The 118,295-nt window shown below is 50.6% G+C and overlaps 46 protein-coding genes and 1 long non-coding RNA gene across 62 annotated transcripts; 24 read left to right on the forward strand and 23 right to left on the reverse strand.

Annotated features, from left to right (window-relative positions):
* Positions 1-16,054: 16,054 nt before the first annotated feature.
* On the forward strand, positions 16,055-17,299 carry LOC9634931 (ervatamin-B). The gene is made up of 4 exons (XM_024670757.1): positions 16,055-16,478; positions 16,533-16,768; positions 16,819-16,959; positions 17,015-17,299. The coding sequence occupies exons 1-4, from the start codon at positions 16,055-16,057 to the stop codon at positions 17,246-17,248; spliced, it is 1,035 nt and encodes a 344-aa protein (XP_024526525.1). The 3' UTR covers positions 17,249-17,299.
* Positions 17,300-17,310: 11 nt separating this feature from the next.
* On the forward strand, positions 17,311-19,834 carry LOC9634932 (LRR receptor kinase BAK1). 4 transcript variants are annotated; one of them, XM_024670123.1, is made up of 11 exons: positions 17,311-17,452; positions 17,513-17,642; positions 17,694-17,765; positions 17,819-17,962; positions 18,019-18,090; positions 18,170-18,229; positions 18,282-18,373; positions 18,419-18,559; positions 18,620-18,961; positions 19,012-19,406; positions 19,460-19,832. In XM_024670123.1, exons 1-11 carry the CDS (start codon positions 17,347-17,349, stop codon positions 19,775-19,777), a joined length of 1,872 nt encoding a protein of 623 aa, XP_024525891.1. In that variant the 5' UTR covers positions 17,311-17,346; the 3' UTR covers positions 19,778-19,832. The 4 variants fall into 4 exon arrangements, with proteins under 4 accessions (XP_024525891.1, XP_024525889.1, XP_024525890.1 ...); XM_024670121.1 differs by having other exon boundaries at positions 17,513-17,765; XM_024670122.1 differs by having other exon boundaries at positions 17,513-17,765; positions 19,469-19,825.
* Positions 19,835-19,878: 44 nt separating this feature from the next.
* On the forward strand, positions 19,879-21,553 carry LOC9634933 (choline-phosphate cytidylyltransferase 2). The gene is made up of 8 exons (XM_002965610.2): positions 19,879-20,363; positions 20,428-20,541; positions 20,590-20,685; positions 20,743-20,785; positions 20,841-20,996; positions 21,052-21,132; positions 21,190-21,300; positions 21,361-21,553. The coding sequence occupies exons 1-8, from the start codon at positions 19,984-19,986 to the stop codon at positions 21,475-21,477; spliced, it is 1,098 nt and encodes a 365-aa protein (XP_002965656.2). The 5' UTR covers positions 19,879-19,983; the 3' UTR covers positions 21,478-21,553.
* On the reverse strand, positions 21,530-23,167 carry LOC9634934 (pentatricopeptide repeat-containing protein At4g31850, chloroplastic). Its single transcript, XM_024670758.1, has one exon. It carries the CDS (start codon positions 23,165-23,167, stop codon positions 21,530-21,532), a length of 1,638 nt encoding a protein of 545 aa, XP_024526526.1.
* A 33-nt stretch (positions 23,168-23,200) lies between these two features.
* On the forward strand, positions 23,201-26,110 carry LOC112344790. Its single transcript, XM_024670120.1, has 9 exons — positions 23,201-24,770; positions 24,826-24,909; positions 24,965-25,056; positions 25,114-25,209; positions 25,259-25,392; positions 25,441-25,532; positions 25,583-25,661; positions 25,715-25,791; positions 25,848-26,110. The coding sequence occupies exons 1-9, from the start codon at positions 23,300-23,302 to the stop codon at positions 26,000-26,002; spliced, it is 2,280 nt and encodes a 759-aa protein (XP_024525888.1). The 5' UTR covers positions 23,201-23,299; the 3' UTR covers positions 26,003-26,110.
* On the reverse strand, positions 25,960-27,839 carry LOC9652030 (amidophosphoribosyltransferase, chloroplastic). Its single transcript, XM_002965964.2, has one exon. The coding sequence runs from the start codon at positions 27,674-27,676 to the stop codon at positions 26,051-26,053; it is 1,626 nt and encodes a 541-aa protein (XP_002966010.2). The 5' UTR covers positions 27,677-27,839; the 3' UTR covers positions 25,960-26,050.
* A 2,710-nt stretch (positions 27,840-30,549) lies between these two features.
* LOC9634935 lies at positions 30,550-32,453 on the reverse strand. Its single transcript, XM_024670151.1, has 5 exons — positions 32,363-32,453; positions 32,221-32,315; positions 32,127-32,170; positions 31,077-32,060; positions 30,550-31,027 (listed from the first exon to the last, which is right to left on the reverse strand). The coding sequence occupies exons 1-5, from the start codon at positions 32,405-32,407 to the stop codon at positions 30,972-30,974; spliced, it is 1,224 nt and encodes a 407-aa protein (XP_024525919.1). The 5' UTR covers positions 32,408-32,453; the 3' UTR covers positions 30,550-30,971.
* Positions 32,454-34,182, forward strand: LOC9652032 (WEB family protein At5g16730, chloroplastic). Of its 2 annotated transcripts, none has more exons than XM_024670149.1 (7): positions 32,454-32,632; positions 32,685-32,796; positions 32,849-32,922; positions 32,976-33,545; positions 33,599-33,736; positions 33,786-33,839; positions 33,888-34,182. In XM_024670149.1, exons 1-7 carry the CDS (start codon positions 32,459-32,461, stop codon positions 34,020-34,022), a joined length of 1,257 nt encoding a protein of 418 aa, XP_024525917.1. In that variant the 5' UTR covers positions 32,454-32,458; the 3' UTR covers positions 34,023-34,182. The 2 variants fall into 2 exon arrangements, with proteins under 2 accessions (XP_024525917.1, XP_024525918.1); XM_024670150.1 differs by having other exon boundaries at positions 32,982-33,545.
* Positions 33,947-36,260, reverse strand: LOC112344991 (polynucleotide 5'-hydroxyl-kinase NOL9-like). Its single transcript, XM_024670759.1, has 10 exons — positions 36,076-36,260; positions 35,711-35,975; positions 35,461-35,662; positions 35,178-35,361; positions 34,980-35,116; positions 34,768-34,930; positions 34,533-34,710; positions 34,374-34,473; positions 34,188-34,315; positions 33,947-34,136 (listed from the first exon to the last, which is right to left on the reverse strand). The coding sequence occupies exons 1-10, from the start codon at positions 36,258-36,260 to the stop codon at positions 34,029-34,031; spliced, it is 1,650 nt and encodes a 549-aa protein (XP_024526527.1). The 3' UTR covers positions 33,947-34,028.
* LOC112344804 (general transcription and DNA repair factor IIH subunit TFB5-like) lies at positions 36,220-36,655 on the reverse strand. The gene is made up of 2 exons (XM_024670165.1): positions 36,546-36,655; positions 36,220-36,486 (listed from the first exon to the last, which is right to left on the reverse strand). The coding sequence occupies exons 1-2, from the start codon at positions 36,578-36,580 to the stop codon at positions 36,303-36,305; spliced, it is 219 nt and encodes a 72-aa protein (XP_024525933.1). The 5' UTR covers positions 36,581-36,655; the 3' UTR covers positions 36,220-36,302.
* Positions 36,419-37,841, reverse strand: LOC9634936. The gene is made up of 7 exons (XM_024670162.1): positions 37,608-37,841; positions 37,447-37,546; positions 37,317-37,388; positions 37,093-37,258; positions 36,956-37,038; positions 36,839-36,900; positions 36,419-36,775 (listed from the first exon to the last, which is right to left on the reverse strand). The coding sequence occupies exons 1-7, from the start codon at positions 37,811-37,813 to the stop codon at positions 36,673-36,675; spliced, it is 792 nt and encodes a 263-aa protein (XP_024525930.1). The 5' UTR covers positions 37,814-37,841; the 3' UTR covers positions 36,419-36,672.
* Positions 37,842-37,862: 21 nt separating this feature from the next.
* LOC9652033 (E3 ubiquitin-protein ligase MARCH1) lies at positions 37,863-38,909 on the forward strand. The gene is made up of 6 exons (XM_002965613.2): positions 37,863-37,983; positions 38,052-38,137; positions 38,199-38,345; positions 38,403-38,505; positions 38,561-38,673; positions 38,733-38,909. The coding sequence occupies exons 1-6, from the start codon at positions 37,881-37,883 to the stop codon at positions 38,826-38,828; spliced, it is 648 nt and encodes a 215-aa protein (XP_002965659.1). The 5' UTR covers positions 37,863-37,880; the 3' UTR covers positions 38,829-38,909.
* LOC9634937 (2-oxoglutarate dehydrogenase, mitochondrial) lies at positions 38,823-42,319 on the reverse strand. Its single transcript, XM_002965967.2, has 8 exons — positions 40,764-42,319; positions 40,479-40,705; positions 40,100-40,432; positions 39,800-40,046; positions 39,618-39,746; positions 39,343-39,558; positions 39,170-39,293; positions 38,823-39,121 (listed from the first exon to the last, which is right to left on the reverse strand). The coding sequence occupies exons 1-8, from the start codon at positions 42,303-42,305 to the stop codon at positions 38,895-38,897; spliced, it is 3,045 nt and encodes a 1,014-aa protein (XP_002966013.2). The 5' UTR covers positions 42,306-42,319; the 3' UTR covers positions 38,823-38,894.
* Positions 42,300-43,509, reverse strand: LOC9652034 (exosome complex component RRP4 homolog). Its single transcript, XM_002965968.2, has 7 exons — positions 43,398-43,509; positions 43,240-43,341; positions 43,134-43,179; positions 42,994-43,083; positions 42,875-42,940; positions 42,765-42,830; positions 42,300-42,707 (listed from the first exon to the last, which is right to left on the reverse strand). The coding sequence occupies exons 1-7, from the start codon at positions 43,457-43,459 to the stop codon at positions 42,324-42,326; spliced, it is 816 nt and encodes a 271-aa protein (XP_002966014.1). The 5' UTR covers positions 43,460-43,509; the 3' UTR covers positions 42,300-42,323.
* Positions 43,481-44,585, forward strand: LOC9652035 (protein REVERSION-TO-ETHYLENE SENSITIVITY1). The gene is given in 2 exon segments (XM_024670163.1): positions 43,481-43,804; positions 43,807-44,585. Coding segments are annotated over 2 exon segments (735 nt in total). The 5' UTR covers positions 43,481-43,500; the 3' UTR covers positions 44,238-44,585.
* LOC112344803 (protein SYS1 homolog) lies at positions 44,160-44,980 on the forward strand. The gene is made up of 3 exons (XM_024670164.1): positions 44,160-44,526; positions 44,587-44,813; positions 44,869-44,980. The coding sequence occupies exons 1-3, from the start codon at positions 44,189-44,191 to the stop codon at positions 44,874-44,876; spliced, it is 573 nt and encodes a 190-aa protein (XP_024525932.1). The 5' UTR covers positions 44,160-44,188; the 3' UTR covers positions 44,877-44,980.
* On the forward strand, positions 44,697-46,306 carry LOC9634938 (putative oxidoreductase TDA3). The gene is made up of 2 exons (XM_024670154.1): positions 44,697-44,813; positions 44,869-46,306. The coding sequence occupies exon 2, from the start codon at positions 44,970-44,972 to the stop codon at positions 46,146-46,148; it is 1,179 nt and encodes a 392-aa protein (XP_024525922.1). The 5' UTR covers positions 44,697-44,813; positions 44,869-44,969; the 3' UTR covers positions 46,149-46,306.
* Positions 46,128-47,622, reverse strand: LOC112344800. Of its 2 annotated transcripts, XM_024670153.1 has the most exons (5): positions 47,465-47,622; positions 47,075-47,413; positions 46,864-47,014; positions 46,625-46,815; positions 46,128-46,563 (listed from the first exon to the last, which is right to left on the reverse strand). In XM_024670153.1, exons 1-5 carry the CDS (start codon positions 47,603-47,605, stop codon positions 46,255-46,257), a joined length of 1,131 nt encoding a protein of 376 aa, XP_024525921.1. In that variant the 5' UTR covers positions 47,606-47,622; the 3' UTR covers positions 46,128-46,254. The 2 variants fall into 2 exon arrangements, with proteins under 2 accessions (XP_024525921.1, XP_024525920.1); XM_024670152.1 differs by having other exon boundaries at positions 47,075-47,622.
* Positions 47,616-50,199, reverse strand: LOC9634939 (sulfite reductase [ferredoxin], chloroplastic). The gene is made up of 8 exons (XM_024670142.1): positions 49,981-50,199; positions 49,143-49,928; positions 48,789-49,085; positions 48,540-48,737; positions 48,356-48,490; positions 48,182-48,298; positions 47,974-48,132; positions 47,616-47,920 (listed from the first exon to the last, which is right to left on the reverse strand). The coding sequence occupies exons 1-8, from the start codon at positions 50,161-50,163 to the stop codon at positions 47,726-47,728; spliced, it is 2,070 nt and encodes a 689-aa protein (XP_024525910.1). The 5' UTR covers positions 50,164-50,199; the 3' UTR covers positions 47,616-47,725.
* Positions 50,200-50,263: 64 nt separating this feature from the next.
* On the forward strand, positions 50,264-51,799 carry LOC9652036 (F-box protein At1g10780). The gene is made up of 2 exons (XM_002965616.2): positions 50,264-51,378; positions 51,438-51,799. The coding sequence occupies exons 1-2, from the start codon at positions 50,347-50,349 to the stop codon at positions 51,714-51,716; spliced, it is 1,311 nt and encodes a 436-aa protein (XP_002965662.1). The 5' UTR covers positions 50,264-50,346; the 3' UTR covers positions 51,717-51,799.
* Position 51,800: 1 nt separating this feature from the next.
* LOC9634940 (ethylene receptor 2) lies at positions 51,801-54,690 on the reverse strand. The gene is made up of 8 exons (XM_024670760.1): positions 54,315-54,690; positions 54,031-54,264; positions 53,705-53,980; positions 53,406-53,672; positions 52,852-53,346; positions 52,499-52,774; positions 52,058-52,435; positions 51,801-52,001 (listed from the first exon to the last, which is right to left on the reverse strand). The coding sequence occupies exons 1-8, from the start codon at positions 54,495-54,497 to the stop codon at positions 51,813-51,815; spliced, it is 2,298 nt and encodes a 765-aa protein (XP_024526528.1). The 5' UTR covers positions 54,498-54,690; the 3' UTR covers positions 51,801-51,812.
* Positions 54,691-54,782: 92 nt separating this feature from the next.
* LOC9652037 (probable phytol kinase 2, chloroplastic) lies at positions 54,783-56,210 on the reverse strand. Its single transcript, XM_002965971.2, has 6 exons — positions 55,707-56,210; positions 55,579-55,646; positions 55,403-55,534; positions 55,228-55,343; positions 55,060-55,174; positions 54,783-54,991 (listed from the first exon to the last, which is right to left on the reverse strand). Exons 1-6 carry the CDS (start codon positions 56,040-56,042, stop codon positions 54,814-54,816), a joined length of 945 nt encoding a protein of 314 aa, XP_002966017.2. The 5' UTR covers positions 56,043-56,210; the 3' UTR covers positions 54,783-54,813.
* On the forward strand, positions 56,116-57,748 carry LOC112344992 (pentatricopeptide repeat-containing protein At4g02750-like). The gene is made up of 2 exons (XM_024670761.1): positions 56,116-57,660; positions 57,704-57,748. The coding sequence occupies exons 1-2, from the start codon at positions 56,116-56,118 to the stop codon at positions 57,746-57,748; spliced, it is 1,590 nt and encodes a 529-aa protein (XP_024526529.1).
* A 68-nt stretch (positions 57,749-57,816) lies between these two features.
* LOC112344799 (MMS19 nucleotide excision repair protein homolog) lies at positions 57,817-62,283 on the forward strand. The gene is made up of 19 exons (XM_024670141.1): positions 57,817-58,075; positions 58,121-58,183; positions 58,240-58,294; positions 58,359-58,456; positions 58,510-58,665; positions 58,725-58,784; positions 58,875-59,063; positions 59,114-59,167; positions 59,215-59,301; positions 59,354-59,984; positions 60,043-60,407; positions 60,458-60,513; positions 60,573-60,678; positions 60,733-61,436; positions 61,494-61,569; positions 61,622-61,727; positions 61,782-61,852; positions 61,912-61,992; positions 62,049-62,283. The coding sequence occupies exons 1-19, from the start codon at positions 57,911-57,913 to the stop codon at positions 62,139-62,141; spliced, it is 3,216 nt and encodes a 1,071-aa protein (XP_024525909.1). The 5' UTR covers positions 57,817-57,910; the 3' UTR covers positions 62,142-62,283.
* A 3-nt stretch (positions 62,284-62,286) lies between these two features.
* LOC112344801 (ribokinase-like) lies at positions 62,287-63,597 on the forward strand. Its single transcript, XM_024670155.1, has 5 exons — positions 62,287-62,516; positions 62,568-62,852; positions 62,913-63,101; positions 63,159-63,342; positions 63,407-63,597. Exons 1-5 carry the CDS (start codon positions 62,319-62,321, stop codon positions 63,502-63,504), a joined length of 954 nt encoding a protein of 317 aa, XP_024525923.1. The 5' UTR covers positions 62,287-62,318; the 3' UTR covers positions 63,505-63,597.
* An 86-nt stretch (positions 63,598-63,683) lies between these two features.
* Positions 63,684-65,424, forward strand: LOC9652038 (arogenate dehydrogenase 2, chloroplastic). Its single transcript, XM_002965617.2, has 7 exons — positions 63,684-64,195; positions 64,261-64,429; positions 64,495-64,659; positions 64,716-64,798; positions 64,849-64,918; positions 64,974-65,048; positions 65,101-65,424. Exons 1-7 carry the CDS (start codon positions 63,819-63,821, stop codon positions 65,365-65,367), a joined length of 1,206 nt encoding a protein of 401 aa, XP_002965663.2. The 5' UTR covers positions 63,684-63,818; the 3' UTR covers positions 65,368-65,424.
* LOC9652039 (HBS1-like protein) lies at positions 65,365-68,878 on the reverse strand. 5 transcript variants are annotated; one of them, XM_024670146.1, is made up of 13 exons: positions 68,735-68,878; positions 68,557-68,685; positions 68,327-68,491; positions 68,138-68,185; positions 67,788-68,065; positions 67,624-67,734; positions 67,072-67,568; positions 66,838-67,012; positions 66,527-66,766; positions 66,346-66,480; positions 66,135-66,288; positions 65,727-66,079; positions 65,365-65,666 (listed from the first exon to the last, which is right to left on the reverse strand). In XM_024670146.1, exons 1-11 carry the CDS (start codon positions 68,841-68,843, stop codon positions 66,160-66,162), a joined length of 2,016 nt encoding a protein of 671 aa, XP_024525914.1. In that variant the 5' UTR covers positions 68,844-68,878; the 3' UTR covers positions 65,365-65,666; positions 65,727-66,079; positions 66,135-66,159. The 5 variants fall into 5 exon arrangements, with proteins under 5 accessions (XP_024525914.1, XP_024525912.1, XP_024525911.1 ...); XM_024670144.1 differs by having other exon boundaries at positions 65,727-66,076; positions 68,138-68,215; XM_024670143.1 differs by having other exon boundaries at positions 68,138-68,215.
* Positions 65,478-66,074, reverse strand: LOC9634941 (angiomotin). The gene is made up of 2 exons (XM_002965972.2): positions 65,727-66,074; positions 65,478-65,666 (listed from the first exon to the last, which is right to left on the reverse strand). The coding sequence occupies exons 1-2, from the start codon at positions 66,072-66,074 to the stop codon at positions 65,478-65,480; spliced, it is 537 nt and encodes a 178-aa protein (XP_002966018.2).
* Positions 68,844-69,995, forward strand: LOC112344802 (coiled-coil domain-containing protein 115-like). Of its 5 annotated transcripts, XM_024670160.1 has the most exons (7): positions 68,844-68,982; positions 69,037-69,139; positions 69,194-69,232; positions 69,284-69,321; positions 69,378-69,468; positions 69,534-69,590; positions 69,674-69,830. In XM_024670160.1, the coding sequence occupies exons 1-7, from the start codon at positions 68,890-68,892 to the stop codon at positions 69,712-69,714; spliced, it is 462 nt and encodes a 153-aa protein (XP_024525928.1). In that variant the 5' UTR covers positions 68,844-68,889; the 3' UTR covers positions 69,715-69,830. The 5 variants fall into 5 exon arrangements, with proteins under 5 accessions (XP_024525928.1, XP_024525925.1, XP_024525926.1 ...); XM_024670157.1 differs by having other exon boundaries at positions 69,287-69,321; positions 69,534-69,995; XM_024670158.1 differs by having other exon boundaries at positions 68,845-68,982; positions 69,284-69,468; positions 69,674-69,995.
* Positions 69,965-71,681, forward strand: LOC9652040 (UDP-glucose 6-dehydrogenase 3). The gene has a single exon (XM_002965618.2). It carries the CDS (start codon positions 70,042-70,044, stop codon positions 71,485-71,487), a length of 1,446 nt encoding a protein of 481 aa, XP_002965664.1. The 5' UTR covers positions 69,965-70,041; the 3' UTR covers positions 71,488-71,681.
* Positions 71,682-71,814: 133 nt separating this feature from the next.
* Positions 71,815-73,475, reverse strand: LOC9634942 (soluble inorganic pyrophosphatase 1). Its single transcript, XM_002965974.2, has 9 exons — positions 73,266-73,475; positions 73,013-73,149; positions 72,912-72,940; positions 72,781-72,846; positions 72,619-72,726; positions 72,507-72,572; positions 72,325-72,445; positions 72,166-72,247; positions 71,815-72,078 (listed from the first exon to the last, which is right to left on the reverse strand). Exons 2-9 carry the CDS (start codon positions 73,134-73,136, stop codon positions 72,036-72,038), a joined length of 639 nt encoding a protein of 212 aa, XP_002966020.1. The 5' UTR covers positions 73,137-73,149; positions 73,266-73,475; the 3' UTR covers positions 71,815-72,035.
* Positions 73,476-73,632: 157 nt separating this feature from the next.
* Positions 73,633-77,912, reverse strand: LOC9652041 (kinesin-like protein KIN-UA). Its single transcript, XM_024670662.1, has 20 exons — positions 77,544-77,912; positions 77,379-77,473; positions 77,196-77,318; positions 76,954-77,139; positions 76,674-76,895; positions 76,458-76,593; positions 76,260-76,409; positions 76,116-76,204; positions 75,852-76,064; positions 75,656-75,793; positions 75,442-75,606; positions 75,244-75,390; positions 75,045-75,173; positions 74,859-74,994; positions 74,716-74,808; positions 74,527-74,652; positions 74,349-74,474; positions 74,147-74,293; positions 73,968-74,096; positions 73,633-73,903 (listed from the first exon to the last, which is right to left on the reverse strand). Exons 1-20 carry the CDS (start codon positions 77,671-77,673, stop codon positions 73,743-73,745), a joined length of 2,841 nt encoding a protein of 946 aa, XP_024526430.1. The 5' UTR covers positions 77,674-77,912; the 3' UTR covers positions 73,633-73,742.
* A 346-nt stretch (positions 77,913-78,258) lies between these two features.
* LOC112344956 lies at positions 78,259-78,734 on the reverse strand. The gene has a single exon (XM_024670655.1). The coding sequence runs from the start codon at positions 78,729-78,731 to the stop codon at positions 78,438-78,440; it is 294 nt and encodes a 97-aa protein (XP_024526423.1). The 5' UTR covers positions 78,732-78,734; the 3' UTR covers positions 78,259-78,437.
* Positions 78,735-79,270: 536 nt separating this feature from the next.
* Positions 79,271-81,051, forward strand: LOC9652042. The gene is made up of 5 exons (XM_024670263.1): positions 79,271-80,084; positions 80,162-80,220; positions 80,271-80,399; positions 80,454-80,589; positions 80,643-81,051. Exons 1-5 carry the CDS (start codon positions 79,386-79,388, stop codon positions 80,982-80,984), a joined length of 1,365 nt encoding a protein of 454 aa, XP_024526031.1. The 5' UTR covers positions 79,271-79,385; the 3' UTR covers positions 80,985-81,051.
* A 14-nt stretch (positions 81,052-81,065) lies between these two features.
* Positions 81,066-84,147, forward strand: LOC9634943 (probable tocopherol cyclase, chloroplastic). 2 transcript variants are annotated; one of them, XR_002991842.1, is made up of 12 exons: positions 81,066-81,235; positions 81,288-81,532; positions 81,582-81,661; positions 81,733-81,809; positions 81,871-82,040; positions 82,101-82,198; positions 82,256-82,363; positions 82,421-82,537; positions 82,599-82,745; positions 82,817-83,030; positions 83,081-83,933; positions 84,014-84,147. XR_002991842.1 is itself a non-coding variant. In XM_024670264.1 (10 exons), the coding sequence occupies exons 1-10, from the start codon at positions 81,093-81,095 to the stop codon at positions 82,991-82,993; spliced, it is 1,362 nt and encodes a 453-aa protein (XP_024526032.1). In that variant the 5' UTR covers positions 81,066-81,092; the 3' UTR covers positions 82,994-83,060. The 2 variants fall into 2 exon arrangements, 1 of the variants encoding a protein (XP_024526032.1); XM_024670264.1 differs by lacking the exons at positions 83,081-83,933; positions 84,014-84,147 and having other exon boundaries at positions 82,817-83,060.
* Positions 84,148-84,599: 452 nt separating this feature from the next.
* On the reverse strand, positions 84,600-85,857 carry LOC9634944 (sufE-like protein 1, chloroplastic/mitochondrial). The gene has a single exon (XM_002965976.2). It carries the CDS (start codon positions 85,792-85,794, stop codon positions 84,739-84,741), a length of 1,056 nt encoding a protein of 351 aa, XP_002966022.1. The 5' UTR covers positions 85,795-85,857; the 3' UTR covers positions 84,600-84,738.
* LOC112344993 (phospholipase A1-Igamma2, chloroplastic-like) lies at positions 85,817-87,369 on the reverse strand. The gene has a single exon (XM_024670762.1). The coding sequence runs from the start codon at positions 87,367-87,369 to the stop codon at positions 85,936-85,938; it is 1,434 nt and encodes a 477-aa protein (XP_024526530.1). The 3' UTR covers positions 85,817-85,935.
* Positions 87,370-87,488: 119 nt separating this feature from the next.
* LOC112344829 (phospholipase A1-Igamma1, chloroplastic-like) lies at positions 87,489-89,648 on the reverse strand. The gene has a single exon (XM_024670262.1). The coding sequence runs from the start codon at positions 89,321-89,323 to the stop codon at positions 87,659-87,661; it is 1,665 nt and encodes a 554-aa protein (XP_024526030.1). The 5' UTR covers positions 89,324-89,648; the 3' UTR covers positions 87,489-87,658.
* A 42-nt stretch (positions 89,649-89,690) lies between these two features.
* On the forward strand, positions 89,691-91,562 carry LOC9652043 (pentatricopeptide repeat-containing protein At4g02750). Its single transcript, XM_002965621.2, has one exon. The coding sequence runs from the start codon at positions 89,691-89,693 to the stop codon at positions 91,560-91,562; it is 1,872 nt and encodes a 623-aa protein (XP_002965667.2).
* Positions 91,563-97,339: 5,777 nt separating this feature from the next.
* Positions 97,340-99,732, reverse strand: LOC9634945. Of its 2 annotated transcripts, XM_024670831.1 has the most exons (5): positions 99,490-99,732; positions 99,239-99,438; positions 99,140-99,181; positions 98,021-99,092; positions 97,340-97,960 (listed from the first exon to the last, which is right to left on the reverse strand). In XM_024670831.1, the coding sequence occupies exons 1-5, from the start codon at positions 99,725-99,727 to the stop codon at positions 97,413-97,415; spliced, it is 2,100 nt and encodes a 699-aa protein (XP_024526599.1). In that variant the 5' UTR covers positions 99,728-99,732; the 3' UTR covers positions 97,340-97,412. The 2 variants fall into 2 exon arrangements, with proteins under 2 accessions (XP_024526599.1, XP_024526598.1); XM_024670830.1 differs by having other exon boundaries at positions 99,239-99,732.
* Positions 99,733-100,858: 1,126 nt separating this feature from the next.
* Positions 100,859-102,997, forward strand: LOC9652044 (protein PHLOEM PROTEIN 2-LIKE A10). The gene is made up of 3 exons (XM_024670197.1): positions 100,859-101,014; positions 101,083-102,850; positions 102,910-102,997. The coding sequence occupies exon 2, from the start codon at positions 101,432-101,434 to the stop codon at positions 102,836-102,838; it is 1,407 nt and encodes a 468-aa protein (XP_024525965.1). The 5' UTR covers positions 100,859-101,014; positions 101,083-101,431; the 3' UTR covers positions 102,839-102,850; positions 102,910-102,997.
* On the reverse strand, positions 102,858-103,872 carry LOC9634947 (TLC domain-containing protein 2). Its single transcript, XM_002965978.2, has 3 exons — positions 103,580-103,872; positions 103,235-103,515; positions 102,858-103,172 (listed from the first exon to the last, which is right to left on the reverse strand). Exons 1-3 carry the CDS (start codon positions 103,851-103,853, stop codon positions 102,870-102,872), a joined length of 858 nt encoding a protein of 285 aa, XP_002966024.1. The 5' UTR covers positions 103,854-103,872; the 3' UTR covers positions 102,858-102,869.
* A 1-nt stretch (position 103,873) lies between these two features.
* On the forward strand, positions 103,874-105,116 carry LOC112344811 (ribonuclease H-like). The gene is made up of 7 exons (XM_024670199.1): positions 103,874-103,989; positions 104,058-104,240; positions 104,293-104,454; positions 104,520-104,663; positions 104,713-104,820; positions 104,879-104,930; positions 104,996-105,116. Exons 1-7 carry the CDS (start codon positions 103,909-103,911, stop codon positions 105,025-105,027), a joined length of 762 nt encoding a protein of 253 aa, XP_024525967.1. The 5' UTR covers positions 103,874-103,908; the 3' UTR covers positions 105,028-105,116.
* Positions 104,925-105,285, reverse strand: LOC112344813. Its single transcript, XR_002991836.1, has 2 exons — positions 105,169-105,285; positions 104,925-105,104 (listed from the first exon to the last, which is right to left on the reverse strand). It is a non-coding gene; the product is annotated as an uncharacterized LOC112344813 (long non-coding RNA).
* Positions 105,286-105,331: 46 nt separating this feature from the next.
* LOC112344812 lies at positions 105,332-106,295 on the forward strand. The gene is made up of 5 exons (XM_024670200.1): positions 105,332-105,441; positions 105,500-105,604; positions 105,664-105,916; positions 106,022-106,099; positions 106,166-106,295. The coding sequence occupies exons 1-5, from the start codon at positions 105,391-105,393 to the stop codon at positions 106,234-106,236; spliced, it is 558 nt and encodes a 185-aa protein (XP_024525968.1). The 5' UTR covers positions 105,332-105,390; the 3' UTR covers positions 106,237-106,295.
* A 130-nt stretch (positions 106,296-106,425) lies between these two features.
* Positions 106,426-107,933, forward strand: LOC9652045 (ABSCISIC ACID-INSENSITIVE 5-like protein 4). Its single transcript, XM_002965624.2, has 4 exons — positions 106,426-107,468; positions 107,557-107,628; positions 107,686-107,721; positions 107,773-107,933. The coding sequence occupies exons 1-4, from the start codon at positions 106,530-106,532 to the stop codon at positions 107,857-107,859; spliced, it is 1,134 nt and encodes a 377-aa protein (XP_002965670.1). The 5' UTR covers positions 106,426-106,529; the 3' UTR covers positions 107,860-107,933.
* On the forward strand, positions 107,920-108,934 carry LOC9634948 (thioredoxin 1). The gene is made up of 2 exons (XM_002965625.2): positions 107,920-108,333; positions 108,457-108,934. The coding sequence occupies exons 1-2, from the start codon at positions 108,081-108,083 to the stop codon at positions 108,768-108,770; spliced, it is 567 nt and encodes a 188-aa protein (XP_002965671.1). The 5' UTR covers positions 107,920-108,080; the 3' UTR covers positions 108,771-108,934.
* Positions 108,935-118,295: the final 9,361 nt, after the last annotated feature.

The following is a 118,295-nucleotide window of genomic DNA, read 5'->3' on the forward strand; positions in this document are numbered from 1 at the left end:
TCCTTATTCCGTTAAAAGGGGGTGACCGTGTAAACAACTCTAACTATCTGTTTATAGTAATCTATCTAAACCTTACCGACGAGTTTGGTTTTTTTGCTCAAAAGGGTTGGGGCCTTTACCTTCTCTGTCTATGTCCCCATGAGTAGGGGCGTATCACACTTTTGTAAGCTGGGTGACACCCAGAGCAACAAGGGTGGCTAACTCCGTTAGTTATTTCCTTGTCGGCGATAGTTGGAAGGTGTTTGAGCTAGTAGTGCATCCGTATTAGACAAAGAGGTTGCCTTCTAACTCATTTAAGTTGGTGCATTTCTCACATAGTGTGAATATCGTGAACTTTTTCTGGAGTTGTTTCTTTGACGTTATTCTAGACTGGAGTATACATCGACGAGGATGTCGATCTTCCCTAGGGGAGAGAGTGTTGTGAATATGACTTCAAGTATTGAAAGTTACCTGTCGGCCAGTCCTTATGGACACTCTTTCCTTACTGCCACAATGGCATGAGGTTCGTATTGCTAGACCCTTTATCAATCCCTCTTGTTCAAGTGTTAACAAACTAGACTTTGCATCTGTACTTGGCCGGATGAGCATAAGGACGGAATTCCTAAGTATCTATTTGGCCAAGCATACTTGGCCTGGTGTAAGCGACTAAATTTTCCATCTTACTTTAGTCACTTAACCACACCTCTGACCACTTGGAGGAGTCTCATTGACAACCTCCATAAGTCCAACTCAGGACTTGCTAGCCCCGAGAATGGCATCCATGCCACTCAACCTTAGCACTTGGTCCAAGTGCTCTACGTGTTCGATCCCATGATCAACACCCCAAGGTATCACCGACGTACCGGCCCGTTATGCTAAGGCCATGCCCATTTACCTTGGTCACACTAGTGGTCCAACACCACTTGCATCACCGTCTTGGCCCTCCAAGACTAGGCAAACCATCCGTGAGTGGTCATCTCAGATCCACTCCTTAGCATCCTTAGGATGCCCACCGACAAGGGGAATAGCCTTCCCCAATATCCCTATGTCAGTCCCCACTAAGTCCCTTTCTGCCCCTGGCCGTGTTTGCCAACACTGCCACTGGATCGAGACCCACAGGCCCGACCACTAAGTCCCACGGTCCTCTGGGACTTCCTCACCACACGACTGTGTCCTTGGTCACTACCCCAGAGGACTGCTCCTCTTCCTTTCCACAGTCTGGGCCTTTGGGACAACATTTCGGAACACCGTGGCCTTACGCGAGCCACCTGGGTACTCTCCTCGCCTTCTGCCCTTGGGTGCTCTAGCCATGGGCTTAGAGTGGGTTCCATTGAGCCTTACCAGGTATCCAAGTAGGTAGTGCCACCCACACTTGGACTGGGAGCATCGGCCAGTCGATCTCCCGGGGGAACTAGAGCCGGCTCTTGAACACTTCACCAAGCTACCCCGCTTGTCGGTCCGTATTCACTCTAGTCTTGGACTTCCCAGTGGTCAGTTCATCACCCAACACTGGGTCTGGCCTTCCTGGGCCAAACTGGCCTTTCCTGGCCAAACTGGCTCCACTGCAGTCCTCCCCCTACTATACTTTTGGAGCTCACCAAACCCCCCAGGGTCTGGGAGACGAACGCTTTGGGCTTTCACCCTCTCAGACTCGAACTCGGACTCGGACTCGGACTCGGACTCGGACTCGGACTCGGACTCAGACTCAGACTCGGACTCGGACTTGGGCTCGGGCTCGGTCTCGGCCTCGGTCTCGTTCTCGTTCTCGGTCCCGATCTCGGTCTCGGTCTTGGTCTCGGTCTCGGTCCCGGTCTCGGTCTCGACTTCAGACTCCATCTCGGACTCCATCTCGGACTCCATCTTGGACTCCATCTCGGGTCCATCTCAGACTCCATCTCGGGTCCATCTCGGACTCCATTTCGGGTCCATCTCGGGTCCATCTCGGGTCCATCTCGGACTCCATCTCGGACTCCATTTCGGGTCCATCTCGGGTCCACCTCGGACTCCATTTCGGGTCCATCTCGGACTCCATCTCGGGTCCATCTCGGGTCCATCTCGGACTCCACTTCGGACTCCAACTCGGGTCCATCTCGGACTCCACTTCGGACTCCAACTCGGGTCCATCTCGGACTCCACTTCGGACTCCATTTCGGGTCCATCTCGGACTCCACTTCGGACTCCAACTCGAGTCCATCTCGGACTCCACTTCGGACTCCAACTCATGTCCATCTCGGACTCCACTTCGGACTCCAACTCGAGTCCATCTCGGACTCCGCTTCGGACTCCAACTCGAGTCCATCTCGGACTCCACTTCGGACTCCAACTCGAGTCCATCTCGGACACTTCCACGTGTCATGTGTTGGTCCTTTTGGGTCCCTTTTTGGAGCCTCGCTTTTTGCTTGCTTCGTGCTCGTTCCTCGAGCACTTCTTTGGGAGTTCCACTCCCGCTCTTGACATTTCAAGTCAGAGCTTTTGGTCCAAACGTGTTACGCTTGTTTGGCTCTCGCTTCAGCCACTACCACGTGGCACCCTTTCCGGCTCCACTTTGGGGCCTAGGGGTTTTGTGTCTCACAACTCCACCACCCATAGACGAAGTTCGATGTCCTCATCGAACGGTACACCCTTTTATAAAGTAACACTCGCAGGTATTACCATTTCCATCCTTGGCACCCCGCCAATATTTGTCCATAGTTTGACCCCGAAGGCTCACCATGCCTTGTCCATCCTCTAAGGAGGATAGTCTCTCCAACTTAGAGACTGATTGGGCCACTTGTGGTGGTTCTTTCCGTTTATTGGTTTAGTTCTCGCTAAACCCGTTAGAGACACCCTCTCTAACTCAATTCCGCTACTCATTCTTGAGTAGTCACCGATTCCATTGATCTACCTTTGCACTTTGGAACGTTTACTTTTGACTTCTTGAAGTCAATTTTCCTAGGTGTCTCCAACACCTTGCATTGCACAGATTGTGCGACTCCACTTCCCTATCCTAGGAAGTTCATTACTTGAGGGCACCATCATCCTCTCTTCTATTTCGTGCCACCTTGGGCACTAAGTTCCATTTATCACACTTTGTGCTAGGGTTGTCCATCGCCCTATCATTTGGCTACCTTACCGCTCCCTCCCTTGGAGCTTCCACTTTCGCCAAATCGGAGCAATTCGGAATCCATCCTTGGAAACAACTTCCTTTCCCGCAATTTGTTAGCGTCCAACACATTAGTGTTCCTCACCTAACTTTGTCACTTGGATTCCTTCCCAGGGATTCCATGGCCCTATCTTGGCCACTCATCTTTTGCTCCTATCCGTTGATTGTTGCACCAAGCAACATCGAATCTCTACCTCCCTCCTTGAGGTATTCTTTTAATTCCATAGCAAAGGCTCTGCTTTGCCAAGACTAGGGTGTTCACCCCTAGTAAGTCTCTTTTAGCATCTTCTGCTGTGGGCTCTATCCTCGGCCCAACTTTGTGACCCTCTCATGGGTCTCTTTAGAGACTACTTTCCTTGGACACACTATGCCATCGCAATGACATAGCTCATTTCCCTAAGGTGCTTTTCCCACTTGGTCACCTTGACCAAGCCACACCATCATCAATAGTTCAAATCAACACTTTGAACTAGGAACCTTATTCCTTAACCCAAACAAGGACCTTGTCCTTATTTAGCCACAAGATCACCTAGTGATCTCACCTCGGCACCTTAACAGGTTTGCCAATAGGTACTAGGTCTTCCAGACCTTTAACTTGTTAACTACGACCCCGGGGGCATCCCCCACACTTGGCAGTGCGCCCAAGCCAGCCCTTCCGGCCAAGGGTCCATAGCAACTGAGATTAGGTGTCCCCATCTCACTCACCACGTCCTTGGTGCCACTTGCACCAAAGCGTTCAAGTTAGATATGCCGAGCTTTCACACTAAGCAATCTAACCGTGCATCACGACTCCGAGGCATCCCTCGCTTGGCGGTGTGCCCAAACCAGTCTCCCCACTGAGAGTCCATGACCACCGAAATATGAGTGTCCTCATATTCCAAACCATCACCACGCCCTAGTGATTTGGGACTCGAACCCAAGCACTAGAGGGTCGGGACTCGAACCCAACCTCCGTATATGCATCTACAGACGGCATCATACAAGATGCCTGGCGTGACTCCCCACGCCGGTGCACCGACTTATTTTTAAAGCGCGCTACAGATCACAGCTTAGGAACCTAGTTCCTCCACACTGCCAAGTCCTCTCACTTGACAAGTCTGTGATCATGCATGGACTCCTCCATGCTTGGCCCCATGGCCCACCCCTTTTGAAGTTATCACCTTCAACTAGGGTATTTGTTCCCCCGACGTGCCAATCTCGCTTAGCAAGTCCTCCGACCACTGTAACATGGTTCCTGCATAAGCGTGAAAGTCCTTGACCATCGACTTTCGTTCAAAGCCCTCTCTTTGAACACTCGGGAACTACTTCCCTAACCTTGATAGCCTTGCCTCATGGCAAGCTTCAAGACCACGCTTCTGCTGTGCCACTCTGATTTCGCGCGTTCCATGAACCATTTACACTTGGCCTTTCTAGGTACTAAGCTACTTAGAATCGTCTTTGGGAACCTTGAAGGAACTCTGTCCCTCAGCTTGCTAAGGCCTCCCTTTTTGCAAGCCTTCAAAATGCCACATAGTTTAACATGGACAATTCTATATTTTAGACTCTCCATGGCATCACGGTTGCTAGCGGCAACACCCTCGAGCCCCCACTTGATTCTCCACTCCCAGCTGGCATAACCAACCTTGGTTATGCCCTTTGATTCCTATGGTTCGGTTCTATCCCCTTACTTCTTGCTTTTTGGCTTCACACCTTTCCTTTGGTCATTCTCCTCCAGACCAGGAGGATAACTTTGCACTTTTTATCACGCTTTAGCAAGTATTCTTAGGGATGAACCTACCCAATAGCCTAGGGAGTGGTTCCTCAATCTGGGTATGCTCACCTTATAATCCCACACACTGGGATTACATTGTTGCTTATGGGCTTTTACATGCCCATCACTAGCCTTGCCAAAATTCCATTTTTGGCTTTGTCCAACTCGGGTAGACAGTCCTCTCCTGTCTCCACAACCTTGGACATTTGGATAGCACCTTCTATCCATCATTCGCTAGGGACTTAGTCCCTTGGGCTTTATCCATTGCCCTTGCGACATCAAACACCACCTTCTGGTGTTCTAGAGTGTCCGAGTGTCTCAATGATGGCTTCCTTGACAATGAGTATTTCCTTTTATGACATTGACTTACTATATCGCAGCACAAGCAACTTATCCCCCGTAAGGGTATATCCAACTTCCTTATGCTATTAAGAAGTCTTGGGGAGCTACCTTCTACCCGTTTAACCAGTTATTTTGCACCTCTTGCTTAGTTGCCTCATAGTTGTCAAGTCCTACAACTCATTACTTGGTGCTTTCACACCTCCATCATTATCTGGGTCACCACACTCCAACTGCATGCTCTGCAGCTTAGGCTATGCCATTCCCATTTCCATTGGGATTCCTTTGGCAAGGGGTTCTCATGAACCCACCAACATAGCCTTAAGGTATCACACCTTGGCACATTTGGTGTCTCCACACCATCGGCTCCACGAGCCTACCTCTATGACATTTCCCTTTCGTGTTTAAGTCTTTGCCAAGACCAACACCGCTCTTTCTCATGCCAACCATCCGTTAGCACTTCCCCATAGAGGTCACACACAACTTTATGTCAAAGTTGTTTTCTTCTGGGAACACCTTTCCCATAACTTTAGCATGGCACATTTTGCCATCGATGAGATACCCTCTATTCTCATCTTTAGATCCTATGATCCCCCCCAATCCTTTGTGGGGTACAACACACCTCAGTCCAAATGCTTCCATCAGTCCTTTTAGGACCATTCCCTTGACTCTACTTGAGTCATCCAGCAGTTTTGGACTTGGTTAATCCACAGACCCGTAAGGTCCTACTTGTGAGGCACTAGCTCACTGGAATACACTTCTTGCATTCCTGTCCTACTCAAAAGGACTATTTTCACAAGTGTTACTCCGACACTTGATTTTGTTCTCTGGGGGCAACTTTTGCCCCTTAGGACTACTTGTCCATGTGATGAGAATACCACTCATCTCTAAGTACACCCCCCAACTCCTTGGGTTGTTCCAGCATTTATTAAAGGTAGCCCCGGCTACCATTTCAAGGACTTGAGTCCTCTTCCGTATTTGACCTCCCACGGTCATTACCTCTGGTCTCACATTCATGAGCACCAACCTCAACTATATGAGGATAATCTTGTGACTCCTTTATTGTTTTGGAGTCTCTATCTTTCCCGTGATCCCAACTTTAGTTGTTTACCACAACAACCTTAGCCAATTTGCTGAGACAAATGCTCATCCGGATCACATCCTCAATTCAATGAGGAAAACCTTGCACTGTTCCCAAGATCCCAAAGTCGTTGCATTATTGGCCCTTTTCTATCCACCACCTCGTCTACAAGTTCACACATGAACTGTAATGGAGAGCCATGTCTTCCCGACTTGCTACTCCTCAAGGATAGGCCCACTCCTTCGACCTTCCGATGCCAACACTAGTGGTGATATACTTGAGCACCAATAAAAGTCGGACTAAGGAACAGCTCTGATACCAAGTTGTAAGCGACTAAATTTTCCATCTTACTTTAGTCACTTAACCACACCTCTGACCACTTGGAGGAGTCTCATTGACAACCTCCATAAGTCCAACTCAGGACTTGCTAGCCCCGAGAATGGCATCCATGCCACTCAACCTTAGCACTTGGTCCAAGTGCTCTACGTGTTCGATCCCATGATCGACACCCCAAGGTATCACCGACGTACCGGCCCGTTATGCTAAGGCCATGCCCATTTACCTTGGTCACACTAGTGGTCCAACACCACTTGCATCACCGTCTTGGCCCTCCAAGACTAGGCAAACCATCCGTGAGTGGTCATCTCAGATCCACTCCTTAGCATCCTTAGGATGCCCACCGACAAGGGGAATAGCCTTCCCCAATATCCCTCTGTCAGTCCCCACTAAGTCCCTTTCTGCCTTTGGTCGTGTTTGCCAACACTGCCACTGGATCGAGACCCACAGGCTCGACCACTAAGTCCCACAGTCCTCTGGGACTTCCTCACCACACGACTGTGTCCTTGGTCATTACCCCAGAGGACTGCTCCTCTTCCTTTCCATAGTCTGGGCCTTTGGGACAACATTTCGGAACACCGTGGCCTTACGCGAGCCACCTGGGTACTCTCCTCGCCTTCTGCCCTTGGGTGCTCTAGCCATGGGCTTAGAGCGGGTTCCGTTGAGCCACACCAGGTATCCAAGTAGGTAGTGCCACCCACACTTGGACTGGGAGCATCGGCCAGTCGATCTCCCGGGGGAACTAGAGCCGGCTCTTGAACACTTCACCAAGCTACCCCGCTTATCGGTCCGTATTCACTCTAGTCTTGGACTTCCCAGTGGTCAGTTCATCACCCAACACTGGGTCTGGCCTTCCTGGGCCAAACTGGCCTTTCCTGGCCAAACTGGCTCCACTGCAGTCCTCCCCCTACTATACTTTTGGAGCTCACCAAACCCCCCAGGGTCTGGGAGACGAACGCTTTGGGCTTTCACCCTCTCAGACTCGAACTCGGACTCGGACTCGGACTCGGACTCGGACTCGGACTCGGACTCAGACTCGGACTCGGACTTGGGCTCGGGCTCGGTCTCGGCCTCGATCTCATTCTCGTTCTCAGTCCCGATCTCGGTCTCGGTCTCGGTCTCGGTCTCGGTCCCGGTCTTGGTCTCGACTTCGGACTCCATCTCGGACTCCATCTCGGGTCCATCTCGGACTCCATCTCGGGTCCATCTCGGACTCCATTTCGGGTCCATCTCAGACTCCATCTCGGGTCCATCTCGGACTCCATCTCGGACTCCATTTCGGGTCCATCTCGGGTCCACCTCGGACTCCATCTCGGACTCCATTTCGGGTCCATCTCGGGTCCACCTCGGACTCCATCTCGGACTCCATTTCGGGTCCATCTCGGGTCCACCTCGGACTCCATCTCGGGTCCATCTCGGACTCCACTTCGGACTCCAACTCGGGTCCATCTCGGACTCCAATTCGGACTCCAACTCATGTCCATCTCGGACTCCACTTCGGACTCCAACTCGAGTTCATCTCGGACTCCACTTCGGACTCCAACTCGAGTCCATCTCGGACTCCACTTCGGACTCCAACTCGAGTCCATCTCGGACTCCACTTCGGACTCCAACTCGAGTCCATCTCGGACTCCACTTCGGACTCCAACTTGGGTCCATCTCGGACACTTCCATGTGTCATGTGTTGGTCCTTTTGGGTCCCTTTTTGGAGCCTCGCTTTTTGCTCGCTTCGTGCTCGTTCCTCGAGCACTTCTTTGGGAGTTCCACTCCCGCTCTTGACTTTTCAAGTCGGAGCTTTTGGTCCAAACGTGTTACGCTCGTTTGGCTCTCGCTTCAGCCACTACCGCGTGGCACCCTTCCCGGCTCGACTTTGGGGCCTAGGGATTTTGTGTCTCACATTGCTCTTGCACGCAATGAGGATGGCCTCGACTTCGTATTCCTCTTCCCCTTGGATAACCTTAGGTAAAGGCCTTACTTGGTCTTTGTGAAGTGGATCCTCAAAGTACGGCTTGAGTAAATTCATAAAGAACACTAGGTGCATCTTCTCCATTTCTCAAGAAAATCAAAGGTGGTAAGCCACTTTACCAATTTGTGTCTCAATCTCGTAAGGCCCCATGAACTTGATTAAGGAACTCAAGATCAGTTCATTTCCAGGAATACATGCATTTTTACATTTGGGTCAACTTCCAATTGATCCCACTTGGGAGTCTTAGGTTCTTGGTGTTCAGCCACACCTTCTCCCCAAGTTGGAACTCTACATCCCGGCGTTTCTAGTTCATGTACTTGGTTTGCCTTTGTTGAGCCAGTTCCAAGGAATCCCTCACTAAATTCCAAATGTTGAGTCTTTCCACCGTGAATGCCTCCATCATGGGTAACTCTCCATGATACTTTCAAACTCGGCTAATATATTGGCCCACTGACCTTATTTCCCTCTTAGCTTGGGCTGTGATAAGAAGTGTTTCATTGCCACATTATCTGTGTAAACTTTGAAGTGCCTCCCAAGGTAGTGTGCCACTCCTTGAGCACCTTGACCATCACAAATAATTCCTTCTCGTGGGCAGGCCACTTTCACTGAGCCTTATCCAACTTCTTCGAGAAGACCACTGGATGGTTGTCTGACTTCGAAATTGCACCTAACACAAAGTCCAAAGCATCTGTTTTTACCTCAAAATCCTTACCAAAGTCTGCTAATGCCAACACGTGAGTCTTCCTCAACAAATGCTACCTTACATTCTACTTCCTTGCCCACCACATGCCTAAGAAACTTTAACTTTTGTTGAGCAAAGTCACATTTGCTCTCTTTAGCATATAGCTTATGTTCCCTTAGTTTCTCAAATACTTTCGTCAAGTGTTTGGTATGCTCCTCTAGCATCTTACTATAGATCAGGATGTCGTCAATATAGACAACCACAAAGTGATCCAAATAGGGTGCAAAGATGTGGTTCATCAATGCTGAAAACATTGCTGATGCATTGCATAGCCTAAAGTCCATCACTAAAAACTCAAAGCTCCCATACCTTATTTGACATGTTGTTTTCTCGACATTTTCCTCTACTACCCTGATTTGGTAATATCCTGACCTTAAGTCAATCCTCGAGAAATATTTTCCCTTTCCCAACCTATCAAATAGGTCCTCAATCCTTGGCAAAGGGTAATTGTTTTTCTTGGTATACTTGTTGAACAACCATACACATGTGTATAGATCCTTTTTTTTTTCACAAATAATACCGGCACCCTATATGGCAATTTGCTCAACTTAACATACCCTTTGTTCACCAACTCTTCTAGTTGGCACTTAAGCTCCTAGAGTTCCTTTTCGTTCAAATGATAAGGGGGACGAACCACCACCTTAGCACCCTCGACTAGTTCAATCTTATGTTTTATCGGTCATGCAAGGGGCAACCCCACCGTTAGCTCCTCCGACATGGTATCTTGGAATTGGTCCAACACCCACTAGATCACTAAAGGTACTTCTTCTGTTCTTGTCTTTTTGTCATTCATCATTGAGAGTAAGCACAAAAATGTTGTCTTGGTTCCTTTAGTGAGTAGTCCTCTCATGAACACTAGGTTTAAGTAGAAGTCTTTAGCCTTACATTGCCCTACCTTTAGATCTTGGGCCTCCACCTTAAATCGTTCTCCCTGGGTATTCACCAGTACCACAAGGTTCCTACCTTGTCCATGCAGGGCTACTATGAACCAATTGAACGAATCCATCCCGAAGATTATGTCAAACCCCACCATATCCAACACGGTGAAATCCATATCTACTTTTCATATTCCTACTTCGACTCTCACTTATCGGAATACCTCATTAGTGCTTTAGCTACCTTGAACAAATTCTATAGTCCTTAGTTCACCTAGCCACTACACCGTTAGTCCAGTTTTCTAAACTATGTCTGCAGGCACAAAATTATCTGAACCACTCGTGTTAATAAGGATCTTAACAAAGCTACCTCCGATCTTCCCTCAAAGGGTTAGTAGATGTCGCAAACGACTCTTTACCAAAGTTGCTCATGTAATGAGTAATTTTGAGCTAAGGATTGGATCACGTACTTAATGGCCATATTAGCTCTAGCCTTCTTTCGATTGGGACATTCCTTCGAAAAGTGTCCCACTTCACCGCAGTTGAAGGATACATTGTTTCCTATGCTACTAGCAGACTTGATCTTTTTATCCATGGGTTTGTCCTTTTTCGCTTAACTCCCCCACATATTTTGCTCGCTGGCCACCGGATTTGTCTTTTCGGAACCCCGAGGACTCATTCTTAGAGAAACTCTTCTTGAATTTCCCTTTGCAATATATCCTATTTAGTTTGGCCCCTTTGCTAAACGTGGACCCCGACCTCGTTGTGTTTCCCTTTTGTAGGTTATCATTGAAATACACCTTGATAGCTACATCTAATGCTTCCTTGTAGTTGGTTAGGTTCCAATGCATCACCTTGCCGCGAGCCTAGGTTTGCAAGCCTGATATGAAGGCATGAAACGCATCCATGTCACCTATATCCATGACAAGTATCCTTTTTGCCATAAACCCATTCACATACTTTTAAATGGTTCCGGTCTGCTTTAGCCTACTCAGCTCATCCCTTAAGTGTAGAGTAGCATTCGGAGGAACGTAAGTCATGAATCCTTACCTTCATCAATTCCCAAGTGGCCACCAGTCCTTCGTTGGCCATTGTCATTCTCCACCAAGACTTGGCATTATCTGCCATGTATGGTTTTGCACATAGGACCTTCTTTGAGCTCAGTAACTACAAGGCTCGGAAGTAATCCTTCATATTATAAAATCAATCCTTCACCACCTTATAGTCATTTTCACTCCCTTGAAGACCGGTAGGAGCTTTGGTTTGTATTTGGGAACTGCTTGAGTGACTAATTCCACTTCGATCTGTTCGACCTTATTTAGTTCCACCTCAGTCCCTGCCAAAGGGTCCTCACCTTCTGTGCTGTCAACATCTGCAGTCTTTCACTTTTTCTTCTTCTTCTCGTCACGCTTTAGCTTGCATACAAGAGTCTCTATCAGGGCATTGGTCTATGCAATTTATCCTTCTAGAACATCCAAACGAGCCTTGGACGACCGAACCTCACCACCGGACTCCTGTTTGGAAGTTTCTTCACTGAAGTCCTCCTCATGCAAGGATTCCTCATCCATAGCCTCTTGTTTGACCAGAGGCTCCAGCTCTGAAGGAGGTTCCATCTCCGCCTTAGTTTGTTTATGCCCTACCTTTGCCATCTCCCAACAATCCATCTCTATCCTTTGCTAGAACTGAGAAAAAGGCTCCAATACCAAATTGTAAGCCATAAATTTTTTCCTTTCAAATTTGCTAGTTTACCTTGTCTATCCGACTGCCATGGCCTTCAATTTAGTTAAGTTTCCTCTCTAAGGCTCCTGCCTATCATACTAGTTCCTACTTGGTCCTACTTGGTTTCAGCAACTCACTGCACAAGCAACAGAGAGTTAACCATGCATCTACAAATTCCCAAATCTCTCCCAATCCCCCTTCCTGAGTTAAATTGAACTTAAGGTTCAGCTACACTCCTTGCAGGCACAAGTAGCCAAGCACACCAAGCCTCCAGGTTTCTAACATCCCTTGGTACAATAAGACTTGATCATGGGACCTCTAAATCCTAAGCCTTGGGTGCAATACTTACTTCGGGATACCGGGGGGAAACACTGTGGCCTAACAACCTAATATTGGTACCTCTACTCCCCCACTCCCATCCCAAAGGGAAGGCCCAAGCCGCTAGGAAGGGCAAGGACCAATGAGCTGCAAGGTAGTCAAGTGGGGCACCACACCACATAAGCCGAGAGCACCACAATTGGTGTCCTTTCGAGAGTGGGAGCTGCTCTTGAGCACTTCCTGGGGTGGCCCCTCTAGCACCACCCAAGTCCATACTCACTCCCACCCAAGGCCCCTTGACCCCAATCTCAACCTTAAGTTAGTTTGGAAGCACTATTCAAGAGTTTTTTCAAGATTGGTTCCTAGACCTTACTATCCCTACTATACTTTTGGAACCCTCTGCAGCCTTTGCAGCCCCCCTTGCCCCCCCCCCCCCCCCCCTGGGAGACACACACTTTGGGCTTTCACCCCTCGACTTGTATTAGTACTCGGACTCGATCTCAGACTTGATTTCAGACTCGATCTCGCACTTGACCTCAGACTTGATCTCGGACTCAATCTCGCACCCGACCTCAGACTTGATCTCGGACTCAATCTCGAACTTGACCTCGGACCCGATCTCGGACTCAATCTCGGCCTCGACCTCGAACCCAACCTCAGACTCGGTCTTGGATCCGATCTCAGATCTTGAACTCAGTCTCGAACTCAATCTCGAACTCAGTTTAGGAGTTGCTTGTATTTTACTTTCTTGTTCTGTCTCATGGTGGCCTCAGACTCAATCCTGGACTCAATCTCGGACTCTATCTCGAACTTGGTCTCAAAGTCGGTTTTGGACTTGATTTCAGACTCAGTCTTGTCGGAGGAACTCTTTATCATTTCAGTCGTGTTTTCAAGGATCCTTTAGCCTACGACACCTCGGGGAGTTGGTTCCTTACATTTATGACCACTCCTTAGCATCTTTAGAATGCCCTAACATATGGGAGAACATTATTCTCCAATATCCCTTCCTCAATCGCCACCAAGTCCCTCTCATTCACAATAGTGTTTGCTAATAGGTTAGAGCTTGAATGCCTATACACTAAGTCTTAGTAACCTTTAAGACTTCTTCACTATGTAATTATACCTTTAGTTAATAAGAAAAAGGATCATTCTTTTTACTTTCCACAATCAAGAACTTTAGGATGACATTTCAAACAACTACAACTTAATTCAAGCTTTATAGGAACTCCACCAACTTTGACCACCAAAATGCCCCAACCACATGGCTAGAGTAAGGTTCTAATGAGCACACAAGATATCTTAATAGGTAGTGCCACTGATACTTGGATTAGAAACATAAACTATCCAATCTTACAAAGGAGCTAGAGTTGACATTTGAACATTTTACCAAGGCACCCCACTTATCTATCCATGTTCACTTTATACTTAGACTTCTCAGTGTTTATATCATCCCCACCACATGCATATAATTTTTCTTAGTCATATTAGTTCTCTTGAAGTCCTCTCCCTTGCTATCCCATAGGGACTTATTAAACCCCTTAAGGTCTGGGAGACAATCATTTTGGGTTTTCACCCCACCCTTAAATATATCTGGCTTTAGATATATTTGGCCTTCAATATATCTAGCCCCAAATATATCTAGCCTCAGATATTTTTGACACTTTGAACACTTGATTTTTCAGTGGTGATAGTTTTGACATCATTCCATTTTAAATCCTTAGGTTCTAGGACTTCAATTTTGACACTTCCATGTGTTATAACACTTGTCACATGTTAGTCATTCTTTTATCAATTCTTTCTAGAAATTTACATTTACTTATTAATCACTTCATGACCACTCCTCAAGCACTTCTTTAGGAATTCCACTTCACTCTTGACTTTTTGAGTTAGACCTTTTAGTTCAAATGTGTATGCTCATTAAAATTTTACATCAGCGACTGCTATATGCCACACCTTCAGCTTAACTTTGGGATTTAAGGATTTATGTCTTAAATATAATAAATGTCTCTCCAACTCACTATGGAAATCGATCCATATAGTGTCTTGATCTTGCCAAGGTTTCAAGAAAATTTGCTAAAAAGATACCTAAGTCCATATTAACTAGACAAAGAGGATCCTCTAGATGCTCAACATCACAAATCTTTTGCTCCAGATATAATACTTCCTTATCACAATGCAAGGATAATGTTTTTGCATAGGTGGATTATTTACTGTTGATGGCAAAGCAACAGAGTGTCATGGTTCTAGATACTTTGATTTTAGAGTTCTTAGAGCCAATATTTACACAGAACTACATGATGGTAAAGTTGGAGGTCTATAAAATATAAGTTATAAAGTCCATCCATGAGTATAACAGCCATTTCAAAGAGTATCTATACAAGTGCAAGCAATCAAATATACTAGTTCTTAAATCATCCAAGACTTATGTCAATTCTCTCAACCTAACACTTAGAAAGAAAGTTTAAGGGAAAGGTCCAAGTACTATAGAATAAGCTATGGTGCAAATTGTGCAAATAGAGCACAAAATGGGGTTTGAGGTATTTCGACAAGTGAGAGTCGAAGTAGGAATATGAAAAGTAGATATGGATTTCACCGTGTTGGATATGGTGGGGTTTGACATAATCTTCGGGATGGATTCGTTCAATTGATTGCTAGAGTAAGGAATAATAGGAGAATAAGGGTGATTTAGACAAGCTAAATGCAAATAAAATGTACAAATATAAACATTTTTTAAGGATAATTACTCAACTCTACTAACGTGAATGCATGAAATATAGAAATATGCATATCCAATTAACCCTAGCTTATATAAGAGCGAGGTGTCTAGATTGAAACCAATCAAATGGGCTCATATATACATATGTATAATGTTTAATATAAGTGTTTAAAAGGTGGATTTATTTTTTTAAGTCAAAGTGTTGTGTATACTATTATCCTTATTTGCATGTATTATATAAATATAAGGAATAATATAAAAAAATTTAAAAAGAATGAAATAACCATATGATATGCATCTGTAGGTAAAAGGTAAGAGAAAGACCATATATATTCTTATATGAAATGCTTAAAGTAATTTTCTGTGTATTGCATGCAACAGCACTAATAGTAGTGCTTATTATTTATTAATCCAACTGATTAGAAGTTTATTTTTATAAACATGTTTAAAATTTAAAAACAAAAGATTAGTTTTACTACTTATCAATCATTAGATGGTAGAATAAACTAGAATATACTAGGAAATGTTTATGAAAATTTATAAATTATAATCATGTTTATAATTTGTAAATACAAGATTAATCTAAATGAATAACAATTGTTACATGGTAGAATATCTGAGAATATTCTAAAATACTATCGTTTGTATAATGGTTTTTGGTTTGCTTAAGCAAAAAATTATACATGATCCAAGAACAGTTATACGTGGATCTATGCTAAAGTGCCAAGCTGGTAGGATCTGATTTCAGGAATCCTTTATTGGTGCAATGCACCTTATTACAGAATGTCAAGTATAGCAAAAGCAATATAAAACTCCACATGAATTTTCTATCTTTGTCCATAAATGCTAGTGAATTGGCCAATAAAAATATAAGCTGAATTGGTTTTGAAATTTCCAACTACACACCTATCCCATGGCAACCGCATGGAAGACTTAATGATAACAGAGAACGATCGGGTGAGCTGCCTGTGGCTGAAACCTATCCACTTGCTCACAAGGATCTCCTGGCACTTTAGTCATATAAATGACGGCACGGCTCCTCACTCTTTTCATCAGGGGATGATGTATGGATAAGTACGTGAATTGATTGAATGGGTTGCAGTTACCATCTCCTCGGAGTTTTCAGCTTGCTGCTGGTCCTCGGTTGTGATTATCTCAAACATGGGGAGCCTTCAGCAGTCGATCCGCTTTGGCAGGTCTACCAAAAGTGGATTCAAGAGCATGGGAAAGCTTACAATAGTGCACATGAGTATAAAAAACGATTCCAAATTTTCAAGGAGAATGTCAACTACATCAACAGCCACAACGCACGGAGAAACAACAGCCACAGCCTAGGCTTGAACAAGTTCGCTGATTTGACCAACAGTGAATTCAGAGGCCTCTACGTCGGGAGGCTGCAGCGACCCGCGCCGTTCCACGAGGTTGGAGACATCGCGCTTGTAGCAGATACAGCAACAAGTGTAGACTGGAGAAAGAAAGGAGGTGTTACTGAGATTAAAGACCAAGGAGACTGCGGTAAGTCCGCTTGTGTGTGGTGGTTTTGAATGTAGCTTGCGCGCTCTGGTTCAGGTAGCTGCTGGGCTTTTTCCGCGGTTGCAGCGGTGGAGGGCCTGACATTCTTGTCCACTGGCACACTTGTTTCGCTATCAGAGCAGGAACTGGTGGACTGTGATACCACAGTGAACCAGGGTTGTGACGGGGGGATTATGGACTATGCATTTCAATACATGATCAGGAATGGCGGGATAACCAGCCAGTCGAATTATCCTTACCGAGCACTGCGGGGTGCCTGCGACAAGGACAAGGTGGGCAGACACAAAGGAGGCACAAAGTCTTTAGTAGTGATGATGCGCAGGTGAAATATCACGCAGCTACTATCAATGGCTTTCAGGCCATACCCCCGCAGAGTGAGGAGTTGCTGCTAAGAGCTGTTGCCAACCAGCCGGTGAGCGTCGCGATAGAGGCGGGGGGGCAGGACTTTCAGCTTTACTCGAGCGTAATGACTTGTCACCACAAGTTTTATATCCTCACCCTGTCCCTGTGAATGGTAGGGGGTTTTCACCGGAGAATGCGGCAGCAACCTGGATCACGGAGTGGCGATTGTAGGGTACGGGACGGACGCAGGCGGCAGACAGTATTGGCTGGTCAAGAACTCGTGGGGTTCGGGATGGGGTGAGAGCGGATATGTGAGGATGGAGCGGCAGGGTCCAGGCGCAGGGGTGTGCGGAATCAACCTGGACGCGTCGTATCCTACCAAGATTCAGCAACGCACAATCGTCGAGTAATGTGTGACACTGGAATATGAAGTGAATAAAATGCTCCAAATAAAAGCCCTATATAGCCTTTAATAAAGAGAGGAAAGTGGGGGGGCGGGGGAGGTTTCATGGAACAAGACGCTGCCGCTGTGCTCTTGCTCCTCCTGTGTCAGCTGCTGCACCTGCACCCCGCCGTTGAGGCGGCCCTCAACCAGAATGGATTCAACATCGAAGGTAAACGCGCTCTCTTTTGCTTGCTTGGGGCACAACCCTCGCTCGTGTCTGTGTCCCCAGTCTCCGCTCTCTTTGCCTTCAAGCAGAGCCTGGTGGATCCGCAGAACGCAATGTCGGGATGGGATAAGAACGCCGTTGATCCTTGCTCCTGGATTCACGTCTCTTGCTCCGAGCAAAACGTCTCCAGGGTGTATGTGTGCTTGCCTTGTCTGGTCTCCAACCCTTTGTTCCTTGCCTGCAGTGAACTCCCGGGGTTGCAGCTATCGGGGCAGCTCTCGCCTCGCCTCGCCGACCTCGCTAACTTGCAGTATCTGTAAGCTTGTGCAAGCACCAAACTTTCCATCTTACCCAGTGTTATGATCGCAGGATGCTTCAGAACAATAACCTGTCCGGGCCTATTCCCCCCGAGTTTGGAAACTGGAGCAGGATCATCAGTGTCGACCTCTCCAACAACAACCTTAGCAACCCCATTCCTTCCACCTTGGGCAAGCTACAGACGCTGCAGTACCTGTGAGTCAGAGTCACTTGATGCCTCGTGTTTAGCGGCTAACTTTGTTGGTGTCAAGTCGGCTCAACAACAACAGCCTGAGCGGAGCCTTCCCCGATTCGGTGGCCACCATCAGGGCCCTCGACTTCCTGTACGTTTTAGCTATGACTGAAACCAGGCCCAGGCCTCCTTTTGACTTTGACAGCCGTTTGTGAGTGTGGTGCGCACAGGGACGTGTCCTTCAACAACCTCAGTGGGAATGTGCCCAATGCGACAACAGCCAACCTCAAGTAAGTCTTGACTGTAGCACTAAGCAACCTTCTATGCATTCGCTCGCTGCAGTGTCAAAGGCAACCCTCTGCTGTGTGGCTCCAAGACGAGCAGGATATGTCCAGGAGACCCTCCTCGGCACCTGGAGCCATTGAGCCAAAGAGGTAGGCCACTCAAATGATCGCTTCATTTCAGCTTTTAGCTTGCAGTTGGATCGGGTGGGAGTGCAAGCCGGGGAGCTCTGGCGTCGGGACTGGCGGTTGCTGCATTTCTGCTCGCGTCGCTCTTGGCATTTGGAGCGGTGTGGTGGAAACGCCACCACAACCGGCAGGTCTTTTTCGACGTGAATGGTGAGCTCTGCCTTCATGTGACGGCCCTCACACGTGTGTATGCATACTTGGCTTGCTCAGAACAACAGGATCCGGAGGTTGCCTTGGGGCAGCTCAAAAAGTTTTCCTTCCGGGAGCTCCAGACGGCCACCGATAATTTCGACATGAAAAATATCCTTGGTCGGGGCGGGTTTGGCATTGTGTACAAGGGGACACTGCCGGACGGGACCCCTATCGCCGTCAAGCGCCTCAAGGAGGGGTCCAGCAACGGTGGTGAGTATCAGTTCCAAATGGAGGTGGAGATGATAAGCCTGGCTGTGCACCGGAACCTTCTCCGCCTCAAAGGCTTCTGCATGACGCCAACCGAGAGGCTGCTCGTGTACCCGTACATGCCCAATGGCAGCGTGGCGTCACGTCTCCGCGGTACGTAGCCTTTGAAATGTTTGCGGTGCTCAAGGGTGGGGGGCTGGCAGACTTAATATGCGGCAAGCCAGCATTGGACTGGCCAACTCGGAAGCGCATCGCCCTGGGGTCGGCACGGGGTCTGTTGTACCTTCACGAGCACTGCGATCCTAAGATTATCCACCGGGACGTCAAGGCTGCCAACATTCTACTGGACGAAGATTTTGAGGCTGTGGTGGGGGACTTTGGCCTGGCAAAGCTACTAGACCACCGAGAATCTCACGTCACAACAGCTGTGCGCGGCACGGTGGGTCACATTGCGCCAGAATATCTGTCGACGGGCCAGTCATCGGAGAAGACCGATGTGTTTGGTTTCGGCATTCTTCTGCTGGAGCTAATCACCGGGCAGGGAGCGTTCGACTTCAACCGCCTCCTCACCAACAAGGACGTGATGCTTCTCGACTGGGTGAGCCTGTCACCGAGTGCTATTGTCCTTGGTCTTCTAAGTGGCTGCAACAGGTGAAGCAGCTGCAACACGCCAACAACCTGGATCGATTGGTGGATGCGGAGCTCAAGGGGAACTACAACGCAGTGGAGCTGGAGGAGATGGTGCAGGTGGCACTGCTGTGCACGCAGATGTTTCCAGCGGACCGGCCCAAGATGTCGGAGGTGGTGAGGATGCTCGAAGGCGACGGCCTGGCCGAGAGATGGGAGGAATGGCAAAAGGTGGAGACTCGACGAAGCCGCGAGGCTCAGCTCATACCACGCAGGTACTACGAGCTCGTGGAAGATTCCAACTCCGACCTGGAAGCTGTGGACCTGTCGGGGCCAAGATAGATATATTTACATGCTTCAGATCCATGTAAAGAATACGATTTGAGATTTCAGGTGTTCCGCACCCAGGCCTAGGTCAGGTATACGAGGGAGGATTGGTGGCGATGGAGCACGTGGGAGGCTACGTGGAATTGCGCCAGGCACCCTGGCCCTAGCTTGGTGGGGCAGGCGAGGCGAAAGATTGATTGACTCAGAGTAGCAGTAGCGGCATGGGCAGTCGGTCGCGGGTGAGTAGCACGCAGAAGAGGCTGGCGAGCCAGGCAATGGGCGAGGAGGAGGCCACCACATACGAGGACGCGACGGACGAGGAGGAATTCGAGGAATTGGAAGAGCCCGGAATGAATGGGGACGGCGAGCAGGCAGTGAGCGGCACTAGCGAGGAGGAAGAGGAGGAGGAGGAGGAGGAGGAGGAGGATGACGATGAGGAGGAGGAGGAAGAGGAGGAGAAAGCAGGTCATCGGCTACGCTACCAGCCGCACCCTTCACCGCCACCGGATGAGAGCAGTCGTCCCACAAGGGTATACGCGGATGGCATCTACGACCTCTTCCACTTCGGCCATGCTCGATCCCTTGAGCAGGCCAAGAAGCTGTGAGTAGTAGTATCTCCCTCTGTTCACTCTGTGTCTTCACTCTGGTTGGGGGCATTGTGGCAGATTTCCCAACACCTACTTGCTCGTCGGCTGCTGCAGCGATGCCCTGACCCACAAGTACAAGGGCAAGACGGTGATGAGCGAGGCCGAACGATACGAGTCACTACGCCATTGCAGGTAAATATCTCATCTAGCTAGCACCTCCAGATTCCATGCGGCTCTCAGGTGGGTGGACGAGGTGGTCGAGGATGCGCCATGGGTTATCACTCAGGAGTTTCTGGACAAGCACCGCATTGATTATGTGGCCCATGACGCGCTGCCGTAAGTTTGGCTTTGGTGTTCCTGACTGACTGACACCAGCTGGCTAAATCGCTACAGGTACGCTGATACTAGTGGAGCAAGCAAGGACGTCTATCACTTTGTACGCGCTCGCGCATGATTTTGTTGTCGTCTCTGATCAGTTCCGCATGGTGCAGGTTAAAGCCGCCGGGAAGTTCATGGAAACCAAGCGAACGGATGGTGTCTCCACTTCGGATCTCATCATGCGGATCATCAAGGACTACAATGAGTATGTCATGCGCAACCTCGCTCGCGGCTACTCGAGAAAGGAGCTGGGGGTGAGCTACGTCAAGGTGAGAGACGAGGTGGCAAGCCTTTTGCCGGAGCTGATTCTGTGCTGGATCGCAGGAAAAGCAGTTGCAAGTCAACATGGGAATGCGGAAGCTGCGCCAGAAGGTCAAGGAGCAGCAAGAACGTGTTGGACAGAGAGTAAGTCGAGAATGTGTCAGCTCGCTACTCATCCCCGTCATGCAATGCACTGCGCAGCTCAACACTGTTGCCAGAACCGCTGGGATGCATCACAGCGAGTGGGTGGAGAATGCCGACCGCTGGGTCAGCGGTTTCCTGGAGAAGTTTGAGGAGGGTTGCCACGTCATGGTAAGCGGACACTTTCCCGATGCGAATAGTGAGACCTTGTTTCTTGTTTTGCTTTCCCAGGAAAAGGCAATCAAGACGCGCATACAAACTGGACTCATGACACCCCGCCTGAGGAAGAGATCCACTGTAAAACTGCTCACCAATTCTGGCTCCGGGAAAGCCTTGCCGCACAACTGAGTGATTCTGATTTTGTAAAGGTAATCGTCTCCGCGAAAATAATGTTAGTAAGCTACACGCTTTTGTTGGGAGTGCTGAGGTTGGGAAGCGCCGAGTACGTTTGCATGTCTGGGTTGAAGCCTTTGGCAATCATCTCCTTGAAGAGTGTGTACGCGTCTTCCACTTGCCCGGCCATGCTCAAGCTCCGGATGAGCACGTTATAGGTGGCAAGGGCAGGTGTGTGCCCCTCCCTCACCATCTCCTGGAGCAGCTCCATGGCCATGCTCGTGTGGCCCCGCCGGCTGAAACCAAGCACCAAGATGGTATAGGTGATGGAGTCGGGGAAGCAGCTGCATTCAATCATGTCCTGAAACAGTTCGTACCCCTTGTCCACTTGACCGCTCCTACAGAAGCCGGAGATGAGGGCATTGTATATGTAAGAGTTTGGAACGTGGCCCATCTTCACGAGTCGAGCGCTTTGCTCAAGGGCGTCCTCCATTCTTCCAGCCTTGGCAAGAGTATCGATGAGCGTTCCGAAGGTCGTCAAGTCTGGCATGCACTTGTTGGCCTGCATCTCGTCGAACAGATCGCAAGCTTCGTCCGTCCTGCGCAGCTTTTTAAGGCCGTTGAGGAGAGTGTTGTAGGTGACCACGTCCGGAGAATGCTTCCTTCTCTTCATCATGCCGAAGAAGCTGTACGCCTTCTCATACCTCCCGCAGCTGCTCAGAACATCGATGACGATGTTGTAGGTGCGGCAATCTGGCATGATCCCTTTCCTGTTCATGTCCTCGAGCAGCTCTAGCGCTTCGTCAACTTTGCCCTGCTTACCGAGGCAGCTGATCAACACGTTGTAAACAACGGTGTCGGGCATGCAACCCGCCTTTTGCATGTTAGAAAACACCTCCAAAGCCTTGGCCGCTCTCCCTGCCTTTCCAAGAGCATCCATGAGGTAGCTGTACGTGAAAACATCCAGAACGACTCCTGCTTGCTCCGCCTCTTGAAAAAGGGTCAAGGCTTCCTCGAGCTGCTTTGACTTGCACAGAGCTGTGAGCAAGGAACCGTGCCCAGCTGATGAGAGGCAGAGCCCCTTCCCTTGCATCAGCCGCAAGTACCTGCGGGCATCCTCAAGCCCCCCGGCTTTCTTGCACAGAACCCTGATGAGGGAGCTGTACATCACGTCCTCTGACGCAAGGCCCACGCTTCTGGCCTCGCTGATCACCCTCTCTATGTCATCGCTCCTTCCTGCGTCAACAAGGCCGCTGAGCAGCAAGTCGCACGTGGCCACACTGAGCTCCTTCATCTCCAGAAACACGTTGCACGCCTCGTCGAATTTGCCAGCCCTGGCCAAGGCAGCAATCAGAGTGTTGTAGCCGGACACCTCGATAGCACCGCCAGGGAATTCCCTCAGGAAATCCAAGGCCTCCTCCATCTTGCCGGCGTGAGCAAGGCAAGTGACGAGAACGTTGGCCATGTGCACCGTGGGGAGTACAGCGTGCTTGGCCATCTCAGCCGACAGCCTGTGGAAGTCGTCAATCCTGGCCGCCCTCCGCATGCCGTGCAGGATGCTGTTGAACGTGCAGTGGTCCGGTTGGCAGCCTGCTCGTTGCATTGTCGACAGTAGCTCCCACACTTTGTCCATGTTGCCAGCCTTGCCTTGAGCACCTATGAGCAGATTGTACGTGAAGACATCCGGGACGCTCTCCTTGGTCATAGTGCTCTCGAAAAGCTGGGTGGCCTCAGCTAGCCTGCCACACCGGATGAAGCCTTGGATGATGAAATTGTAGTTGACCGCCGAGAGAGCACAGCCGTCGTGTCGGGCGAGTTCCATGAACGAGGCAACCTCATGCATCTGTCCGGCTCTGCAGTGCGCGTTGACAAGGATGCCATAGGTGAAGGCATCGCGGGCACAGGCATGCGCTGTCATGTGGTGGAGAAGGCGGCGGGCTTGCCGCAGCATGCCCAGCCGACAGGTACAGTGGATGAGGGTGTTGCACACGTTGACGTCGGCTTGAAGACCTGCGCCGAGCATCTCCTGGAAGACGGCGAGCGCGTCAGTTGCTCTGCTCATCTTGCACAAGAAGATGACGAGTGTGTCGAAGGAAACGGCGTTTGGCTTGCAGCTGCCCTCCTGCTTGAGCCGCCGAAACATGTCGAGCGCCCGGTCCCCGTCACCGGCCTTGCAGTAGCCAGCAATCAGGGTGTTGTAGGCGACAACGTCGGGGGCGCAGTCGCACGTCTCCCTCATGTCGGCGAACAGTGTCATGGCCTGCTCCACCCTTCGCACCTCGCACAGCCAGTGCATGGCGGCGGTGAAGGCCACCGTGTCCGGCTGGCAGAAGTTTCCCCGCCTCATGTCATCCAGCATGCCCATGGCTGCGTCCAAGTCGCCCGCCCTGCCAAACGCCTGGATGCATTCCGTGCACGTCACCTCCGACAGGCCAACACCCTTCTGCCTCAGCTCCGCCAGCAGCTCCGCCAGCAGCTCCGTCCTGCCCAGCTTGCAAACCTCCTTGACCATGGCGGTGGCCGTGTGCGCGTCAACCGGCACGCCCGCCTTGAGCAGGTGGTTGTAGGTGGCCAAGGCCATGTCGAGGCGCTGCTCCTCGAGAATCACTTTGACCAGGCAGTCGTGGGCAAATGCGTTGAACTTGAAGCCCAAGGCTCCCAGCCTGATGAAAGCTTCCACGCCACCTTGCACGCCACCGCGGCCGAGCATCATCTGGCCCAAGCTGCCAAACGTGTCCTTGGTGAGGGGGACGTGCTGAGCTTGCATCTGGTTGACGAGGCGGAGCGAGAGCGTGAGCTGCTTGTCCCGGCACAGCAGCTGCAGCATGAGGTTGTAGACGGTGCTCGTGTGCCTGAAGGTGGCGCGCGTGCCCGCCCACTGGAAGAAGGCGTAAGCGGCCTGGACGTGGGCGCTGAGCTGCTGGAGCACCCGGGCAACCAGCTTTGTGCTGATATCGTACCTGGCGCCCAGGGACTCCATGTCGCCTCGCACCTCATGCTGCTCCTTGACGAATCGGCTTATTTCCTCGGCGCTACACGCCAGGGCCTTGGCGCTGTTGCCCTCCTCCGCCACCACCACCAGCGACGCGGCTCTCACCGTGCTCTTGCTGCTCCTGCAGCTGCTGGACGCCCCCCACTGCCTGCTGACCACTGGCAGGCAATGCCAATGCCATGCCACCACCGACATTGGCATGCCCTAGTCCTTGTGCTGCTAGTGTCACTAGGTGCCCAGGGTATGGCGGGAAGCAGCAAGCCGACGCTGGTGCGCATCAAACGCAAGCGCTGCCATGAGCCCGTGGACCTCCTATGTAAGTCTCAGCTAGCTACGCATTGCTCTGCCGCTCCCAACCAAAGGCATCGCAGGGCTGGAGCACAGTGCTACAAAGCGTCGCGGGCTTGATGCCGATGCCGCCAACTTGACACTGCTGGACGCTCCCCACTCCTCAGGTAGCCAAGCTACTTGCTACGTGCACATGTCGCCTCTTTCTTCCCTTCCCCCCAGGTGGCCAAGGAGGAGGAAAGCTTCTCTTTTGCCGGCTTCAAACTGTCGAGGCTTCACAAGTCAAGGATGCGTCCCTGTCAGAGTCTCTCATGGTGAGTGTGCTGCGCACCATCTGACCCGAACTGATGGCTGTGGATGGATGCTTGCAGTCCGAACTTTCTGCAACCAGGCAAGAGGCAAGGAAGAGCGGTTTCAAAAGAGCCAAGACGCCATCTGCATCTGCGGCTGCCAGGCAGCAGCACGAGGTACTTCCGCCGGCCCAAAGCTGCTGCCTGAGCTACAGCTTGTTTGCAGAGAGACGCCAAAGCCGCGCGCTACAAGCAGGTGTGGAAGAATCGACTGGGTCTAGAGAGCGAGGACGTTATGCCCCAGTTTTTTCACCTCTACGATGTAGTTCGAACAACAGGTGGTGAGGAAACGAGAGAGAGGTAAGCTGGCGCTAATGCCAACCAGGATTACCCAGCACGAAAAGACAGGGATCGCGAGGATAACGAGCTGCTGATGAAGTACATGCCACTCCTTGAGGAATTTTGCCCTGAAAACTTTCCTCCCGCCGATGCCTCCACCGGTTAGCGTCCATGCATACGAGGCCTCACATGTGCCAAGCTTGTCTTGCAGAGGATTTCGTGTACGACGTGTATGTACAGCAGGCGGGGCACGAACAACTAGATGTGAACGAAGAAGATGACTTACTAACGTGAGCCATTTCCTTACCCTCGGTTTGAAGATTTCCACGGGGACAAATTGCAGGTTGCAAGTGAGCGATTCGTTTGCCTTTGGATTAGAGGACCAAGTCGATTCCGACTATGACAGCGAGGACTCAAACCGTAATGTTTCGTGTGGCCATGCCTTACGGAGCGCCTGACCTCTAGATACGTTACAGGTGAGGATCGCCCCGAGTGCGACTATCCTGACGAAGAAGACGGAGATTGTTCCGAGGACGAGCTAGAAGACTCGGACCCTGACGACGAGAAGATCAGCGGCAGCAGCGATGATGAAGAGGACACAAACAAGTATATTTGGAAAAGTCGCAGGTGATGGAATCTACTGGTTTTTCTTTCTTGTTGAAAGTGTTTCCAAGGTGATTTAAGCAACGGGTAGCACAACGGGCTCTTTGATCCGGGTGTCCACCCCAGATGGAGGGAGGTCCAGATGTTTGGGCAGGATGGGATAATTTCCAGAGAAGCAAGCGTCACAGAAAGTTGGTGCGCTGTGGCCCAGCATTCCCCTCAGCCTCTCAAGTGGCAGGAAGGCGAGTGAGTCGGCCCCAATGAAGGCGCACGTCTCGTCAATGCTCAGCTTGTGCGATATGAGCTCTTCCCTGGAGGGCGTGTCGACGCCGTAGTAACAGGAGCCCGTGATGGGGGGGCTAGCAATCCGCAGGTGTACCTCCTTGGCGCCCGCCTCCTTGATGAGCCTCACAATCTTGGACGACGTTGTACCCCGGACAATGGAATCGTCCACCACCACCACCCTCTTGCCCTCGAGGACTTCCTTGACGGGAGAGAGCTTCAACTTGACCCCGAAGTCCCGGATCTTCTGGTGCGGCTCGATGAAGGTCCGTCCCACGTAGTGCGAGCGGATGAGCCCCTGCTGGAACGGGACGCCCGACTTGTAGGCGTAGCCCAGCGCCGCCACCATCCCCGAGTCTGGGACTGCGATGACTACGTCGCAATCCACGGGTGCCTCCTCGGCCAGCACCTCGCCAATCCTGTACCTGGTCTGGTACACAGACAGTCCGAAGACGACCGAGTTGGGTAGCGCAAAGTAGATGTGCTCGAAGATGCAGGCCTTGCGCTCCTTGTGTGGCATGAGGCAGAGGGAGCTGACGCCGTCCCTGTCAACCACGATCACCTCCCCTGGGTTCACCTCCCTCTGGAATTCCGCCTCGATGAGGCCCAGGGCGCACGTCTCGGACGCGAAGACGACGGCGCCGTTGCTCCGGCGGCCCATGACGAGCGGGCGGAAGCCGTAGGGGTCCCTGGCGGCCACCAGCTTGTCCTCGGTGAGAAAGACGAGCGAGTAGGCACCCTCGAGCTGCTCACAGGCGTGGACGAGGCGAGAGATGAAGGGGCGCGCCTTGGAGGTGGCGATGAGGTGCAGCACAACCTCGGTGTCGGAGGAGGTGTTGAAGATGGAGCCGCTGTCCTCGAGCATGATGCGGAGCTCGTTGTAGTTGACAAGGTTGCCGTTGTGAGCCACGCCCACAGAGCCGAAGCGGTAGCCGGCGACAAAGGGCTGGACGTTTTTGAGTACCGAATCACCGGCGGTACCATACCTCACGTGCCCGATCGCCGATGAGCCGGGGAGCTTGCTCAGCTTGGAGTGATTGAACACCTCCGACACCAGCCCCAGCCCGGTGATCCCCTTGAGCTGCCCACCGTCACACGACACAATTCCCGCGCCCTCCTGCCCCCTGTGCTGCAGCGCGTGCAGCGCCAGATAGCACAGCCTGCTCGCATCGCTGTCGCCGTAGATGCCCACCACGCCGCATTCCTCCCCCCACGCCCGCTCCGCCGCCGCCAGCATGGGCTGTTCCTCTTGGTGCTCGCATGACCATCGGGCAGAGCATCTGAGACTGATACCTCCTCTCGCCTGAGCTGCTGCAATCCTTGGTTTGCTCCAGCCGCCGCTCTGCCAGGGGAGAAACAAGGAGGTGTTGCTGCTACCCGCTGCCATCCCGACGGCGGCGGTGGCTGCTGCTAGAACCATGGCTTTTTTAGGGCTGGCGGTGTGGACAAGAGAGATATTCTGTGATGGCGACGGGATCCCCTCAAGAAACGCACTGAGATATTCCCTGCGCACAAACGGAAGAAAGATAACCCCCAAGAAGGCCTACTTGCTCCTGGGTGCCTGGGATCTTGAGCCGTATCTAGTAGCAGTGCAAAGAAAAGGAAAGCCACGCTCTCTCACACAACATTAAGTTGTAATAGCAACAGCAGCAGCAGCAGCAAAGGAGCAATGACGGTGGCCGCCGTGGCTTCGTCCAGTTTGCTCCTGTGTGAAGAATCCATGTCCCACAGCGACGATGGCGCCGCCATCTTGGGATTGGATCGGCTGGCAATGTCGGGGGAGCGTGGTGAAGACTTTCACCAGCCGTGTCAGCTAGATTGCGCGCTCCAATTCGGGGAATGCATGGCACTCCTCGTCAGCCAGGAGAGTGTGGGACGCTATCTGCCTTGCAAGCTCTTTGTGCGACAGCTGCTCCTGGAGCGATCGCCCCTCGCGGAGCTCCGCCGTGAAACTGTTGTGTGGATACTTGAGGTGAGACTGTGTGCAGCATTGTGAAGCGCGGAATTGAGATAACCAGGTGCTTGTTTCAGCTCCGAAGTCTCCTGCGCTTGGATGTCTCTGTGGCTGCCAGCGCGGTATCAATGCTGGATCGGTTTGTTTCTTCGAGCTCTTGTCAAGTGCAATCGAGTCACTCTCCGCTGCACCTGAATCTGGCGGGCCTGGCTTGCATGTGGCTGGCTGCCAAGTACAGTGGCAGCCGGGTGCTCGACTTCTGGCACCTACAGGTACCCCCTCCCTCCCAATGCGTCCCCCTGCTCTAAGATTGCTGGATGTGGTTGGAGCGCAGGGTGCTGCTGCCAAGGTTGGGTTCGATGCTGCCAGCATCCGGCGCATGGAGCTGATTGTGCTCAGGTCGCTGGGATGGTCGGCAGTCACGCTCACCCCCCACGACTTCATCTTCAACGCCATCCGGCACCTCGCCAGTAGCGCCGCATTTCCCACACACACGCTCCACTACTTCTTCTCCAGGGCCGATGAGCTCGTGGCTGGGCTCCTTCCAGGCATGGCTGCGTGCAATGTCCGAACATATATGCTAATCTCGACCGTCTTGTCTTGTCTTGCGCAGAGGCAGCCTTCTTACAGTACCAGCCATCTGTGATCGGCAGCTGCATTCTTCAGTGTGTGCTGGATGAGAGCATCCCCGTGCAATCAGCCGACTTCATGGATCGTCTTCGGACAACGCTGGCGGTTGACATGGTTGGTACCGTTTATAACAACAAAACCGGACAAAATAAAATCAAAGAATTAAAAGGACCTACCTTGCCACCAAACGCCTCTTTCACCTCTCTTGGCTCTTGTTTCACTGTCCTCTTGAAACAGATATCGTCTTGGGATTGCTACCAGTTGCTCATGGACTGCGTCGTCGATCCAGCAGACTGTTGTTGCGCCGCCCCGTCGCCAGATCATGTTGCCGGTGCACACCTCTCGCATTTGGACCAAATTAACAAGGTTGTCACGAGATGATTAAGAAAGAAAAAGATTTGACCTTTAGATCCCAGCGGTCCGAATGGGCGGTCCTTAAACTTTTGCCCCTTCGCAACTGCCGTGCGTTCAGCTGGCACAGATTTAGGGCTCTCAACTAGCGCAGCACATCAGGATGGTGCGGCGCGACAAATATGTCAAGGCCATGCCTGGCTACGGCGGCCATGTGCCCTGCATGCGCAACCACATTGTGGGGAGGAGTTTCTCGGATTCCACAGTCCGTGCGTCGCAGTGCGAGAAGGCGTTTCGGCGGGATGATTATGCGAGTGTGGCGCCTCTGGTATGTGTCGGCCGCTCATCACGCACAATTTAGCACGGAGACGATCGAAACCTTGCGGTGCTGTGGCAGACTGTCGAGTCCCGGCCGCAAGGGAGGGACTTTCTCTACGCCCAGACCGCAAAGACGGGATACGAGCTCCTGGACAAGAGGGCGCTGGAGCCTCGCATCAGCAAGAAGCGGCCATCCGGTGCGCTCTTCCATGCCACGGGGCGCCTGGATGTGCGCGGCATGGAGTGAGTAACGAGCACACCGGAAGTCATGTTTATAATGGACATGTTTCGTGCACAGGAAAGTGGCAGGAACCACTGAAGAGTGTGTCACCAAGACGGTCAAATCTGCATCACTTCCCGTTGCACCATACAGAGATCCCACCCTGCAGCTGCGCAAGTCCTTCCACAAAATGAGCTTGGAACAGCCCGAGATCCCCACCGTCCCGGGCTACACAGGTCACCAGGTTCTCTCTCTCTCTCTCTGCATCAACACAACATGGATTCCACCTCTTTGTGATGCAGCATGGGTCCCAACACATATTCGGCAAATCTTATGGCTCAAGCAGACGAGAAATCATCACGGACCACTGTGTCCCAGACAAGCCCACTGTCAAGGAGCTCCTCTACTATTGGGACACGCGGCCTCAAGGCAAGCAGACCACCGACAAGCACAGGATACCCGGTTACCAGGTCTGATATGTATGTTACGTAGTGCAATCATCAAGAAACTTTGGCTTCTACGGCAGGGGTATATTCCCAGCAAGAGCAACCACGTCTTTGCTAAGACGGCCGGAGCGGCCTCAAACTTGGCTGCCTTGGCTGAAAATACGTTGAGAGAACGCAAGAATGCCGGCGGCCTGTACGAGCTTGTCGATAATCCACCACAGGTGAGCCATGCGAGGCATGCATGGGGCAAGCGTCTAACTCTGCTTGTTCCTTCCTCCAGGGCAAAGTCGACCTCTATGCACAAAGTCAGGAGCGCTTCTTCGAAGTGGAGCCTAGGCCCAACTACATAAGAGTGGACAAGAAAACGACCAGGGTAAGCAAGATTATATAGCGTGCTCCTTTATTTCTCTTGTGGGATCCATGCAGCCGTCCATGTTTGAGCTGAGGCCCGACTACAGGGTGAGGTTGAAAATCTTTGATGACACTCGACAAGTGATGGAAGGCAAGCACCATGTCACGGGATACACCGGGCACGTCCATGCATCACAGGTTCGCGTCTTCATCCTCGCTTTGTGTGCGTGCCGCTCAGACTCTACCCCTTTCCGTTGCAGCACTTGTACGCCAAGTCGTACGGCAAGATCTCCCGAACGCTGCATGAGAAGCCAGCTATCCCGGAAACGTCGGAGCAGTACTTGAACTTCGCTGATTCTCGCGCGCTCGTAGATCAAGTCGACGACGTTACCATTTCATAGCACAGGACACGCTTTTGTACAAATCCAGAAAGACGAGTTTTGGTTCAAACCTGTTGCTTTCGGAGCATCCAGCCTTTGGCACGCTCTAGCATGGAATGCCCTGCTCAACAAATGGTCAGAGGTAAACAGCTCAACACCGGCCTACGTACCTGGGTTGTTGTGTTTGGCTCCAAGGGATCCGTTGCCCGCGGACCAACTCCGCCTCAAACTGGTGTTGCTAGTAAGGAGGTTTTCCTTCTCCGAGTGCTTACGCCGCTTGGGTGAAGTCGACTTCGCTCTACTCGCGTTCTTGGACAGTTTAGAGTAGTGTTGACCACGCCCAACACCTTGCCTCTTCTCCTGAGTCGCATCCTTGCACGTCTTCTTGCTTGCCTCTAACACCTTCAAAGGCCGCGGATTACTATGCTTCCAGCTATGGCCTGTGGCAGCGATCTCGGAGTGCTTGTCTCCACGAGAAAAGTGCGCTGGAGGAACCGGTAGCCGAGAACCAAGGGAATAAGTGGCTGTCTCCGTCGCGAGCCGTGGACGAGTAACTGGTCTGTTCTTTGAGGGCAAGCGGTCAATCAGTGCCGGAAGCGACTTGACAGGAGATGTCTGTCCCTTCTTACCACGAAGCAATGGCACTTTCTGCGCTTTGTCCACTCCAGTCTTCTTAGCAGCTGGATGCTTGAACGGAGCTAATACCCTGAAATGCTTCGAGCTTGGCGGGCTTGTCGTCTCGTATGCAGGGTTTGGAAACATAACTGCATTCGACTGTGTGGACTTGATCTGCGATAACTTCCAACTCTTCTGAGCTTTTTTCACCTTTGTAACCTTCATGGATGGTGCCGCCGCTGGTGCTGGTGCCTGTACCGGTGCCGGTGACGCTACTGGCAGGGCGTTGAAGGTCTGAAGCTGTTCAATCTTGTCGAACTCCTGGATGCCCACTCCGCTATGCAAAGTAGCCGAGGCATCCCCTTTGGTTTGGCTATCTGCATGACGCCTGTCACGCTGTTTACTTGCAGAACCCCGCCTTGCTTCAAACAGTTGCGATACCCCACCAGAGAGTTCCTTTGCGTTCTTGGCAGCCGCGAGAAGATCCGAGAGTACCCGATGCACAGACTCAGCCGATTCTGACCAGTGCGTCCACTCAGCTACATACATCACGAAGGAGAGAAGTGTAAACCAATGGATGCCAGACAAACATTTTGGCGACAAACCTGCATTGGATAGCTTCGCCATCGCATCGTCATCGAGTCCAACTCTGCAGCAGAGAACACTGGGAAATCCTATACAGCACAGAAAAGCCGATACCTTTGGTCGCTTTTGGGGCTTTTGCAAGAAACAGCCATCCTGGTGACCTCGATCGCGGTCTGCAGCTGCTGCAGCCGAGCTACAATCTCATCCACCTGCGCGACCTGAAGATTAGAGCCTTGCGAGCGAAGGAGGCGCTCACCTTGTCAAGGGCCCTCTGGATTGGCGGAGGCTGATGCGCTTCCATGGACGCCGATCAAACTAGCCCTTCCGCCCTAAGCCTGGCTCGAGGTTTAAAATGGGGGCCTGCCCATTTGCCCTAGCCCAACGGCTCTATTTTGCTTTCGAGAGGATGGATGCTGGATCGACGCTTGGTATGGTGAGAGAGGAGGATTTCCTTGCGCGCAAGCTCGACATTCAGCTGGATTACTGGGCGGCGGAGAAATGGCAGCTGGAGAATCGACTTCTGGTGGTATGTTTTGTCGATTCATTCGAATGCTAGGGCTTAGGGGCTTCTCTTGCAGGGAGAGAGAGCTCACAGGCATACGGAGGCTTTTCAAAGCTATGAAAATGCGCAGCTTGCCCTCACACTGGGCCTTCAGCAGCACGAACTTTTTCTGAGCAAGCTCAAGCTGGGTATGTCAACGACGTACATCCTTCGCGCATGCTCAAAACCTTGCAATGACAGATAGCGTTGTGGACGATCTTACGCATTTCCAGACCCGAGTGACACTACTGGAGAGCCAAGTTCGACTAGAAAAGGTGCTTGCCTGGTTACTCCTTCGCTGTAAGATTAATTGGCATACGTTACGCAGGAAAAGGTTGAGCGGCTCAAGCAGCAGCAGTCCCTCGGTGGACAATCCGTTTTAGCAACGAAGGAAGCGGAGTTTGTGGATAAGTTGCATGATGCATCACAGCAGATTCAGGATCTTCGGCAGGAAATCCACGGGTTGAAACTCGGCCATGCCACAGAAATGACCAAAGTTTCGAAGGAGTTGCAAGCTCTTCTCAGGGAAAGGGACTTCGTGTGGAATCAGCTGAAATGCTTGGAGGCCGATTTTTGCTGCCGCCTGAAAGAAAAAGAAGCGGTAGTGCTCGCTAGTCAAGAGGACATCGCGAAGCTTCGAGAGTGTAACGAGTTGGCGCAGAGAGTTGGTGATGAAAGAGCAGTGGAGCTGACGATAACGAAGATGGAATTGAAGAAAGCAGAAGATGAGTCCCTGGAGATGAAAAATATGGTTGCCGAACTCATGTCAGAGAAGGTGCAAACAAGCGCAAGCGATGAGCTACAAAATGCGTACAGAAGGCTTGAGGAGGTAAGGCTGGAAAATAGGAACCTGAAGGAGTTGTATGCTGAACTGGAGGCCAAGCATGACGAAAAAATGGTTCGCAGATTTAATTTGTCTGCTTGCTTTTCTTACTGTTCTGTTTCTTCCAGAGGCTGGACAAACCCGTGAAAACTGGAAAGAAGGACGTCACTACGCGCAACTTATCGTCAGAAATGGAGGCCGCCGCAGGAGAGTCTGGGCAATGCAAGCGCTTGCGCTCGCGCTCTCGAAAAGCCAGAGGAGAAGGGGTACACCTCCCTTCAAGCAAAGTTATACTTTTTCTAACACAAAATGCAGGAGAAGACTGCAAAGCGCACCAATCGTGGTGAGAACACTGGAAAGCGACGCCAGGTAGTGAGAAGTGCGCATGAAACACTCATCTGACTATTTAATTTATAGAACAAGACTTCAAGCTCCAGTGGCGGAAGGGTTCTAAGAGCAAGAGACTCGAGTGGCAGTGCCACAAACACTAGCTTTTTCTCAGCCTCGTTTAGTATTCCAAAGGTAAAGAATACACTCGCAGCGGTGAGATAACAACGATCATGACAAAGAAATCTTCCTCTTGGGCAGTCGTCTTCGTAAAATAGATGAGCCGGTGCCTTCAACTACTTGACTTGTGCTCAGATAGGGGCACATGTATCCTTCCACCTGGTTTGTTAATTATATAACAACATTCTCTCTGTTGAAGCTACAACGAACCTGTAGTAGAGTAGCAGGAACGTCCACGCGACCTTGCAGTATAGTGTCCACTCCCTCGAGGACGTTTGGCGAGCATGGCGTAAGTATGTACAAGATGCGCCGGTCAGCATCGATAGCCCGGACAATACCTGAAAAAGGGGCAGGGGGACAGCTCACTCGAATGCTAGCTGAAGAAACGCCGCTCACCGAAACCAACGCATGGGGGTTGCTCTTCTCCTCTGTGAGAGCTGGTAGCCAAACCAACAAGTTGAGCATTCAAGCCGAACAACTTCTGAGATACTGGGACCTGTCCAAATCGTATACAAGAGTTGAGTTTACATGGAAGACCAGTCTGGAAGTCTCAACCTGGACATGAAGATGCACGATGTTGAGATCATCCGCTGAAACTTGATAAGGAACCTGGCAGGCTAGTGTTCTTGCAACTTCCTCAAATCGAAGGCCAAGCGAAGAATCGATTCTATCGTAATCATGGAAGTAATGCACCACTCTGAGAGCTCTAAGCTGAGCAGCCGTCCTGACAGCACTAGGCAAAAATTAGTTCCACATGATGACGAATGCGAAAGGCGCTGAGTGGGCATACCGGTCAGGCTCAGTCGAGCAGGAGAAAGCGCGTTCTAGATGAAGGACGGAGGCAATGTCATCAGGCAGCGGCGGAACACTCTCATCGTCTGCGGAGTGGATCTCTACCACATGCGTGGGCGTCGAATAACGCAGTATATCAACCAAGAGGTCGTATCCGACACCTTTGGAACGCAAAGTTAGAATACATGACAAGCGAGAAAAATCCTGGACCTGCCCGCCATCCAAGCGAGTTGATGACCAGCGGAATCTCAAGCGCGGCCCGTCGAAAAGAGTCGTAAAGATCCTTGAAGTATTTGACATATGCCTTTGGATCCGATTGTGGAGTTATGTCACCGTAGAAGAAGCACCTGAAAGATGCGGGTATGCGGGTCGGAAACGCAACATGAAAGTCGGAAAATATCATAAAACCTTTGCGGGACACGTAGATGTGAGACGGGAGAGCCTGCAATGAAAAGCATGAGAAAAGGAACGATTCCAGAAGCGCTGATCCTTGCCAGTGATCGGTTCTTCAAGAACGTGAAGTGATAAGCATCCTGGGATTGTAAACTCTGGCTGGCCAACGTCGGCGTCGAGATATGCAACAGCTTTGTACCTGCATGAGCATGAGCGAGCCAGGTCTAAGACAAATCAAGAATCCACCTGGTCAGCAATCTGTTGACGAGGAAACGGGCAAAAGTCGACTTTCCCACGCCTTTCCCTCCGCAGACTGGAACAACAGGTGGAAGCCTGTCACATACGGACATTATCAAGTCGGCAGTGGACGACCACTCGCAAGGTATAATGGTCGGCCGCATGCGCTTCTGAGCTCCTTCCACAACATCACTGCTTATTTGTTTCCTTTTCCTGGATTCAGCATTTTGGTCAGAAGATGAGCGGGAGTCATCGACAATTTCCTGCAAACAGAAGACTTAAGGAGTGCCGGTCTATGTAACACAACTTACGAGAGTAAAAGACAGCGAGTCGTCATCCGGCTGCTCGAGGCTGCAGGAGCTGAAACGGAGGACGCACCCGCCTTGGCTCGTCTGGAATGTTAAAGCCGAGCATAGCGTCGAGCAAGATTTCACAAGAACTTCCGTGGCCCGAATAAGGGAGTAACCATGCATGGAAGCACTTCCTTCGGTCAGGCACACCATGGCACACCCATCAAACGCAAGAGTCTGCCAGATGCACAAGCGATCATGGGAGCGTCTCTCGTTGCTTGCGTACCTGGTTGGCCGCAAGCCGGACTATGGCTTTGTTGTCGTCCACAAGTTGAACGCTGCAGTAGAGTTAGGAGGTGGAGAACAACCAGAGCACCAGTACCAACCTGACGGCCTCTTCACTGATGGGGTGAGCGTTGCTCGCGGCCGGGAAAACCGTGCGCCTTCTCGTCCGGTCTTGTTTGCTGGTAGCGTGGTCCGCTCGCTTGCGTTTGCATGGCAGGCCCTTGACAAAGCACCGAGCGGCGAGGTTGAGGAAAATGCTCCTGCTGTCGGGCAGGAGGCCTTTCATGGCGGTGGTGGGAAAGAGGGGGGGAGGGGGTTACAAAAGCCCTTAGGCCTGGAGTGGTTTCTCGTACGTGTTCTGGTCCCTAAACTCCTGAAGCCGCTTCTGGATCATGTCCACCACATTGGGCTGCACGAAGATGTTAGTGTCATCCAGCACGTAGATGATAAACTGCTGGGCCGCGGGGAGCTGGTCGTTCATGTGAATGACAAACTGCGCCATGGGTATGTCGCTGCACGCACCACGGCCACGGCCATCAAGCGCAAAAAGCAGCGGGCAAGTGTGACGCACCAGCTCACCAGGACGCCCTTGATCGCCTGCACCATGGCGCCGCCCACCCCGCGCACGCCTACCTATAAGCCCTAGCTCCTCCTAAAATCTCTGTACAAGAATAAGCCTAGCTAGTCCCCCCACTTTATCACGGCTGCGACTTTGTGGGAAGGATGGTGTCCGCCAGCTCCCTGTTGATTGCAATCTGGAGCGGGGGCATGTGGCTCATGATCCCCGATACATTAGACATCCTGCCAGGGAAAGAAAAGCTGGATTAAGTTCTTGCAAGCCAGAGCATGTATGTATGAATGTACCCGTCGAGGAGCGCTTCCAGGTTGTCCCGGAACTTGGCCAGGAGATCCGTGTTCTCCTGGGCCTGCATCGCACCGCCCTTGTCAAGAAGCAGGACGTCAAAAACAACAGCGACATACCTTGCCAGCAGCCAGGTTGGCTCGTATCTGCACAACCACTTGGAGGTTTTGGTCAAACAGCTCCCCGGCGGTGCCACCGATTGCTGCGGGAAACAAGCACAACGTCAGGCATCGAGAGTGAAGCAAAGTGGACCAACCTTCGTTTGAAATACCATCGTCGGCATCAATAGGAAGGGGCGCGGTAGAGTACATGGGCATGGAGCCGGTGTTGGTGCTCGTGTTGTTGTTGTTGTTGTTGCTGTTGCCGTTGCCGCCGGTCTTGGCCAGAGCTGCTGTTGATGGCTTCACGTCTACAGTCTTATCCTGCCCAACGACCAACCAACGATCCAACGAGGGCCAAAGAAAAGAGACAAGTGCTCACCTTCTTGTCCTTGGATTTCTTGGAAGCGTTGTGTTGTTCTTCGGCCTTCCTCCGCTTGCCGACCTCCTTCTTCTGCAAAGCCCCCACAAGTCAGTGTGAGCTCCCTGGACAAAGGAAGAAAACAACTCACGGCCATCCATCGGCATCGCAGAGCAACGTCCCTCACGCTCTTGTCCGACAGAAGGGCTGCGATCTTGATGTACTTCCACACGCCTGCCTCACTCCCAAAGCTGCAAGGAGAGCACACAGACAGAGGTTACGAGGAGGAAATACATGGAGAAAGGGACTGACGTGTGGAGGCTCTCGTCCAGAATGGATTGCTCCTCGGCGCTCCACTCAACAGCCAGGCCTGGATTGTGAAGAAGTTGGTGCTTGGAATCTGCGGGCGTTGGTGCTGCGCATGGTGGAGGAGGAGGAGGGGGATGAGTGCGAGCTCCATTGGCCATGGCCGTAGCAGCAGACTCCGATTTTACGACAAGGCCAACAGCAGTAGCCATTGTCCTATACTATTCCCGCCATAGCCCTAGCTCTAGGGCAGAGTAAAGGGGAAGGATATACTTTACGATGGCCTCCTCCTCCTCTTCCACTGACACATCGCCCCTGGTAACTTCTCGCAGCGCCCAGAGCTCCGAGCAGGTGCTGTGCCGGATCTGCTTAGACTCGACAGGTGAGTGAGCGCGAGCGAGTCGCGATCTAGGTTATACAAATTATTCATTTCGTTCAAATTTTGATCAGGCCATGACTTAATCGCACCTTGCCGCTGCAGAGGGACTCAGAAGTTTGTCCACAGGTCTTGCCTCGATAGCTGGAGAGCCGCCAAGGTGAAGCCTCGCTCACCATTTTCATTCGTGAATCGTCACTCAAACGGAGCGTGCAGTGCAGGAAGGATCCGCATTCTCACGCTGCACGGAATGCCGAGCGACGTTCCACCTGCGAGCCAATGTGCCACACGACAGATGGTGGCGAAGGCTCAAGTTCCAGCTGCTGGTGATGAGAGATCACGCCGCCATCGTCCTGGCTGCTCAGCTGGTAAGCCTTTGGACAATGCATGCCCCGAGGCTTGATAGCCTACACTCCTTGCAACAGGTTGTGGCATTTCTGGGCCTGGTGGTGTACCTGCTGTATGGGAGGGAGCTTAAGGAGATGTTTGGATACTCGCGGCATCCTTACGGCTTCTATTCACTTGCAGGTTCGTTCGTGCTTGCCACTCCAAGGGAAACAAAATCTAGCTTTTCTTCCCTCAGTTGTCGTGGCCCTCCTCTCGGGACTATCGTACGGATTCTTCGTTTCCATCATCTGCGGCCAACGAATCAGCAACCGGCACTACCACGTCCTTGCAAAGCGCGAGCTGTCTCAAGTAAGTAACTTGTCATCTATAACAAGGTTATAGCACTTGGCTGAATTCACTTCAAGCAGGAATACGTGGTGCAAACAATCAACGATGGAGAAGAGGCACCGCCTAGCTTAGATCCCGTGCACGTCAATGAGCTCAAACGCCTTGGCCTCTACTGAAAGTTGGGAAGTCTATTTTTTGATGATACAATGTATATCTGCAGAACGGAGAATGGAATGTTGGTGTCACATTCTGTCTTCCTGGAGCGCCTTTTGAACAAGCTCCTTCTGCTCACGGCTATGCACACTGCCGAACCCCGTCGCAGTTGCTGCAGAGGGAGGCCTTCCCACGTACTTGAGGTCCTCGAAGCTGCCATGCTCCACGGAAACCATGGCAGTTGCCAAGCGAGGAGCCATGTAGGGAAATGCACCCATATTCATCGGCTCCTCTTGGCACCAAACAACGTCCGCATCTACGCACACACCCGAGTTTGAAAAAGAAGATAAACTGGCTGGCTTACTTGGATATCGCCTGAGTTCTCGTTGGAGGAGGTCGTAAGGAACCGGGCAAAGCTGCTCCACGCGGCAAATGGCTACGTCTTTGGCACCAACACGCTGCTTTTCCTCGTCCAGCTCATAGTACACCTAGACAAGCACACGCTATAGGCTCACCGTCTGGCCTCGCAAAATTTACCTTTCCAGAGCAGAGAACGAGGCGACGAACCCCCGACTCCACTTCAGCATGGTTGTTTTGGTCCTTGATCAGTCGCTTGAATCGGGTGCCTTGCTTATCAAACCCAGGATGTCCCTCAACATCGTTAAATTCGGACAGACTTGACCGACACGCCTGGTGGCGCAGTAAATTTTTTGGCGCCATGACGACAAGAGGTTTCCTAAAGTCCCGATGAATCTAAGCGGCGAACAAAAGAGCGAGTGATATAGCTCACGATCATAACACCTAGTGCTTACCTGCCGGCGGAGTACATGGAAGTAATTGGCAGGAGTTGTCACGTTCATCACCTGCCAGTTGCATTCTTGAATCTGTTTGCGAAGGGACACCTCCATCTCAGGAATGACGAATGGATTGTCATCGCTCATCTGCAGTCATGTTTAGCAATCCCAAGATGCATCGAAAGCTTGTATTACGAAACCTGTAGAAATCTTTCCAGCCTCGCACTCGAGTGCTCTGGTCCCTGCCCGTCATAACCGTGTGGCAGCAGGACGACCAGGCCCGTCTGACGCAACCATTTTGCTTCCCCGCTGCTCAGAAACTGATCGAAGATCACCTGGCAACCGTTGGAAAAATCTCCAAACTGGGCCTCCCAACAAACCAACGAGTTTGGGTTCTCCATCGAATACCCAAGCTCAAACCCAAGCACTCCAAACTCCGACAGTGAGCTGCATGCACCACATGTTATCAGTACCTACGGAAGGTAGAAGTACGAGCCCACCTGTTACTGACTGTAAACATTTCGTCCTCCTGATTCTTCACCACATGGTTCAGAGGGCAATACTTTTCGCCAGACTTCTGGTCGTGTACGACAGCATGTCTGTGGCTGAATGTGCCTCTCTCAACGTCCTGACCGCTCAGGCGGACATGGTTGCCCTCGGCAAGCAGCGTCGCAAAGGCCAAGGCTTCTGCAGTCGCCCAGTCAACACCTTCTCCCGTCTCAATCATCTGCGCACGTTGCTCGTATACTTTCTTGATCGCTCTGTGTGCCGTGAAAGTTGGAGGTAGCGTGGTGATCGCCTTGCCAAGGTTCTTCAGAATCTCCGGCTTCACACTGGAGTGGTCATCACATGCGGGTGTGATCACAAATCCACCCTTACCCCGTGTTTCGTAGCCTGGACAGCTGCTCCGGGCCTTTGAATCCTGTCCAATATGCTGCAAGCCAGTCTTGTGTCTTTGGGATATAGTCTTTGCTGCTCTGAAACTCTTCGTTCAAGATCGCCATCACCTTGTCGTGCACCCTTGCAATGTCCTCCTTTTTCAGCTGCCCGACTTGGGCCAGCTTCTTCTCGTAGATGTCGAGAGAAGTGGGGTGGCCCTTGATGACCTGCCAGAGTACGCACACACGTCAAGGGACATGTGCATGCAAGATACCGCAGACGTACCTGATACATCTTAGGCTGAGTGAAGTTCGGCTCGTCGATCTCGTTGTGACCAAACCGGCGGTAGCAAACGATGTCAACGACGACATCCGCCTTGAAGTGGCATCTCCACTCCGCCGCCATCGCACAGGCGTGGACAACGGCCTCCACATCGTCGCCATTGACGTGGAAAATGGGAGCGTTCAAGGCCTTGGCAACGTCGGTGCAGTAAGGAGAGGAGCGACTGCTCTTGGGGTCGGTGGTGAAGGCCACCTGATTGTTGACGACGATATGAATGGTACCGCCAGTTGTGTAGTTGGGAAGGTCGCTCAAGTGCAGCGTCTCGTACACCACACCTTGCCCCGAGAAGCTGCCGTCGCCGTGGAGCAAGACGGCCATGTTTCTCTTGCGCTCGACGTCTTGCGAGTAGTACTGCTTGGCCCTCGTCTTTCCGATGACAACCGGGTCCACGGCTTCCAGGTGGCTTGGGTTTGCAACGAGCGAGAGGTGAATCCTCTTACCGCTGCGCGTTGGCCTGTCGTAGGAAGTGCCCAGATGGTACTTGACGTCACCACTCCCGGTGTAGCCACCTTTCTCGACGTCGGCGGGCCTTATCCCGGCACTAAACTCGCTGAAGATGTGCCTCAGCGGTTTCCTCACCACATTACCCAGCACGTTGAGCCGACCCCTGTGAGGCATGCCAATGACAATGCTGTCCACGCCCAGGTCGGCGGCCCGGTCGATGAGCTCTTTCATTCCCGGGATGAGCGTCTCGCAACCCTCGAGGCCAAAGCGCTTGGCAGCAGTCCACTTTTGCGCCAGGAAGTTCTCAAAGCGCGTCCCCCAGATGAGGCGATCCAGGATGATGGCCTGCTTCTCCCGCGAGTAGTTGCTGGGGACGTGCTGCTCGATCCTCTCCCGCAGCCAGTTACACTTGTCCCTGTCCGGGATGTGCATGTACTCGTAGCCAATGCTCCCGCAGTATGCCTGCTCTAAACGCCTGAGAATGGCCCTCAGCGTCTGGACAGGGCGATTCTCGGACAAGAAGCCCGACATCCTCCACACCCCGATGAAAAACTCCCGGTCCAGGTCGGCATCCGTGAATCCATATAGAGCCGGGTTGAGGTCCTGCGGGGGCACGCGCTGCTCCAGCCCCAGGGGATCCAGCTGCGCTTTGATGTGACCATTCACCTGGTAAGCTCTCAGCAGCAGCAGCAAGCGCATGCTCTCTTGGATCGTCTGTCCCGACAGGCCGGGACTGGATGCCGCCTTGCCCGTGAAATTCCGGAAGAAGTTGTCCCACGACTCGTCCACGCTCCTGGGATCCGCCTCCCACGCGCGCTGGAGCTCTTCCAAGTAGACGCTGCTGGTGCCGTCGAGGAAGTTGTCAGTGAGGCGGGAGAGAGGGATGGAGCGGGGCGCGGGCGGCTTTTGCATCCACCGCGGGCTCCCACGGAAATGCACCGCGTCTCTTTTGGCTCGAGGCGGTCTAACAATCGTATGGAAGGATCCAGTCTCGACGCGCAGCCACGGCAACACAAGCCTGGACGAGACCCTCGCCGCCATCGCAAGCCCTAAATTATTTCATTTGTCATTCTCCCGCGCAACAAGCCTTTCACCAAAGGCCCGCGCAAGCATGTCCTTGGGCTCAATCCCCCACCCCACGCTCGCCTCGTACGCCGCCACCACCGAGTCTGGAGACACGACGAGCCCCTGCGAGGCCAGCGCTCTCACAGCGTTGCCCACCCGGCAAATCCTCTCCCTGGTTGCCAGCGGAATCGGGATCGCCGGCCCATCCTCCTGCTGCTGCTGCTGCTGCTGCTGTTCACGCTGTGCAACGCTTGATATCCACACGTAGCCGTTGCACCCAAAGATAACTTCCACCTGGTACTGCCCAAAGCTGTGAAAGTGCTGGCTCAAGCGCTTGATGAGGTAAGGCTCAACCTTGACAAGCTGGCCCATTTGCAGCTGCCAATCCGGATAGAACGTCAGCCCCAGATTCGTGCTGCTTGTTTTCTTGCTTACCTTGCCATACTTCAAGCTCCGGGTGTGGAGGTGGATGGAGTCCTGGCTCGCAGATTGCACCTCAGCCTGCATGCATCGATAAGTCTCCACAAAACAAAACTAGCACATACACTGATGAGGTCACCTTCTACAAACACAGAACGCATATTGAGCTCGTCGGTGGCCGTCCGCCGCCTCTGCAGGAGATGCGCAATGTAGTATATAGCAGTGCGGAATGCGGATGATTTACCTGGATTCCACCTGGTAAATTCACCGCGGACAGCATGAGATGTGCGTCCTGCTTGGAGTTGACATCCACCTTCCATCGCTTTTGGGCAAGCTGGAAACAAGTACGAGTCAGCCGATCACCTCTCCAACGGTTCAACCAACCTCGGTGACTCGGCCGATGACAACATCTCCAACCCGTGCTTCGTACCTTGTGTCGCCAAGGTTGACAAAGACTACATCGGCTCTCTACAATACAAGAGTGCCCTACCTGGAACGAAGCGGCTTGACAAACACGAGCTTGTTCACCCGCTCGACAGTGCCGCAAACAGTGGCTACCAGCTCCCCGTCTACAAGCTGCGTTCCGTGCCCTCTAAAAGAACAAGCATGGCTTCAAGGGTTGCCTGGAAAGAGGCCGCCTCCTTTTACCTCAGGATTCCGTCCTGGTGATCCACCTGGATCACATCTCCAATCGCGACCAGCGCCCGCATCCTTGTCGAAACCCTAGCCCCGCTTTAGGTCGCGCGCAGGCATGGCCATGGATGCGGTGGCGCTCACCGTGGGCGGCAATGCGGCGGCGGCGGCGCCGGTGGATGCCGAGCGAGCGCGCTTCCCGCACTGCGTGGTGTGGACGCCATTGCCCATCGTCTCGTGGCTGTCGCCGCTCATCGGCCACGTAGGGATCTGTCGCGCCGACGGTGTCATCCTCGACTTCGCCGGCCCCTTCTTCGTCAACGTGGACGGCTTCGCCTTCGGCTCGCCCGCAAAGTTCCTCCGCCTCGACCCCGACCAGGTGCGTAGTGACATGTTGCAGCTAACCGCATGACACTGGTTGCTGCGCAGTGCTGCTTCCCCGCATTCGCCTTGTCGGGGCACCGCTGCCGGGAGGCGTTCCGGCACTCGCAGCTGGGTACCGCCAGCGACTGGGACGACGCCCTGCGCAGCTGCATGCACAAGTTCCAGCACAAGACGTACAACTTCTTCACCTGCAACTGCCACTCGTTCGTCTCCACCTGCCTCAACCGCGCCGCGTACCAGGGCCGCACCGACTGGAACATGATCCACATCGTCGCCCTGGTGCACTGCCGCGGCCACTGGATCGGCCCCGCCGCGCTCCTCAGGTCGCTCGCGCCTTTCGTCCTCGTCCTCTGCATCGGCCTCCTCACCGCCGGCTGGCCCTTCCTCGTCGGCTGGGCGCTCATCTCCTCGCTCCTGGCGGCATGGTTCGTGTTCGCCACCTGTTGCGCCCGCGGCGTCGCCGACTGCTAGCCCGAGGCCCGGGCTTTTTTAGGGCTCCCTCCCGGCTTCTCGTGCCTAGGGCGCACCCACACACCATGTTCTATGGCGCAGCGGTGTGGGATCCGTGGCTCATTGTGTCGCAGATCGTCTGCATCCAGTGCCTGAGCTATGTCAGCCTTGGCGCGCTGCTGTGGGCATTCGTGGGAGTCCAGGTACCGAGGTTTACGCTCCACTTCTTCTTCGACCACACGCTGCTCTCCTTCTCCTCCGCCACCGGCTGGTGCCTCATCTCGGCCTTCATCCTCAACTCGCTCCTAGTGTAAGTGCCTGCCCCTCCCCTCCAGATCCACACAAACAAATCTCTCATTCTCCCTTTTAGAGCTGCCTACCTGTTCGTGCTGGTGGAGAGGGCCAAAAAGTGCCTGGATTTCTCGGCCACTGTCTACATTATTCACTTGGTCTTGAGCTCCATCTACGGGGGATTCCCGCTAACTGTGACGTGGTGGTTGCTCATGGGGACGTGCTTGGCCGTCACTGCCCTCCTTGGCGAGTGGCTCTGCCTCAGGCGCGAATTGAGGGACATCCCCATTAGAACGGCGCGTGCAAGTAAGACGGCGCCTCTTGTTGCTTCTCGTTCCCTAAGCTTTTCTTTTGTCGGCAGCTGTTTAGCAACGAGACGGAAGACCTCCATTCTTTTCCCACCACAACGACAGGCGCGTGTAAACTACTACCTAGGTAGCCAGAGACACTTCGATTCAGTAGATGGCGGCGGCGATTTGCTCCAGCGGCAGCACAGGCGCCGGGAGTGGCACTTCTCGTGCAGTGGTGTGCGGTGCGGGCGTTATCGGTACCTGTACCGCTTACTTCCTGGGGAAGAGGGGCGTCAAGGTGACGGTCGTGGACAGCTGTGGCGTGGCTACGGCAGCATCGGGTAAGGCTGGTGGCTTCCTTGCTCTCGACTGGTGCGATGGTTCTCCGGTCGGGAACCTGGCGCGAGCAAGCTTTGCCCTGCACCGGCAGCTTGCAGACGAGCTTGGCGGCGAAACAAATTACGGGTACAGAAGGCTGGATGCGCTGAGTGTCACTGTCAAAGAGCCTACAGGGACAACAGGTGCAGGAGCTTCCGCCTCTCTTCCATCGTGGATCGATGGTGCAATCAGGAAATCCAGTTCCATCGGGAGCCAGGCAACTACAGCTCAGGTCCATCCTCAGCTCTTCACTCGGACCGTCATGTCCCGTGCCGAGTCTGACTTTGGAGCCGAGTTCCTCAAGGGTACTGTGCGAGAGATCAGAGTCGACCCCGAGACGGCCCAGGTTTCAGGGGTGGTGGTTGATGACAAGTTTGTGGAAGCGGAGACGGTGGTGATTGCTCTCGGCCCCTGGTGTGGAAAGCTAAAGCTTGTGACCGACTTAACAAGCATTTCGGGGCTGAAAGCACACAGTATTATCCTGCAGCCTCGTGAGGGACGGGACATCTCCCCGCACGCTTTGTTCCTCAGTTTCACCTCTAGGGAGGGTGAAACCATGGATCCAGAAGTGTATCCACGTCCCACCGGGGAAGTCTACGTGTGCGGTATGTCGGAGCATGTGGAACTTCCTCCAGATGCGGACCACGTCGAGCCCAAGGCCGAAGCGATGGACATGTTGAAGCGAGTTGCTGGGGCCGTGTCGAGTCAGCTGGATGGCTGCCCAGTCAAGGCTCAGCAGGCGTGTTTCCTGCCGCTCTCGGTTGACGGTGTTCCTCTCATTGGAAAGCTTCCTCACGCAGCCGGTGTCTACTTGGCAACCGGCCACAGCTGCTGGGGAATCCTGAATGCACCGGCGACCGGTGCAAGTCTAGCGGAGCTCATTGTCGAAAGCCATTCTACGACAGTGGATCTCAAGCCCTTCGACCCGGCTAGATTTCTCACCGCAGAGAAAGGGAGAAGAAAGTTTCTTTGATCAGATTACCAGTCTTCCCCACTCCAGCAAGGCCCTCCAGAGTGATGAAGAGCGCCTGCTCTCTGCTAATCCCACTAGATGCGAAAGTGGTGGGGATGGTATGTATCTAGGCCCACTCACCATGAAACAGTGGTTTTCTAATAACATCCGATTCTATATCCACCATCTTAGCGATGTCTGCGCACAGCTTGGTGTCGTAATCCTCGGGCTGTAGCTCCACTCCCAGCTCCTTGTCAATGTCATCTGATGCGGGTACGAGGATGAACTCACAGCCTTCGTAATTAAGAAGATCTGGAGGATGGACCGGCACAAACCTGTAGGACCCCATGAGCGCTTGCAGCTTGGCGGGGTACATTGCTTTTCTCTTGTTACCCAAGCCTGCATTCGGCGGTGCTCCAGCACTAGGATTCTTTGCCTGAAAGAAACTCAACCTTAGCATCCATCTATCTACCTACGAACTTCGAGTCGAATCTCACTGAGATAATAAAGGAGGCCTCCTTTTCGAGATTCAATTCCTCCTGCAGAGCAGTGTGTTCCTCCTTGGGTTTGTCCAGCTTGTATATGAGGTGTGTGTGATTCTTGTGCTTTAGAATGCAGTAAACGCCTTCCCCTGCCGGACGGGCTCCTGGCTGGACCCGGTGCCCGCGAGTCTTCGTGTCATATTCATCTGGCATCTGGTTTCAGAAGAGAACGCAATAATGGAAATGTAGCTTACGAGCCGAAAGGCTGTCTTTCATCGCTTGGATGGAAGTCGTGACCAAGTCCACGTAGCTCCACGCCGGACGACCTTTTGCAGCGGGATCAGGCAAGACCTTCCGTCCTACTATTATCAGTCTCATCAGCAAGCGTGTTGTCAAATCCACCTCCTGCACGAAGTGATCGATCAGGAACCATGGATAACATAAAAGATGGTCAGGTCAACACACCTGCATGCCCTGCTCCCCTGGTTTATCATCCTTGATCTCCTCCCGTAGCTCCCCGGCAGACTTCTCATCTCCGTTGCCATCCCTGTCACCTTCTTTAGGTGTCCCCTTCACATTAACCGTGCGCTGGATGTCGTCAGCTTCTTTCTTTCCTTCGACAGCGTCCTTGGACTCTTCCAGCGTCTCCTTCACATTCTCCGAATGTGGATCTTGCTTCACTTCCAGGCTGTTATCGGCTGCGACTGGGCGGAGAACCATGTAAAGACGCTGTACCTCTCCGGCTGAGTGTGGATGCTCCACGTCAATCTTCGGGCGGTAAAAGAAGAAAATCTCCCCTATTTCCTGCCAATGTTTCGACGCATGTGTCAACATAAACAAATCGTGGTAACATACCGACACTTCCAAATCACTTCGGTTCTGCAACTTCTCCATGTTGTTTCTTGTCAGGAACAGAAAGAAGAATACTTGCCCCGGCCCTCGGGACCCTTCACTTGCTAGTATAAGATAGAGACAAGTGTCTTGCGTACGTGTCATGCAACCAGAATTTCAAGAAACAACCTTCATTGGAGGCGGCCCATTTATTTCAGCTGCAGCTTGACACACACCATCAAAACTTTTAGAAATCTCGAAATCTAAAACAACAAGAACCTCTCCTCAATCGCTATCGCTGTCTTGACTTCCATTCAGGTAGTCCAACAAAACTTGACTCGCCAGTTTGTGCACGCTAAGACCCTTCTCATCCGCCTGCTTCTCCAATGCAGCATGGACATCAGAGTCCAGAAGAATGCGTGACCTTCCAGTACGAGGTCCTTTGTAAGTTTCGATGTGACTTTTTAGTACATCAAATCCCTGCATCGAAGACATTATTCAGCAACAATACCAGGCATTTGGATTAACAATACCATTCTCATTGTAAAATCTCCAAAAGACTCTTCAGATGTTCGTCGTGCTTTCCACAGGTAGAAGAGAGGCTCTAAAACCCTTTCAAAGTCCTGAATCTTTACTTTCTCCATAAAAGTTTGAGCCAACCGTGTCTGGTTTGCCGTGCCTCCGAGCCAAATCTACCATTGACATAAACGTGTAAATTGAAAAAGCACCACAGAAAATTACCTGATAACTATTTGCTCCATCTCCGACCAGTCCAAGTTCTGCCATGTATGGCCTCGCACAACCATTAGGACACCCGGTGACTCGCACCACCATCGAATCCGCCTCCTTGAGGCCCACCTAAGCAAATAATAGAGAGCAAAGATTTAACACAAGAAACACAACAAGACATATCACCTTATCGAACATAGCTCGGATTCTTTTAAGTATGCTCGGTATGCCTCGTTCAGCCTCTGCGATTGCCAACGGGCACAACGGTAGTGCTGGACATGCCATGGACGTCAAGTTAAGACTATCTATGTGACGAGGGGCCTGCAATGTTTGTCATGAGAAAAGAGCTCACCATAAAAAATCAGCATACCAGCAGTCCCACTTGAGCAAGTGTCTTTGTAATCCGTGACTTCCAAGAAGGTCGAATGTCACATAGAATCAGATTTTGATTGGGAGTCAAACGCACACTTAGCTGATATGATTCGATTATCTCTCGGAGCGTTTTCTTGGCATCACCTTTGATTCTTCCGTTGTCTACATGAACACCAAAGAACAGTTTGCCATCTCCCTGACAATGTAAACCGTTTAGAAAGGGGGAAAAAACGCAAAGATGGAATACCTGTTCATGCCATCCTAAGTAGCTCTCAAACTTCCAAGGTGGAAGCGTCTGAAATGTTTCAAACTGCTTGCCGTAATAGCTCTCTACAACCGAACGGAACTTGTCGATTCCCCAGTCATGAACCAGGTACTTCATCCTTGCCTGGCGTCTATCGTCGCGGCGGCCATAATCCCTCTGCGTCGCCACAATGGCTTTAACAGCGTGCAAGAGGTCATCTTTGGAGACATATCCCAGAGGTTCGGCCAACCGAGGAAATGAAGTTTCTATGCGATGTGTCCTGCCCATCCCTCCGCCGACCTTGAAACAAAAACAAGTCAGAACGTTCAGAAGGGTCGAGCTCGAGATAAAACTTACATAAATGTTGTAACCTTGAAGCTCGTCAGCCTCATTGACGATGGTGACAACCCCAATGTCGTTGGTGAGAATGTCGACTGAGTTGTCGGAAGGAACCGTGACGGCAATCTTGAACTTGCGCGGTAAGAACTGGGTGCCATAGATTGGTTCCGGGGAGCCCTCAAAGTTTGTCCCGTGAGAATTGTCATTACGGGCCTGGGTGACATCAGGTGGCTCAGCAGACATGACCTTCTCACCGTCCACCCAGAGGTCATAGTAAGAACCGGCTTGAGGTGCTAAAAGAGCCGCAAGTTTATCCGCAGCCTCCACTGCGTAGAGATAGTCCTTCCTGTTCTTGAAGGGTGCCGCCGGGGCCAGCACGTTTCGATTGACATCACCGCATGCGCCTAGCGTGGATCCCATGTTTTTGATGATGGTGCTCATCACGGTCTTGAGATTGTGCTTGAGCACCCCGTGAAGTTGGAAGGTCTGCCGCGTCGTCAGCCGCAAGGTGCCGGATCCAAACTCGTCGGCAAGATCATCCATCACCTTGTAGAGCTGATTGGTGACGATACCCGCAGGCTGCTTGGTCCGGAGCATAAACTGGTACGCCTTTCCGCTGCGAACGTCCCGATCGGCCTGCTGGTAGCTACCGTGGAACTTGATCAGCTGGACAGCGGATTCATTGATGTTTGGAGCCTCGGTCTCAAGCTCCTCCCGCAGGGGAAAGCGCAAGAAGTTGCTGTTTTCCTTGATCAACTCCACCTTGCTCCGCTTGGCAGGAAGCGTGGCCGGAGGCCTGGCAGGCTGTGGGATTATTGTCAGAGGATCCAAGGGCGAGGGAATGTACGCGACTTACCGCGGCCACGGCTTCAGCACGGACGACGATCATCCGCGTTTGCTGCTGCTGCTGCTGCTGTTGCAAGGAATCCATCCGCCGCAGCAACATCGATGAGCTGGGGATGCTAGCCTTGGCGAGTCTGAGGCCTCCATAGCTGGGGAGAGAGGAGGAGCCGCATTCTGGTAGCGAGCAAGCCGCCATAGCGATCGTGGGCAATTTTGCTTTGCTCCCAAAACCCTAGAGGGTATTTGGACTGGATTCAATGAACATGGTGCTGCCACGTGTCGCGAAATTTCCATCTGGATTCCTGGGAAGCGGGTTAATCCAGCAAACTGAGCCCAGTTAGGGCAAATGGGTAGGTAGCGACACAGCAGTCATGTGTGGATGGAGGAGGAGGGACAGGAGGTTTGTTTCGACGCGCTCCCGGATTCCGTAGCGTGCGCCATCCTGTCCAAGCTCAGGGACGCACAGACCGTGGCTCAATGCGCCGCGGTGTGCCGGCGGTGGAGGGCTCTGTGCGCTGCCGTGGACGCGCTGAGCTTCGAGTCGTTCCAGCTCTTCGAGAAGCGCGTGGGCAGGGCGAGCAAGGCGTCGTGCCTGGAGGCGATCGTGTCGCGGATGCTGCTACGGAGTGACGGGGTGAGGGAGCTGGGGATTTGCTACCACCCCGTGGAGTGGCCATGGATCCGCGGCGACCACTTCAGCGAGGACAAGGTGTGCGCGTGGCTGGGCCACGTCCGAGCCTCGCTGGAGAAGCTGGTGCTGGTCGACCCCAACAGGGAGAGGCCACAGCCGCTCAAGCTGCTCCAGCTCTCGCGCTGCCCCAGGCTCAGGTGGCTCAACCTCTGCTACGGGATCATCCCCGACCTCCCAGGCGACATGAAGCGCATGGAGAGCCTGCGGACGTGTGTGCTCGACCTCATTGCCATCACCGACTCGGCGCTCGAGGCGCTGCTGCTCCTCTGTCCTTGCCTCGAGGACCTGCGCCTCAACTCGTGCAAGGGGCTTCGCGCCCCAAGCCTCGTCTCGCCGAGACTGGCGTCGCTCGAGTTGGTGCACGAGATGGACATGTGCGAGGCGACCGTCGCCTGCCTCAGCCTCGACACGCCCAAGCTCACCAGGCTGTCGCTCAGCTACGTGGAGGAGCTCATTGCCGACGGCGAGGCGCTGCTGGAGCTAGGCCTGCTGTGCCACGTCCGTCCCAGGATCCGGGACCTGTCATACCTCACGGCGCTGCAAATGAAGGGCGAGGTGTGGCTGCTGGAGAGCATTGTGGAGCTGGTGCGGCTGGGAGCCAACGTAACTCAGCTCCATGTCGACGCCGTTATCGACAACAAGAGCCCCATTCAGCTCGACGCCTTGTTTCGCCACTTGCCGCTGCTCACCAAGCTCTACATTGGTGCCGACATGTTTGAGGTATGGCCTCCTTTCTCTTGCGTGACGCTATAGCTCGACTTTGCTGGCTGCGTGAGCAGTGCGTGCAAGCTGGTGCCGCCGGCGTCACGGGCAGCGCAACCTTGCGGCTCCCGCGACTGGAAGAAATAGTCGCCGTGGTGTGCAGCGGCAGCAACGGCTGCATCGCAGTGCTGGCCACGCTACTCCGATGCTCCTCGTCTCTGCGATCCCTGCGAATAAACGCGCACCAGCTGAGCAAAGGCGTTGGAAACATCACGTTCTTCACCGATGTCTTGGGCTTGCAGAGGGAGTTTTCGCAAGTCGAGATTGTCCTCGACTGTCCTTATACGTTACTGTGAGATTTGGGGAATGGCTTGCCGTTGCAAGCGCGTGTACATAAAAAGCGAATAACGAAGTGTAAATACAAATGGATCGATGACAAGCTTTGCTTCAGCTCACAAAATCCTCTTGAGCTCGTTCCTTAGTGCCTTCAGAGATACTGGCTTGGTGAGCACGGCCTTCATTCCCAGGCTCAAACACTTCTCGCGGGTGCTATCGTCGGTGTTTGCAGTCAAAGCCACAATGTGAAGCCCTTCTCTTGGATATAGCTTCTGGATCTCTGCTGTTAGTTCGTATCCGTCCATCTGATCGACACATAAGTTCGTTCAAGAGTGAAAAGAAAAGAAGGAAAGGGGATCACCTCTGGCATGCACAAGTCGACGAGGACAATGCTATACGCCGAAGGTCCTTCTGCCGCAAGAGTTTTGAGGCAAGTTTCCCCGGATTCCACCACAGTCGATTTGCATCCAAGATTGTTAAGCAGCCTGCGAATCACTGTCCTGTTGACGGCATTGTCGTCCACAGCCAGGATCTGAAAGCCCGCACGGTCATTGAAGAATGTCCGAGTTAGAAGGGACTCAAATACCTTCAAGCTATGGAAATTATCTCCCGGGGCCTTTGGTGACAGGATCATATGAACTTGCTCCATCTCGGAGACAACCGAGACTCGCACATAGAAGCGGCACGTACTGCCTTTGTCCAAGCCTTCAGAGGTGATGGAAATGCTGCCATTCATCAGCTATAACCCAAAACTGTGAGCCAGTTAACCACTTTGAGAACAAAAGCTGGCTGACACACAAACCTCGACAAACTTTTTGGAGATCGCGAGCCCCAGCCCGGATCCACCATACTTGCGGGACGTGCTACTATCCGCCTGAACGAACTTGTTGAACAAACGGGGGAGATCAGTAGCTCTGATGCCGATTCCGGTGTCCTCAACCTCAAAATGAATGTACCTTTGCGTCATGCACCTTCCTGGTGATGCTGGCTCGTGTGATACCTGGGCGTCCGGAGCCTTGCTCGCAAACACTGTCAAGTGGACGTGGCCCTGAGCGGTGAATTTAATGGCATTCCCAACCTGCACATCACAAGTTTGAGGTGGTAAAACTTATCACCCTCAAGAGGTGATCAGAAAGTTACGTTTCCACTGCTCACCACATTGAGAAGAACCTGTAGAATTCGAGTGCTGTCTCCCATGACAGTGTCCGGAAGGAATCCCATCCTCTTGAGAGCGAATGGAAGATGTTTAGCCACCGCCAACGGCGAGACGAGCCTCTCTGCATCGTCCAACAGCTTGGCCACCTTGAATGGTTGGATATCTAGCATCAGACTCCCAGCTTCGAGCCTGGAGAAGTCGAGCACATCGTTGATCAACGTGGATAGCAGGCTGCCACTCTTGGATATGGTCTCCACCATGGACTGCTGGTCGGACGTGAGGCCCGAGTCGAGGAGCAAGGAGGAGAGCGCGATGATGGCATGCATGGGAGTCCGCATCTCGTGGTTCATTACAACCAGAAACTCGTTGCGGGCCAGAACTGCAGACTCGGCTTCCTTTTTGGCCTTCTGCAGGGCCAGGTTCTGCTCGATGAGCTGATCTTGCACTTTCAACGTTTCCTCGACTACAGCAGCATGGGACAAGGCAACTGCAACCTTAACAGATCAAATTAAGATGTCATTGTGAGAAACCACACCACCTGGCTGTAGAGTACCTGATCAGCAACAGCCTCGACGAGCTCAAGCTCGTGGTCACCCCATGCCTTTTGAAGGTTTTTTGGAAAGGACAGGACCATGAGAGCGTAGCATTCCTTGTCAGGATGACTAACGCAGCCGCTGCTGGCCAACAACGGGATTCTGATAGCCACCACGCTACCATGGTTGAAACTCGTCTGGCCAGCTCCCGCTAGCGGGCCCAGTGCCTTGGATGGCACCACAACCGCACCATTGTTGCTAAAGACCTGTGAATCAAGAGCAGGGAATAGATCACTCCTCATGCAGGTGCCCAACATACCAGGTCAACGAGGCTGGTCGAGAGGGGAATTTCAGGCGGAGCAAAAGTGTCCTGCGCTCCAAGCTTGTGCGCAAGCTCCAGAACGTTGGCACTCGCCCTGGGCATCCAAATGTTGCAGCTTTCCAGCTCGAGGGTGTGCGACAGCTCTATCATCGTCGTGCTTAGAATCTTGTGGCGATCCAGCGAGCTTCGGATCTCATCAGTGAGCATTCGGACATGCTTGAGGACTTGCTGATCTTTCTTGATATTTCCCACCTCAACGTCCAGTTCTGCAGTCTGCAAATTCAAGTCAGCCCAGTTTCTGGAGTTGCGGGGTGTGTGCTTGCCTTTTGCGTATAAAACTCCTCTCTCTTCTTTACATCAAGTAACTCCGGGATGACCCAGATCAAGAGTACGGCAGTTAGGCACGAGACAGTTGCTGTGACCACTTTGGCAATCGTCATGCCAATATGCGCCGCTTCCGAGTTCACGTAGAAGTTCCATAGCGTTAGCAAGTGTGTGATACCGCACAGGACAATGAAAAGACCAAAAAGAGCAATCACCCAGCGGAAGGGGAGCACCTGGAAAACCAAAAGCCGGCCTAAGGAGTGGCGTGTACGAGCTTCGAGACCACACGAACCTGGGATTTGATGAGAAAGTAGACCAGCTCAAGAGGGATCGAGAAATAAGCAACTGCAATGAGGAAATCGGAGCCAAGCTGCCATTTGGCGAGTACAGTGTGGCGCCTGTGTGACCAACCATTCGATTCCGTCAAGTCCGTCTGTCGGAGTTCCCTGAGAGCGAAGAAGAGCATCTTCTTCTCTGCTGCCTCCCTGCTGGTTCTACGTGACGAGCACGGGCACGAGCAACAGCGGGATTTTCGCAATCCTGGGATTCGGCATCACCGAAGCGTTCCATAAGCGATTGCTACCATTTGCTCAATCTGCTCTTTGGTCGTCCCTGAGCGCCAGCGATGCCGCAAGAAGATGGATAAAGTCCCCTCAGGTTAACGGAAATGTCATGTGACACCATTCTAAATCTCGACCGTCTGCCTCCCACCCATCTCAGCCATTGGAAACGCCAGCGCCTCGACAGTTGCTTGGCTCAAGAAGAAAAAAAACAAGTGGATTTTACAGGGTCAAGAGGCCCACGGCCATGGCGGTGGCGGGCACCGTTAGATTGTCGTCAAGAGCGCTGCTTATGGGCAGCGATTCCACGACCGTGGTTGCCAGCGACACGGCCACAATCCCGATGATTGTCCTCACGCCCATGTCAAAGTAGCCCAATTGCGAGAAGAGGAACGTATAGCTGCGCAGCAAAGGGCAAACAGCACAGGATGAGCATGGCCGTCAAGAGGCTCATTAGCTGGTACTGACAGCATGGAGAATGCGGCGCTCATGACAAACATCGCAACGCTTCCTTGGAGCGATTTGTTGGGATTGTAGGGGAGTTTCCAGCGACCGTACTTTCGTCCAAAGATATCAGCGAAGCCTGGTTGAGATTTCCGTCGACATCAAAGAGAAAAGAAAGGAAGTTTGTGTTACCATCTCCAGCACACAAGTTGGCGATCGTAACCACACCACATGGTGAATTCCTCCAGAAAAAGAGCGTTGCAATGGAGATTGTGATGGCGTAGTACAGCGGCCCTTTGAGCAGTTCCCTGTCCAACCACAGTTCTAAACTCATCTCCCTCGAAGAAGAATTTAGCCTGCTCCATACCTGGGGTGGCCATCACGGCTAACCGCCTTCACAAATGCCTTGTTCTCCAACAGCCCAGTTCCAAATGCCACCATTCTCAAAGCGTTGGTGAGCGGGGCGATGGCCGCCAGGTATCGCGCCCGAGGAGCATCGCTGCGTGGTGGTATTTAGAAAATGAAAAGGTTCCAACACTCAACCTGAAGAGCGGCCAAAAGAGCATGAAGATGAGCCCCACGCATATGTGCACCAGCTTCCTGCTTAGTTTCTACTAAAACGCACAACATTATGATGCTGCCAATATGTCAATGTCGATGAGATTGGTTACCTTGTCGAACACGTCCCTCTTGGCGAGCTCGTCAAAGAACCTGAGCGATCCCAGAGCTCCGGACAGTGTGACGGCGGACATGAGCAGATCGTAGCCCAGTTGATGCTGCTGCGGAAGTGGTGCCACGGATCCCATGTTTTGCAGCAGCCCAAAACCTGCGCAGGATCCGGAGCTCCTCCTTGTCGAAAAGACTAGGTCGTGTCTCACACTCACTACTGATGCTGATGCCCGGCTCTTATCTAGAATCCTCGGAATTGGGCACTCCCTCCGGGCGCCAAAACCTTGATCCCTGGCATGCAACGCGAACAGGGCCAGCTGACTAGCAGATGCCGCCATAGCCGGAGCTTGAACGGAGACTGATTCAACTTAAAAAATGTCAAGCGTACACGTTTGCTCCACATCTAGAAGGATGGACGTGGAGAAGCTCATCAGATCCTGCAAGAGCGCCGCGCAAGCCCAGCAGATAGGCGACGAGCTCGGATGGCTTACCGGCTCCGAATCCAGCCCACTTCCGCCCTTCCGCCGCCTCTACTTCTCCAATCTCCTCATCCAAATGCTGGGAGCCGTCGGGTGCGTGGATCGCGCTCGCCAGATCTTCGACTCCATGGTGGCCAAAGATGGATTCTCCTGGAACCTGATGCTGGCTGCCTACATTCACAACGGCCAGTTGCATGAAGCACTCGGCCTCTTTGCAGTCATGCCACACCGGGACCTCGTTGCCATGAACACCATTCTCGCGGCTCATGCAAGGGAGGGACGTGTCAACGAGTGCCAGTCCCTCTTCTCTGCCATGCCTCATCTCACCCTCGTCTCCTGGAACTCCCTGCTCTCGGCGTATGCCCAAACTGGGCATCTCGAAAGAGCAAGGAAAGTGTTTGCCTCCATGCCCGATAAGAACCAGGTCTCCTGGAACTCGATCCTTACGGCATTTTCAGAAGCAGGGAATCTGGGCGAAGCAAAGAGGATGTTTTTTACAGAAATGCCGAGCTGGGACCTCCTCTCGTGGACTGTGTTGCTCTCGGCTTATGCCCAGTCGGGGCATCACAAAGAAACCAGGGCTGTGTTCGACGCGATGCCGGAGAGAGATATTGTGTCGTGGAACGCCATGCTGTCGGCGTACGCCCACGGCGGGGGGAGCTTAGCCGACGCGGAGAGCTTCTATACAGAGGAGATGGAAGCCAGGAATCTGGTGTCGTCCAACGCGATGCTGGCGGCATTCATCAGGAAGCTCCAGATCCCACGGGCAAAGCAGTTCTTTGATTCGATGCCAGAGAGGAATCTCATCTCCTGGACGGCGCTCATGAACGGGTTCGCCGAGCACGGCGACGTGGAGAGCGCCGCCCGCCTGTTTGCGGAGATGCCGCAGCTCAGCGTCGTGTCTTGCAATGCGGTGCTGGCGGTACATGCCCAGGCGGGGCGCGTGCGGGAGGCGACAGATCTCTTCCATGCCATGCCCGAGAGGAATCTCATCTCGTGGACGGCAATGCTCGAACTGTCTGCGCGATCGGGAGACTTGGAGTCGGCCAAGGCTCTGTTTGACGGAATGCCGGAGCAGGACGCGGCGGCGTGCACAGTTCTGCTCACTGCCTACGCCAATGCTGGGCTGTTGGAGCAAGCCAGATCCATCCTGGGCGCCACCCAGTCGCGGGATGTCATCCTGTGGAACAGCATGCTGACGATCCTTGGCAATCTCAGGGCCGTGGACGAGGCACGAGACTTGTTCCACGAGATGAGCGAGCGAAACCCCGTGTCCTGGACTGCCATGCTTGCTGCCTACGCCCACAACGGGCACTGCGGCTGCGCCGCCAGAATGTTTGAGCAGATGCCCGCTAGGAGCCTGGTGGCGTGGAACTCGATCCTCTCCATGCTTGCAAACAACGGCCACTGGCGCCGTGCGGTGGAGATGTCTTACGAGATGATGGTGGCGGGATTGGAGGCGGACGAGGCCAGCATCGTGTGCATACTGATCGCGAGCATTCACAGCGGCGACGTGGAAGCCGGGAGGAGGCATTTCCAGTCGGCAAGCTTCGACCAGTCGGTAAGAACCAACAAGCAACACTACAGCTGCATGGTGCACCTGTTGAGCCGGGCCAAGCGTCTGGACGAGGCGCGCGAGCTCATCCACACCATGCCCTTCGCTCCCGATTCCCAGGACTGGATTTGCTTGCTTGCTGCCGTCGGCGGTGGCAAACGCAGGGAGGAGAATGGAGGCGAGGCAGTGCAATGCGCCCTTGAGCTGGAGCCGACGACTGGCGCGCCCTATGTGTTGCTTTCAGCCACAGCATAGGGGTTTAGGGTTCTTGGTCATGGCGCAGTGGCGGACTCTCGTGGATGCGGCCTTGGATTCACAAAGCTCCGGCCATGATCGGGTACGTGACACAGGACAAGACATTGATTCCTTGCTTCCCTTGCAGGCTGCCGCTCAGGATGCGCTTCTCTTGCTCCTGCAACAGAGAAATATCTCGATCAATGACATCGTAAGAGGAGGAGGTGCTTCTTCTTTGCTCTTCTGAGCTTGTTCTTTACCTTGTAGGTGCTGCATTTGGGCCCGTGCCTCACTTCAACGGATTTTCTGGTCCGATCCAAAGGTATCGTGTATCTATCCACCATGCCACACACACGAGGCAATGTTTTTTCTCTGTTTTGCTGCAGGCATGACTTTCTTGGGAGAAATGGTGGCGCGGCTCCATTCAACACGACTGGAAGAGCATGTTGTCCACTCTCTGGCTTTGTTCTTCACTGCACGGATCGTAAGGAACTCAAGCTAATCTTTCGTCTGGTATTCATTTGTTTGGAAATGCAGGAAGATAGTGCTTGCTTGCACGGTGCGCTTCTGGGATGCAATAGCCTTCACAAAAGAGCGAAGGATGTGGGTGAAGTCGCGGCACAAGATGCTGTCCAAGTGATTAAAACAGTGAAATGGCTTGATATGCAGTCTCTGGCTCAACAGGATAGACTGGTGTGCACATCCTTATTTTTTATTGCTGTGGAGCTACTTACATTTTTGTTTGACGCCAGCTATGTTTCGAGCTTTTGGTCACCCTCGTTGAGCGGCATCCTTCTGAAGTGGGAACTCTAGTAAGTAAATGCTGATATGTAAGTATGTAGCAACTATCCACTCATGTCTGTGTGTTTTTCTTGTACTAAAACATGCTGTTTTCATACTAGGGGACTGACCTCGTGACTGGAGCTGCTCAATTGATAGAAGGAGAAAAGGATCCTCGATGTTTGTTGCTGGCGTTTCGTTTGGTCGAGCGCTTGGGAAGTTTGTTTCCAGATCCGAAAGGCCCTCTCGCTCAAGCTGCACCTGATCTTTTTGATATCATCGCCTGCTATTTCCCTATATCGTTCAAGCTGGTATGTAATTTACTTCCTTTAAGTAACGTTCTCAAGCGGCCTTCCTGCAGCGGCCAAACGACAGCAAAGATATTTCACGAGAAGATCTTATTGCAAGTCTTAAGGTAGCACATACATCTATCTCATCGTCAACAAGTGCTGTGGTTTACAGAGTGCTTTTGCCGCTTCTTCATTTTTTGCTTCGGAGTGTATCCCTTTACTTCTTGAAAAGCTATCATCGTCAGTACAGGATTCTAAAGTACGTTTACGGTGTTTGATCTGCATCACAACCGACCCTCCTTGTTCTGCAGTTGCAATCCTTGGAGTTCCTTGGAGATTGTGCAGTTGCCTACGGTGAGCGTGTTATGGATGAGTATGCTCGTCCTATATGGGTCGCACTGAAAGCCGAGTTGTTTCCTCACTTGACCTCTTTCTACTCCGAGTCGGGAAAGCTACAAGATCCAGAAGTTTTCAGAGCGGCTACTATATGTTTGACGCAGTGTGTCAAGGCGTCTCTTAGCCATTCTGATCCCGATGGTGGCCAATTTCTTCGTTTGATACTGGACGACGAGATTTGTAGCCATCTTTTACAGTATCTCACGCGCAAGGCTACCATTGCAGATGCACAAGAGAAGCATCACATGCAGACTGTGGGACAGGTTCTTTCTGCTGCTGCGCGGGCATCACCTCTGTCTAGCAACATCATTTCTGCGACGATTTTACCAGCTTTTCTATCAAACAAGACTTGTTCCGATGCTCACGTTCTAGGTGTTGTCGTCTCAGTATTGACAGCTATACGAGAAGTTGCAGTGGAGCAGGTTTCTTTGCTATGTGACATCCAGTGGCTGGACCGAGTGTTTTCCTCACTGACAAAACTTCTGCTTATATTTTCGGACAACTTGAAATCAGCATCTATGAATGAAGCTATAACGGCAATTTGTGGTATGTCCTCTACCATGATTTCGTTTTAAGTTCTCATTGGTTGCTCTCTTGTCGCCAGTTTCTGGCTTGCAATGCGTAGCTACTTTTCCGGGTTACCTTTCCTCTTTGTCCGAGGCTCAAGTTTACGAGTTTGTTTCACATTTGCTAGAGCTTGTCCTTGACAAGGGGAAGTATGCCAATTCCTGGGATCAGGCGGTCCAGGCCGTTGCTTCCATATGCGCAACTGAAGATCAACTGTCATCTTCGACTGGTTCTGCATCAGTAAGAATTGTTCAAGGTCTTGTTCAGGCTGCTTTCCTGGAAGAGAGTGACGCCAAATCCTTGATGGCCGCCATCACCAGGATATCCAGGTCGAGCTGTTCCGCTCGTGATTTGTTCTTCAGCGAGCTCCAAAGACATCTATTGCCGTTGAATATTGAATCTGTAAGGATATACGTAGAAACGTTGCATGTTGGGCTGATGCTTGTTGTCAGGTCGCAGCCAAGCACCATCTCCTGATACCTCTATTTTCTGGAGAGTTTCTAGCGCTGTAAGATGAAGCGTTGTCTTCTGTCTTCGTTCCACTCCTTCCTAACTTGCGATTTCCAGATATGAAGATGATATCGAACGTGGACATGCACCTGCCCTACAATTTTCTATGCAACTATGGTCTTCTTTCCAGTCACTCCCTCTTGATATCGACATTCCTGAAGAGGTATCATGCTTTCGTTCAACTAGAAAAATTCTTTCTAACCGATTTTATATCTAGATATTAATCCCGTGGATGGACCTAGTTCGCACTGCAGTCTCGATGTGTGATCTCAGCGGTCAGGAAGCTGTCGTCCTTAAGTCATACGACATCCTGTGTAGCCGATGTTCGAAAGACCACGACACCATGGACGGTAAACAGGCATGGCTTATTGCCGTTTGGTCGTCAACGGCTGTAGCAATGAGGCCAAACATTCAGCTGTTGCAAGACGAGAAGATTATTCAGCTCCTGCTGAAGACGTCCTTGGAAGTTCAAAGCTCGGCGGTAAGCGAATACATCGCGCAAGCACTGGCATCGATATTGAATAAGTGGCCTACAACGTCATATCCGCTAGATGGTGTTGTCCAGAATGTTTTGGACGAGCTGCGTGCGTTTGGCACAGACACGCCTAGGTTGGTCAGCATCTTGGCTTGGATCGCAAAAGCGCTGGCAATGAGAGGTGACAACAAGGTGGCTTTGGTAGCAGGGATTCTCATTGAGATCCTGAGACAAGGGAAAGGAGCATTATATGCGGACGGAGACGGGGAAGACAGCATGATCAGGAGAGCTGCTGCGAAAGCCCTGGGCGTCATAGTGGGTGATGCCAAGGCGCTAAACAAACGTCATTTTGCAACCGTTCAGCCTCTGTACACCCAGAGGTTCTTTCACAGCTTCCTGCCGCCACTTCTCCACGCGCTGAGAGATGCTCCAGATAACGTTTCACGGTACTTGCGAGTTTAGCTGGTCTTTTTGCTACGAACTGACCATCTCGCCTTGTCCAGGGTCTGGTTGATTCGCGGTTTCAGCCATCTTATTGTGAACGTCCCGACAACTGCTGTGCTTATGGAAGGCAACAAGGTAATTTCCGTTATTGTTTTTCTCTTCATGCTCCAGTGAGACACATGTCCAGGTGTTTCCACTTCTTTTGGAAGCGCTCTCCAATGCCGAGGATTCTGACACGCTCCTGGGGAACCTTCTTATATTGTCTGCTTTTCTCATGGACGAGAAGAGCAAAGGTGGGACAGTACGCACTCTTGGAGTCTCCGGGATTGATTTATTTTTCGTTGCAGGTGCTGTGATAGATCGCATTGGACTTGTCATAAACTGCCTCGTGGAACTTGTACAGTATCAACACTCCACTGTGAGTCTGAGAGTTTGCCTCCAAAAGAAGTAATCGTTGTTGTGCTTTCTTTTCTCCAGGCTGTTCGTGAGACCGCTCTCCAGTGCCTCGGCGCCATTGTCAGCCTGCCATTCGCGTCAATCTATCCCTCGAGCCGGAAGGTAGGAAGTATCTCTTTTCGTCAGTGCTCATTACGTTGTGGAGCTGGGCTTTCCAGGTGTTGAAGACACTCCATCGAGCTCTTGATGATCCAAAGCGCTCCGTACGCAATGAAGCTGCTCACTGCTACCAGGCCTGGTGGATCAAATAAAAACCACACTGAACCGACAGATATCCGCGGGAATATCCCCGTTACGGTCGGGGTACGTGTTTGCACTGAGAAAGACTCGTGCTAGCAATATTGTTGGAGAAGAGACCCTTTTCGAGTTAAGAATGAGGAGCGAGCGTTTGTAGAGAGAGCTCTCCCTAGGTCAAGCAAGCAGCGATCATGTCCGTGACCAAGAGCCACAAGCTGGTGCTGGTGCTGGGCTCCGTCTACGCCAACGTGGTGGTGCAACTGGAGCGACTGCCTCTAGCTGGCGAGACGCTGGCCGCCAGGAGCAGCAGTTGCAGCGCCGGCGGGAGGGGAGTGAACCAGGCGGCGTGCGCCGCGCGCCTCTCCTGCCCGACCAACTTGATCGCCCAGGTGTGTGTGTTTTTTGAATGAAGGATCCATAGATTCATCTCCTCACGCCAGGTCGGGAACGATGGACATGCCGCATTGGTGCGCGAGGCGCTGGCGAGCGCGGGAGTGCGGGTGGACCACCTGAGCACGGTGAGCGTTGCGACGGGGCAGGCGGTGGTGATGATGCAGGGCGTTGGCAAGACGGTCATCGTGGTGGAGGGAGCCAACGTGTCGTGGCCCCGTCTCGACGGCGGATACGGGCGCCTCCAGCCGGCGGCGCAGCAAAACATCCGCGCCGCGGCGGTGCTGCTGCTCCAGCGAGAGATTCCCGACGCCGTCAACATCGAGGCCGCAAAGGTACTAAGAAAGCCATGTCATTGACTGCCAGGTTCGCGAAGCTAAAGCTGGCGATGCCAGATTGCAAAGACTGCCGGCGTTCCAGTGGTGCTGAGCACCGGCGGGAGCGAATCGCTGCTCCCCGCGGAGCTGCTCGAGTGTCTCACTGTGCTGAGCACGAGCGACGAGGAGCTGGCTCGGGCCGTGGCCTTGAAGGGCGACACCGAAGACGACGCCGTGGCTGCGGCCAGAAGATGCATTGCCGACATGGTAACTCCAAGTCTCTCTAGAGTGGTGGCTCATCGAGTGGTGTCTTTCTTCCGACAGGGCGTGAAGCAAGTGCTGCTCCAGCTGCGGAGCCAAGGACTGCTCCTGCTGGTGACGCAAGACGAAGAAACGGCTGTCGTTTCGGCTCCAACGTCGTCACTTGGCGATGACATCGCCACCGCAGCCTACGCGGTTGCGGCCTTCGTCGACGCCCAGCCACATCCGTCCGCCCTCAAGTTCGCAGGTTCGCTTGCTTGCTCTTCTGCTTTTCTCTCTGCTCAAGAGTGTCCGTCCTGCTTCGCTTCCAGCCTGCGCGGCGCTCCTGTGCAACCGGCCTGGCGGGATCGCAGCATTGCCGGACAGGAAGGCCGTGCTAGATCACCTTGTCCACCACTCGAAGGAGTGAGCTCCGAGAACTTGGGGATTGCGACGAGCAAAGTAGGTGTTTGTGCCCTTGTAGTGTACATATGCAAACGCGGAAATCGTTTTTTGGATTGCTCGTCTTGCGTGAAGCTTCCCGAGTCCCCCGCTGGAATATCCTTGTCGGACCGTGTCAAACCACAGCTACGGTCGTCGTTTCAAGACCAAGAAGTAACGACATGCAAAGTTTGAGCAACGTGACCGCGAGCACGATAGAGATAAATAGCTGCCCTTGCCATCTGGACAGCCTCACTTTGTTCCACGACCACCGCGAGCCACAGGGAGCGCGAGAGATTAGCGATGGAGGCTGTCCGGTTGCAAGGAGCTAGGGTTTTGCGGGATGCCCAGGGCGGCGACGCTAGAGCGCTGCTTGGATCGCGGAGCAGCAGTAGCAGCAGCAGCAGCAGCAGCACGAGTGGGCGCGTGAGGCTGCCGCTGCGCCGTTCCAAGTCGAGGCTGAGTGTGGTGGCGCTGGATGCTGCGCAGCCATTTGATTATGAGTCTAGGAGGATGGAGCAGATGCACAAGGAGAGCAAGCTCAAGGTCGGGATTGTGGGCTTTGGAAACTTTGGACAGTTCCTGGCGCAGCGGATCGTCAAGCAGGGCCACGCTGTGCTAGCGCATTCTCGCTCGGATTACTCGAGCTTGTGTGACGAAATGGGAGTTTTGTTCTTCAGGTATGGAATTTTCCCTTCTTGCATGTATCTGGCGATTCCATCGCATTCTTCGCTCTTGCTCGCAGGGACGTGGATGACTTTTGCGAGGAGCATCCCGACGTTGTGTTGTTGTCCACCTCCATCCTCTCGACTGAAGCCGTCTTGCGATCTCTGCCGCTTCAGCGCCTCAAGAGGAGCACCTTGTTCGTGGATGTTCTTTCCGTCAAGGAGTTCCCAAAGACACTATTCCAGCAGGTAATCTCTATACTGTTCATGGCCCGCGCATTGGTTTCTAAGCTCGAGATGCTTGCACCGCACAGGTCTTGCCAGCCGAGTTTGACATTTTGTGCACGCATCCCATGTTCGGGCCCGAGAGTGGCCGGGGGAGCTGGAATTCTTTGCCACTTGTGTACGATAAAGTGCGGGTTGGAAGTGGGGTGAGGGACGAACGCTGCCAGAGGTTTCTTGAGATTTTCGAGCGAGAGGTAACGTCACCTCGTACGACTGCTTCCTTTTTCCTGAACTTTTCCTTGTGCCACAGGGCTGCCGAATGGTAGAGATGTCGTGTGCAGAGCACGACCGCTTCGCTGCGAGCAGCCAGTTTATAACTCACACTGTTGGAAGGTTTGTTGCAGACTCTGCCACTTTTGCAAATTCGCTCACTCTCTTTCCAGGATGCTGGGAAAGCTGGAGCTGGAGTCGACTCCGATTAACACCAAAGGATACGAAACACTTCTGGACTTGGTAAGATTGCAATGCCTCCCCCACTCTTTTCTCATCAAGCGTGCTCTCACCTCAGGTCCAAAACACTCAAGGCGACAGTTTTGACCTGTACTATGGCTTGTTCATGTACAATATCAATGCCACTGAAGAGGTAGTATGGCTGAAAATCACGCAACTTCGTCATTGATCCCTTGTTTCTACAGCTTGAACGACTGGAGCTCGCGTTTGACGCTCTGAAGAAGCAATTGTTTGGCAAGCTCCACAATGTTCTGAGGAAGCAACTATTTGACGTAGGGAGTGCAGCAACCAACCATGCCGTGGCCGTCGCCTCCACCGCAGCAACTGTTGCTGCTTCTGACAAGACTAGCAATGGAGCGTGTGTTGCTGCTTCAGAAAAGATTAGCAATGGATCTGCGGTCTCACAACTTACGCTTGTAAGCACTGTGGAAGAGGCCCAAGGCCACCAGTAACTTTGCAACACATTTTATTGAGTAGCTGTGAATAAACATTTTTTGGTAGAAAAGGTACCTCGCTTGTTCCCGGCACGGAAAAACGCTACAAACAGGTAGAGATAGATGCTTTAAAACAGGTGATGGTGATGGTGCTTCTTCCCTTCAACTTCGTCCTCACGGCGTTCGGTCGTCTTTACGGCGTGGTGCTCATAGAGGGCATAGCCTCCAGATCCGAGAGCCGCGACCCCAGCAATTTCCTCTTCGATTTTGTGAGTGCGAGCGTGCTCTGGATCCACCTTCACCTCGTGTGCTTCATACTGTCCCCCAACACCAAGACGTTAAGAAAAAAATACATGAAATCCTTCACTGCAGCTTACCATTGCAAAGGCACCAGCTGCAAGAGCTGCGGCCTCTCCATAGTGTTCACGTTTCTTGCCAGCCTTCACCTCTTGCTCATAAGTCCCAAAAGCTCGCTGCTCCTCGAGCTGCTGCTCACGCTGCCGTTCCTCGTAGCTGGATTGAGGAAACTGGTGGCCGTAAGCCGCAGGTGGAGGATTCGCGTAAGGGGACTGCTCGTAAGACGACTGCTGATATGAGGACTGCTCGTAAGGCGACGGCTGGTAAGCAGGATTCCCATAAGCCGCTTGATAAGGAGAATTTACATCGTTGCCATAGGCTGCGTCCTGCTCCTGCTGGTGGTGGTGGTGGTGGTGGTGATGAGCCATGCCTGCTGCAAAAAGGAGGCGGCTTAAATCAGAATCGGAGCCTCCCAGAAACACGCTTACTTGCTACCAAAATTGCCAATCACGGCTATTGATAGGAGATGATCCGCGTGATGATTCCCACCGCCAGTGTCCGCCCTTCGCTCCGCAAAACAACTCGTCCAAGGCCACGAAACTTTATATACTCTTGAACACATAATCCCCGCTCCGGTGCCACCTGAACGCGATACAAAGTCAAACTTGCTGAAGCCATCGAGACTAAAAGGAGATATACCTCGACCAACGCGCTTTGGTTAGACGTCAAGCAACGTGGGGACCGCTTGACGGCTTGGCCAGTTTTTGCATCGATCAAAGCCGTTAGATTCGTGACAGTACCTGGCTCCTTTGCATGATGTGCATGCACAACCACCTGAAGAATACTGCGTCACATTCCAAACACCAAAATAGAAACAAACCTGGGCACCGGGAAGCATCGGGAACGCGAGTTTCAGTGTCAGGATTCTCAGTTCGAAACGCGTGGCAATCGGGACCGGGTAATCGGGATGGCATAGAACTCCCCCGGGGACTATCACACCGGCATCAACTCCCTGTAGACCAATATCCACGCCATCACCGGCTCTTGCTGTTTGCAGGGCTTTCCCGTCCTGCTCTAGATTTTTGACAACCCCCACCTCCCTTGAAGGCATTACCATTACCTGCAACCAAACAAAAACGTAGAAACCAAATAGATGACGTGATGATAAAAAGTGGAGGCCAACACACATACCTTGCTCCCAATTTTTATGGCTCCACTCTCGACTTTCCCACCCGCAGCAGCAGAACCAAGGGAACGTGATCTTACGACTTCAGCTACAGCCAGTCTGAAAGGCTTGGCGATGTCTCTCTCCGGAGGCTCAAGCCTGTTTAGAGCGTCAAGGAGCGTGCCGTCTTTGCCTGTGTACCTGGTCCATGGCAAACCAGTTAAAGATGATTCCAAATCATGAAACTAAGAAATGCTTACCACGCTCGAAACAAGTCATCACTCGGAGTTGAGACCAGGTTCTCTCCAGCGATTGCACTGACAGGAACGTAGGACACGCTCGAGTCCCGAAATCCACAATGTCGTAAAAACGGAGTAAGGATGCGCTTGATCTCTTCAAACCTCTCTTGCGAATACTGCACCTCATCCATCTTGTTCACAGCTACAACAAGCTGGCTGACTCCAAGGCTCCGAACTAATTGAGCATGCTCTCTTGTCTGGCCACTCTCGCGGCCTTCTGCTCCCATTCCAGCTTCAAAGCCACCTTCCGCGGCGTCAACAACAAGAACAGCAGCATCAGCTTGCGAAGCTCCAGAAATCATGTTAGGCACGAAGTCCTTGTGGCCGGGGGCGTCCAACAGTACGACACGTAGTTTAGCTGTCTCGAAGTGAGCCACGGCAACCGTTATAGTAACACCCCGTGCCCTCTCCTCGACGCCCTCGTCAAGCGCCCAAGCGTACGCAAAAGAACCTTTTCCCTGTGAAGTGAACACGTCATGACATAAAAGACTCAAAAATAAAAATGATACAAACCATCTCGTTAGCCTCCTTTGTGTTTTTGTGCATTTCCTTTTGAGAAACTCGTCCCAGGCTATGCAGGATTCTTCCCATCAATGTGGACTTGCCAGCATCAACATGTCCAACCTGCATGTTACTCGTTGATAAATCAAGACCATGAGGAACTACTTAAAGCTTACCACTACAAGGTTTAACAAGCTCTTCTCCGCAGTTTTTGATCCTTGGTGCATCATCCATGGCTCGGGCTTGTAGCTTTCCAGCGGCAACCCCTTGTTACTCGTAGACTGCAACCGTTGCTTTGAGCTTTCTTTGACGTCTTCGCTATCACCGTCAAGGACCAGGCTCTTTTTCAGCTTTTCGGATACGCCGTGCTCCTTGTCGCTCAGCTTGCTCTGGTTTCCAGGTGAATCCGAAGTAGGCGCTGCTGCTTTGGACTTTGCTCTTGCATGGCTGTTACCTGGAAGCAAAGAAAGAGAGTCAGTCAGCTAAGTAACATAAGATGGAGAGAAAAAAAAAAAAAGCTTTTCACCTTGCACGGGCTTTTTGCTTCCTTGTACTGCTCCGAGTATTGCATCATCTGGAGAAGGTCCGTCAAACTTGAAGGGCACTGTGCAAGGGCCACTTCAGCCCAAATAAGTTTTCAGCAACTAATCAAGCTCAAACAAGGCAGAGCTACCAAGCACCAGAGCTGACTCTATCGAAAGTGAGGCTGACTGACCTATCGGGGAGGAGCTAGAGGACACAAGGTCTCTGTCACTGCGTGACTGGAAAGTTTGCTTAATGCTCTCGGAAGTTATGCCTTTCTTGAGTGCCAGAGGAGGGAGAGGAGCAAACAAGGACGTTGCAAGCTGCGAAGGCTCAGCCCTTGGACGCGCACTTCTAACTGCATTGATGGATTCAATCGGGCTACTACGATCGTTTTGCTCAGCAAGTTTTAGAGTGATTTACCTGAGCCGGAAGCGTGAATTGGAGCTGGAGAGTCTCGCACCACTCCACACATCTCACACGACTGATGTTCCTCCAGATTATCGTATGTACAGATGGGGCAAGCCCAGATTGGTTGCTGCGGCGCTGTTCCTGGAAGAGATCTGGAGATAAATCCCGCGCTCGTCGATGAATCGCTTACCCGGAGCTGAGGCTGAGCTGCTGTCGGCGTAATCTTCCTCCTCGTAGTCATCGTAGTAGTCATCATAGCTGTCGTCGTAGTAGCTCTGCCGGCTCCCCTTGCGCGGCATTGCGATAAACCCTAAAAATGCCAAAGAACCCTAGATTCTGGGGAGCATGAATGACGAGGACGCGACGGTGATTGCGTGCTTGGATTCCGCGGATGCGATCCTCAGGCTTCGCGATGTGCTCAACACCCAACTCGCGCAGGCAAGTGAGTGCTACATCGTCTAGCAGCTCCTTCTACATCGCATTTTCTTCCAGGGGTGGATAGAGATGGCGCGTGCTCGCTACTCCATGGGGCATTCCAGGATCAACGAGTCGCTCTTCAGCCTGAGAGCGCACCGCTCGCTTGTGTGCGTTAGCGGTAAGCTCTGCTTTGCGCTGGATCGAAATCAAAGCTAGGGCGATTTCTTCACAGAAGGCGAGCTGGAGATCAAGCCAAGCGGCTCTGCGCAAGGTAAGTAGCTTCTTTCCTCGTCTCTTAACTGTGCCATTCTCTCGCATCCAGAAGAAGAAGAAGAAGACTCGAGTGACGATGAAGTGGTGGTACGAGACGATTGTTTCGCCTTGCGATGTTGTGGTGATCGTAGTTACATTCGCAGACGATGGACAGCAAGAGAGTGGATCCCCTGTGCTGGTTTGGCAGCCTCGTCTCGCCTCATTTGCGAGCTTCACAGCAATCCTTCCAGAAAGGTTCGTGCACAACACTAGATAGAGTGAGTAATCGCGATCGCTTTTTTTTTTCTTTTTTCCTCCAGCATTGCGGACACTGGTGGAAATCGCGAACGCTCAATGCGACGCACAGATCCAGTGCGGTAAGAACGGTTGCTTTCGGCATCGAATGTTCTTCAAATCAACACTCGCTCTCTTTCTTTCCGATTTTTTGTGTTCTTCCCAGACAAAGTATCGAGAGGGAGGGTCCAAGCCAGTAATTACTAATGACGACGATGTTGCTGGCTGGCCAAGGAAAACCAGGTCACGAAATCACGATCTACCCACGTCTGCCCTAGCCGGCACGTGTCGGTGGATCTCCAAAACGGCAGCTCTGTTTTGCGTAGGAGGACCTAATATATTTCCATGCTCTCTTTCTTTGCGCGTCTTTCTGGTCGCGGGCACGAGCTGGGATAGAGGAGGAGGACGGGGTCGTCTCCACATCGCCAAGGCACAGCCCTCGAGCGTGAGTGTGGTGGTGCGGTAGATCTGGTAGATCTGTGCGTGTGCGTGTGCGTGTGTGGGATCTCAGCCGATCTAAGCCAGGCCGCCAGGATGGTGAAGATCTGCTGCATTGGCGCCGGGTATGTGGGCGGGCCGACCATGGCGGTGATTGCCCTCAAGTGCCCCGAGATCGAGGTGGCGGTGGTGGACATCTCGCTGCAGCGGATTGCGCAGTGGAACAGCGAGAGCCTGCCAATCTTCGAGCCGGGGCTGGACGAGGTGGTGAAGGCGTGCCGCGGGAGGAACCTCTTCTTCAGCTCGGACGTGGAGAAGCACGTCGCGGAGGCGGACATCGTGTTCGTGTCCGTGAACACGCCCACCAAGACGCGCGGGCTGGGCGCGGGCAAGGCCGCGGATCTCACCTACTGGGAGAGCGCCGCGCGCATGATCGCCGACGTCTCCAGATCTGACAAGATCGTGGTGGAGAAGTCGACGGTGCCCGTCAAGACCGCCGAGGCCATCGAGAAGATCCTCACCCACAACAACAAGGGCATCAACTTCCAGATCCTGTCCAACCCCGAGTTCCTGGCCGAGGGCACCGCCATCGACGACCTGTTCAAGCCCGACCGCGTGCTCATCGGCGGCCGCGAGACCCCCGACGGCCAGCGCGCGGTGGCGTCGCTCAAGGCCGTCTACGCGCACTGGGTGCCCGAGGACCGCATCCTCACCACCAACCTGTGGTCCGCGGAGCTGTCCAAGCTCGCCGCCAACGCCTTCCTGGCGCAGCGCATCTCCTCCGTCAACGCCATGTCCGCGCTGTGCGAGGCCACCGGCGCGGACGTGTCCGAGGTGGCGTTCGCCATCGGCAAGGACTCGCGGATCGGCCCGCGCTTCCTCAACTCGAGCGTCGGCTTCGGCGGCTCGTGCTTCCAGAAGGACATCCTCAACCTCGTCTACATCTGCGAGTGCAACGGGCTGGCGGAGGTGGCCAGCTACTGGAAGCAGGTGGTGCACATCAACGACTACCAGAAGAACCGCTTCGTCAAGCGCGTCGTCTCCTCCATGTTCAACACGGTGTCGGGCAAGAAGATCGCGGTGCTGGGCTTCGCGTTCAAGAAGGACACGGGCGACACGCGCGAGACGCCCGCCATCGACGTCTGCAACGGCCTGCTGGGCGACAAGGCGCTGCTGAGCATCTACGACCCGCAGGTGTCGGAGGAGCAGATCCGCCGCGACCTGGCCATGAACAAGTTCGACTGGGATCACCCGCAGCACCTCCAGCCGCTGAGCCCCACCGCCTCCTCCAACAGCGTGCGCGTCGTGTGGGACGCGTACGAGGCCACCAAGGACGCGCACGGCATCTGCATCCTCACCGAGTGGGACGAGTTCCGCAAGCTCGACTTCCGCAAGATCTACGCCGCCATGCAGAAGCCCGCATTCGTCTTCGACGGCCGCAACATCGTCAACGTCGACGAGCTGCGCGACATCGGCTTCATCGTCTACTCCATTGGCAAGCCGCTCGACCCCTGGGTCAAGGATCTGCCAGCCTCCTCCTGATTGATTTTGTTGTCATCTGAGTAACCAACGCTTGCTCTCGCGGCTGGCTGGCTGGCCTCCTTCCTTCCTACTTGAAGAAGATTTTTTTGTTTCGCAGGGGCTTTAAAGAGCCACCATTTTTTTTCATGATCCATCTATCTAGGCACTAGGCAGTAAGTTATAATCAATAATCGAATCGTTCTTTTTGTTGGGCACTTCAACTTTTCTCTTCTTGTTTGTCACTCATTAAGTTTGCTTGTATTTTTTCTGGTCTATCTAGAAGAGACACGAACCACACAGCGAAAATAAAGGTAAGTATAAAAAAATGTCAGAATGTCTTTGCTACCACTTTTTTTTTCCAAGATCGAGTTCGATTTGGGCACTTTTCTTGTCACTAAAACATCAAGGTTGCTCGTATGTACACTCACTAGCTGGTTTTGAGCCTCTCGAAGAGGATCACGAACCACAAAACAAAAAAACAAGGAGACCAGAGAGTATACTAAGTAGAAAAGATTGTAAGAATTTCGTCGATATCTATCATGCCCGTCACGACCCGAACCGCGGCACCGCTACTGACGCAGACTTTCCACGATGTAGGACGCGTACAGATCCCTGAAACAAGCAGAGAATCACGGCTTTAGTCTAGTGTTTTCTACGCTAGCGAGTGAGAGTGTATCCCACTCAAGTCCCCACACTCACATGGAATGCTGGATCGCCTGCACGGCGTTTTCTGCTGGCAGGAAGTCGTTCACAGCCACGGTCTTGTTCTCGTTCTTCTTGTCTGACTCCCTCCAGTTAAAGAAAGCAGACAAAGAGAGAAAATTCCAACACGCTCACACAGCCGGCACAAAAGGATACAGTCCTCGAAGAACCTCCGGATCTCTGCCAGCCTGTGGGGTGGGAGATCCTTGATGTCTTGGTAGTGTGTGAACTCGGGATCGTCAGCGCACACGGCGATGATCTTATCGTCCTTCTCGCCCTGGAGCAGTCCACCAATTAATCTTCCATATGCATTCAGACAAGAGCAAGATGATTGTTACCTGATCAATCATCGGCATCAGTCCAATCGCTCTCGCTCGCAGAAAGCATCCAGGCAACACAGGCTCCTGAAACCCCCACCGTAGTAACTTCGTCTTACAAAAAGAACACTACCTGCATCAGGACCAAGACGTCCAATGGATCGTTGTCTTCGCACAGAGTACGAGGAATGAAGCCATAGTTGTGGGGGTACACGACCGACGAGTACAGCACCCTGTCAACCTGCGCAGTTTTAAAATAAGAAGTATCCAAAATGTTTGTTCTCCTCAATCAAACCTTGATGAGACCACTCTTCTTGTCCAGCTCGTATTTCACTTTGCCTCCTTTGCTGATCTCCACAACCTGCACACGAGGCCTCACTCACCATCAAGCTCAAGATCAATCGCGGAAAATGGGCAGCGACTTACACAGTTGAAGACGGCAGGTGCTCCGGGGCCTGAGGAAAAAACATTGTGTGTGAGCGGTTCCTTCCTGCATTTGAAAGAAGCAACAAAGACGCAAGCTTTACCGATTTCGAGATCGTGCCAGGGATGCGCCGCGACGGAGCGGCGGGAGAGCGACGAGAGGATGCGCTTGTTAAGCGGGCTTTTGGCAGAACCCGAGTTCGCGATCGGTCCATTGGGCGTCGACATCGCTCTGCTCGAACTAGAGCAAACAAAAAAAAAGTTAGGGAAGAGCGATGAAACCACACGTGCGATCCAAGATTCCAGACGACATCTCAGAGAATCCGCATTGCGCATTCTACCAAAACCTACGCTCACCAGATTCCAATCGAAATCGAGCCAAGGGGAGATCCTCAAGCGGTAGCGGCAGCGCCGCCTTTTTGGACTAGGTCGCCTGCTGCGAGATCACAGATCCACAGCGCTTTCTTCCGCTCAAAATGCGCACACGATCGATCGTCGCGCCCTCGTCTTCCTTTTCCCACTCAAGAACGAGCTGCCATAGCCCTGTAAAGAAAAAATGTAGGGTATATATACCAGCACCTAGGCGCATATTCGAACATACTGCCACGTCACTGGGAAATTTGCGAGAATTCAGCCATAACTTCGTGTGTGGTCCGGGTTGAAACGATCAGCCACTGCTTGCTGCCTTAGAATTTGTCCAAGTTTCCAGCCATGGTCTTTCAACTTTTAAGAAGAATCTCAGTAAAAAATTTACGGCCAAAACTTTGATTTGAGCACATTCATGTAAGTTTCTGGGTTTTTTCTTTTTTTTTCTTCAAACCCGAGAGCGACCGCTCAGTAAGAAACGTGCAATCTCCGGAGCTCTGCCTGGAACACGGAACTGGCGTTCAATGTTTTCTGCGCGAGATTTCTTATGTCCTCTCGTGAGCACTCTCTGGAGATCCGAACAAGCTCCCACAGTGCTCCGCCAGTAGCCAAGTCCCTGGCATTCACTTCTGCATTGGGAGGTAGAGCCTCTGGTGAGAGATCCGCCGCTAGAAAAGGAACAAAGAAACTTACCATGCTGTGCCAGATGACAAAGCGCGAGCTCGATGTGTCTACGAATAGGAGACGACTCGTTATTGGCATTCGCAACTATCCAGGGAAGCGCTCCATCTTCAATTAGCAGCGACCTCCCCACCCGATGACCTGCATTTATCGGCTGAGCAAAGCTACAAACTGGAAAGTAAAATTCTCACCGCTCTGAGAAACGGCACGAGATTCGCATTTTGCAAAGTTGGCTATCCCTCTAGCAACCTGGGCCAAAACGTCTGGATGCCTTGTTCTCACCATCCCGAGAAGGGCCTTAATACCACCTTCATCTCGCAGCTTCACTTGTAACGTTTCTGCAAAGGCGGACAGACATGATGACAGCTGATTTCAAAAGAATTAAGCGCATACCATTGCCGCATAAATTCGCAATGGCGCCAGCAACCATCCTTAGAGTTTGAGGATCCTCGGCTTCGTTCGCTGTTGTCGCTAGAAGCGTGATACCGCCTTGTCCCATTATAAGCTCTTGATTTTTTTCTGCCGTTTAAAGAGCCATGTTATTGATGCAATACGTGCAGGAAATGCTTACCATTCATAGCCAAATTGGCAATAGCACCAGCAGCTACGCGCCTGATAGTTTCGTCCTCGGAGTTGCCTAGCAGCACCAACAATGACTTGAGGCCTCCAGCTTCCACGATTTTCTCCTGGTTTGCTTCTGCAACCAAAGCACTATGTACTGGTTATCATACCATTGCAAATATTTCATAATGCTAGTTACCTTCGGCAGCAAGATTTGCAACGACCTTTACAGCGTGCACTCTAACGTCGGCATCTTCCGACTCCAACAAGGACAGGATCTTTTGCAGGCCAACTAAATGCTGCATGGTTAAAAATGTTCAAAACAGCATTGAATCGGCTTACCTTGTTCGAAAAGCTTTGCAATTGTAGCTCGCTGACCATTGATTGTGTCTCTTAGGATGTTTGGCCTATGCAAGTTCAAAGGACTATCAGATCCGAATGAACTCCTACCAGAGCCTCCTTTCTCAATTCTCTTGATCTGCATTGGCAATAACATAAACAATTTGAGATGATAACCCGACCTCATACCTCAGCATCTTCGTTACTTTGGGCTAGTTGATATCTCAAGTTCCTGATTTCCTCCTCCCGCTTCTTTCTCTGCTTGCTTTCTTCATCGAGTTTTTTCTTGAGATTCAAAATTTCCTCATTCTGCTTTTCCTTCAAAACCATCATATGAATTTGTTTTTTCACCAGCTCTAATCTAAAGGAAATCAAATGAGGACTGTACCTTGATGGCTTCAGTACTACCGGTCGAGTAGTTTTCCTTGTTCTGAAGCATCCTCAACTCAAGTTCCAAGTTCTCACGGGTAAGGCGTTCCTTATCAAGTCGCTCCTTCAGCTCAGTAAGCTGATCAGCAACACATTGCTCTGGCACCTGCATCAAGACAAATAAGCTTTCTGACTGACTTCCAAACCAGGAATCTACCTGTTTTGAGCTACTTCTAACAGCTGAGAGTTCCTCCTCAAGCTGCAGCCTTAGAGTTCGTTCTATTTGGAGCTGTTCTGATAGATTGAGGTTCTGACGTTTATAGTTGTCTGCCAAATTTGTGATTTCCTCCTCGTGTTTGATCCTTTCGGCGTGTATCTCCCTCTGAGGACGTTATCTCGATAGGAGTAAGAGAGCAGAAATATATTAATACCTCTTTTTGACTGTTTAAACCTGCTGCATTCTCCTCCAGCTTTTTTTCCAAAGATTTTATGTCATTAACATGATGCAATGCTTGCCTGCGTAATTCCTCAGTATCCTTTTGGTATCTTGATCGTTCCAAAGACATTTCCTAGAAAAAAGAAAAAACAAACGTGTTAACATAAACAAAAACGAGAAAGGAGACTTACCCCCAAGGCTGATGCAAGCTTACCCTCTGCCTCTGCAACGCGAGATCTCGCTTCATTAAGCTTGTCATGAAGCTCCTCTTCAGCATCAACAACAGCTTTCACGTGTCTTTCGTTCTCCACAATAAGCTTGTCCAAATCAGCTTCCAGTCGACGACACAAACTTTTATAGTCGAATTCTTCTTTCAGCTTCAGCATGTTTTCGACTTTCATAGCCTATAAACCGCGTGATCAACTTTGATGAGAAACTTGATGCAAAACACTTACCCGTTGACCGAACAAGATGGTACTGGCAGTTTCTCCGCGATGGCGGGGTGATGGTCCAATGGTTGTTATTAAAGACGTTCTTGCACTACCTAAGATTTGTTGCTGAAGTTTTACATAGGAAATGAGCTTTGTATGAAGTGTTACCTCCAAAGGAGTCCCTTAGCAGCCTTGTCAGCTTCGAATCCCTGGTAGGAACATGCGGGCTGTTCTCAGCGAGTGCGTTAATGCACTTACCAAGAGCTGTGAGAGAGAGATTAATGAACTTCGCCTCTTCTAAGGTGATCCCCTCGCTGCCTGTGGCAACATGTCAATCTCGATGCAGTTGGTTACAGGTCCGCTTACCAGATTTATCAACACGCTCTGATCCTGCCAAGTCAACTATAAGCAATTTGCTTCTCCGAATAACTGGTGCACGGCTATTCCGCGACCCGTTCTCATTCGAACTTTCCTTGGCTTTCACATGCTTTTTGATATACACCTGAACGTGCACCAACATGAAAAGAAAAACGAAAAACGAAATGAGAATGGAAATGAATGGAAGCAACGTAACACACTCACGAGGAGAACTGCGTGACTTCTCGAAGATTCTGTGTTAAGCTTGGTGTTTGCGGCAACTCTATTGGCTTCTCCGGTTTGTAAGAGTCCAATAAAGCTTTTGTAGTTCTTCAGCTGAATCAGTGTTGCTCCGGGTAAAGACACGTCTCCAGTTTTGGGGTCCTCAGCAATAGGGATGTTGTCCCTCTCAGGTGCAAGCAGATCTTGGATAGACTCCATGTAGAGCTGTTAACATCCCTCGAAAACAATTACTCTGCGTAGAGCTTGAAAACCAAAAACTCACCTGGAGATAGGAGACACAAACAGTATCATTTTCTGGATTGGTATCAGCCATGATATCTTCCAGCGCACGGACCATAATCCCCCTATCAGCACAGTCCTCCTCTCCTAGCTTGCCAAGAGTGTAAGTTTTTCCCGTGCCAGTTTGCCCGTAAGCCATCACTGTCCCATTGTACCCGTCTAATACACTCTGCGAAGAAGTGAAAATGTTACTTTAGAGCTCGTTTGTAGAAAGCTCGGACAGACCTCAACAACAGGTTTGGCGACAACTTCATACACTCTTTTTTGAGACGCTGTGTCCGGAAACACCTCATCGAATTGGTATGTCTCCGAATCCCAGTTGTTCTTGCGAAGCTTTAATCTCTTGAGCTGTGCATGACAGAGAATGCACGTTAGCAATGCCAGAGCCAGCAAAATCTCAATTCTTACCTCTGGCTGGAGCTCGACGCCGTCTGGAAAATCCGCATCCGCGACAAGCTCCTCGGCGTTCCTGGGCCGAAGCCTCACTGCCACTCTTACTCTTGCTGGATCGGCAAACATGTAACGATATCATACAAGGATCCTGGTCGCAAAACAACAAAAAGGCTCACTCACCTCCCCCATCGTTCTTCCCTGCGCTGCTTCTCCGCGGCGCCGAGAGAGACGCCGACCTAGGCCTGGAACTCATGCTCGTCGCGCTCGTCGTCGGCGCAGCAGCTGCAGCTGATTGGGCGCCACTCTTCATCGCTCATGGATCGCCCGAAATACCGCGCTGCGATCGAAATATCGCGATTCAGCGCATCCCCGCGCGAGATTCAACCTGCATTCTCTCGGAATCGCCAAGACCTAATCGTCCGTGACCAGGAGAGCGCGACGCGGCTGCCGCCGGCGGCATAGAGACGAAGCACAGGGCACGCAGAGGAAGAACTGTTTGACGGGGACGGCGTAAAGCCCAACGAGAGGGAAGAGAGAAAGATACCCCAAAATATGCCCTCCCTCCCCTCTTTTCTTTTGGTTTTCTTCGAGTGTGTCTTCTTTCTTCGGCGTCGTGCGTTCGTGGGTGGTGCGTGCGCTGACGTGGCTGCGGACGTGGACGTTACATGGCACGTCCACCCAGCACGTTGACATTTTTGTTAATAGAAACCAACACGAACGCACACCATTTGTTCGTTGATGCCCGCCGCTATTTCTTTTTCCCTTTCTCTCCCCAACGCTCGTTTCCATTCAAGCTCCTCCAGCGAGCTCCACGAGCTCCATCCATCCACAGCTTCTTTTAAGCGCGATCTTCCATCTCGATCGATCCATTTAGACATCCATCAATCTATTGAAGCATCGATCGAAGAAACTTTATTGTCTGGCTAGTGGCGATGATCACATTTCTATCACACCTCCACGAAGAACCAGTAGAAAAAAAGGACTAATCCTCCTAAAAGACCCGCGATCACGCAATCCGCCTATACACAAGGAACTCTTCCTGTTCTTCCGCCTCGTACACTGCCGATCAGTGAATCAATTGTGGAGAGGATTGGGTCCCGTGGGAACCGTTCTCTTGGAGGTTCCAAACATTGGAGGGCTGCAGAGGTGATCGGCGTCGCACGGGGAAGAAGATGATGCCGCTTGCTCCTGCAAAGTCGCGGTGACCTCCGTCGCGATGGATGGCTCTCTGGAATCAAGCCTCGGATCGCTGCTGCGGGGAATTCCGCAATCGGGAGCTGGACCATGTCGCGCCTGGACCAAAACCGGGGCTACAACAAGCATTGCCACCGTTGCCACCATCAAAATCTTCGCCATCGCCATAGTCATCGCTGCGGCTGCTCTGCTGCTGCTGCTGATCGAGAACTCGACACCGATCGATCGATCACCTGAGAATTCCTGATGCGCGAAGAACAAGGATCCCTTTCTCCAGCTAACGCTGCTTTGACTTTGCGTCTGGGGGTGTATTTTCTCTTTTTTATGTGAGACAGCTCGAGGACTTTGGCTTGGAACAAACAACACGCAAACAAAACAATGGTAGAGTCAAGGATCAAGGATCAAGGAATGGGCCAGGGAAAGAATTTTATCAAGAGAACGCGCAAATCAACCGAATTCTGGGAGATAGGCAATAGGTATTGCGTGCTTATATAAAGAGGATCATCCCCAGGAGGGACCGTCAGTTCACGAATCCATGTGTGTTAGTTTAAAACCCCACATTAGTTTGTTAACTACGCCACCTCCTCTCGTCGCCATCTCGCCGCCCCGGTTCGAATCTTCCCGGGTGTTTGTGGCAGACAGTGCGCAGCCGTAGCGTGAGCGAAAGGAAAGCGAAAACCCTAGAAAAGCCCTAATCGCAGGGGATGCTCTGTTCTAGGGCAAGGGCCCCACACGTGTTTAGAACCCTATACTACTCAGCAATGGAGGCGCTAGAGAGGTAAATTTCTTCCCGATCGATCGCTCGATCCATCCATTTCTTGATCGGCGATGTCCGCGGCGATTGGAGTGCCGCTGCTCGAGGCCATCTACTGCCTGGGGTGTACGCGCTGGGCGTACAAGCGATGCATCTACATCGGGGCAGACGATAGCAGCTCTTGGACGGCGGCGGAGGCGCACGAGCTGGAGCCGATCCCGCGTGTGTGCCAGCTCGTCCTGGCGGTGTACGAGAGGGATTTGCAGCACCCGAAGTGGGCGCCCCCCGGCGGCTACAAAATCTCGCTCGAGAATGTGGTGAAGAAGACGAGCGATCTGGAGAGGATTGTGCCACCGTATCTCATCTATGTGGATCACGAGCACAGGGACATCGTTCTGACGATTAGGGGGCTCAACCTCCGGCGGGAGAACGACTACTTGGTTCTTTGGGACAACAAGCTTGGCAGGCAGGAGTTTCTGGATGGCTATGTCCACCATGGATTGCTCAGAGCTGCGGTGTGGCTGCTCTACCAGGAGAAGGAAACGCTCAGGAACTGCATCACCAAGCACCCCACGTATACTTTGACGTTTGGAGGACACTCTTTGGGTTCCGGAGTGGCCGCGCTCATGGCTGTTCTAGCGATCCAATTCCCGTTTCTTCTCGCGGATATCCCTCGGAAACAGATTCGCTGCTACGCCATAGCTCCTGCCAGGTGCATGTCGCTCAACCTTGCTGTCAAGTACGCAGATGTCATCAACTCGATCATCTTGCAGGTGAGAGCTCGCTTTTTTATCGTTCTTTTCTCCACACCAGAGTGGTTCGTTTGTTTATGGCCTTCTGACTTCCACAGGACGACTTCCTTCCTCGGACGGCCACCCCTCTGGAAGATATCTTTAAGTCGATGTTTTGGTAAGCAAAGGATTGCTTTCGAGTGTTTGCGTGACCGATGGATTGGCTAGTCTTCCTTGTTTGCTAGGCTACAGATGCCTCAAGGACACCTGCATTTCGGAGGAGAAGCTGCTGCATGACCCCAGGCGGCTGTATGCACCCGGAAGAATGTATCACATCGTCGAGCGGAAGTTTTGTAGGTAACCATCCTTTCTCATGCCTTATTGAGTTTCTCTCGTCCTTTGCGGAAGCAGCTGCTGGAAGCATCCTCCGGTAGTCAAGTCCGGCATTCCCGTGGAAGGACGGTTCGAGCACATTGTTCTCTCGTGCAACGCAATCTCGGATCACTCCATTCTGGCGATCATGGAGGAGTCAGAGAAAGCTTTGCAGGTACTTAAGATCAAACTTGTATAACTTTGCGTAAAGATGGCTTTGCTGTGTAGATGCTGAGGGACAAAGACACCGAAACGAACACGCCACCAATCCAAAAGATGACAAGGCAGCAAACGCGAGCTAAAGAACAAGACCAAGAACACAAGGCAGCTCTCAGGAGAGCCGCGACGCTCGAGGTCCCATCAGCCGGCTACGAATCAGCAGACGAAACTCAAGCAAATGGAAACGGCGATTGTGGTGTTTGTCCCGACGATGAAGCAGCGGGCGAGGTTTGTCCACAACCAGAAGCCCCCTGCGAAGCTGGTCAGCTCAAGTTGAAGATCGAGTGGGACGAACTGCTAGACAAGTTGTTCCGGAAAGACGACGCTGGGAAGTTTGTGTGGAATAAATAAGAGGCCTCAGCAATGCATTTGTAAATGGGAAAGGTGGGGAATAAAAGCTCGTGAGGATCTTTCTGTATACGTGTCGTGAAAGAGCCCTACGTAGTGAAAAAGTAGGCTATGGCGCTCGAATGCTCCGTGTTCGCTTCTCACTCCTCCATGAAGTCCGGCTTGCGCTCCCTGGCTGTGCGATCCTCTCACACCGCGGTCTCGACGACAGCGTCGCAGACTTCGCACACAGCGATTCGGACGCCACACAGCGGGTAAGTCCCACATTTTTGCTCGCTCTTTGCTCGATCAAAAGCTCTCCTCCAGGTACCATTTCGATGGATCCAGCCGGCGCTTCATGGAGGGATGGTACTTCAAGGTCGCACTTCCTGACGAGAAGCAAAGCTTTGCATGGATGTATTCCATTGAGGATCCTGCATTCTCGGAAAGCCCGAGTGGGATCAAGGAACTCGTCAAGGGGCCGAGGTTTCCCGGCATGGGAGCTCAAGTTCTTGGACCGAACGACGAGTATTTGTTTCAGTTCCAAGACACTACTAGAAAGTTCTGGGCAAGTAAGTTTGGAAACTTCGCTTAGTTCCAGCGCTCACAGGATTTTACCAGGTCGAACCGAGCTGGCTTTGGGTGGTACGTTCGCGTCTAAGAAAGGGAGCTCGCCACCAAGATCACTGCTCCCATCCCAAGTAAAGCGTTTGCAAGTTTGGTCGTAAGTACTGAAACCAAAAAACTTTCGACCGTCTGCGATGTCGGGCAGGAGTTTGATTCACGCGTAGAAGAAGGATTTCAAGTGGACGCATTCTGGCACCAAGGATTTCTCCGTGACAATGGGAGGTTCGTTTGAACTTGACTCCTTCGCTTCGTTTTTTTTCCTGTGACTTAATTCTTTCGCCAGGTCGCCAAAGCTAAACACCGTGGACAGTGTGAGATGGGAGTATAGCACACGGCCATTGTACGGCTGGGGAAACTCTGGTTCTGGACAAAAAGCAACAGCGGGGTGGCTGGCTGCTTTTCCGGTTTTCGAGCCCCACTGGCAAATCTGCATGGCGCACGGACTTTCAACAGGTTGCCATTCTTGAGTTTTTGTTGTTTGATCTTGACGGTGTCAGCTATATCTTCTTATAGGCTGGATACAGTGGGGCGAGAAACGCTACGAGTTCGAGGACGTTCCTTCGTACGTTGAAAAAAACTGGGGCGGAACTTTCCCGGAGAAATGGTTCTGGGTGAGATATTTAGATTGACTTCCAGCATGCTACAATGTTTGCGTGATTTTCGACCAGGTCCAATGCAATGTTTTCCAAGGCTCTTCCGGAGACGTAGCACTGACTTCCGGAGGAGGAAAGCGCGGTCTACCATTTCCTCCTGGAAGCTTTGAAGAAGTCGCCATGGTTGTAGCTGTTTTCCTAATGACCAGCTGACGAATATACACTTGTTTCGCTGCTCAGGTAGGTGTGCACCACGCTGGAAAATTCTACGAGTTCGTTCCATGGGCAGGCGAAGTGGAATGGGAGATAACTCCTTGGGGCAGCTGGAAGATCGCAGCAAGCACCATAGAATATGAGGTTGGCCTGCTAAACCGGTTCGATCGCGGAGTTAACTTTCGTGTCCTTTTTCTCCACCTAGGTGTTGCTAGAAGCAACAACAGATACACCAGGGACAGTGCTCCGTGCTCCAACTAGAGATGGTCTGGTTCCAATTTGTCAGGACACTTTTGATGGAAAGCTGAAGCTTCAGATCTGGGAACGCAGTGTCAACGGCGTCAGAGGAAAGGTGTGTTTCTCTGTGTGTGTTTTCTTTTCTTTCTTTCTGTAATCCACGGAACTTACATTATTTTCTGGCAGCTGGTGTTGGATGTCACGAGTGAAATGGCAGCACTCGAGGTTGGCGGCGGACCGTGGTACACAACCTGGAAGAAAAAGAGTAGAATGGCGGAACCGCTGAGATCCTTGGTAGGCTTGCAGCTGGACCTGGAGAGCGTTTTCTCAAGCGTTCCCGCACTAAAACCACCCGGACTGTGAAACCAATCTTGTCGATGAAAAGAAAACAAACACACAGGTCTGATCAAATTCACATTTTTACGAGTTACAGAGCGAGGGCCGACACAGGATTTGCATGCAGGGCTCAATCAAACGCGTGGCGGAATCCGGATGCTATTTCAGCTGGTCCGGACGAGAGCGCAGACAAAGAGAAACGCAGAAGCAGGATCATGGGCGCCTCGCAGTCTCAGCAGCTAGAGCAGCAGCCGAGCGGCGGCGTGGTCTTTCCCGGCGAAGAAGAAGAGAGGGGCTTCTATGGACAGCCAGCTTCGACCATGGAACCGGCACCGCCACCTCCAGCCAGCAGCTACACCCTCTTCATGAACGCCTTGACAGCCTTCGTGCCGGAGGAGCACGTAGGCCGGCTGGTGATGTACATGGCAATCTTCGGTGTCCTCTTCGCGGTGATCGGCTTGATCGGCCTCGTCTTCCCGTTCGTTTTCGCTATAGCGGTGGAGCAAGTGATGGGAGCTGTGATGGTGCTGGGTGGGATCTTCTCCGCGGTGCAATTCGGGGTCATGTACGACATACCCGGGAACAGCTCGTTTCTTCTCATGGGATTCCTGCATTTGGGATTCGGGCTGTGGATGCTGCTCCAACCGGTTGAAGCCGGAGTCATGCTCATGTTCGTGCTCTCTGGATGGCTCCTGGGACATGTAAGTTATCTTCTTTGTATTGATCAACTTTGCTTGTGTGTTTTCTTGTTTTCAGGGGCTGCTCAAGACCTTCATGGCTTGTCAAGTTCGTAACTTGTCGTCGTGGCCGTTTGTGTTCGTGAGTGGAATTCTTTCGATACTGCTGGCGCTGCTTATCCTCGTCCTGGCTCCCAAGTACGGTGTGGTTCTTTTGGGAATTACTTTTGGCGCAGACATGTTTGTCTCGGGGCTGTCGATGATTTTAATTGCCGCAACCACTTACTTCTGTAAGTAGTCTGACCATGATCCATTTGTTTTTTTAGTGTCCGATTCTAACTTTCTAACCTTTTTTTTTTGGTTCTTCCAGCCCGGAGAAGTCGTCCTCGGATCGACACTGAGCCTCTGCTTCCACCTGCGACAGCTCCTCCTGCGTAGCTACGTGTTTCTATTCCTTTTTTTTTTGTGATGTGATCCTTTGAATACAATTCCGTTATCATTTCAGGAAGAAAGAATACATGGGACGGTGCCGACTCTAGAATCGGTGCTCGAGTTCTCTCGCCATTTGAAAACCTCGATCGAGCGCAGGGCTTGCTCTTGGAGATAAGGATGCTCGGAACTGGAGCTGCCAATGAACTGATCGCCAGCATCCTCGACAAGCATGTGTTGCTCCTTTTGGCGAACGGAATTTCCTGAGATCAAGCTCTCTCTGAAAAGAACAATAACGAGGACGAACACCATGAACTGGATTGTTCCTCCTCCTCCGGAAGATGCCATGCGATGCGAAGAAAAGGAGTGAGGCTCTGCCCTTTTCAATTCGGGTTCGAAAAGGAATATAACCCTCGCAGATGCTCGCACATTCCGAACGGCAGATTCCGAGATACCATCACAGTAACCACACTCTTCTCTGTACGTACGTGACTACGATTGATATTTGTTGCATGTCGACAAGAAAATCCGCTCAAAACTTTCGGCCCGCAAGTTGATGATGATTTTATATGCAGCTTCCAGCCCACAAGTTGATGATTTAATATGTGCAAGAAATTTCTCGCCGCAAGCAAGGAACCTACAAAGGTGGCGTAACGATTTTCATTTCTAACCCAGCTCCGATGGAGCCTTCGCCACGATGGAGAGCGCGTGGAGCCCGCTCTTGAGCTCGTCCTCCAAGAGCTGATACACCCGCCTGTGCCGCTTCACCACGCTCTGGCCTTCAAACTCTGCCGCCACCACCTTGACGTTGAAGTGCGTCTCGCCGCCGGTGGTTCCACGAACAGCAGCGTGCCCGGCATGCTGGTGAGACACATCCTCCACTTCCAACACCGTCGGCGCTAGCGCTTCCTGGAGCTTCTTCTCAATCGCCACGGACCGTGAGGTAGCTGGCGGCGAGCTCTCGGCTATCGTGGATGGTGATCGCGTAGCAGCAGAAGCAGCAGGAGCAGCAGGCGTAGCAGCGCTCCTAGCATCATCACTCTCCTTGGGCGACGCTAAGACGGCGGCGGTGGCCGGAGAGGAACCGGCCGACGAATCCATCTCCATCTCCAAGGCCTTCTTCTGCATCAATCTAAACATGTTGTAGAAGCCGCTGGTGCGAGCGGGCGTGAGGCTCTGCTTGAGGCCGAGCATGTGGAAGAAGGCCGGAGTCAAGCGGACGATCTCTCGGGGCCTGGATCCCGACAACCCTTCGACGAGGAGCGCCGCCAAGCCCTTGGTGAGGATGGAGTCGGAGTCGGCCTCGTAGAACACCTTGCCGTGGTCACCGAGGTAGGCTCGCACCCAGACGCGGGAGACGCAGCCCACCACCTTGTTGGCGTCCGTGCGGTGCTCGTCCGGCAGCGGTGGAAGCCTCTTGGCGTAGTGCATCAACTGCTCGTACGCTGCGCGTTGGTCCCGCACCGCTGCAAACAGGCTCACAATCTCACGCAGCTTATCGGGGAGTACCTCCTCTTCTAATTGCTCTCCAGCTGCTGCTGCTGCTGTGCAATTCACTCGAAATACCTTTGCCGATCTGGAGCTGGCAGCAATCGCGCTCAAGCTCACGCCCCCTAGCGGCGATGGCGCCGCCGAGACTCGCAAGAGCGCCGCCCTCTTGCCTGGCGCCGGCCAATCCCCTACGCACAACCAGGAACCCTGAAAATGTCTAGCAGCCTCCATTCTCTCCCCTAGAAACCCTAATTCGAATCTTAGAGGAATCTCTAGAGTACCTTTGTCAGCGTTTCTTTTGCATCAATCAACGTTTTCTATCCTCTAATTCGTCTGTCTAAGTTTGGAAAAAAATTTCTTGATGAACTTCAATCATCTGGCAGGTTGTAGAGAAAATGTGAATGGCACGGGCTGTTTGGATCCCCAGAAGCTGGGAATTCCAAGACTCGGATCCAGCAAGTCCGAGTCCTTGTTCACGAGAGCCAGATCCCTCCTCCCAGACGGCTCAAACCCCCTGTACGGCCCCCTGTATCCATCCACGAGGTGCAAGAGCCCCTCCAAATTGTGCCATCCCGCCAGGTTCGCGCCACGCCTCAGGTACGGTGACACGCCACAGTCGAGCGCCACCTCCGTGCCGACGTGCGAATATGCCCAGGGAATCATCTCCCCGATGGCGCCACTCATCCACTGGTGCTGCTCGTTGACAAAGATCCCGGGGACCTTTGGGACGATGTCCCGCGTGTTGACGACGCGCAGGACCTTGAGATCGAGCTCCCGGCACCGCGCGGCGAAGCAGCGATTGCCCACCCGCGGTGCGGAGAAGGAGACGACGGTGGCGGGGATCTGGGTCTTATCCCCGGCGATGCCAAGCTCCGCGAGATCATAGGCGCTGAGCAGCGCCAGCGCGCCGCCGAGGCTGTGGCCAGTGACCGTGACGCTCACCGCCTCGCCGTCGGCCTGGAACTGGGCGATCAGGCGGCGGAGCTCGCAGATGAGCTGCTGCCGCGCGCTCAACTTGTTGTATCGGCTCCGGGACTTGCTGGCCGTGTAGATGTCGAGGAAGCCACTCTCCACCTTGACGCCCGCCGTGGATCTGTCCCGCGGATCCAAACCCACTGGCATGAGATAGTCCTGGAGATTCTCCAGCCACTCCACGCCAGTCACGGTTCCTCGCCACGCGATCACGATGTGCCGCCGGCCAATCTCGGCAGTCAAAGACGGACGACTCACGGCCACGAAGCCCATCCAATTGGAATCTCGGCTCCATGGCTCTCCTTGCTCCTCGTCTCTAGCTCTTGGCCTGGGAAAGATTCTCGGCAGCTCTAGATCCGTGGTGGCGTACAGATATTTGGTGATCTCGTACTCTTGGTCCCGCGCGGCTACAGTCTTTCCCAGGAGCTCGCTGGGACTGTAGCGGCAATTTCCACGCCTGCGCGAGTGGTCGTCGTTGTCGAATCCATCGTAGCAGGCTTGAGACAGATCGCCGTACTTGAGAATCTCGCGCCGTAGCTCCTCGTCTATGAAATCGCTGCATGGCCCTGCGGCGTCGCCATCCTGGTAGCTATCCACGGCTTTGCGGGGTGACGGGAGCAGCAATCCCAGCCAATTGTCAGCTCCTTGCAGCTCTCGCCACTTACTCCACAGGCGACCACTAGGTGGTCTGAGCGCTCGCTTTGCGTGAATCTTCGATGCGAATTGGAAAGATTTGTGGGTCGATAGTGCCAGACAGGTGGAATCCTTCACATCTAAACACTGTGGATGTGAAGGCGGGCCAATGATCTTAGCGCTGCTGGGAGCTGCGGCCATGGCGGCCATTGTGATAAGAAATTCCAGTCTCATCGATCCCTATTATAGTCAAGTCAGCCGCGTGTTTGACCTTCCTTTTACTTTGAATTTTAAACTTTCAAACTGAAACGCTCGAGCTCATCCTGTCACTCTTCAACATTGACAAATTCTTTCTGTACGCAAATCCATTCATTATTGTATTCACAACTTGTACAGGCTCCGAAATATGCTGTTTGTCACTAAACATTGTTCTTTACGCAATGCAATTATTGTGCCAACCTTCGCTACTCTCTTTCCGTAGCACAGTCCCTCAGTGACGTCGATGATATTTGCAACAATCTTCGTCGTCTCCATCGTGGGGTTCCCTGTGAGGCTGCACCCATCTTCCAGATAAATCCTTTACCAGACCCTTGTGCATCTCTTGCCACCAAAAACCCGGGATACCCATTTCCTCGATCAAGAAATCGGCAGCCTTGTTCACCAGCGCTGGATCCCTCTGCGTCATTGAAGAAAACGGCTTGTCTGGGCCGTGATACCCATCTAAGAGATGCAAGTGGGCTTCCAAGTTGTGATGCCAGGACGGATTCATCGTGGGCTGGAGCAATGGCGAGTGCGTGCTGCAAACCTGGAGCTGCTGGCCGACGTGAGAATAGGTCCATGGGAGCTTGTCGATCACCGCCCGGATGAATGCGAAGCTGTTCTCGTTGAAGAAGATCCCCGGAGTTTTGGGGACCAAGTCCTTCTCGTTGACAACGCGAAGGACTTTGATACCGAGCGAGTCGCATCGATCACGGAACGCATCGTTCCCGACCCGGGGGGCGGCAAAGGAGAAGACAGCGACGGGGATGTTGTTGGTCGGATCGTCGTCGATGTTGTGAGGCCGGGGGAGGCTCTCGAAGATGGGATCCATAGTTCCGGTTGGAGCTCCCTGCTGCTCGCAGTAGCTCCCGGACACGACGCTCGTGAGGGGCTCGTCCATGCCTGACTCAGCGATATCGTAGGCGCTGAGGAGCGCCAGGGCTCCGCCGAGGCTGTGCCCAGTCACCGTGATGCTCAGCTGCTCGCCCTTGTAGAGACCAACAAGGCGATGGATCTCCCACAGCAGCTGCTCGCGGGCACTCCGATTCTTCTTCTTCTTGGCACTCTTCTTCTTGGACGTGTACAAGTGGAGGAAGCCATTCTCCACCTTGACACCGTCGAGGAACGAGCACTTGTTCTTGTCCCAGTGTCGCTGATCCAGCCCCGCGGGTGTGAGGAAGTCCTTGAAGTTCTCGGACCACTCGATCGAGGTGACGGTCCCCCGCCAGGCAACGACGATGTCTCGCCTCCCTAGCCTTGCGATCTCCTTCTCGCAGGTAGCCACGGCGACGTAGCCGATCCAGTTGGAGTCCCGGTTGGGAGAGTCCGAGGCCTCGGAGCTTTTGAAGAAGAACGGGATCTCCGGGTCCGCGGTGGCGTAGAGAAACTTGGTCACTTCGTAACCTCGGCCCGGTAGATCCACTCGGTCAAAGAGCTCTTTCTTGCAATACTTACAGCTTCCGCAGTACTTGGACCGAGTGTTCATGTCGAAGGCGTCATAGCAAGCTTGAGCAAACTCGCCGTAGCGGATGATCTCGGCTCGCAGGCATGGATCGATAGGATGCTCCAGCAGGCCCTCCCAGTGGTAAGCCCCTTGAATTTCTCTCCATCTCTGGCTCAGCTCTGACTTCTTTTCCTCGGCTGGGGGATGAAGCTCCTCCGCTGGTGGTGCCGGAAGAGTTTTGATGGGCGAGACTTTGTATGCCTGCTCTAGCTCCTTGACCAGAACTTTCTCCACGGAGACATCTACTTTGCTGCCAATTACAAGCGAAACATCCTCGTTGTTCTTGTTTGGAGCGAATCTTACCGCACTTGCAACAACCAAGGATGGCCTTGCAGGCTTGAAGCTGCTCTTCGGGAAGCACGAAGTGTAATTTCTAAGCTGAGTGGAAGCCATGAGATTCACTTCAAAAGCATGCAAACAAAGTCCTTCCAAGATTTTTCAGCAGAGACAAACTAGGAGCTCCTTCTACTTCGATGGTTCCTCACAGGAGCTGCGAGCCCTCTTTTGAAGTACCTCTTTTACCACCCTATGAGTCGTACCGGTACTGTGCTAAAGTGGTCCGTATTGTCTGATGTGTCCAGCACTAAACAATATGTGGCGCTCTATGGAGCACGTTTCCGCTTGGATCCAACCATGAAGCCAAGAAGCCAAGCACCTCCATTCCGACATAGCCATCCACATTGAAAACGTTTGGAATTCAATATTGCTTGGTTTCATAGTCAAAGCAAAGCTCAATACCTTGATAGGTACCTTGATAGATATGAGCGTCGAGCGGGAAGAACTCGCAGCGCTCTTGCGCACTTGCGGCATTGCCAGGGATCTTGGGCAGGCCAGGCGGCACCACGTGAGGATTCTGTCGAGCAGCAGCCATCGCAGCGATAGATTTCTCTTGAATTTGGCGGTGCAAATGTATGGGAGGTGCGGTGATCTCCAGAGCGCGAAGGAGGTTTTCAATTCCATTGCGCAGCCCAATGCCTTCTCCTGGAACATCATGATCTCCGCTTGTGCTCAGAATGGCCGTGCTGAGGACGCGATGCTCGCGTTCCAGAAGAATCCTCACAAAAACCAAGTTTCCTGGAATGCATTGATCACGGCGTTTGCCGAGAACAGCAATCTCCACGCAGCAAGAGAGATTTTTGAGAGGATACCTGAGCTCAGGAGCGTTCTCTCTTGGAACATCATGATCTCTGCCTACGCACGGTGCGGACAATTCTTCCAAGCGAAGGACTTGTTTGATAGAATGGAGATCCGAGACACTGTTTCCTGGAACATCATGATCCAAGCTTACAGTAACTTTGGAGATCTTTCCGGGGCAGAGCAATTGTTTCGATCAATGCCAGATCGCGACACTGGATCTTGGAATTCCATACTTACAGCATATGCAATTTCTGGACATTTGGAAAAGGCCAAGCAAACGTTTGATAGAACACCTGAGAGGGATCTAATTACCTGGAACACAATGATAGCGGCTTTTCTTCGATACAATGACATGGACAACGCTATTACCATGTTTCAAAGGATGCCACGGTTGGACCTGGTGACGTGGAATGCCATGGTACAAGCGTTTACACGCAATGGGCATCTAGAAAGTGCTAAAAGAATCTTCAACACAATGCTGGAAAGGGATATAGTTTCCTGGAATCTTATTCTCCAGCTTTATTCTCAAACATTAAAGATATCTAAAACACGTCAGTGGTTTGATTCCATGCCCGAGCACAACACAGCATCTCTCACGATTATGCTTACAGCATATGCCGCTGACGGGCATCTACGTCAAGCACGAAATGTCTTTGACTGCATGCCAGCTCGGCGATTAGTAACATGGAATGCCATGATGGCAGCTTACGTGAACTCAAAAGATCAAGCCAGTTCACTCGATTTGTTTCTAGAAATGCCTCAACGGGATATTGCTTCATGGAATGTGGCTCTTCAAGGATTTGCCCAGGCAAGGCATCTGGAACATGCTTTTGGCATTTTTCACGAGATGCCCGAGTGGGACATAGTATCGTGGACTGCATTGCTAGGAGCTTATGCACTCGCAGCTATGGTGGAAGAGGCCACGGCGGTGTTTGATCAGATGCCGGAGCACGATTCAATCTCATGGAGCGCAATGGTGGGTGCCTATGCGTCAAGTGGAATGATCGCCCATGCCAAGAGATTGCATGATTTGATGCTCGATCGGAGCTTGGCATCCTGGAATGCAATGCTTGCTGCTTATGCACAAACAGGGGCTCTCTTAGAATCGAGGCGATTCTTTGATTCTATGCCAGAATTAGATGAAATATCGTGGAATTCAATGCTGGCAGCATTCGTCTATGCGGGTAATGGTGGATGCGCTTTGGAATTTTTGCAGGAGATGGCTGTGAATGCCGTGAGTGCCAATGGGAAGACATTTGCGATGGTGCTGTGCGTGTGCGATCACATTGGGCTGCTTAAAAGAGGGCGGAGGGAATTCAGCAGAATGCTTTTCGACTATGCAATTCATCCCAATATTGAGCATTTTGGATCTATGGCAGATATTTTAGGGAGGAGTGGTATGTTAAGTGATGCTAAAGAGCTTGTTTACACAATGCCTTATCAACCAGACATTGTTTCATGGGGGTCATTACTTGGAACCTGTAAAATATTGTAAATGGTTCTATATTGAACAGTTTTGAAGATACTGATGATTATAGTTGGAAGGCACAAAATATTTCTTAACTCCTTTCTTGAGAAAATTATTTCTATTTACATTCATTGGGGATGCTTATATAGTATAATTAGAGTGGGAATTTCCTAGCATTTTTTTCTTTTTGCTCTTTTTTAACTGACTTTGATGTAAACTTGTGAAAGTTGAAATTCCATAATCTAAAGGTCTGTAAATTACATATATATTTATGCATATCAAGGTAAATATGCTAATTATAGTAGTGTTACACATGGATGGACATGTCAACTGAGACTGAATTTTGTCCATCAGCAGGGACTAATAAATAAAATTATTTATCTCTCTATATTTATTAATTCTATCTATAAGATTTATCCAAAGATTTTGTCTATATTTTAAAATCTCAATAGCTACCTGATGATGCTATGCTTCAATGGCAGCATTAGATATGTCTATCCAAAGCTGAATATTCCTTGAGATCAATATCAAACTAATTGAACTGGTTCACTGTTAAAATATTATTGAGGGGAAAAAATAGATAAAATATTATCAAGCTGTTTAAGAGAGTTTTAAAAGGAGGAGTTGACTAGCTTTTTATATAAACTTATGTCATGCCAATTTTTTTTTTTAGTACTAAAAACAATTTACTGATCTGGTTAAAAAGGATTTTGATATTTGGTACTTACATATAGCTAAATTAATAAACATTCACAACAAAAACTAATTGATCATTTATAATTTTATACACAACCTTCTTTCCTTTTGTCACATTATTTAGTTTGTGCAATTGAATCACTACCCTTGACATGGTGAAGGTCTAGGAGACAATTGCTTTGGGCTTTCACCTTTGGACTCGAAATCAAATTCAGACTTAAACTCGGTCTCAAACTTAGTCTTGGTTTTGGTCTCAAATTCGGTTTCAAACTCAAACTCGGTCTCGGACTCAGTCTTAATATTGGATGTGGTCTTAGTCTTGGACTCGGTTTCAATTTCAATTTTGGTCTCTTTCCCAGCTTTGACCTCAAACTCCATCTTAAGTCCATTTTAGATTCGACCTCGAACTCCATCTTGGAGTCCATCTTGGGTTAATCTCGAACTCTATCTCAGATTGCATCTTGAGTCTATCTTAGACTCTATCTCGAAATCCACCTTGGGTCGATCTCGAACTCTATCTCAGACTGCATCTTGAGTCCATTTTAGATTGCATTTCGGGTCAATCTTGAACTCCATATCAGATTATCTCAAGTCTATATTAAACTCCATCTCGGACTTTTTCTCGGACTCATTCTTGACATTTCCATATGTCACAACACTTGCCACGTGTTAGTCCTTGTGTCCCTTTTTAGAGACTCATTCACCAATTACTTTATGCTTATCCTTCGAACATTTCATTTGGAGTTCCACTCCTATTCTCAACTTTCTAAGTTAGAGTTTTTGGTCCAAACATATTATGTTTATTGGATTTCACTACCATGTGGCACCCTTTTCTGCTCCACTTTGGGGATTAGGGATTTGTGTCTCACATAAAAATTACAACACTAAACACCATTAAATTTTGTTGACAATATATATATAAACTTATACCTTTTTCTTTTTGACCAACCTCAAAACTAATCTAACACCAAGTCTAACACCAAGTTACTTAAAGAGAAATAACAAAGTTTCTTGGAAAAAAATTGATCATTATAACCTAAGCCTTCCAATAGTAACCTACACAAAATATTTAGTGCTTCAACACTATTCATCTCACGACTCACCATTTGTAAAACTATCATACCTATATGCATCAAGGTAGAGATTTTTGATTGTATGTTGTGAACATGAATAATGAGATCACAACTCGTTGCAAATCATCTCTCATGGAAAAAAAATTTATTTACATATTTGATCCTTTGTCTCTGATGAATTTTTTTTTTATCTTAACTTTCACTAAACCTCAAACTTGTATTCGCACTACCTTGAAAAAAAATGTATGAGAGAGCATGACAAACACTGGGAAATATACTAAGAATTGGAATTAAGCCTATTGCCAAAATAGTACACTTGCAAATGCAAAAAGAAAAAAAATTGATTTCTTTTGTTTATTTATATGGCTTAATGGAACCTTGTTCTAAGCCCATGGCTAGAGCACCCAAAGGCGGAAGGTGGGGAGAGTACCCATGAAGGTCACGTAAGGCTACGGTGTTTATCAATCCATGTATCGTTACATGAACTTTTCTGAAACTTTCCCATCTACCTTACATAGTGAATTAATAGACTAATCCCTATAGTCTTAATTGATCCACTTATAATCATGCTTAAAAATGATTTGTTAGTGCCGTACTAAATAGCTATGGACCAACCTATTTGCCACTCATAACAAACCTAAGGGAGATTTACATTTACCTACAGTAACGTAGAATAACTTATAGTAAATATTAATATGATAAAATTAATATTACAAACTCAAAGTGTAAACTTGAGTTGTTAATGTGCCTTGTTTAAAAGGCCAAGCAAAAACTTATGCAAAAGATACATCTAAAATCTAACTTAATAAGCTCAAGCACAAGCTCATACAATATCGTATAAATAGTAACCAAAATCCATACTCCCAAACTCTCAAGTGTTCAATTAGCAAATGAAGGAATTGAAGCACAGAAAGACTTTTAAGGGAACAAGAGTAGAAGCAATATAGGAACAATCCTATGACATTTAGCATCCTAATGCCAAGACTAATATACAAAATGGAGTTAAATGGAGTTTGCCACAATTTTAGCATATTAGTGGTATAAAATGAGGATACGGGCGCTTCACTAGCTAGCCTAGTATGGAGCTTGAACTAGACCTAAGTCAAACGCTTAACAAGAATAAACATATAAAAGGGAGTTAAATTGTACCTCATGTTGGTCAATTATGCCTAACCTACTCACTATCCCTATTATACATTTGAAATCCATTACACCCCCTACCCCTCCCCCTCTAGAGGAACTCATGCTTTGGGCTTTCACCCTAGCCCTAAGAGTTAATCTTTAGGACATCATGTCATCGTGTTTGGGACAATCTCTATTTCGTAAATATGCCTTAGTAACAAATCTAAATACTTTCCATAAATTGCTGATAAGACCAAATATCTATAATAATAAGGAATGATTGCCAAACTTTCTAGGCCGCCAGATCTAGCCAATGGCAGCCATCTGATAGGGGGTAATTGTACAACAATTATTTCTTTAACCACGTTTTTAGCAAATAATCATGTTGATGTTTGCCAATGGGGGGGGAACCAATTGCCTGCGGTGAGAGAAGAAGGCACTACAACACATGTCATATGCAAAATGTTGACTGGTATTGACACTCAACCTTTTATAATAAAGACCCTCTGAAATCGAGAGGGTAAGCTCTAAAGTTTAGTGGAGAGTGTCTACAATGACAACACGCATGACTATTGGTGCCTTTAAATTGTAATTCAAGTTTATAATTGAATCTCTTTCCTTCAATTTAGGGTTTTGTGAGCTATGGCATGTGCTCTTGCCAATCCCTGGCAATGGCACCTCACATTCATCCCAAATGTGCAAATTCCTATATAGTGCCCTTCTTTTCTTGTTGTGGCTGCTGGTCTATTGCCTGTTTTGAAAATTGAGATGAGCTGCAATGCAATTGGAGCCATTGTTGTAAGTGGATTTTCTTGTAGTGAGATTGCATTTTCTCAAACTTCTTATCAAGTCACTAGTGATGGAAAGATTTTGGGAGAATCACTGAGATCACAAGTACTTTTTTTTCTCTCTTCATTTTTATTTTGTTTTGTTTTATTTCTTTGGATTCAAGGCAAAGTTGCTTCAACAGTATGGTGGTGTGATACCCCTAATAGCATGTCTAAACCACAAGCAAGCAATTGACAAAGTAAGTTATTCTCCTTTCAATGGAAGTTTTGAGAGTTCTTTTATGTTCTTTAGGTGGTGGCACAAGCTCTAGAGAATGCAAAAGTGAAGGAGTTAGAACTTGCAGTAGTAGCTGTGACAATTGGTTTTGGCTTGAGTTTATGCTTGGATGATAATGTTCTTTATGATGGGCTTATTGTCGTGTTCAGTGCCAAGAGGATTATGTTGCGCATCACATTGAAGAATTGCTTACATGTAGTTTCTCAGCCACTAGCACAAGAGGAGGGCATTCACATTTCATATGCTTCTCATTATGGCAGATTTGCATAAGTTTTTTACTTTCTTTACCAAGCGATTTCATGGGTGTAAAGATTGGGACATTGGGTACTAATTGCTTGCTAGACTCTAATAGTAAGTTCTATCTCTTGCTAATTGTGCTGCCATGGTGATGGAAGTGTGGTATTAAAAGATTTTGGGTTATCTAAGTAGCAATACACAATGCTCTTGCTCATATAACCAATGACAAGGTGTACATGAGGTGATCTTTGGTGGCATCACCAGATCAAAATCCAAAACTGGTAGAGCTTTGAATTCTATTTAATAGGTTGCCCCAAGAGAATGAATATTCATTTTTTTGTGAATAACTTTATTTTTAATGCTTTATAAATAGAATAATCAACTTACCTAAACTTATTTTGTTTTATAAATTATGATAATCTTTGAATATTTTAGGTCAAAATAAATTTTATAATTTGATACAAAAATTAAAAAACTTTAATAATAAGAGTACATATTATATTTTTATATGTAGCCTTAGCTATTTATAATATAACTCATTATCAAAAAAACTAAGATAATGTATATAGTATTTGATATTTTAAAATCTTTTTCCTAACTGCAAATATAGTTTATTAGTAGATAATACTATGGAATATAAGATTTGAATTTACAGTTTCTAATAATATATATATTTTCAAATAATTATTTTCTTGACTGGATCTGGATAGTAATATATTAATGTTCCTAAAAACTTATTGTTTTATATTCTTAGTAAAATGCATAATTGAGTAATGTCTTGCAGTAGTTATTCTCTATTGTTTGATAAAATCTTAATATCAGTTTATCCCAAGTAAAATTATAATTACATATTACATATTATTAATAATAGAAATATCATTTTTACCTTTTCCTGGGTCAGGTAGTTTTCTAAATATATTCATATTTCCAAATAATAGTTTGTATCTAATATTTTATTATTGAGTATTTATTCTTACTTATATCTAGAAATATATTTTGTTCTAAATATTTATATTATCAAGTTTACAAGAATTGATTTTTGTGTTCATCTAGCATTTTCTGGGCATAATTCCCTCAATCCTTCTTTCAAAGTGGAATATAGTATTTGTTGCTTTGATACTATTCTAATTTAGATTTTAATATATTAAAAAACCAAAAGAGCATTTTGCTAACTGTGCAGCATATGCTAGCAATATCTAACATATATATATACATACATCATATCACCTTTGGATGGATCAGCCTCAAAATAAATCCTTTCTATTAAGAAGTGTCCACAAAATTCCATCATGTGTCATGGCTGTTCACCCTTGCTTGGCTTGCCACTGAAACAAAAGAGCTAAGCCCCATCTTTCTCTGTGAATCTCTCCTAGGATTGTGAATTTGCCAAACGTTTTACCTGATGAGGTTGAGGTGGGAATGGTGGAGCGCCTCATGAAGCGAATGGAGTTTTATCAATTGTGGTTTCAATATCTGGATGATCTGGATCTGGGAGCTTTGTTACTGCCTCTGCTCGATCGCCAGCAACTGAGGCTCACGAAGAGCTGCTCGTGGCCGAAAACTAGCTTTCTAAAGCAGACCAAAATTACAATTCGTCCATACATTTCAAAATTGGCTTACACAGAACTCAGAAGAAAATATATTTTCAAAGCTAAGTATCGACAAAAATTATCCCACCGAAGTTTTACTCTGGGCCTTCTAAAAGCTTTCTCATCTCCATTATCTTGTGGATTGCATGAAGCTGCTGAGATCTCACCATGATTCCCTCCACAACATCACGCTGTGCCCTCCACTCCTCTATGACCATCGTCAGCTTACTCAGGTACTCGTTTAGATTCGTCACATCCGAGCGCCCGAGCGTGCAACAGATGGCATGCAGAATGGATATCTCCTGTTCCAGGTTCCATTGCAGCAGCTCCCGCGAGCCACTGGAGACCCCTTGAGAGCTTTCCAGCATCTTGAGCACGTCCACTCGCTTGGAAGCCTTTTCAGAGTCGAGCTTGGAGCAATGCGCTGCGCTGCTTCGTTCTTCACACTCTGCCTCGGCCGCCGCCAGTAGCTGCTTCCGATTCTCGACGTTTCTTACGCTGCTCAGCCACTCCGAATACTCTGCCTCAGCTTTCTTCTGGAGATCCATAGCTCTCGCTTCTTCCTCGATGAGCGTCCCCGCTTTGGACCCTTCAGCCAGTAGCTCCATTAATACGCCTTGGTCTATCATCTTATCGTCATAATCTGGATGCAACGCACGACCAACCTGAGAAAAATCAGTTAAGCTATATGAGAGAAACTCACCATCTAAGCGCTGCCAATCGTTAAAAGAATCAACCACCTGTTCCAAAACTTTGTGAAAGTCGGGACATTCCTGGTGAGACGCGAGGTCCCTCACCAGCTCCTTCACCCTCAAGTGCGCGAGCTTGTACCAGCTCGAGCCCAGTTTCTCCATCACCTTCACTGCCGACGACAGTTGCAACTCCAACACCTTCCTGTCCGTCGTCGCCACCGCTTCTTTTATCATCGTCTTCCAGAATACCACCAGATCACTGTTCTTCAGGCAAGTGACGCACGAGGAGCGCCGATCAGACTCCTTGATGGCTTGCAGCGCACAGTCCAAGTGCGCGAGGTGGTGACAAGCGTCGCATCTCAAGTAGTTCCAACTCTTTCTCGCCTCGACTTCGCCGTAGCAGATGTTGCAAGTGCATCCCGGACAGAAGTCCCGACCCGAGCAGCAAGCCTCGATCTTACAGCTCCCACAGTCGAGCAGGACGATCTCGGCCGTCTTCTTGTCCATGGGAAAGCTCTCGAGCGTAACGTTGTCTTGTTCCTCGGCGATGCACTGGAGTACCAGCTTGTGAGCCGCTTCGAGAAAGCACGACGGACGCTGGCGTCTGCACGACCAGCTGCTACACATCTTGACGAGCTCGTTCACTCCAAAGCTTGATGGAGCCACTTCACCCCGCAGGACATGGAAAAACATGCGCAGCGCTTCCCTGGAATGCTTGCGAAACGTGTTCCCGTCACGGGCCTTTGCAGCGATGGCCTCCTGGAGTTGTTTGATCTCGTTGGCGCTCTTGTCATCCAAACGCGATTCTTCTTCCAGCAGCTTGCTCATCACGTAGGACTCTTGAACGAGGGCGTGACTCCTTGTGGAGGCCAGTATGGTTGCCAAGCTCACACTGTCCGGGATGATCATGTCGCTTACAAGCGGTGGAGATCTCAAGTTTTCTTCTTGAGTAGTCTCGTTGTCTGGAGGGGGAGTTTCATCTCGAGTTCCATCGCCAAAGGCCGAAGGCCCAGGTGTCTTGTTGTCTGGCGGGGGAGTTTTATCTCGAGTCCCATCGCCAAAGGCTCCAGGAGATACTTCGTCCTAGAGAGAGCAACGTGAAAGACAAGAAAAAGCGCAAACTTTCAAACCTCGTTGATAACCATCGTAGCTTCGTAGCCTTCGTCGAGTATCTAGATGAAGAACAGCACCGATAGAAAGAACAAAGAAGATCTCTTCCAGAGGCGAACCTTTTCAACGCTTATTAGCTCTTGTCTCTTCGGGACACTAGTCGGGGACTCCATTTCTAGGCCTCTGGACGATCGTGTTCGTTTTCTCGTCGATCGAGCATTGACCTTGTGCCGCTTACGCTGCGGAGTGGCGGTACTCGAAGTAGGAGTAGCTGCGATCTTATCCGGCGCGGGAGCTCCACCCGGCTCGCTCTGCAAACCTACAAGAGAGCTAGAGCAAACAAGAAAAGAAGAGAAAGAGAACATGCTACCGCTCCGTTCGAAATTCCAGCGGAACTGCGATGGCGATGGCGTGCCCGGCGTGGATTCCAGATATGCCCGGAGCTGGACCCGCGATCGAAAGCACTGGCCATCCGGAGAGTAGAAATAAGTGTCGGTCACGCGATTCCCCACTCGCCATCGCCATTCCGGCGGTGCGATCGGCGGCCCCGTCCCGCTCTTCCCAGCGAGCGGATGGCTGCGAGCTCGCCGGCCGGAGGAGCCTGCCATGGCGAACGAGGAACCCTAGCGGGAATTGCCACGTGGAGGGCACTTGGCTCGGTTTACTGCCAACTAGGCGCCACGTAGCGCGGAGAGGTTTGCAGTTTTTGGGCGCGGCCAGTAGGGAAAGAGAGCATCCATCGCGATGGGCTAGGCGCAGGGTGTAGCAGCGCGATGAATCCTTCCAATGCGGGGCGAGAGGAGGAGCGGGATCGCGAGCGCGGTGGCGGCGCCGATCGCCACCACAACAGCTTGGAGGTGACCATCATCTCGGCGCAGGGATTGCGCGACACTTGCATCTTCGGGCGGATGAGCCCCTACGCGCTGGCCTGGATCGATCCGGAGGTGAAGTACTGCACCCATGTCGCGCACAACGCCGGCTCCAATCCAGCTTGGGATCACAAGATGTACATCCCCCGCCCGGGCTCGCTGCGCGGGGTGGAGCTGTGTGTCCAGATCTTCAGCCGGGGCAGCGGCACCAACGATCCCATCGTGGGCAGCACCAAGATCCCGCTGGGCGACGTGATCGATGGCGGGCTCCAGTACATGGCGTGCCAGTTGCAGCGGCCGTCGGGGAGGATCCACGGCCTCCTCAACATCTCCGTCCAGACGTGCCACTCGGACCGCGAGGCGCTCGAGAGCTCCACGCTCAAGCGCAGCCTCGAGGTGTCCGGATCTTTCAAGGCGCCCAGGAGCTCCTCCTCGTCGGACGAGGATCGCGATCAGCTGGACACCACGCCTGAGGATCACCCCGAGGAGAGGGAGAGAGCCCAGCTCCACGATCATCTGGCGAGATTGCGGGTGGATCCGGGCACCACTGCGGTGGCAGCATCCACTTCGTCCTGCGCCCCGACTCCGGCGGCGCCCGCGCGGTCCCGGAGAGCGTCGGCGATCCTCACAGCACCCGACATTCTTGATCTGGGCGAGATCGAGGACCCCAGGGATCGGCCGTTGGGCGAGAGGGACCGAGAGCGCGAGCGGGAGCGCGAGCGCGAGAGAGACCGAGACCGCGAGCGGGAGAGAGAGCTGCGGGAGAGGGAGCGGGATCGAGACAGGGAGCGGGAGAGGGAGAGGGATCGCGAGCGCGAGCGCTTGAGATCCGGGCAGTATGGCGTCTTTGCCGGTGGCGGAGGCGATCAGCCCGGCGGGGGCGGCCACCAAGGCGGCGGTGGCAGCGGCGGCGGCGATGCCACTGGCGTGGATCTTGGGGGTGGCGGTGTAGAAGGCGGCACCATTGGAACGTACTATCTAGGATCTCAAGCGACCTCGGCTATGGATCATCTGGCTGGCCACTAAGTGGGTTGACGAACTACTATTCTTCCCAAGATCTTGGAGGATCTGACGCATTCTTCCTTGTGTGCCAGGTCCTTGCGAGAGATATTTGTAACGTCGCCATCGCGTGCTTGCTCGCTTTTATCTTCAAAGGAGAAGCGAGAAGAGTAACACCGCCCCATAGAGAAATTATTTCATTCATCAATCTTCACGGGTTTCGAGCAAAATATTGTTTTACCTAGGGTCCGCTCGATCGATGGCGGTGCGTCGCCGGCGCTAGGCGCGAGGCGCGCGGGGGGCGGGGCGGCGGCGCGGTAAGAAAGATTGCGTGACGGCTTTGGATTAGAATTCTCATCTGGGAAAGAAGACAGAAATTCTCCGATTTCTTCCTCCGCCCCGGTTCCTCGATTTCCTGCTGTTCTTGATCGATCCGGAGCGCCAATGAAGCAGCTCGTAGATCTCCTCCACCGGCGCAAGAAGGCTTTCTTGATCGCCGCGGCGCTGGCTGCCGGGGGCTACGCGTCCTACTCGTATTACCGCTCGGAGTCGTTTCAGAGAAGGAAGAGGCAAGTAATTCTCATCTTGGATGGATTGGGGAAGCTGCTCCAGGCGGCGGCCAGCGCTGCCGACTCGGCGTCTCTCATCTCCGGTGATCTCAAGGATTTTCTGGAATCGAGCAACGAAGAAGGCGAGGTTCCTCGCAGCATCCGGCAGCTCCTCAAGATCTTGCGCTGTCCGGAACTCCAGGATCTTGTCGCGGTCACCACTTCTAGCGTCTGCAAGGTGATTATGGCCGGTACTTCTCCTGAGGATACTTCTCCTTCCAGGGCTCATCATGAGAAATCGCTAGACAGGAACAATCTGGTCATGTATAGGGACAGGCTCCAATTCAGGGCAGAGAGCAGTGACGGATGGAGGCGTGAGAGATATGAGAACTTCGAGGTGAAACGAACAGTTCCAGGGAGCTCTAGCAAGCCTAGCAGAACAATGAGGCACGAAGGACTTTCAGAGAAGTTGCTAAACAAGCTTTTCAGTGACCCCGGGAAAGGTTTTGCGTCAGCCATTGTTGGAAGTGCGGTGAGAAACTTGGTGGTGTGTTACTTCGAAGAGATGGAGCGCAAGGCGGAGCTAGAGAACGAGTCGGCTCCAGAGATTTTCGAGCTGGGAGCCAACGGGATCGTGCGAACTCATGGAAGATTGAGTGAAGATCCAGGGGAATGGAAGCCCGCCAAGCTCTTGGATCTGGCATGCAGCACCAAAGGAAAAGCTCTTCTCGCGGAGTGCATACAGATCGTTGTGGAGGCCACGGTGTCGACGTACTTGGACAAAACACAGGAGGTGAATATGTTTGAGGAGATGGTGGAAGCGGTGACAAAACCCGTCCACCGAGTTCCGGCCCAAGAAATGATCGTGAGTGTTTGCAACGGGGCCGTGGATACGTTCGTACGAACTTCGTACGAGGTTCTGTCCGAGAGCTCGAAACAGACGACGCGCCTGGACATGACACCGGTGAGTTTCAATAGCAGCGAAGCGGTTTCGGCCTTGCAACAGGGTCCTGGGAATTATCTCGAGAAGATATTCGGCGCCTTGACGATTCCAAGCAATCGCATGCTCGTCATGGATTTAGCTGGAAAAGTGACAGCCGAAGCAGTGAGATCCTTCTTCGGCCTCGTCATAGCCGTCTCCGCTCCATATGTGAGAAGTTCCAGGGACGTGGTTCATTCCAAGGCGGCCGTGGTCAGGACTCGTTTCTCTCAAGACGCTGCTACCAAAGTTCTGGTGTTGGTCACAGTGTGCCTGGCCGTGTTCTTACACATATTTGTCAACACCAGCATCTCACTGAAATGAGAAATAATCCAGGTACGTGTGTTTTTGTTTGTCAAGCTCGTGCTTTCTTGGTTCTCATCTCCTTCATGCAGGCCCGGCATAGATCCAGCCCAAGCACGATGTTTAGAACGTTGAGGCCGAGCATTCCTGAGCTAGCTAGTAGCAACTCAAGCTTACTGGGGAACTTGGTGGCATCCATGTAGAGCTTCACGGATATGACTCCATGCACTAGTAATCTGGAAGTGAAGTAAGTGATCCAGTTGAGAATCCATTCCGCGATCACGGCGACGCTACCGAGCTTTCGTATGCCCGTCATCCGGCTTATGCGTCTCCAGTGCAGGAACACCGAGTGCATCTGTTAGAAGCTAATGAAGTTGGTCCAGGTGACAGGAGCAATGCAAGGGAAGTTTTAGTCACCTCGCAGAGTAGCGTGAGAACTAGATAGTTTATAGAAACGTTCCGGAGGAGTGCCAAGGTGAAGCAGTTTAGCAGCAGCCAGTGATGGACGAGAAGCGGAGGAAACCATCCTTGATAGAGGTGCCTGCGAATCATGTCGACTTGGTCATAGGCGAAGTAGCCACAGGAGAAGGCTAGCACCGAGTACGCTCCAGGCCAAGAGCGAGAGTACAAGCTTTCAAACTCCAGCATTTTTGCGACGGATCCAGTGCGGTAGAGCTCGACGAGCACGCAAGCTCCAACTGGAGGAAAGCCAAGTTTCTAGCGCAATGAAGAAAGAGATGTGGGAAGGAATTCTTCGCGTACCAGAGAGAGACACGAGCAACGAGTGCAGCAACGAGACACCAATGTTCGTGAAGTCGTGGGGTGAAGAAGCTGGTGTGAGACGAATTTTGTGCCTGGAGAGGGAGGAGCCGAGAGCTCCATTGAAAGACTGGAAGAACACGAAACCGGCGATGATGGGCAGTAGCCGCGATCGACCATTGAGCAATTCGCTAGCTACGACCAGCAGCCACACAAGCATCATACTTCCAAACAGCCAGGCGGCGAAGTCGGGGACCTTGTTCTCGCGCTCGGCCATGGCTGGGACTGTGATTTAGCTTGCGAGCTCGCCCTAAAGCCAAGAAGTCAGGCTCATGGGAAAGACGAAGGTGTATGCCGTTCGCAAGGGGAGGCAGCCAGGTATCTACGAGAGCTGGGATCAATGCAAACGCCAGGTACTCGATCGAGCTCTTCTCTTTCTCTTCTTTTCTAAAATCTTTCGTTTTGTTCTTCCTTTTTGGAGACTGATGGATTCAAAGGCTGTGAGTACAAGAGCTTCAGCTCCTTCAGTGACGCGGAGAGCTACATGAACGGGATCAGCCCAACCAAGACCGAGGCCGTACTTCGTTCGGTGACGGGCGATGCAGCAGTCGCCAAGCCAAGACCGAAAATCGCTTGCATCTCCGCTGATGCCGTCTCTGCCGAGGTAGCTCAACGTCTTTCTTTTGAAACAAAGTTGGAACTGTCTTTTGCTCCAGGAACTCATCCATGTTTCCTCGTCCAGCTGCTCCAAGATCAAGCAAGGAGCTGTACCGATTCAAGCCGGACGAGTGTACCAGGTAGAGTTTGATGGTGCATCGAAAGGGAACCCGGGAAGAGCTGGAGCTGGAGCTCTTCTCAAAGACCCAGATGGCAATGTGGTAAGATTTTCGTGTTAAAAAATTGTGTTTTCTTGGGTACTCACTCGTAGCTTATTATGATCCAGGAATGTGAGATGAGCGAAGGTGTGGGTCACGCAACCAACAACGTTGCCGAGTACCGTGGCTTGATCCTGGGCTTGAAAACAGCACTAGACAAGGGGATTAAAAAGATCATTGTGAAAGGAGATTCCAAGCTAGTCTGTGAACAGGTAAAAGCTTTTCTTACAGTTCTTTCATTCTACGAACGAGTTTCATCAGATAATGGAGCGCTGGAAAGTTCGGAATGAAGGGCTCAAAGATCTCTGGCAGGAAGCAATGTACCTCAAATCGCAGTTCTTGGAGTTTAAAATCCAACACGTCGATAGAGTAAGCGAAAGCCCAGTGTTTTCTTGTTTGATCGAAAGTTTCTCCTGGCTGGTATCAGGAATTCAATCCTCTAGCCGATCAGCTGGCCAACATTGGAGTCACACTGCCAGGTAATGAAGCTCGAGTGTATTGAAAATGGAAGCCTACTTACATTTCTTTCATCTCGTGATTCTAGAGACCAAGTTCGTGAGCTCTTCAAGGAGTTGAGACGCTGTTATTTTGCTGGAGCGCGATCATCCTTGCTGGGGCTGTTGCGGGACTTGGATTTCCTCCTTTGGATCGTTCTGGTAGAAGAAAGAAGAAGAAAAAAATGCTGCATTATAAGGGCAAAAAGAAAGAGCGCCTTACTCTGTGCTCGATGTGCCACTGGATCGCGGAATACAAATTCATGGAGAAATTAATCCCGAGGTAGATGGTCGCGACGCCCAGCAGCGATGTCACCGTCTTGTACCCGATGTCTGCGATCTTCCTCATGATGCCGCGCCTTCGCTCTTCGCAAGAACCCTAAAGTATGAAATAGGGTTTATGGGAGCTTCTCTATTCGGGTTTTAGGAGCAGCAATCCACGACGATGGCGGCTGCGGAGGAGGCGCCTGCGCCAGTCGATCGCTTCGATCTCAATGTAGGTTCTCGATTCTCCTGGAGTAGAGCGGATAGAGAAATTTGCAGAAATTTTGCAGTCCAAGAGGGTCCAGGATGCGTTTGAGGACTGGGGATCCAAGACGACGATCGGTATCGTGGCGGGCATGATCTTTGGAGGGCTAAAGGAGGGTCGAGCATCCGCTGTGAGATTTCACTTCATTTGCTCCCTTTGGATTTTCATTCGTTTGGTGTGTTGTTGTAGCACTGGCAACCTTTTCTTCCATCCCAGGCCGGAAGTAGCACTTGGAACGAGCGGCAAAGAGTTTGGAGGAACGTTTGGGAGCAAAGATTCGTGAGAGTCGCGGGAGGAACGGTGTCGGGAGGCGCCAAGCTTGGATTCTTCACGTCCATGTACTGTGGCCTCCAGCACGCTCTTGCGATCTACAGAGACGTGGATGATGCTTTCAACACCGCCATCGCTGCGAGCGCCACCGCTGCAACCCTGGGACTTGTTTGTAAGTTTCGCTCTTTCGCAGGCATTCGTTTTACTTCGCATTTCCTCTCTAGAGCCTCCGCATTTCTCGTTCTCGCTCGATCTTTCTAACGATTTGATCAAACAGTGCCAGGATCGTTGAGATGGCGATTGAGGACATCATCTCTGGGGATTGTTCTTGGAGCAGTAGCCGGGCTTCCCATCGGTGAGCAAAAAAGAAATCCAAGCTTTCGATCGCTCTTCATAGCTGACTTTGAGCATGGTTCCACAGGCTACATCCAGACCTCGCTCAACAAGAAAGCAGAAGAACTCATGAAAAACGCTCCAAGCCCAAGCTCGTAAAAAAGCTGCCGTATGTAGCGTGCTAGAAATACGATGCACCGTATGATTTTCGTACTGCTTGGACACGTGTTGGCACCCAACGCGGTGCACGGGGGCCTGGCCGCGCAAGAAGCTCTAGGGCGTGACACCTGCCCCTATTTCCGTACGACTCGATTCTTATGGTTTACCTAGGGTTTGTGCTCTTGCGTGAACCTTCTAGAATGTGGGCTATGGCGAGCGTGAGCGACATGGATCGTGGAATCTAGCTGCTTCGGATGCCAGATTGAGGTGTGTATCCAGCGCGCGGATTTGCGATGGCGGCGGCAGCGGCGGGCGAGGATGGGGCGAAGCATGGGGCGGGATCTATCGCTCGGCAGACCTCCATTTACTCGCTCACGCTGGACGAGCTCCAGACGACGCTCGGCGAGCCGGGGAAGAATTTCGGATCCATGAACATGGACGAGTTCCTCAAGAACATCTGGACCGCGGAGGAGAGCCAGGCAATGGCGGCGGCCATGGCGCCGGACAACAGCGCGCTGTGCCGGCAGCCCAGCCTCCGGGCGCCGCTGCCAAGGACTCTGAGCAGGAAGACGGTGGACGAGGTGTGGAAGGGCATCCATCGGCCGGGCGAGGAGGATCAATCGCAAGGCGAGAATGGGCGAGAGGCGGCGCATGCAACGCAAGCCACTCTTGGAGAGATGACTTTGGAGGATTTTCTCATCAAGGCCGGGGTGATGAACGATGAAGCTGGCGCTGCTCAGGACCCAAAGCCTGTCGTGGCTACTGCGAATGGAGGCGGAGTTCCTCACGCTGCTGCGCTGGGTATGGAGTCCAACCAGCAGGGAGATTGGCTGGCGGCGAACCAGTATGGGAATACTGCGACGATGGCTGCCGCGATCTCTCAGCAGCAGCAGCAACACCAGCAGCAGCAGCAGCAGCAGCAGCAACGCCAGCAGCAGCAGTTCCTCCAGCAGCAAGTGGAGGTGGCGGCTTACATGAACGCTTCAAAGATGGGAAACGGAGGAGCTATGACTGCGCTTGGACAAGCTGGGATGTTTGGAGCGAGTTCTCCACCGAGCCCCGGATCGGACAGCCAAGGGAATGGTTTTGGGCTTCCTTCGATGGGATTCGGGATGGAAGGAAGGGGTCGGAAGAGGGGACTGGACGGACCGGTTGAGGTGGTTTTGGAGCGGAGGCAGCGACGGATGATCAAGAATCGCGAGTCGGCTGCGAGGTCTCGAGCTCGCAAACAGGTTGGTTCTCTTTCTTCCTGTCTGCTTTTGATATTTAGCATTGATGATGTCAAAGCTGAGACAAAGATTTGTTTTATGTTTTTCCAAGGCTTACACAGTGGAGCTGGAAGCCGAAGTGAGCCACCTCAAGGAAGAGAATACGAGGCTCAAGAAGCAACAGGTCAGATCCTTGGACTTTTTCTCTCCTTGGTTTCTAAAACAACGAGGAAACTTGCAGGAAGAATGCGAAGTGAGAGATAGAAAGCAAGCAAAGGTACTGGAAAAGAAATCAATCTTGCTGAGATTTATTTTCCTTTCTTCGCAGATATTGGAAGCAATTGTATCCAAAAGCGAGCCTATGTGTTTACCAAAGCCAAAGCCATTGAAGAGAACGCTAACTGGGCCCTGGTAGATGTTAAGTCACTGCTCCTCTTAGCTATTAATGTGTACATTAACATTACATTAAGTTAACTGGAGTCAATCTCATCCAACGGCGTGGATGTGCCAGTAAACCATAGCCACAAGCTTCCACGAGCGTTTAAAGGCCGTTTGATCCAGTACGTGGACGGTCCAGATGGTGGCGTCCATCCAAAATCCTCTATCCCAGACCTAGGTCTTTGGAGTGGAGGAAGAATGGCGATTGCTGTGGTGGACGCGTCAGGTACGTGCACGTCTTCTATGTTTTGCCCCGCGGCAGCTGCGTCGTCCTCGAGCGTCGCATTCGCAGCGTTGCCTTCTCCATCCTCGTCGTCGACACGAATCAGCGCGTCGTGGAGGAAATCCGCGAGCTTGAAATCGCAGCGGAGAGGCGGCACAGGCACGGGAGCTCTCAGGCGCCGATTCTCGGCCGCTTGCATCGTTTCCGAGACCAAGGAAGCCTCTCCAGGTGGATTTCTCTAGATTCAATTGGATTCCAATGCCTGATCTGTAGCACTTTCATTTTGAGAACTTTTAGTTTGTCTTTTCTATGATGTTTCCCAATGCTGATCTTCGATTTTGTGATCTCCAGCCGGAGCTGTGGATGACACGACCTTTAAATCTCTAGTGCTCGAGTCTGAGATTCCCGTTTTGGTGGACTTCTGGGCTCCCTGGTGCGGGCCGTGCCGGATGCTGGACCCGGTGATCGACAGCATTGCCGAGAAATACAAGGGCAGGATCAAGTGTTACAAAGTTAACACCGATGACAGCTCCAAGACCGCAACGGAGCTGGGAATTCGCAGCATCCCGACGTGCATGATCTTCAAGCAAGGCGAGAGATTGGACACCGTCATAGGCTGCGTTCCAGAGACCACTTTGATTACCACCATCGAGAAGTACATATGAAGCAAACAGGGGGGTATAGCCTTTGACGTTTGCAGCTTGTTGCTCATCCGACCAGCCAAGAAGCCGAGAGAAAATAATTACTTTGGTTAATTGAGCATCTTCTGTATTATACTTTGTCTACCTTCATTGCCAAGACAAATTTTATATTTAATCTTGTTGATATACTTAAGGGTTATATAAAAGGTTCAATGATGCTGTAGCTCTTTCAAACACTGTCATGGAATATAAAAATGGAATAGAAAAATGTACATCCCAATTAACCCAAAAACCTTTATTTATATATAAAAACTAGAGGTTTGGATTAAAACCAATCTGATATCTATTAAAATTCCATTATGTTAATTTTAGTATACGGGCAATATATGAAAAGAAAGTGTACTTTACTATCTTAAAAGAAAGTGTACTTTCTTTTCCTTTACAAACAGCTTTGATCCAATTGTTAGGTTTTTTTTGCTTCTCAAAAAATAGTGGTAACCATATTTTCAGCCTATTATAAATTATAAAATTAATAATAAAAATAATATATTTGTACCTTCCATTCTTCACAATGAGCTCTTCTTTTTATAGATTTTTCTTTTTGCAGATTATTTGAGTTAAGTGGAAGACAAAGAATGCCATATTTGGTTGTAACATTGCCACTTATCAATCATTCTACATTTACACCAGCAAAGCATGAAGTCCAATTCAAAATCTTCTTTAGGGAGTGTGAACAACTTGATGGTTTTTTAGCAACTATGTTTGCATATATTTCAAAAATATTTATTATTTACTCTTCTTTTACATTGACTAATTAACAAAGAGGAAATACCTAAGAAAAACTTCATATTAATTCTTCAAAACCTTTCTCTTCCCATTTAAATTGTTTATTAATAAATTTATCAAATTTACTAATAAATCTATTTTTTTAAAATAGGGTTGTAGGATGATATCCCTATGGAAATGAGCCTCATGCTTTTCATTCAGAAAAATTGTTTGTAAATAAAACTTTATACACCTTATGTTATTACATTATCCCCTGATTCATAATTTACTATCATATGTTTAAAAATAATTAAATATGGAATTAATGTATTTCTAAAATAAAAAATCCTAATTTTTAATTATGTGTTACAATTGATTGAACTTACAAAAGAAAACTTTAAAGTGATTTATTTAAATAAACTATTATTATATTACTTTAAAATGCATTTATATAAATTTTACTATCTTAATTAAAAGTAAGTATTTTACAATAATATTTAAATTGTCATATAATTTTACTTATTTTTATTTACTAATTAGATTTTGTGATTGGCTATTCCACTCTAAAGCATTTTTGGAAGGTTGTTAAATGGATGACAAACCAAAAATGACAGTGTATATTGAAATTTTTAATGTTTATTGCAATTTGGAAAAATTGAGGTAGAGGTTTAGTTAAAAAGCTTAATATACTAAACATTAGAAATCTTCTAAGTATATTCTATTTCAAAAAATATATTGATAACTAATAATCTATATCAGCAATTTAATTTTGTAAGTGTAATATTTCCTAAAATATTTAAAGACAGATCAATTCTTACTTGCCAAATTCTTAAATTAAGTGACCAATTCTTCATATATACACTTCCATCTCTATGAAATAGTATTATACATTTATACCATATTATGTTTAATTGATCTTCATTTAAATCACTTGATGTTACACTAGTATGTTGCCCAATATATGCAATTACTTCTACATTACCACGAATAGAAATTATTTTTCCAGTTCGATTATGATTAAGAGTGTAATAAATTACAATTACAAATATCTATATCAGAAACTCTAGAAAAATAATAAGGCAAACATTTCCATAAATATCCGTCACTCATTGAGTATGTTTTGTTTAAAAGATAAGATAAATAGAAAACCAGTTAAAAATATTTCTTCATTTCTTCAATGTCTAAGTAAATATGTAACCAACAAAACCACATGTTTATAAAGCATTTTTTTATGTATTTGTAAAAATAAGACAAGAAAATATAAGTGTTGTCCAAACAAGAAGGTATCTTGGATCTTAGTGGAAGAGTTATAACAGTAACTGATATCTATTCTCTTAGGTAATGATACTTAAGGAGGTTGAGATTTGGGAATCTCCAATTGCATTGTATAGATCATAGGAAATAATATAAACACCTTATCATAGCACATAGAGCTTTATAGATGCTATGAGGTAGCCAACTAGCTATGATGCCCAAGAGTATTTAGGGAAATAGAAATCTAAGAGTCATTATTTGGGTAAGATTATCGATGCAAAGTGTTTGAAGTGTTTAATAGTGATCATTTAGAAAATTAAGAGCTACTTGTGTGTCTTAAGTTGGATCTTTAAGTGGAATGGAGTAATGGTTGTAATCAATTTGTGCAAGTAGAATATTGCTGTTGAGAAATATCCCATTTGTGGCATTTAGCACCTTAATGCCATTGTAAGTTGGGTATCAATTAGCAAATGATATAGTTATTAATTTAGATAGATCCAAATGAAGGAGATATTATTTATCCAAATTCAAGCTTTCCTTGTGCATTGCATACGCTTGGTTTCTTAAAAAATTGATATACCATGAGAAAAATGGCTTTGAGAAATAAATGCAAATTGAAACAAATTAACTTGTTCCAAAGTTGTTCCTAACATATCTTCAATATCCTTTCCTGAATGAGCTTGAAATATTTTTGAAGAAAAGAAAATAATTTAAGCAATGCCAGAATACTTAACAAAACAAAGTTTTAATCTTACCAGAATTATCACATCATCGGTTGGAATAAATTAGCAAGGATATGGGATGATCCAAAGTATTCACCGCGTCTAAATGGACAAACTTTATATAGATTCTATGTTACAACTTAATCAGCAATATTCTTTGCAAGATAAAGTGAAAATTCACTTTATAAGTTTTGCCTATGTTATGTATTATTTACATTGAAAATACCAATATCCTCAATAGACTCAAAGAGATATTTATAAAACCACACCACTTCCTCATACAATTCTCATCATAAATGCTTGACATACTTAAAAAAAAACTCTTAGAAAGGTAAACTTCAAGCACCTACTTAGTTCCTTTTGATATTCCACATATAAAACTTCTTGCTTTTACACCCCAACACTAGATTATATTAACCTCCACACTATTGTGTTCTAGAGCATTATCACTCGTTATTTGTTTTGACTTCCCAAGGTAGCATACAGTCTGTGTATATGTGTTGAAAATAGCATAGACTTCTTTGATTGTGGATAGCTTGCAAGCCATAATAAAATGTGTTGCCCCACAAATCATGGCATGAACGTAATATCTGTAAGTTATAACTTTGCAATATGTTACAAAAATACAAAAATAATAGTTAAAAAAGATAAGGAAGAAAATTAATTAAAATTGTTTCATTAGTGTAGATCCATTGATGAATTCATGACAAATGCTTACTTTGCAGCCTTCTTAGATTATGTAAAGCTAATGCTTTACAAATTTAATGCCTACTAAAATGGTAATCAATTGCTCAACAACAAGAGTGGGAGTTAATAATTCCCTAATTTGTCCCTATATAATTCATGGAAATATTAGTTTTGATGTGGTTAAGAACTTTCTTTATCAGTATCCTATAGTACACCCCCTCCAATTTGTACCCACCACCCACGTATATTTGTATAGTGTTGGCCACATAATTCCCAAATAATTTGCAAGATAAACCATGGTTTTTGTCTCAAGAATCTTCAAGTGCATCCATAAGCAAAATACCACTGCACTAACAAATCCCCTCAAGCTCAAGAAATTATTGAAGCCCTACAAGAAATACCATAATAAAGACCTTTTAATTTAGGAATTCATTTACTCAGCACTGGAACGTTAGAATCTCCATCTTCATTTTAACTCTTGCTAGATGAAAAAGTGTTGGAATTGAAGCCGAATAGTAGCCCCACATTTTATTCATCTTTCATTAATACACTTGTTTTTAACATTTGCATTTAAATCCAATTTCACAAATCTAAGCTATGGGCACATTATGGATGTCTTTAATCACCACCAAAAAAACCAAATTACTTTCACTACCACAATAGCCACACTAACCCTTTCCTCCTCTAGAACCCTAAACCACACTTAAAAGACAATGACAATGAGGATGTTGTATGGGTCATCCATACCACATATATAACCCACATGTATGACCCTATCATTCATAGTTATATGCATGGGTTTTTTTCACAAGTACAATATAGAAGATTTACAAATAACACACCATAGAAAGATATGCCCTCCCTCTCTGTGTGTCTTCTTTCTTTGGCGTCGTGTGCTCGCGTGCGCTGACGTGGCCGCTAATGTTGACGATACATGGCAGAAAATGACCATTTGTTCATTTAATGCCCGCTGCATTTCTTTTTCCCTCCATCCATCCATCCGTCCATGCATCCACAGCTTCTTGTAAGCGCGATCTTCCATCTGGATCGATCCATTTAGACATCCATCAATTTATTGAAACATCGAAACAGAAACCAAAACAAAGAAACTTTATTGTCTGTTTCTATCACACCTGTCATCTCCGCGAAGAACCAATCCTCCTAAAAAGACGCCATCACGCCATCCGCCTATACACAAGGAACTCTTCCTGTTCTTCCGCCTCCTATACTGCCGATCGATCCATCGCTGGAATGAAGCAATTGTGGAGAGGATTGGGTCCCGTGGGAACCGTTATCTTGGAGGTTCCAAACATTGAAGGGTTGCAGAGGTGATCGGGGTCGCACAGGGAAGAAGATGATGCCGCTTCCTCCTGCAAAGTCGCGGTCGCGATGGATGGCGCCCCAGGAGGAGGAGGAGCTCCCGCCTTTGGATGGCGCTCTGGAATCAAGCCTCGGATCGCTGCTGCGGGGAATTGCGCGGTCGGGAGCCGGACCATGTCGCGCCCCTCCAGAGATTGGGGACGAAGAGGAGGAGGAGGAGCTCCCGCCTTTGTGCCTGAGCTTGTGCTGCGCAACGAACACTGTGAAAACGGATAGAACAACCACGAATGCTAGAATGCCGGCCAAAAGCCACCATTTCCATCCCCGTTTCTCTGAGTGGTGTCTTTAAAAACTCTTGCTCTTGCAACTCCGGGCCAGCTTCAATACTCGGTTAAAGCAAAAAACATATCCCTCAAAGTTGCTGAAGGGTAAGGCTTCCCATCGTCTCTCAAAACATGCGTGTAGAACAATGCAAGCTGGTGGGAAAGCTCCTACAATCAGAGAAAGATTTAGTCACAAAAATCAAAAGATAAAAAAAAAACCTTTGCAGGAAGTTCCTCAATCAGTCTCAGATCCTGTAATGAAAATTCTGGGCCCTGTACCTCACGCCATGCATAGAATTTTGATGTTGCCCACTCCTCCTTTCGGGTCTGCTGGTATAACCAGTTCTAATTGGTTCTCGTCCTCCTCATTCGGAACAACAGGTCGAAAAGGTTGGCGACCGACTTGCATCAACAAAAGATTTCAACCTGGGGCATCAAAGCAAAACATCATTTACTTGTCTCCAACTACAGCCACCATGCCCACCACGCTGACTGCGATTTCCCAGGACAAACCTGTCAAACGATTGCAAGTGAGTAAACAAGAATACAGAAAAACTAGAGAACCGAATTCAAAAAAGGAGCCGCATTCTCAACAAGATCAGCGGCATTCTGGGACAATCCCAGATCAAATGAAGAAGGATCCATCTACAGATAGACAAAATTGAGAGGATTAAGAAGGAAAAACTAAGAAATCCAGAGAAAACCAGGAAAATTCTGCCTTGAGCGCCATGCAAAATTCCAGACAAGGATCAATCTAGCTGCTATGCCTCAGATCTGACCTTGGGCCGCTACCGCTTCCACCTGCTACCGCTTACCGCTACCGGCAGCCTCCGAGAACGCCGAGGAGCTTGTCGCGGATACGGATTTTCCAGACGGCATCGAGCTCCAGCCAGAGGCAAGAATTGAGATTTTGCTGGCTCTGGCATTGCTAACGTGCATTCTCTGTCATGCACAGCTCAAGAGATTAAAGCTTCGCAAGAACAACTGCGATTCCGAGGCATACCAATTCGATGAGGTCTCAATATGAAGTTGTCGAATGATCTCCAGCTCGCCTTCTGTGAAGAAATCCTCCTAGCTTTGATCTCGATCCAGCGCAAAGCAGAGCTTACCGCTAACGCACACAAGCGAGCGGTGAGCTCAGGCTGAAGAGCGATTCGTTGATCCTGGAATGCCCCATGGAGTAGCGAGCGCGCGCCGTCTCCATCCACCCCTGGAAGAAAATGCGATGTAGAAAGAGCTGCTAGACTATATAGCACTCACTTGCCTGCGCGAGTTGCCGCGAAGCCTGAGGATCGCATCACGGAATCCAAGCACGCAATCACTGTCGCGTCCTCGTCCATCATAGCTGTCGTCGTAGCTGCGCAGGCTAGGGGGGCAACAGCCACGATCGTCTCCTCCACTAGTCTCCTCAAGATGATGCGAAGAACCCTAGATTCTGGACTACTACGATGACTACGAGGAGGAAGATTACGCCCACAGCAGCTCAGCCTCAGCTCCGGGTAAGCGATTCATCGATGAGCGCGGGATTTATCTCCAGATCTCTTCCAGGAACAGCGCCGCAGCAACCAATCTGGGCTTGCCCCATCTGTACATACGATAATCTGGAGGAACATCAGTCGTGTGAGATGTGTGGAGTGGTGCGAGACTCTTCACGCTTCCGGCTCTAAATCACTCTAAAACTTGCTGAGCAAAACGATTTGAATCCATCAATGCAGTTGGAAGTGCGCGTCCAAGGCCTGAGCCTTCGCAGCTTGCAACGTCCTTGTTTGCTCCTCTCCCTCCTCTGGCACTCCAGATTAAGCATTAAGATACGCGGGGCTCTTGGAGATGCGGTTCCTTCCTTCTGCCGGTAGAGCAGCTACACCGCAGCTCTGAGCAATCCAGGGTGGCCATAGCCATCCAGAAACACCTGCCTGCCAAGCTTGTTGTCCCAAAGAACCAAGTAGTCGTGCTCCCGCCGGAGGTTGAGCCCCCTAATCGTCAGAACGATGTCCCTGTGCTCGTGATCCACATAGATGAGATACGGTGGCACAATCCTCTCCAGGTCGCTCGTCTTCTTCACCACATTCTCGAGCGAGATTTTGTAGCGCCACCGTCCAGGAGCTCCTATCGGTCGCCCCGATGTAGATGCATCGCTTGTACGCCCAGCGCGTAGCAGCGGCACTCCAATCGCCACGGACATCGCCGGGAAGAAATTTACCTCGTCCTCCTCTCTAGCGCTTGTTCTGCCTCAACCATCTCAAGCACGGCGGCTAGATGGCGACAAAAAAGGCATTCCTGTGTTTGTCCAGTTTGGTCGAATCCTAGGCTAACTGAGTGGTGACGTTCGCAGAAGGAGGATGGGAGGAGAAAAGCTATGGGCGGTGAACATGATCTGTTTTGGTATTTGTAGTTTCTTTGCTTGCGTCCATGAATGGAGAGTGGGTCCTTGTTTGACCGCTACAAGATACCCCAGACGCAAAATTGTACTCGAGGGGGGTCTTTGTGTGCATCAGGATTTCTCGGGTGATCGATCAATCGGTGTCGAGTTTTTGATCAGCAGCAGAGCAGAGCAGTCGCAGCGATGACTATGGCGAAGATTTTGCTAGTGGCAACGGTGGCAATGCTTGTTGTCGCCCCGCTTTTGGTCCAGGCGCTTCACCACATAGAGAAACGGGGATGGAAATGCTGGGTTTTAGCCGGCATTCTAGCATTCGTGGCTGTTCTATCCGTTCTCACAGTGTTTGTTGCGCAGCACAAGCTCAACAACTCCTCCTCCTCTTCTTCCTCATCCCCAATCTCTAGAGCTCCCGATGGCGCAATTCCCCGCAGCAGCGATCCGAGGCTTGATTCCAGAGCGCCATCCATGGCGATGGAGGTCACCGCGACTTTGCAGGAGCAAGCAGCATCATCTTCTTCCCCGTGCGACGCCGATCATCTCTGCAGCCCTCCAATGTGCCCTCCAGAGAACGGTTCCCACGGGACCCAACCCTCTCCACATTTGAGTAGCTCCAGCGATGGATCGATCGGCAGTGTGGAAGAACAGGAAGAATTCCTTGTGTATAGGCGGATTGCGTGATCGCAGGTCTTTTAGGAGGATTGGTTCTTCGTGGAGATGACGGTGTGATAGAAATGTGATCATCGCTAGCCAGAATATAAAGTTTCTTCGATCGATGTTTCAATAGATTGATGGATGTCTAAGTGGATCGATCGAGATGGAAGATCGCGCTTAAAAGAAGCAGTGGATGGATGGAGCTCGTAGAGCTGGCTCGAGGAGCTTGAATGGAAACGAGCGTTGGGGAGAGAAAGGGAAAAAGAAATGTTGACGACGCGCAGGACCTTGAGATCGAGCTCCCGGCACCGCGCGGTGAAGCAGGGCACCGCGCGGCGAAGCAGCGATTGCCCACCCGCGGTGCGGAGAAAGAGACGACGGTGGCGGGGCCATCTGGGTCTTGTCCCCGACAATGCCAAGCTCCGCGAGATCGTAGGCGCTGAGCTCACCAGTGACCATGACGCTCACCGCCTCGCCGTCGGCCTGGAACTGGGGAGAGGTACCAAGGACGTTACTTCCCAGCCTGACCTCTTGCCTCTCCTACATCTCCCAGGTGTGAGCTACACACACCAAGCTGTGGAGGTGTATCCAAACACATCGCTTCTACTCATTGGGTGCTGGACTCACAGTTCTCGTCTAGGCATCACCTGGCGGACCTGCTGCTGTTGTTGCTTTCAGCAGCCCGGGAGCTAGAGGCTCATTGGAGTCGCGGTCCTTTCAGCTCTATTAGGAGATGAAGCGTAACATGTACAGCATCATGGGAGCAACAAGTTGGCATGGTTTGCTTGGTGTAGCACCAGGGAGCATCGAACAATGCGGCTTGTTCAGTGAGTGATGGGAGCTCCTTCCAGACACACAGCCCAAATGGGATTCTCGTCAAACTACAGAGAGGAGACAAGTCTACGTGCTTAGTGCATTAGAGAGTGAGTAAAAACTTACTGTGCATCTGTGAGGTGTGTGTGACTTGCAATAAACAGCCATCCTAGATTTGCTAGAATGCAAACACATGAACCATCACAATGTTAGGCTCACTGGATTTTGTTGTATTGATCACGATGCCATTGAGTTTCACTGGACTGGAGAAACGTCGCAAGGCACCTTGGATTCACTCTAGAGAAGCAGCACATTGGTTTTTTTCTTCTGAGAAATACCTGTATCATTCAGAAATTCTGAACACTCTCTTGCATTTTCTCCAGGTACTTCAGCACTTTTTTCTTTACAGAAGATTGCTCAACAAAAAACCAGCAGTATCGAAACTATAAACTAAATTATAAGGATTCAAGTGATTATGAAAGGAATACAATCATCCACGGGGAGAGCATATGAAGGGCCAGACAGCCTGGAAACATGTTGATCTACTCATCTGAGTGTGGCGCTTTTCATGGGCCAGTTGCAGCTCTAGTTCTTTTATCTGAAAAGAAAACTATAAAAATCCCTTCTCAACAAC

The sequence above is a fragment of the Selaginella moellendorffii genome, unplaced genomic scaffold (assembly GCF_000143415.4).
Source record: "Selaginella moellendorffii unplaced genomic scaffold, v1.0 SELMOscaffold_6, whole genome shotgun sequence".
Lineage (NCBI taxonomy): Eukaryota > Viridiplantae > Streptophyta > Lycopodiopsida > Selaginellales > Selaginellaceae > Selaginella > Selaginella moellendorffii.

What these genes read in the sequence shown, in the direction of transcription:
- LOC9634931 (XM_024670757.1), top strand. Translation starts at nt 16,055, where the DNA reads ATGGGTTGCAGTTACCATCTCCTCGGAGTTTTCAGCTTGCTGCTGGTC. An exon ending in GTGCCTGCGACAAGGACAAG is followed by an intron (nt 16,769 to 16,818) that starts GTGGGCAGACAC and finishes GATGATGCGCAG; the next exon opens with GTGAAATATCACGCAGCTAC. An exon ending in ACTTTCAGCTTTACTCGAGC is followed by an intron (nt 16,960 to 17,014) that starts GTAATGACTTGT and finishes TGTGAATGGTAG; the next exon opens with GGGGTTTTCACCGGAGAATG.
- LOC9634932 (XM_024670121.1), top strand. Translation starts at nt 17,347, where the DNA reads ATGGAACAAGACGCTGCCGCTGTGCTCTTGCTCCTCCTGTGTCAGCTG. An exon ending in CTCGCTAACTTGCAGTATCT is followed by an intron (nt 17,766 to 17,818) that starts GTAAGCTTGTGC and finishes TTATGATCGCAG; the next exon opens with GATGCTTCAGAACAATAACC. An exon ending in CTACAGACGCTGCAGTACCT is followed by an intron (nt 17,963 to 18,018) that starts GTGAGTCAGAGT and finishes GTTGGTGTCAAG; the next exon opens with TCGGCTCAACAACAACAGCC.
- LOC9634933 (XM_002965610.2), top strand. Translation starts at nt 19,984, where the DNA reads ATGGGCAGTCGGTCGCGGGTGAGTAGCACGCAGAAGAGGCTGGCGAGC. An exon ending in CTTGAGCAGGCCAAGAAGCT is followed by an intron (nt 20,364 to 20,427) that starts GTGAGTAGTAGT and finishes GCATTGTGGCAG; the next exon opens with ATTTCCCAACACCTACTTGC. An exon ending in GCAAGGACGTCTATCACTTT is followed by an intron (nt 20,786 to 20,840) that starts GTACGCGCTCGC and finishes CGCATGGTGCAG; the next exon opens with GTTAAAGCCGCCGGGAAGTT.
- LOC9634934 (XM_024670758.1), bottom strand. Translation starts at nt 23,167, where the DNA reads ATGACCAAGGAGAGCGTCCCGGATGTCTTCACGTACAATCTGCTCATA.
- LOC112344790 (XM_024670120.1), top strand. Translation starts at nt 23,300, where the DNA reads ATGCATCTGTCCGGCTCTGCAGTGCGCGTTGACAAGGATGCCATAGGT. An exon ending in CCCTGTCAGAGTCTCTCATG is followed by an intron (nt 25,057 to 25,113) that starts GTGAGTGTGCTG and finishes GGATGCTTGCAG; the next exon opens with TCCGAACTTTCTGCAACCAG. An exon ending in TCCCGCCGATGCCTCCACCG is followed by an intron (nt 25,533 to 25,582) that starts GTTAGCGTCCAT and finishes CTTGTCTTGCAG; the next exon opens with AGGATTTCGTGTACGACGTG.
- LOC9652030 (XM_002965964.2), bottom strand. Translation starts at nt 27,676, where the DNA reads ATGGTTCTAGCAGCAGCCACCGCCGCCGTCGGGATGGCAGCGGGTAGC.
- LOC9634935 (XM_024670151.1), bottom strand. Translation starts at nt 32,407, where the DNA reads ATGGAAGCGCATCAGCCTCCGCCAATCCAGAGGGCCCTTGACAAG. An exon ending in TCCAGAGGGCCCTTGACAAG is followed by an intron (nt 32,316 to 32,362) that starts GTGAGCGCCTCC and finishes CAGGTCGCGCAG; the next exon opens with GTGGATGAGATTGTAGCTCG. An exon ending in AGCCCCAAAAGCGACCAAAG is followed by an intron (nt 32,171 to 32,220) that starts GTATCGGCTTTT and finishes TCTCTGCTGCAG; the next exon opens with AGTTGGACTCGATGACGATG.
- LOC9652032 (XM_024670149.1), top strand. Translation starts at nt 32,459, where the DNA reads ATGGGGGCCTGCCCATTTGCCCTAGCCCAACGGCTCTATTTTGCTTTC. An exon ending in CCAAGCATGACGAAAAAATG is followed by an intron (nt 33,546 to 33,598) that starts GTTCGCAGATTT and finishes TGTTTCTTCCAG; the next exon opens with AGGCTGGACAAACCCGTGAA. An exon ending in ACACTGGAAAGCGACGCCAG is followed by an intron (nt 33,840 to 33,887) that starts GTAGTGAGAAGT and finishes TTTAATTTATAG; the next exon opens with AACAAGACTTCAAGCTCCAG.
- LOC112344991 (XM_024670759.1), bottom strand. Translation starts at nt 36,260, where the DNA reads ATGAAAGGCCTCCTGCCCGACAGCAGGAGCATTTTCCTCAACCTCGCC. An exon ending in TCCAGTCTGCGGAGGGAAAG is followed by an intron (nt 35,362 to 35,460) that starts GCGTGGGAAAGT and finishes ATGCTCATGCAG; the next exon opens with GTACAAAGCTGTTGCATATC. An exon ending in TCGTGCATCTTCATGTCCAG is followed by an intron (nt 34,474 to 34,532) that starts GTTGAGACTTCC and finishes CGATTTGGACAG; the next exon opens with GTCCCAGTATCTCAGAAGTT.
- LOC112344804 (XM_024670165.1), bottom strand. Translation starts at nt 36,580, where the DNA reads ATGGTGCAGGCGATCAAGGGCGTCCTGGTGAGCTG. An exon ending in AAGGGCGTCCTGGTGAGCTG is followed by an intron (nt 36,487 to 36,545) that starts GTGCGTCACACT and finishes TGGTGCGTGCAG; the next exon opens with CGACATACCCATGGCGCAGT.
- LOC9634936 (XM_024670162.1), bottom strand. Translation starts at nt 37,813, where the DNA reads ATGGCTACTGCTGTTGGCCTTGTCGTAAAATCGGAGTCTGCTGCTACG. An exon ending in TGCGATGCCGATGGATGGCC is followed by an intron (nt 37,389 to 37,446) that starts GTGAGTTGTTTT and finishes GGGGCTTTGCAG; the next exon opens with AAGAAGGAGGTCGGCAAGCG. An exon ending in CGATGGTATTTCAAACGAAG is followed by an intron (nt 37,039 to 37,092) that starts GTTGGTCCACTT and finishes TGTTTCCCGCAG; the next exon opens with CAATCGGTGGCACCGCCGGG.
- LOC9652033 (XM_002965613.2), top strand. Translation starts at nt 37,881, where the DNA reads ATGGCCTCCTCCTCCTCTTCCACTGACACATCGCCCCTGGTAACTTCT. An exon ending in TCGTCCTGGCTGCTCAGCTG is followed by an intron (nt 38,346 to 38,402) that starts GTAAGCCTTTGG and finishes TCCTTGCAACAG; the next exon opens with GTTGTGGCATTTCTGGGCCT. An exon ending in CAAAGCGCGAGCTGTCTCAA is followed by an intron (nt 38,674 to 38,732) that starts GTAAGTAACTTG and finishes CACTTCAAGCAG; the next exon opens with GAATACGTGGTGCAAACAAT.
- LOC9634937 (XM_002965967.2), bottom strand. Translation starts at nt 42,305, where the DNA reads ATGGCGGCGAGGGTCTCGTCCAGGCTTGTGTTGCCGTGGCTGCGCGTC. An exon ending in GGCTGGAAAGATTTCTACAG is followed by an intron (nt 39,747 to 39,799) that starts GTTTCGTAATAC and finishes ACATGACTGCAG; the next exon opens with ATGAGCGATGACAATCCATT. An exon ending in TCCATGTACTCCGCCGGCAG is followed by an intron (nt 39,559 to 39,617) that starts GTAAGCACTAGG and finishes TTCGCCGCTTAG; the next exon opens with ATTCATCGGGACTTTAGGAA.
- LOC9652034 (XM_002965968.2), bottom strand. Translation starts at nt 43,459, where the DNA reads ATGCGGGCGCTGGTCGCGATTGGAGATGTGATCCAGGTGGATCACCAG. An exon ending in TAGAAGGTGACCTCATCAGT is followed by an intron (nt 42,831 to 42,874) that starts GTATGTGCTAGT and finishes CGATGCATGCAG; the next exon opens with GCTGAGGTGCAATCTGCGAG. An exon ending in GGAGCTTGAAGTATGGCAAG is followed by an intron (nt 42,708 to 42,764) that starts GTAAGCAAGAAA and finishes CCGGATTGGCAG; the next exon opens with CTGCAAATGGGCCAGCTTGT.
- LOC112344803 (XM_024670164.1), top strand. Translation starts at nt 44,189, where the DNA reads ATGGTTCGTGTTCGCCACCTGTTGCGCCCGCGGCGTCGCCGACTGCTA. An exon ending in ATCCTCAACTCGCTCCTAGT is followed by an intron (nt 44,527 to 44,586) that starts GTAAGTGCCTGC and finishes TCTCCCTTTTAG; the next exon opens with AGCTGCCTACCTGTTCGTGC.
- LOC9634938 (XM_024670154.1), top strand. Translation starts at nt 44,970, where the DNA reads ATGGCGGCGGCGATTTGCTCCAGCGGCAGCACAGGCGCCGGGAGTGGC.
- LOC112344800 (XM_024670152.1), bottom strand. Translation starts at nt 47,605, where the DNA reads ATGACACGTACGCAAGACACTTGTCTCTATCTTATACTAGCAAGTGAA. An exon ending in GAAAGACAGCCTTTCGGCTC is followed by an intron (nt 46,816 to 46,863) that starts GTAAGCTACATT and finishes ACCAGATGCCAG; the next exon opens with ATGAATATGACACGAAGACT. An exon ending in AGGCCTCCTTTATTATCTCA is followed by an intron (nt 46,564 to 46,624) that starts GTGAGATTCGAC and finishes AGTTTCTTTCAG; the next exon opens with GCAAAGAATCCTAGTGCTGG.
- LOC9634939 (XM_024670142.1), bottom strand. Translation starts at nt 50,163, where the DNA reads ATGGCGGCTTGCTCGCTACCAGAATGCGGCTCCTCCTCTCTCCCCAGC. An exon ending in GTGCTGAAGCCGTGGCCGCG is followed by an intron (nt 49,929 to 49,980) that starts GTAAGTCGCGTA and finishes ATAATCCCACAG; the next exon opens with CCTGCCAGGCCTCCGGCCAC. An exon ending in GAGATTTTACAATGAGAATG is followed by an intron (nt 47,921 to 47,973) that starts GTATTGTTAATC and finishes TCTTCGATGCAG; the next exon opens with GGATTTGATGTACTAAAAAG.
- LOC9652036 (XM_002965616.2), top strand. Translation starts at nt 50,347, where the DNA reads ATGGAGGAGGAGGGACAGGAGGTTTGTTTCGACGCGCTCCCGGATTCC. An exon ending in TTGGTGCCGACATGTTTGAG is followed by an intron (nt 51,379 to 51,437) that starts GTATGGCCTCCT and finishes CTGCGTGAGCAG; the next exon opens with TGCGTGCAAGCTGGTGCCGC.
- LOC9634940 (XM_024670760.1), bottom strand. Translation starts at nt 54,497, where the DNA reads ATGCTCTTCTTCGCTCTCAGGGAACTCCGACAGACGGACTTGACGGAA. An exon ending in TCTCCAAAAAGTTTGTCGAG is followed by an intron (nt 52,436 to 52,498) that starts GTTTGTGTGTCA and finishes TTTGGGTTATAG; the next exon opens with CTGATGAATGGCAGCATTTC. An exon ending in TCGACTTGTGCATGCCAGAG is followed by an intron (nt 52,002 to 52,057) that starts GTGATCCCCTTT and finishes TGTGTCGATCAG; the next exon opens with ATGGACGGATACGAACTAAC.
- LOC9652037 (XM_002965971.2), bottom strand. Translation starts at nt 56,042, where the DNA reads ATGGCGGCATCTGCTAGTCAGCTGGCCCTGTTCGCGTTGCATGCCAGG. An exon ending in AGAGGGACGTGTTCGACAAG is followed by an intron (nt 55,647 to 55,706) that starts GTAACCAATCTC and finishes GCGTTTTAGTAG; the next exon opens with AAACTAAGCAGGAAGCTGGT. An exon ending in AGCGCCGCATTCTCCATGCT is followed by an intron (nt 54,992 to 55,059) that starts GTCAGTACCAGC and finishes TTTGCTGCGCAG; the next exon opens with CTATACGTTCCTCTTCTCGC.
- LOC112344992 (XM_024670761.1), top strand. Translation starts at nt 56,116, where the DNA reads ATGGACGTGGAGAAGCTCATCAGATCCTGCAAGAGCGCCGCGCAAGCC. An exon ending in AGGCGGACGAGGCCAGCATC is followed by an intron (nt 57,661 to 57,703) that starts GTGTGCATACTG and finishes GCGACGTGGAAG; the next exon opens with CCGGGAGGAGGCATTTCCAG.
- LOC112344799 (XM_024670141.1), top strand. Translation starts at nt 57,911, where the DNA reads ATGGAGGCGAGGCAGTGCAATGCGCCCTTGAGCTGGAGCCGACGACTG. An exon ending in AAAGCTCCGGCCATGATCGG is followed by an intron (nt 58,076 to 58,120) that starts GTACGTGACACA and finishes CTTCCCTTGCAG; the next exon opens with GCTGCCGCTCAGGATGCGCT. An exon ending in CGTCAGTACAGGATTCTAAA is followed by an intron (nt 59,302 to 59,353) that starts GTACGTTTACGG and finishes CTTGTTCTGCAG; the next exon opens with TTGCAATCCTTGGAGTTCCT.
- LOC112344801 (XM_024670155.1), top strand. Translation starts at nt 62,319, where the DNA reads ATGTCCGTGACCAAGAGCCACAAGCTGGTGCTGGTGCTGGGCTCCGTC. An exon ending in CGACCAACTTGATCGCCCAG is followed by an intron (nt 62,517 to 62,567) that starts GTGTGTGTGTTT and finishes TCCTCACGCCAG; the next exon opens with GTCGGGAACGATGGACATGC. An exon ending in TCAACATCGAGGCCGCAAAG is followed by an intron (nt 62,853 to 62,912) that starts GTACTAAGAAAG and finishes TGGCGATGCCAG; the next exon opens with ATTGCAAAGACTGCCGGCGT.
- LOC9652038 (XM_002965617.2), top strand. Translation starts at nt 63,819, where the DNA reads ATGGAGGCTGTCCGGTTGCAAGGAGCTAGGGTTTTGCGGGATGCCCAG. An exon ending in ACGAAACACTTCTGGACTTG is followed by an intron (nt 64,919 to 64,973) that starts GTAAGATTGCAA and finishes CTCTCACCTCAG; the next exon opens with GTCCAAAACACTCAAGGCGA. An exon ending in ATATCAATGCCACTGAAGAG is followed by an intron (nt 65,049 to 65,100) that starts GTAGTATGGCTG and finishes TTGTTTCTACAG; the next exon opens with CTTGAACGACTGGAGCTCGC.
- LOC9634941 (XM_002965972.2), bottom strand. Translation starts at nt 66,074, where the DNA reads ATGGCTCATCACCACCACCACCACCACCACCAGCAGGAGCAGGACGCA. An exon ending in CAGCTGGTGCCTTTGCAATG is followed by an intron (nt 65,667 to 65,726) that starts GTAAGCTGCAGT and finishes GTTGGGGGACAG; the next exon opens with TATGAAGCACACGAGGTGAA.
- LOC9652039 (XM_024670144.1), bottom strand. Translation starts at nt 68,843, where the DNA reads ATGCCGCGCAAGGGGAGCCGGCAGAGCTACTACGACGACAGCTATGAT. An exon ending in CAGCTCAGCCTCAGCTCCGG is followed by an intron (nt 68,686 to 68,734) that starts GTAAGCGATTCA and finishes GATCTCTTCCAG; the next exon opens with GAACAGCGCCGCAGCAACCA. An exon ending in CTCTAGCTCCTCCCCGATAG is followed by an intron (nt 68,216 to 68,326) that starts GTCAGTCAGCCT and finishes GCCCTTGCACAG; the next exon opens with TGCCCTTCAAGTTTGACGGA.
- LOC112344802 (XM_024670156.1), top strand. Translation starts at nt 68,890, where the DNA reads ATGAATGACGAGGACGCGACGGTGATTGCGTGCTTGGATTCCGCGGAT. An exon ending in TCAACACCCAACTCGCGCAG is followed by an intron (nt 68,983 to 69,036) that starts GCAAGTGAGTGC and finishes ATTTTCTTCCAG; the next exon opens with GGGTGGATAGAGATGGCGCG. An exon ending in ACAGCAATCCTTCCAGAAAG is followed by an intron (nt 69,469 to 69,533) that starts GTTCGTGCACAA and finishes TTTTTCCTCCAG; the next exon opens with CATTGCGGACACTGGTGGAA.
- LOC9652040 (XM_002965618.2), top strand. Translation starts at nt 70,042, where the DNA reads ATGGTGAAGATCTGCTGCATTGGCGCCGGGTATGTGGGCGGGCCGACC.
- LOC9634942 (XM_002965974.2), bottom strand. Translation starts at nt 73,136, where the DNA reads ATGTCGACGCCCAATGGACCGATCGCGAACTCGGGTTCTGCCAAAAGC. An exon ending in CCGGAGGTTCTTCGAGGACT is followed by an intron (nt 72,248 to 72,324) that starts GTATCCTTTTGT and finishes GGAGGGAGTCAG; the next exon opens with ACAAGAAGAACGAGAACAAG. An exon ending in CAGGCGATCCAGCATTCCAT is followed by an intron (nt 72,079 to 72,165) that starts GTGAGTGTGGGG and finishes TGCTTGTTTCAG; the next exon opens with GGATCTGTACGCGTCCTACA.
- LOC9652041 (XM_024670662.1), bottom strand. Translation starts at nt 77,673, where the DNA reads ATGAAGAGTGGCGCCCAATCAGCTGCAGCTGCTGCGCCGACGACGAGC. An exon ending in TTTGTGTCTCCTATCTCCAG is followed by an intron (nt 76,896 to 76,953) that starts GTGAGTTTTTGG and finishes GGATGTTAACAG; the next exon opens with CTCTACATGGAGTCTATCCA. An exon ending in AGAGCGTGTTGATAAATCTG is followed by an intron (nt 76,410 to 76,457) that starts GTAAGCGGACCT and finishes ATGTTGCCACAG; the next exon opens with GCAGCGAGGGGATCACCTTA.
- LOC112344956 (XM_024670655.1), bottom strand. Translation starts at nt 78,731, where the DNA reads ATGACTATGGCGATGGCGAAGATTTTGATGGTGGCAACGGTGGCAATG.
- LOC9652042 (XM_024670263.1), top strand. Translation starts at nt 79,386, where the DNA reads ATGTCCGCGGCGATTGGAGTGCCGCTGCTCGAGGCCATCTACTGCCTG. An exon ending in TCAACTCGATCATCTTGCAG is followed by an intron (nt 80,085 to 80,161) that starts GTGAGAGCTCGC and finishes TGACTTCCACAG; the next exon opens with GACGACTTCCTTCCTCGGAC. An exon ending in AGTCAGAGAAAGCTTTGCAG is followed by an intron (nt 80,590 to 80,642) that starts GTACTTAAGATC and finishes TTTGCTGTGTAG; the next exon opens with ATGCTGAGGGACAAAGACAC.
- LOC9634943 (XM_024670264.1), top strand. Translation starts at nt 81,093, where the DNA reads ATGGCGCTCGAATGCTCCGTGTTCGCTTCTCACTCCTCCATGAAGTCC. An exon ending in ATTCGGACGCCACACAGCGG is followed by an intron (nt 81,236 to 81,287) that starts GTAAGTCCCACA and finishes GCTCTCCTCCAG; the next exon opens with GTACCATTTCGATGGATCCA. An exon ending in TTTCTCCGTGACAATGGGAG is followed by an intron (nt 81,810 to 81,870) that starts GTTCGTTTGAAC and finishes TTCTTTCGCCAG; the next exon opens with GTCGCCAAAGCTAAACACCG.
- LOC9634944 (XM_002965976.2), bottom strand. Translation starts at nt 85,794, where the DNA reads ATGGAGGCTGCTAGACATTTTCAGGGTTCCTGGTTGTGCGTAGGGGAT.
- LOC112344993 (XM_024670762.1), bottom strand. Translation starts at nt 87,369, where the DNA reads ATGGCCGCAGCTCCCAGCAGCGCTAAGATCATTGGCCCGCCTTCACAT.
- LOC112344829 (XM_024670262.1), bottom strand. Translation starts at nt 89,323, where the DNA reads ATGGCTTCCACTCAGCTTAGAAATTACACTTCGTGCTTCCCGAAGAGC.
- LOC9652043 (XM_002965621.2), top strand. Translation starts at nt 89,691, where the DNA reads ATGAGCGTCGAGCGGGAAGAACTCGCAGCGCTCTTGCGCACTTGCGGC.
- LOC9634945 (XM_024670830.1), bottom strand. Translation starts at nt 99,727, where the DNA reads ATGGCAGGCTCCTCCGGCCGGCGAGCTCGCAGCCATCCGCTCGCTGGG. An exon ending in AGCTAATAAGCGTTGAAAAG is followed by an intron (nt 99,182 to 99,238) that starts GTTCGCCTCTGG and finishes TTCTTCATCTAG; the next exon opens with ATACTCGACGAAGGCTACGA. An exon ending in CGATTGGCAGCGCTTAGATG is followed by an intron (nt 97,961 to 98,020) that starts GTGAGTTTCTCT and finishes CGTTGCATCCAG; the next exon opens with ATTATGACGATAAGATGATA.
- LOC9652044 (XM_024670197.1), top strand. Translation starts at nt 101,432, where the DNA reads ATGAAGCAGCTCGTAGATCTCCTCCACCGGCGCAAGAAGGCTTTCTTG.
- LOC9634947 (XM_002965978.2), bottom strand. Translation starts at nt 103,853, where the DNA reads ATGGCCGAGCGCGAGAACAAGGTCCCCGACTTCGCCGCCTGGCTGTTT. An exon ending in GTTGCTCGTGTCTCTCTCTG is followed by an intron (nt 103,516 to 103,579) that starts GTACGCGAAGAA and finishes GCTTTCCTCCAG; the next exon opens with TTGGAGCTTGCGTGCTCGTC. An exon ending in TTCTCACGCTACTCTGCGAG is followed by an intron (nt 103,173 to 103,234) that starts GTGACTAAAACT and finishes AGCTTCTAACAG; the next exon opens with ATGCACTCGGTGTTCCTGCA.
- LOC112344811 (XM_024670199.1), top strand. Translation starts at nt 103,909, where the DNA reads ATGGGAAAGACGAAGGTGTATGCCGTTCGCAAGGGGAGGCAGCCAGGT. An exon ending in CCAAGCTAGTCTGTGAACAG is followed by an intron (nt 104,664 to 104,712) that starts GTAAAAGCTTTT and finishes GAGTTTCATCAG; the next exon opens with ATAATGGAGCGCTGGAAAGT. An exon ending in AAATCCAACACGTCGATAGA is followed by an intron (nt 104,821 to 104,878) that starts GTAAGCGAAAGC and finishes GGCTGGTATCAG; the next exon opens with GAATTCAATCCTCTAGCCGA.
- LOC112344812 (XM_024670200.1), top strand. Translation starts at nt 105,391, where the DNA reads ATGGCGGCTGCGGAGGAGGCGCCTGCGCCAGTCGATCGCTTCGATCTC. An exon ending in TCGATCGCTTCGATCTCAAT is followed by an intron (nt 105,442 to 105,499) that starts GTAGGTTCTCGA and finishes GAAATTTTGCAG; the next exon opens with TCCAAGAGGGTCCAGGATGC. An exon ending in AGTAGCCGGGCTTCCCATCG is followed by an intron (nt 106,100 to 106,165) that starts GTGAGCAAAAAA and finishes ATGGTTCCACAG; the next exon opens with GCTACATCCAGACCTCGCTC.
- LOC9652045 (XM_002965624.2), top strand. Translation starts at nt 106,530, where the DNA reads ATGGCGGCGGCAGCGGCGGGCGAGGATGGGGCGAAGCATGGGGCGGGA. An exon ending in CGAGGCTCAAGAAGCAACAG is followed by an intron (nt 107,629 to 107,685) that starts GTCAGATCCTTG and finishes GGAAACTTGCAG; the next exon opens with GAAGAATGCGAAGTGAGAGA. An exon ending in GAGATAGAAAGCAAGCAAAG is followed by an intron (nt 107,722 to 107,772) that starts GTACTGGAAAAG and finishes CTTTCTTCGCAG; the next exon opens with ATATTGGAAGCAATTGTATC.
- LOC9634948 (XM_002965625.2), top strand. Translation starts at nt 108,081, where the DNA reads ATGGCGATTGCTGTGGTGGACGCGTCAGGTACGTGCACGTCTTCTATG. An exon ending in GACCAAGGAAGCCTCTCCAG is followed by an intron (nt 108,334 to 108,456) that starts GTGGATTTCTCT and finishes TGTGATCTCCAG; the next exon opens with CCGGAGCTGTGGATGACACG.